Source organism: Arachis stenosperma, chromosome 2 (genome assembly GCF_014773155.1).
Source record: "Arachis stenosperma cultivar V10309 chromosome 2, arast.V10309.gnm1.PFL2, whole genome shotgun sequence".
In the NCBI taxonomy this organism is placed as follows: Eukaryota; Viridiplantae; Streptophyta; class Magnoliopsida; order Fabales; family Fabaceae; genus Arachis; species Arachis stenosperma.
In genome coordinates, this window is record NC_080378.1 from 107501748 (window position 1) to 107642840 (window position 141093).

The following is a 141093-nucleotide window of genomic DNA, read 5'->3' on the forward strand; positions in this document are numbered from 1 at the left end:
GGCACTGAATACCTGGTTGTGTCATCTAAAGTATGGAAGATGCGAGAAATGAGAATGAGTGCATGTAGAAAATTCACTCCCCTTTCTTTTTATTGGTTTGAAGCACAATTTCTTCAAAATGAAGGAACTACAGATTGCATTTTTCCTTTTATTTTTATTTTATATTATTGGTATAGGAACTGCAGAATGTTATGTTCTTGCATTATATTTTCTTCTCAACTTGAGTAATCTTCCTTGTCCTGTCTCCATCTCAATGTTCTCTTTGCAAGATTCCAATGTTTTTGGAGCCGTATATGAAATATACTTATCAAGAAGTGGTTGCAATGCCTAGTTTTTATTTGAGCATGAATGCATCAATGCTCTTCTGGATTATGATCACTAAATTTTCATCTAATTGCAGATTTAAGGGTATATCACACTATGAGGGGGATGGATCAGATAATCACACTGCCCTTCCGTGCCCTGGGGAACTCCTTGTTGAAGAACACCATAGCAACTATGGCGAGCCTTGGGCAGGTGGAAGAGACGTTTTTGAGTTTCTTGCTCAAGCTAGTCAACTCCGACCCGACTCACAGGTCTTGGAGATAGGTTGTGGTACGCTCCGTGTTGGTTTACATTTCATCCGATATTTAAATCCTGAACACTTTCATTGTCTCGAAAGGGATGAGCTCTCTTTGATGGCTGCATTTAGATATGAGCTTCCTGCCCAAGGCCTCTTACACAAACGACCTTTGATAGTTAAGGGGGAGGACATGGATTTCAGTAAGTTCGATTCTGCCACAGTGTATGATTTGATTTATGCTAGTGCTGTGTTTCTTCATATGCCTGATAAGCTCGTGTGGATTGGATTGGAAAGATTAGCATCTAAGTTGAGACCTTATGATGGACGAATCTTCGTATCACACAATATTAAGTTCTGTTCGCGATTGGGTGGAGAGGAATGCACAAAGAGGCTCACAAGCTTGGGGCTTGAGTATCTTGGGAAGCATACGCACGATAGTTTGCTATTCAATCACTATGAGATATGGTTTGAATTTAGACGGTCAAAGGCTTAAAAATTTAGCAATTTTATAGAATGAAGCATTTGATATAGCTCCGAATTGCCTCAACTTGCTAAATGTGGTTACGATCACGAAGAAAACTCTTCAGCAATGCAATGATGTTCTTGCTTCAAGTCTGGAGAGGTGGCAGTTTTATTGCTCAGTTTTTCATCAAGTGCCTGAAATCTGTATACTCATTTCAACAATGCTAAAGAGAAAAAGGATCATCTGTAATTGGATTGAGGAGTTGACAAACCGAAGGAAATTAGTTATTTTTTGAGGGGTTTTATGGTGAAAATGGCTAGCTTGATTGGTACAAACTTTTTAGTATAGTTTCTATGTAGGTTCTGATATGATAGTTGTATTTAGCAAGCATATTATTTTGCAACTGATTTTTGTTGTGACTGAAGTGGTGCAAATTATCATGTGTAATGCTCAGAATTTTAAATACTTGTCCATTTTTTGAGGATTTATATGTTGTAACAAAAGCATTTTTGCTGAATCTTTGAAGATGCCCCCCATGTTCATCTGAGGGAAAGAGAGCCAAGAGCTAAATTGTATAGCTGAACAATGAAACTTGTAGCAAACAAATTTAATGGAATGTTTGAAAGGATCAGTATATTCTCCATACTCAAATGACAAGATAAGAGATTTTGTTGATTCACATTGTGGAAATGTCAGTAGGCAGGTAATGTCACATGTAAACAAGGGGATACAACATGCAATGTAGTAATGCTGCGATTATCATATTTAATGATATATATCTGAACAGAATTATCATAAAGATGTCGTTTTTTCATTTTTTAAATCTATACTGCAAATTTAACATTCTGAAAATATAACTAAATTCTATAGCATTGAACAAAATAAACACCATTTTACAGAATTTCAAAGTGTAAGTGCAATCTTCAAGTGTTCGAAGATTTAAGTACAATGACGTTGATAAAGAGAAAATTATAAACTTGGTAGGAAAAAGATTTAAGTACAAAGACGTTGATAAAGAGAAAATTATAAACTTGGTAGGAAAGTAAGTGCTTAATCAACTTGAATTAAGTAGTTAGTTTATTCGTTCGTTTAATTAAGTGTTTAGAGTTCGAATTTTATTATGTATATACAACAACTCATTGTTAATCGGTGATTCTTAAATAAAATTTTTATTTACTGCAAATTAATTCTTGATCTGTTAGGTTGAAAGCTTCAATCTGGTGATATAATTTTTTCCAAAATCAGTAGAAATTTTATTTGGATATTTTCGTATATAAAATTTTGAGTAGAACAAAATAAAATCAATTTAGTTACAGTTGTGTCATTTTAAACTAAATATTTCATCTACAAATTAAATATATTTCTAAAATAATTTTGGATTCTGCTTTGTTCCTTTTGAAAAGCATATGGTATTTTGATCCATAATCTCTTGTATTTTTGTGTACAATGTAGTTTTTTTTAATCAAAGACGTCCTCTAAATAAGTATGGTAAACTATGCCATTTGAGTTATAATTCATTGGCCGTACAATGTAGTGTTTTACTTTCAGTATATTTAGAATAATTTACTACTAATTTTTTATACTATAAATTTAAAAGAATTTTATATTTCCATTAACTTGTATAGTTTTATTTGCAATTGCAATTGAAATGTAGCTTTTTTTTAATTAAGAACATTTTTCTTTAGTAGTGTCTAAAGAAAAAATAAATAAAATCCCAAAAAGAAAAAAAAATGGCCATGGTCATGGACAAATAGCAATGAAAGCATAACAAAAATGGATTTCTTCTTCAATGAACAAAACCCATTTTTCTTTCTTCATTACCCTTTAGCAGCAAGCACTATACTCCATAGGGAACTAAGAACAGAGAAGCAAGGACAACCCAATAAAGTTCTTCATCATCAAATTTCATATTCAAGCCCTCTTTTCCGGTCTCACACACTGAAAGGTTCTAACTTTACTCCTTGTTTCAGCTTTTATTTCATATTACAGAAACACCCATTTTGCTCCTTTCATCTTTTCATTAGTACAGCGCAGAAAGCATCGAAGTTGTAAACTTTTCCGTCTGGGTATTTTAATTTGTCTTTTCACGGAATTAAAGCAAGGATATAGGATTGGAAATTTTGCACAGGTATAAAAACACTTGAAAATTGAGTTAATTGATTGAAGAATAATAAGATTCTTTGAATAGTGTTTGTTCATGTTATAGCTATTCCTAGCTCTCTAATGCTTAAAGTCCCTGTCATCAATTGAAAAATCGTTAATTTAGAGCATTTGGTTTGTCTTCTTGTTTGCACTGTTCCCACTAATGTTTCTTATAATTCTGTTATCTTTAGGTGTGAGGATTATGCAATTTGCTTTTTGCTTTCAACCAGAATGGCATCACACAATTACATGGCAAGCGCCAAATCTGTATCTCTTTATTGTATAAGTTCAGGAGTTTCTCAATCTGCCATTGCTGCACTCTTTTGTAAAATCAATTTCGGCCAGAAGCAATTCTCTACTTGCTGTTTCGGTTTCACTCAACCTTGTTTGATTGACAAGTTCAGGTAAGTCAGTGATGGCATTTCGATTATGCTTATGCTAGTTGATCATATGGATAATCTGGGAATATATGTGACAACTTTGAAGATTTGGAGGTTCTGTAACATATCAATGCAGCCTTGCACTCTGAGATGTGTGGTTATTTTTTTGTGCATGATTATATTATACGACTGTCTTTCTTAGTTATTTTCATTGTTTCCATGTAATTACATATTTTCTATTTCTTTAATAAAATAATTATCTATTCAATTAGAGTATCTAATATTCTAACTGTTCATTAGTGCCTACTGTTGCACTACAATCATAAGTTGAAAGTTAACATCTATCTTCACCAGAAAGATGGAATGTGTTTCATAACTTTAATCATGGTGGATTTAGTTTAGTGTAAAAATTGCTAAAAATGGGTAATATCTCTGTTGGTGTGATTACTTTATATCAGAAAAGAGTTTGGTAATTTTCAGGTAATGGATTATATCTCTTAAGACCTGCATCTAATAGTACATCCATGAATGTGATTTGAATATAGTAAGATAATCATACACTGAGAATCATGCATTAAGTCTTTGTGTTGCTCTTCAGGAGGATGACATTGTCTGTTAGAAGCAGCTTAAACGACAGTGGTTTTAGTCCTTCCACTTCTAACGGTACCAATGGAAGAACACGCATAATCCGAGTGATTCAAGAGTTTCAGACCACGTTAGGTTCGAAGATTCAGGAAGTAAAGAAAAATCTTCCGATGAAACTTCTTTCCTTCCTGGTTGGTTTTTATTGCGCTACTGCATTTGCCACTGTTATCGGACAAACAGGTGACTGGGATATTCTATCTGCTGGCTTAGCCGTGGTTGTTGTGGAAGGCATCGGCGCTCTCATGTATGGAACTTCTCTTCCATTTGTTAGCAAAGGTAGGAGCCTAATATCAATATTCAATTATTGGAAAGCTGGCCTAACATTGGGACTCTTCTTGGATTCATTTAAATATTGATTGTTTTGGTCTTTGTCACTGGTATTCGGATGTTATTACCAGGAATCTGACAAATCTGGTTTGACGAACTGCGGCTTCCTCTCACACTTATTTAAATTAAGCAGAAGTCCTTCCATGTGAGTTGGATTTTTGCAGTGATAATGACACGCAGTCTGTTCGGTTCTCCATCACAGATATGTTGTGAAAGTGTCACTTCTTGGACATAATTTAGACTGTAACTTCTAAGGTTAGCATTGCTGAAAGCCATTGCTCAAATTCAGAAGGTAGTCCATTCAAGCTGTTACGTCAGTCATCAGTATTTATGATCAGCAGAGCAATAGTTTTGACTTAGATAATTTAAGGACATTGAAGCAATCGGCAACTTCAATTTTTACCATAGATGGATACTGAGTTCTGTTTGATCAATGCTACAGTCCTTCATTCCCTTATTCTCAAGTTGGTTCATCTTGGTGTTGAATCTTTGCTGTCAGGGTTGCTGGTATTCAAGCTCTGGAAGGTCACTCTGACAAAGCAGAACAAACAAACCAAACTTTTTATTGGCTTGTGAGTCGTGAGCACAGATGATGAACCACAAATCCTTTCGCAACAAGTATGTTAGTTATTGAAACCAAGGAAACTCGATTCAGTTCTTGGCCTGGTGATTTCATATTTTAATTCTGGCACAAGATTGGCTCATGCAGTGATGTGATTGTGAATCATCTTCTTGCAAGAACTCCAAGATTGTTTGTCATCTGCTGCAGGCTCCATCAAGTAATGCAGATGATGACATATGTTGATTCACAGATTTTGTTTATATATGGTAGACTCCTGCAACATGTTTTGTAAAGGTTATATATAATGTTTAGAGAGTCTTTGCATGTCTGGTGTACATTTCGATCTTGAAGATTGTGGTCTTGTGGATGTAAATATCACCTTTCGATGAACCTCGAGTTTTGGTGAAAGTATATATGAAATTACTTTTTAGTTTAGCAAAAATACTTTTGAGCTGTAATGTCATTATTACCCTCATATTAACATTAACTAATTTATACCTCTAAAAGTAATTTTATTTTATTCAATTAAAAAAATCTAATTCTCTTAACTCATCCATGCTTTGCCAATGATGCTATTACAACAATCACTTGTAAGCTGTTAAGTAAAGAGGAGCAAGACAAAGTAACTAACTAGTCAAACACTAGGTAGTATTAATTATATTAGAACAATAACATGTAAGCAGCCTTATCTGAGTGCTATAAATTATAACTCAAAATAAGGCTCAGGGGTAAGTGCTATGATTTACCCTTATTTGTCATTACATTTTGGCAACACCAAATATAACTAATTCAAATCACTATACAAAACTTGTGTATGTTAATGTGTATGTCCAAAGATTATTGACAATGAGGACTTAACATATACAAAGGTGTTGTAACAATCTAAGTTGTGTCATGCAAGAGCAAGATATATTCATTGGGGACAGAGCCTCAAATGGAAAGCCAACTTGACCATGTCATGAATGAATTTCTACCATTAATTGATATGGTTGGCTCTAAGATGGATCCACAAGATTATTCAAACAATGGTGGAAGTTCGCAGCTGGTATAGTCAAGGTAATTTTCCAATCGTGAGAATTCAGTCCTGATATTCATTTGTTGTGCAGCTCTTCATGGAATTGTAATTTGGAAAGTCATTACGAGACTCAAGCATCAACATTGGGGCCTGGATATGCTGGTAGACTCATTATGCGCTTATCTAAGACGGGACCTCCAACAGTAAAATGATAGAGGCTTTGGTAAGTTGACCCTTCAAACCCAAGCAACTGATGTACTGCAGAAGACACAAAAAGAAAACTAATGAAAGTCTATTCCAGTTATCATCACATCAAGCATAGTGTTGTCCAAGAAAAACCTTTTCCAGGATTTCAATGTTATAACTTAATGGAAAAAAGCTATCTGAATTATCATTAAGAACATATGCATACATGGAGATGAGTTCATATTGCTAGAGCTACTATCTTATGCACATGAACAGAATTGAAAGTATCCAATGAAGTTTCTATCTGGCAAGAATACATTTTCCACAACAATCTAATGAGTTCACCCAGATGTTCAATTAGGAAATGATGTAAAAAAGGAGCATTATAATAACTAAACTACGATGCTCATCAGTGACAGCTTAATAATGAAACATTGAACTAATTGAAGTATGATGCAAAATTAGCAATGGTAACTTGATGTGAAAGTGCAACTGCTGAAGTGATGATTAGTTATCAGTAGTTGTGTAGAATTCAATTCACTAGTTCCTAGTTACTCAATCTTTGTATTAACTTCTAAGTAGCAGATGCAACGTTGATCCACACGTAACCAACAGACTGAGATTCTCAAAGTAATGGCGAGAAGGAAGAAGCATACCAGGGTCATCAAAGAAACAACCAATTCCAGTTGCTGAGATTCCAACAGCATGTGCTTCAAGGTACAATACCTGTCCAAGGACTCCAGTCTCCCAAAATAAACGAGGATACATCCATACATTCTTCTCACGCAATGTAGGCTCTAACCGAGCCAACATACCAAGGCTGAAGCAACCATCACTTGCAATCTCCTGCAAACATAGGTCGCATTAAAAAAATGGAGATCAAAATATGCTAGAGTATCAGCTCTATTTAAGCGTTTTTTGTTTCTTTTTGCAAGGGGAATAAAAAAAACTTCGTACAAAGAACACTATATATAACGGCATCAAAACAGAGATACTAACTCTACATAATTACTGTACCTCAAAACTAGTAGCTCCTAGGAGGCTTGAATAAATAAATAGAGAGAATAACTAAGTTTTGAAACCCTCAACTTCAACTTCGAGACCATTTCTCAGATTAATTTGCTGTTAAATATATTTCTAAGAGAATACAATTTGCACAAGGATTTTTATTTGAAAGCAAATACCAAATTCAGAACGCCTAACTAGCGAAAGCTATAGGTATAAAACCCAAAATTATTGACCTAAAGAACAGGGAACCATTTTCTTTCTATGACTATGTATCATAACTTAAATGGGTTGATATTTGATTAAGTTTTCAGCATTTATGAAACTCTATCATTCAATGTAACAATCTGAAAGACAAGTGAAATATTATTAATCATAATATGAACCTGATGGCACGAGAGCTGCTTGGCAAGCCGCTGACAATCAAATCTCAGGAGTTCATACAGAGGAAGCTCATTGGGACAGCCCTCTGGTTTGGCCCAGACAAAATCGGGACGCATAGCTTTCTTCAACTCGCCCAAATGATCCTCATTCCTCACCAGGAAATACAAGCCCTGAGGCAAATCCACTACTCTATGAACAAACAAAGCAGCATGCACCTCGGCATCCCATGGAAGTGCCCGATATGGCAGCGCGAGCTGCCTCCTTTGCTTTCCTCCAGGTTGGCAACCTGAAGGAAGGCAATGTGACATCATCTGATAAAATGTATCCCTCTGAATTCCTGTAACTCCATCCATATCAACAGCGCTCCTTCGCTTCCTAACCACTTGCCTCACACTATATCCCTTGTAAGAACCCTCACTATAACTGCCACTACTCTGAAATGGATCAACAAAGAACCTATCCCCTGAAGTCAAAGGCTTCTTCACAATCTCAGAAGTTCTATATATAATATCCCAGCACACATGCTCCTTGCTAAGGGAATTCGGCTTCCCTTTCCATTCCAATTCAGGAAAAGACTCCAATATAGCATTACTCAACTCCTTGTAATCCAAATCAAAACCTTGAGTCCCACTTGGATAAATAAGCATAACACAATCAGGGTGCTCAAACTCAATCTCAGGGAACTTCCCTGTAACAGCACGTGATGGAACCTCAAACTCAGGAAAGACATGGAGCCCCATAAGGTACTTCAATTCCTCACACCCTAAACCATCAAGAATCTTCACATCCCAACCAAGACCAGCAGCAGCCATAGCAACAGCACCAACAGCATGTCCAACATCATGATTACAGTACCTGAAAGCACGCTCCCCGTACTTCCAAGCCTCACGCCAGAAAATCGAAGACAACCCAACAAGGAAAGAGTTCAAAGGAAAGAACTTTTTGAAAAACCCAGGTGGGATTTTGGCCCTTACCTCCAAAGCATGTTCCTTTGGGGCATAATGACAAACACATGGTGTGTCAAAAAGTGATTCAATGGAGTTAGGTGCAATAACATAAGCCTCAGTTGGGTGAAGATTCCCACTACTCGGATTAACCCTTAAGGACCAAGTTGAAAAGCCCGTGGTTTTCCATGCCGAGAGAGCAAGAGAATCATAGAGGAACTTTGAGATGGTGGTTTTGGAAATGGGTTGTGGAGAAGGGAGAGAATGGAAGAGTGAATTGTAAAGGGGTGCATTTGCATCATCATCAGCATTGTTATCATCAGTGGGGAAATGGAGGAGGGGGAGGAGAGGGGAAGAGAGGTACCTGCGAAATGGGTTGGGCTGGTTGGCCCAATCAAGCCCATGTGGGCCCCTGGCGTAGCGGTTGAAGTGGTGCTTGGTTTGGTTGTGGTATTTGAGCACGTGAGAGAGTTTGTTTTGGTCGAGGTTTTGATTTTGTTGTTGTTTTTGTTGTTCAGTGGAAGGCGTAGAAGGTGAAGAAGACGAAGAGAATGAAGCCATAGCTTGTGATTGGAATGAAGAAGGGTTGTTAATGGAGGGAATGAAATGGAACAGTGATGGCGGAAGTGGGTTCCGAAGGAGGAGTGACATTTTTTTCCTATTTCTTTTTTAAAAAAGCGGTAACAAAAAATAAAGTGAGTTTTATTGAGGTGTGTGGAAGCTCCGAGTTCTTTGCTTGAGAATCTCAAGTCTTCCTTGGACAGTTGGACCATGCTGTTGGGGACTTTCACTTTTGCTTGCTACAGAATATTCGTTTTCATTGGAAGAAAAAGAAAAAGGTGCCTACTACTGTAAAGATGCATCTTTACAGATTTTTGTCTTTTATGGCAAAAAAGCGTGTCACTAAAAAGCGTTGCTTTAAAGAGAAAAGTGTTATCCTTAATCGTTAACTTGGCTCTGATACCAATTTTTATCAATGCAGGTTTTTGAAATATTTTTCTTGGGTTGGATTTGCATTATTAAAATTTTCTATTTCTTTTAACAAATTTTCTATTTCTCTTGATATGCTTTCTATACAATTTTTACAGAATTGTTCTACTTCTTCTCTATTTCTTGTGTAAATGTTACTATTCTGTAATCTTACTTCATAATATCTTTTTTGACTTGTCTGAAAATCTAAATCATTTTTTAATTCTTGTATCGTTTGATTTGCTAAACCAGGCATTTTATACTTGTAATTCTTGTTCAGATTCAATTTGTACTTGTTCTAGAGGTTCAACCTGTAGAGGTTGTATTACTTGAATATTTTGAACATGTATTCTTGATTCAAAAGCTTGTAATGCAATCATATTTTGTATGTGAAGATAATGCAATCTTCGAGCACGATAAATTTGTTTATTCTTAATATTTTCTTTTAAATTTTTGACTGATTTTTTAGTTTTAAAACGTTGTATTAATTTTCTTGTTCTAAATATCTTTTTGTTTACCTTCTTGATTTCTGTTTCTAAATCTGAAGATTCATTTGTCAAATTTCTTATTTTTATAGATATAGCCATTATTCTTGTTTTCATATTCCTTTTAATTGTTTTTAAAGAAATAAGACTTTTTTGAAAATCTTTCATATTAGAATTTCTGCATCTTCTGCCATAGCTTCATTGTTATTTTCTAAAGATTCTATTATTTTTTCTAATTCTTCGACTTCTTTTTTCAGATTGTTATAAGATAATACTAAAGTTTTGAAAGCTCTTTGGTTTATTTCAGAAAACTTTAAATATTTCAAATGGTTTTTTCTTTCAAAGAGTTCTTGTTTCTTATCTTGATAAGACACGTATATTTCTTCTTTATTTATCGTCATAATTTATTATTTAAAGTTTCATTCAACTTTTCAATTCTTTTTGTTAATTCCTTTATTTCAGAATCTTTTTCTTCAATTTTTAAATGAGATAGACTTAAAGGGCTGTTAATTTTAGATTCTCTTATTCTAAAACTAGATGATGAAAATGAATTTCTTGACGGTTGTTTTAATAACAAAACTGGGCTTTCAATAGCCTTATTTCTTGGAATTTCTGTTTTTACAAACTTTTGAAATAGTTCATCAACATAAATTCTTTCTTTATCTTTGAAGTCTATACTATGATGACTATTTGTCAGCGCATAATTAATTGCATATGTGATAGAAAATGGTTCATCATTTTGTTCCATTAAATCTATCTTATGGAATTTATAAGCCAGACTTAAGGATCTGCCGAGATTTTCGGTTGATAGAGGAATAGCGTATCCAATATGAGCATTGAATTTAACATTTACATTTGCCAAGTTACCATGGATTATTCCAATTATTTGATCTCTAGGATTAGTGATTCTTTTATCATAGATTGCCAGACTTATTGGAGAATTAATTCCTTTCATGTATGTAGATTTAACTAAAACTTGAATGGTACTAATATGAATCCATCCAATTTTAGATCTTTTTTGTTGATCTTTAATTTTTCCAATTTGTTTATTTACATCTTGTTCATTTATCAGAGCTATTTCAAGTTCTCCATTTGCGGATTGTATTTTTATTGGAGTTTCAATCTGAATTTTTCCATAATATATTATATTTTTCTATTAAAGATTTCTTTTAGAGGATTTTGTTTATTAAAATTATCGTTAGGTTTAAGATCTAATTCCGTTTTTAAAATAGCTTGTTTTTCATTATCAAGTAAAGCAGTTAGCTTATAGTAATCAGATTCTTCAGTTATTTCTATGTCTTCTAAATAATTCATAACTTAAAAAGATTGGGATAAAGATGTACCTTTCTGGAGAATAAACTTCTTTATTTATTGCTATTTTACAATATGTGTTTTGTTCTCCAGAGGGGAGATTTTACAAATTAATTCCAGAGGGGAATTTCTTAGAATTATTTTTCTAATGGATCAGACTCCAGAATCGCCTCAGCTACTTCCTCTTCGCCCTCCTGGCCTGTGAGTACTCTAAGCTTCCTGCTTTCTGATTTCTGATGCTCTATCAAATGACTTAGCACTCTATTTATAATGGTTGGGTTTGATGGACAAATCCCATCCTTACCCTTCTTATGACGTCATTGCTTACGTCATTGAGCAATAATTCGCACCAACTACATTATTGGTGCCTTGTGACGAAAGCTCTTACATCATTCAACAATAATGTTGATGGATGACTCAGATGTCTCATCTTCTTCTTTTCCCTCGTGGGTGGGGTCTTCAGCATTGTTGCTTTCTTCGGACATTTCTGAGGCGCACAGCTGGCACCTATGGTCTTCTTTGTCTTTTAGTAAATGGCATAGATTCCTCCTTATCCCGTCAGGAAGTTTTTCCAGTAATCCAGAAAAGTTGTAAAATGCTGATTCAAAATCCACTAGAAGTCTCATCTCTCTTGATTCAATTTGGTTTTTCTTACTAGAAACAATTAGAGTGTTTCTGCTTTTGTAGTTTATTCTTGTTCTGGATTCTTTGTTTATTTTTTGGGCTCTCTCGAAGACTCTTGCCAATGTACTGGCCAATCTTCCTTCGTCGCTATAAATTGATAGATCTTGAACTTGTTCTATTGGTTGAAAATCTCCTGGGAAGACTGACATGAAAATTACTTGAAATGCTGGGATCAAACATTCTCCTTCTTCATTGAAGATTGGCTGACTACTTGTAAATTTTAGAGATATATCCCTTGGTTCTCTTGCATCAATCATATTTTTGAATTTTTTCACTGCATCTATAAAACCTGCAGGAAATTCTTTAATGATATTTAAATTGTCAAAAATTAGGATTGTATCAATTAATCCGTATTGAAAAAACTGATATGTATCAGAGGGTGAAGCCTCTGGGAAGATTATCAGCTTTGTTAGCTGTTCTTTGTTAATGGGATAATATCCCAATATTGCTCTTTTGTCTAGAGTCCAATTTAGAACCAGATTTAAGGTTTCTCTACAGTTTGATCTGCAGACCCTTTTCTTGTCATTTATTTCGGCCCTTGTGGGAATATTTTTCATTAGTCCAGTCCTTTGGGCTTGGGCTGTTCTTTGGATTTGTACTGGAGCTTTTTCTGCTCTTTTTAGAATTTGCTCTGGATGGAGCACTTCATATTCTCTGAGGGATTCTTTTGCGTCTTCTATTGTCAAGAAACCTCCTTTATGAATAGTTTTGGGCTGATGGGTGAATGGTGCTGCTTTAGCCCAATCGTCGTAGACTCCTTTCATTGGGCCATTATAGATGACATAATATTTTTTATCCTGAGTTGATTTTTTAACTATTTCTGCCAGAGTTTTATTTTCAGGGATTTTTTCAGAAAAAATTGGTTTTGGGTTTTGTGGCTGGTCCACCACGCTTAGCTGGCTGAACTCTGATGGTGTTGCGAGCATTGGTATTGGAGCAGGTAATGTTGCTTGCTGGGGAACTTTCATGGCTTCCATGGCCTTCTTGATAGATTGAATTTTAGCTCTTAGCTGGTGGCAATGATTGCACCTTTCAAGCTCTTGTTCAAGCTTCCGGATTTCTTGATTCATTGTGTTGACAATGAACTCCATTCTCTTGTCAATGTATCTGCAATAATATTTTTATTTCCCTTAATGTACTCGATTTTTATCGGATATTGTAATAAAAACATTTGCCATCTTACCAGACGACCCTGATTATAATCAGATTGTAAATTATATCTAATAAAACCTGTTAAATAACTTGAGTCTGTTCGTAATGTAAATTCCTTTGGAAGTAGATCAATCCTCCATTTCTTAATAGTTTTTATTGCTGCTAGAGTTTCTTTTTCATGGGTAGTATACCTCTGTTCTGTTGGTGTAAACGTTCCAGAAATATATCTGCATAGTAGTTCCTTTGAGGAATGTTTAGAATCTAGTGATTCTTTTTCTTTGTTCAAGCTTTTTTCAGCTTTTTTAGCTTTTAGACAGCCTGACCAGGTCTTGTCTGAAGCATCTGTTTCTACTATTAAATAGTCATCTTCTTCCGGAATATAAAGTTCTGGAAGATTTTTACAAAGTTCTTTAATTTTTTGAATCTGCAGGCTATCCTTTTCTTCCCATTTCCAACTCTTTTTTATACTTATTTTTGAAAATAAGTTTTTAGTATAATCTGTTATATTCTTTAAAAATCCTTGATCAGAAATATAATTTATGCATCCTAAAAATCTTTGTAATTGTTTTCTATCTTCCATTTTATCAGGAAATAAATCTACTTTTTCTAATACATTTGGTTGAAGTTTTAACTTCCCTTCAGTAGATAGAATTAATCCAAGAAATTCTATTTCTTGTTTTGCTATCTTAGCTTTCTTTTTACTGAGGACTAAACCTTTTTCCTTACATCTTTCTAAGACAATTAGTAATTTTTGAAGATGATCTTCTTTATCTTGTTTTGTAAAGATTAGTATATCATCAATGTAAACTAGAACAAAATCATTTAAATCTTTTAAATTTTCTTCCATAAATCTCTGATAAATACCTGGAGCTTGTTTTAGTCCAAATGGTAGGACATTCCATTCGTAGAGTAAAACTCCTGTTGATTCTTTTGTTGGACAAGTAAAGGCAGTTAATTTCTTTGTTTCTTCGTCTAAACGAAGTTGCCAATATCCTGATTTTGCATCGAGCGATGAAAACCAAGTTACTCCTTTGATTTTTTCTAGAATGGAATCCTTTCTTGGGAGCTTATGAGCATCTCCTATGGTTGCTTCATTCATTTTTTTATAATTAATAACCATTCTTCGTTTTCCTCTTTTAATTTCGTTATTGTTTTCAACATAGAAGGCTGGGGCCGCATGAGGGCTTTTACTTAGTCTTATAATTCCTTTATCCAAAAGATCCTTACATTCGGATGAAAATTCTTCCTTATAATTCCTTTATTTCCCTTGTAGGAACTTTTAGCTTAATACTTATTAATTCTTTGTTTGTATTTTTAATATCTAAAGGATTTTCAGCACAAACTTCATTTAAAAGTTCTTCTATTTTAATTTCAAGGTCATTTTTTGGAGTTTTTATCTGAAAATATAGGTTCAAATAACATTCTTCTAGAATAGAAAATATTTTGAATTTTAGGATTTCGTTTATAGTAGTAGTTGGGATTTTTATTAATTTTGCCCTTTGATTTAGAGAGGAATCATATGGGGCTTTTAGAACTATATATGTTAATTCTTGGATAAAAGGGTGATAAAGTTTAAGAAAATTGTTTCCTATGATTAAATCTATTCCAGATTCTAATTTATATATAGCTGGAATGATGAATCTGTAATTTTGAATGAAGACTTCAATCATTTCTGCTTTAAAATTAATTTTGTGTATAGATTTATCGGCTATTCTAATTCTTAGTGGATTTTTTAATTTTTTCCAGTTAAGTTTTATATTTGAACTTGCAAAACATTTTGTTGCCCCTGTGTCTATGAAGGCATTAATAAATTTTTCTGTAATTTTTACAGTAATAAATGTAGCGCTATTACTCAGTTCCTGAGTTTGTCTCTGAGTCTGTTTCTGAGACATATTCAAAAATATATTTTAGTTCATCATCAGATTCTTCTAAAGGTTCCATAAAACAAGTTTTCGCGACTTCTAGTTGTTTAGTTAGGTCTTTTTTATCCTTCTTTTTTGGACATTCATTTGCATAATGTCCTTCTTCTTGACAATACCAACATTTACAGTTTTCTTTTTTATTTGGGCAATAGTTCTTTTGTTTTTTATTGATACTTCTTTCCCTAAAATATCTCTTTTTTCTCCAATTTGGATAATATTTTCTTTTTCTAAAATGATATTTTCTTTTTCTTTGGATATTTTTATAAGGATGGTATTTCCGAATATTTTTATTAGAACCATATTTTTGAGGAATTTCTTCGTTATCTTGACAACAAATTCTAATTATATTATTAAATCTTTTCTGAGTAGCTTCTTGCATACAGCGTTCTTTTATTTCCTCTCTTATAGCAAATGTTGCTCCACCGAAATTATTTTCAATTGTTTTATTATTTATTTCTCTTATAAATCTTTCATTAACAGGATATGGAAGTTTTGTAATATACATGCTAAGATAATGTTTTTTATCTTCTTCTTTTAGTTTATAATAATATATTCTGTATTCACAAATATAGGATTCTATATAACAAAGATCGAATATCTGAATATTGGCCAAATGATTTTTTGCTTCTAAATATTCTTTTTCAGAAATTTCATTTCTATGATCTATGACATTTTTTCCAAAGAATTCTTTATATAAAATTCTCATTATGTGTGCTATTTTATCATAAGCTGTTGTCTTTTCATCTAATTCTTCTATTATTTTATTATCTACTGATAACATATAATTTCTTATAGTTCCTTTTGTGTGGAAACCTATGAAATTCCAGATATCTAATCCAGATAATTCATTTAATTTTGGGTTTGTATAAGCTTCTAATAAAAAGGAGTTTATCCAATCTTCGAAAATTTCTTTTTCGTTCCTTTTGCAATCTAGATCAAGCATTCTTTCCCTTCTAGTTCTTGAATTTTTGGAATATATTTAGATGGTATTTTAGTATATTTTGAATTTTTGCTTATAAACCCTTTTTTGAAAGCATAATTTTCAAAACCTGTTTCCCATTTAAATTGGGTTTGATTACTATTCCCAGATGTTCCAGCTTCATCCTTTACTTGTACTGGATGTACTGGTTCTTCATCACTTGAATAGTCTAAAACATATTCTTCTTTTTCAGAAAAATCTGGTTCTTCTTTAATCTGAAAACCTTGTTCCATAAGATTATCTTCTTGAGCCATTTTTAATTGTTTAAAAAGCATTGTAACTTCTTCTAATTTTTCATCAATATTCATAATTTTAGAGGTGGTCTAATCTTTAGATTTGTTGTATCGATTTTATTTTGGACTTCTTCTTTTTTAGGAATTTCTTTTTGGAAATGTTTATCAAGTATTTGTTCAATTTTATTTATCATATTAGGTTCTTCCTTTTCTTTATTTTTCTGAAATTTTAGAGAAACTAATATTTCTTCAAGCATATCTATTATAGAATTTAATTGTGGATTAAAAGTATGATGAAGGTGGGGATAATTATCTCCCTGATAACATTTTTTAGAAACTCCATGTGAAATATAAGTTTTTTCGGGCTTTTGAAGTCCTTCAATAAAACTTATAGTAAAATAAAGATTTTGAGAAAAATCATTTTGTATTGATTTTAAGAATTCGGTGTCATTACAATTGACATTAGTTAAAATCATTAGTTTTTGATCTATTAATTTTGATAGATTAATAATTTCTTCTCTTAAATCTTCTAATTTACTAGTTTTTTCCATAAGGTGACGCTTTTCTTTGAAAAGGGCAACGGTTTTAAATTAAAAGTGTGGTTTTAGAATGAGTGGTTCAGATTTTGCCACATATCACATCTTTAAAACAACATCTTTACCATATATTTCACCAAAGAAAAATGATACATTCTTTTTTTACACTCTTGATTTGAATTTTTTTAATAAATAAATAATTTAAATATTTTATTTATCAAAATATATATAATTTAAAGCGTACACAAAAAAAAAAAACATATTTTATTTACACATTATTTATTCTGTAAACAAAATATGTGAAAATTTTTAAATGCGTAAAAGTTGACGTCCTCCACATATTTTATTTATAGTGTAGACAAAATATATTCATAATTATAAACGAAATATGAGTATATATAATTATAAAAAATTTAATTTTTATAAGTATAAAAAATAATTTTAAAAAAAATAAAACGGTATTAAATTGCATTAACTAACAATGCAATCATAAAAAGTAAACATTCTAATTTTGCTTGTTAAATTGCATAAACTTTTTAGTTTTTACCCAATTTTGTTGATAGTAACTCCAAAATTAAAGTAAACAATATAGATGTTCGATTTTGTTTTAACAGCTAAGATAAAAAATAATAGTTAAAATAATAAATAGTTATATTTTAGTATAAAATGATAAATATATAATTTTGTATTTATTTTAAAAAATTCTAAATTTAATCTATATGGATAACTAACTAATTATAACAAGAGAAGAAGGAGGAAAAGTCTATGTAAAAATAATTTATTGTTTTTATTTAAAAAAATTAAAAAGAATGTTTTTTTTTTCACTTTTTGACCATTTAAATATACGACAATTCATCCCATTACAGAAATAAAATGTTATTGCGATTCTTAATTAATTAATCTGTTAGACAAGTTCTTTTGTTAGTTTTTTCGTAAATTTTTAACAGAAAAATTTTATGTGTATCGTTTATTACTAAAGTGTTAGAGAACAAATAGAGAGGGACAATTTGGTCTTGTAGCTCAAGATTTGATTATGGAGTAAGGGGTGGTGTTTTAGTTGAAAATGGATGTAGTGAGTGTATTTATAATTTGGTGGACGTGTTAAATATATGGTCAAACGTGTTACATGTAGCATGTAGGGGGCGTGTTAACTCAGTACGCAGGGGGTCTGCTGACATGTGCTGAAGCCTGGTTTGTCCTGCGTGCTGACACGTGGCGAGTTTTGATTGGCTGATGAAGCAACACGTGGAGGCGTGCTGAATACTCCTCTCTATATAAGGAAAAATTCGGTACCATTTTCATTGCGAAGAAGAGTGTGTTTTGAGTGTTCTTAGAGTGTGTTGGTAGTGTTCTTTGAGTGTGTTGGTAGTGTAATGGAGGGTACCGCGAACTTGGTAGTGTATCGCAACGGTGAGATAATACGGAATACTCATGAAGGAGTGAGGTTTGTGTTTTAGAATCCGTTTTCATTTGTGGTTCCATGCACCATGACGTTAATGGAGCTTCAGAACGGTCTCTGTCAAAGCACGGAGAACGGTGTGTTAAGGAGAGTGAGCAGAATTCTGTACCGGAATCTGGTTGTAGTTTTTAGTGGTTTAACACAGTTTGATATCATGCCGATTATTGATGAAGCGAGTATGCAAAATATGTTCCAAATTCATCAGCAGACTCAATACGACAGCCACAGATTGAGCTGTATGTCGAGTTTGAAAACGTAGAGGCGGACGAGATTCAAAATGATTTAGATATAGAGAATGATAGAGCTGCAGTGTACGAAAGAATGAATAGTGACAGCGAAGATGACTTTGAAGCCACTTATGAAACCGGCGACGAAGACGAGGATGGTGATGTGGGAGTTGAGGTAGCAGCGAAGAATGTAGTGCTTCATCCCTCGAGTAGTTAACCGATGAACGTTCCACCTTTTATGCGTAACTTGGATCTTGACGCGATGTATGCACCGAAATTTTTGGAATATGCAAACATAGGTACATGATGACTGAATAATACGTTTTTGTTAATTTATATTATGGATTGATTAATGAATGATGATTTCTGCTTTCTGTAGGCGTTGTTGATCCTGAGGACGGAGAGTTCAGAATTGGAATGGAATACAGTTCTAGAAAGTCGGTTGTCGCAGCAATTGGAAGTTACATTATCTCTAGAGGAGTTGACTACAATGTGTATGAGTCTGAACCACAAACGTTTTATGCAAAATGCAAGACGTATGGGCGTGGGTGCGACTGGCTTATCCGTGCCAACTTGATACAGAAAAAAGGTTGTTGGGAGATACGCAGATACAACGGTAAGCACACGTGCACAATGGGAACAATTTCACAGAATCATTTCAAGTTGGACTCGGATACAGTTGTTGAGGCTATAAGGCCATTGGTCGAGACTAACCCGTCCATCAAGGTGAAATCTTTAAAAGCGGAAGTCCAATCAAGGTTCAACTATACCATCAGTTACCGAAAGGCTTGGTTGGCAAAGTAGAAGTCCATAGCCAAAGTTTTCGGTGGTTGGGAGGATTCTTACCAAGCTTTGCAATGGTGGCTCTCGATCATGGTTCAGAAGATACCTGGTTCAATTGTCCAAATAGAAATACAACCACTGTACAACGGGAACGAGGAGGCACACATTGTAAAAATACTTCATCACGTATTTTGGAGTTTCAATCTATGCATTAGGGCGTTTAGGTATACTTTTGGTTGATGTTGCACAAGATGGGAACCGAAATATTGTGCCTATCACTTTTGCCATGGTGGAAGGAGAGAAAGCTGATGTGTGGCACTTCTTTCTCAGGAATCTGCGAATGCATATTTTTAGAAGAGACAGTGTGGGTATGATCTCAGGCCGACATGAGTCAATCCGGGCAGCAGTAAATCATTCTGGAGGTGAATGGCAACCTCTAAGAGCATGGTGGATGATTTTATATAAGGCACATTGGTAGCAACTTCTTAAGGGCATTCAAAGTCCATCACTTGTAAAAACTTGTTGTCAACATAGGGTATTCAAGAACGGTGGAGGAGTACAACATCATCTATAAGAGTTTGGAAGAGCGAAGCGAGGCATATGCCAGGTGGTGTGATGCCATTGGACACTAACATTGGGTATTGGCATTCGATGAGGGACATCGATGGGACCGTATGACGACGAACCTTGTCGAGTGCATTAGCTCAGTGTTAAAGGGTGTCCGAAATCTACCTGTGTTGGCGCTCGTCCGAGCAACGTATTATCGGTTAAATGAACTTTTACGCGGAAGAGTGCTGAAGCTCACGAACGCAAGTGTGCTAGATTTACTTACTTCGTATTTGCACAACATCAGATAGAAGCAAAATATGCAACAGGCTGGGAATATAGTTGTGCACCGGTTTGATAGACAAAATGAGGTATTTGAGGTGAGCAAAATGACTAGCGGAAAGGGTCTTAGTTGTTGATCTTGCGCGACGAACCTGTGATTATAGGCACTTTCAGGTGGAACGACTATCATGTCGCCATGTTATTGCTTGTTGTGATAACTAGCGTCTCGATTGGCAGTTATATGTGCATGATGTGTACAAGATGACAGAGGTTCGTAAGGTATATAGATTTGAGTTCACACCATTAGGCGATCCTGAGACATGGCCTGCTTATAAGGGACCCACATTGGTCGCTAATCCCGCCTTGATGGCTACCATGACTGTGGTCCGATGGCTGTGGTATATGATAAGAAAATGGCTCAAACACTGCATGTTGAGGTGGACCCTAAGGTGCACCCTGAGGTGCCGATGGTTGTGGTACTGGTGGTTGATATAGATGCTAAGGAACGTGCTCTGACAATCTTGGCATATGTTCGTACAAGCCTACGTACTAATCCCAGTACTCCACCGTCGGTATAAAGTCACAGGTTGGAAGGGGGTGCAGATCCGCAGCCGAGTGTTTCGTCTGTTGCCTCATTTCGCTATCCATATTCCATGTAAAACTGTCCAGTCATGAAGTTACACTCCGCGAAGAGTGATGCAATGCTGGTCCAGTGGAATGTCTCTTGCTACTCCTGGGGGAGGTTGTGCATGCCCAAACTAACGCATCACTCAGTCCACAAGGTGCCGTTCGACACACTCGAACGACAACAATGGAGTAACGATGTCACACACCTCAAGGTATCCATGTAACTCGTCGGGTATGATCAATCCATTGTATGGTCGCCACTCAAATTGCCACATATTATTCGTATATTAGAACCCTAATATTAATGTTTGGAAATAGGAATCACACGAACCCTAAATATTTACCTCCTCCATGTAATCTATATCCTGCCTAAATCTCGCTGCGGTCTTCGATAACCACGTTGTGGTCCGTTCCGAATGACTCCACCTGAAATATGATTCATTGAAAAAATTTTAAAAAGTCACCGTAAATCAAACATGCATCGTGAATATAACGCAGGACTAAAATAGATTTTTGTTACCTCATGACAACTGGTATCTCAGCCGGTGGAAGGGTCTGTCTCGGTACGGGCATAATACAGGGCATTCGCTCCCATGCCCAAACAAACAACAAATTAAGAGGGCCATCCATCTCTTTTATATCATACCATAATGCACGACATAGTGCTCTGTAAAGATATGCGAGACATGCTGATCCCCAACTATAAGTATGGATCCGCTCGAAATCGTGAAGCAATGGTAGATACTTCCCATAGACATATGCGGTCGACTTATCTGTGAATAGAGTCGAACCCAACAAACAGAAAATCTGGCATCTGACGTATCTTTTAATGGACTCTTTAGTGTCCAACGGTTCTACGTCTCTGATACGTCGAACCTAACCCAACTTTATATAGGACTTCGAAGAACTACTGACTTCTAGTTCACGACCGAATATCGCGATGTTCTGGCTCTGTAGGAAGTCGCTACTACTATCTGTTCATCCGCTCACATGCTCTCCATTAATGGGTAGGCTAAATATATGAGCGACATCTTCCAGTATCACAGTAACCTCACCCACCGGCAATACAAATGTGTGAGTTTTTGGCCTGCACCTTTCCACCAGAGCAGCTAATAAGGGGTAAAATCCTCTTATCACCCCAATCCTAAAAACGTGGTAGAAACCCGTCGAGCGTAAGTGATTTTCGACCAACGAGTTTCACGTCTGTGGCGGATCCAGTTTACGGACCATCAAATTCTTGTTAGGCTTGTTCCACAAAAATATATGTATTAGTTTAAATAAATAATAATTCTTACAAATAATAAATCGACATCAATATAAATATTGTTATAAACATTCACATTTTTATTATAATATTTATTTATTAAAATATCTAACAAATATTACCATATTTATTTAAAAAAATATTTATTCATTTATTAATATTCAAATTATTTAATAAACTCACAGAAAAATAATTTCATTCTAAAAAAATAAAAAAATTATATATTAACATTTATTTCTCTAAATATTATAAATAAATATTTATACTTCCACTTATTTTTTAAATAAATAAATATAAATGATTGATTTTTTCCGAAATCAAAATATTTATTTTTTCAATATTTAATAACGATATATTTTATAAATATTTACATATTTATTATAATATTTATTTATTAAAATTTTGAAAATACATGTTCGACATGCATATTTATTTTCAAAAAGTCAAAATATTTATTTATTTATTAGTATATTCATAACAAAAATTATTCAATATATATTTCATTATAGTATTTTTATAATAAAAAATTAATCTAATTATAACAAAAAAAATTATATATTTACGTTTATATAAAATAAAATATAATTATACTTTACAAATAAAAATTTTATTCCAAAATATTCGTAAAATACAAAAATAATAATCCTACTATATTTTTATATGATACTAACAATAACAAAATTTTAAAAAATTTAAATAAATAAAAAATATAATTTATCAACTTACATAAACTGTATCTAAATAATTTATAATATGTTTTTTGAATGTCGTATAATTATGTACCATTTTTTTAAATAAATACAAACTAATATTTTTTTCTCTATTTTTTTTAGCACCACTAAACTAAACATTATCCTTCTTTCTTTCTTTTTTTTCTCGCAACCCTTCATACACTAACAGCAACCATTCTTCTCTCTGACACACTAACAGCAACAACCCTTCTTCTCTCTCAAATACTCTAATGCATGTAATGTGGGTGAGGGTCTTTTTTTTATAGAGCCTAAGAGTAACGTTCGCTGCTTACCGGGATGGAAGAGCTGTCGCCTGCATGCAGACAGCCTCCAACATGCCCACCCCGTGTTGCTGCAGCACATTGGGAAGGCGTGGAACTCTGGAAAGCCTAGCTGATTCGCAGGCACCGTGTGTTGCCAAGAAGCTACATGCGCGTCGCGTCACCACGCCCACGATGTATTGCTGAAGAACTGGCACGCCTCTGACAGATAGGGGTACTATGCCCCCTGCGTGTTGACCGTGATATCTACAAACCAGTAAAGCACCTCCTTCCTCAATATTCATCCGAAACACCAATACACTCTCCATATGAAAAATAATTTCTGCCTTATTGCATTATCAAAACATCCGGACAATATTGTGTTGAACATACTGTATAATTTCTTGAAGATTTTAGTTCCTAAGGTATAGGTTGAAAATTTTTTTGTCCCCAACTTTTTATTACATATAAAATCGTCTTTTTTACTTAATATTAAATTTTATTACCAAATTAACCTAACCTAAAAAATTATAAAATAAAATAACAAGAGTGAAAAAAAACGGACGAGAGGGAGAAAGGGAATCACGTGGGGGGAGGGAATCGCCGAGGGGAGGGGGAGGGGGAGGGAAGAAGAAGAAGGAGGAGGAAGGGAAGGTGGCAACGACGACGACGCCAGCAGATCGACGAGGAGGACATCCGCGCGCATCGCCGTTCTGCTCCTCATCGCTAGCCGCTCGCCGTTGCTTCTCGTCGCTCATTGCTGGTCCATTCTTCTGATGGAAGTGGCAAAAGTGGAAGCTTCCTAATGGAGTTCGCTTTATACCCGAAGCTTGGTCTTAGAAACACACTTCCAAATCCGATAGCATCTCAACCATTTTTCAGAACACTAAGCTGGCAGCGCTATTCAGGAATATCATGTGACCTTTTCTTTCAAGGTTCAGTGGGTGGGACAAGCATCCCCAATCTCAAACACCTTCCTCCTTCAAGAGAAAGTTATGCCGACACAGAAACTCAAACTGCTCTCTCTCTCTCTCTCTCCCTCCCTTCCTTTTCTGTCAAGCCAAACATGGGGTTCTAGTAACATGTCACCAAGTCTCGGATTGAATAACATGTTGAATTTCAGTGGTGCACTTGTGACACAACTTGCTACATCATCCCATGGTGAATCCATTCATCAAGTTCCAAATTCCGCATGGTCTTCGAACAAGATTGTCCTTAATCTACGTCTCAGTCAATTCTCACAGCTTCCCAATAGCCAAGTTCCCGATGAGTTTGATGCACTGCAATCAGGTAGGAGGCATCATGTGAATCTAGAGTAGTTCTGATTCTGATTTTATTTTTCTGCTTCTGATTCTATTATTGTTGATTCTTCTACTTCTGTTATATCTTTGTTGTTGTTCTTCGGAGTTGAGAGAGATGGTGATGACTTCTTTTTTTTTCTTCTCTTTTACTATTGCTTGCTAGTTGAAATGAATTGTATTTTGATTCTTTGATATTTGTTAGTTGAATTTTTATTGCTGCGGTTAAAATTCTAGTTGAAGAAGAAGAAAAAGAAGAAGATATGCCGGTGTGATGGAAAAAAAAAAGAGAATAATAGAAACTGAGTATTTTAGTAAAGAAGGATAAGAGTATTTTGGTTCGAAGGATAATTTTAAAACTAAATTAAACCTTAGGGACGATTTTGTATGAAAAAAAAAGTTAAAAACAAAAATTTTTGTAACTTATACTTTAAGAACCAAAATTATACTTAACCCTTTCTTAAAATATGCTCTATGGATGATTCCCATTAGTTTTGAGAAGCAAACTACAATATCACAAAAAGCTAGACCAAAGTTTGGATATGCAATATTCCAACTTCTATTTGATTGATTGATTTGTGACTTAAATGTCGTTGAATAGATCATATCCAAAAAAATTGGTCCATTATTAAAAATTAAAACAAACTAACCATAAGAATTTATATGCAATAAAAACAGAGACAATATAATGTAGGAGCACAAATTCAATCAAATAGAACACAAGTTTAATCATATAGAAATAGAATTTATCGTCGCTAGTGTCTCTGTGCACCGCGACATCGCCGTCAAGTGATCATTGTCATGTCTTTAGTCACTCTGTCTTTGTGGCGATACTCTGGCTCCAAGTATGCTTTGCTTAGAATTTTTTGTAAGGAAAAGTCTAGGGGTCAGCAGTTTTGTTGAATTTTGGCCAGCATGTAACCAGCAGAGAAAGGTGAGTCATTAGATGAAATCTCACACCAATCTCACACCATCAAATTATCATTAATGGCTAATTGATGGCTAACAATCACAAAAATTGCTGGCCTCTAGCATTGCTCTTTTCTGTAATTATGAGTGAGAAGAAAAGTGAGAAGTGAAAATGCTTCATGCATAGAAAAGAGGTTAACATTCACAAGTTGAAACACATTGTTTCATCTTTGCTCTAATATGCGTACATTTTGATGAGTGTACAGGAGATAATGTGCCCAATCAAATAGTATATTGAGTATTGACATATTCATAATAAACAATATTCATACAATTTTTCATTAAGAATTCACGGAGAGACTAACCAAGGAGACAAATTGTCTAACAAATCAATTGGTTAGAAACCCTTGTAACGACATTTAGTGTGTGTTTGGATTTCAGTTTGTAAACGGGAGTTTGTATAGAATTGATTTTGCAAACTTAATTTTGATGAAAAGTAAGTTTGTATTGAAGTGATTTATGTTTGGCCATCTTTATATCAAAATGGATTATAGTAAAATAAATATGGTTTGGAATACACTACTCAAAATCACTTTTAGATGAAAAATTACTAAAATAGACATCAACTTAAATAATTTTTTATATTATCCTATCATTTTAATTTAGATATTTGAATAATCTTATTAATTAATTTTATAATAAAATTAATATATATTATTTTAAATAAAAATAACATATAAAAATTAGCAAAATAAAATTATATATATAAGAGTATTTTTTTGGTGATTATATATAAGAGTATTTAATCAAATATGTTATATTTTTTAAAATTTTAAGTATTAATGGAAAAATGTTAATTTAGTATTTTTTTACATCGTATTTTCAGTTTAATACTCTTAATAATTTTATTCTTAATATTATTTTAGAATTTAACGTGTATGATTTATTAATACCTATGAGTAATTTTTTATTTAATTTGTCTTTTTTAATAGGATCATAATCTATATTATAAAAAAATTACAATAAAAAACTATATATACCAGAATTATAATTATAAAAAAGAATATTAAAAATAATAAAATTAAATATTTATCTTGACAGTGATTGAAACAAATCTAAAAGTTTTTGATAATGTATTTTATATAGTATATTTTTAGTTCTCTTAGTACTCTTTTTTAGTACATTATAACTTTTTACTATTATTATTATTATTTATGGTTAATTTTTTGTTTAATTTACTTTACCTAATGGAATCAATAAATCATATTATGAAAAGATAATAATAAATATAATATACAAAAATCATAATCATAAGAATGTATAATGTCAAATAAAAATAATAAATAATAGAAAAAAAGAGCTCGTATAAAAAGAAATAACAAGAAAAGAAGGCCAATTCACCTAATAAGAATTTCATAAATAATACAATAACATGTCTATAGGATAAAATTGGTAAAGGAAAAATAGATGTTGAGGGCAAATGGCTAAAAGCCCGTTGGTGAAACGCAGAAGCTAGAAATTGTTGCTTCTGGTAAACGTGGTTTTAAATACAAAATCACTTCTGCGTTTGCCAAACTAAAAATTAGCCAAACAAAAATATGAAACTTTCAAGAAGCTTAAACGTGCTTTTTCTTCTCAAACGGGTTTGCCAAACACACCCTTAACTTTTGTGAGAGGACGAATTGTCATATATATAAATGAACAATGCTAGGGGTCAGTAATTTTTGTGATTGTTAGCCATCAATTAGTCATCAATGATGATTTGATGGTGTGAGATTGGTGTGAGATTTCATCCAATAGCTCACCTTCCTCTACTGGTTATATGCTGACCAAAATTCAATAAAACTGCTCGCTCCTAGACTTTTCTTATATAAATAATCAGAAATTTGAAGTAAAATTTTACTCAAATTAAAGCTATAACAAATTTACTCATAAATAAATAAAATTAATTTTGTATTCATAAAAATGAAAAATCGTCATTTTTACCTCATAAAAACTTAGAATATCAACAAAATTACAAATAAATAAATTTAATATTTGAGTAATTTTATCACATAAAATTTATACAAAACTAATTCCGTTTACTCATAATTAAATATATCACTGTTTTAAAGTTTCAAGGTTAGAAATAATAGTTTTTTTTTTTAAATAACTTCATATATTAAGTTAACTATTTTTCAATTTTCCAAAAAGATAATATCAAATCATGTGCGTTTTATAGTAGGCGACAAGGCATGGCGTCATGGGCATTTCTCTTTTCCATTTTTGTTCTGCAACTTTGGCGATCCACACCATTGAAATTTTGGGAAAAGGGGAATACTTTTTGTATATTAAACATTATCAAGTGACGTATCTTTTCAGCGCCGCAGCATTCAGAAACGAAGCAGAAGCAAATTATATTATTAAAGCGGCACCACTACTTCGCTTTCTCTTTCTCATCATCTTCGTTGGGTTTTCTCGTTGTTCTTTCAAGCTTCCAAGGTACGCTTTTGTTGCAACACTACCTTCAGCTGTTTTCCCTGTTTGGATCATGTGGAAAGAAAGGAAAGGAGGGATTTTTTTTTTTTCATTTGGGTTTGTAAAGCTTGAAACTTTAACAATCCTTGATTCTGGGTGTTCCCACAACTTTTGATGTTTTGGTTTGATAGCTCCTTTTTGTTAGAGAATTATAATGAAGCAAACAATACTTGAGTATTCCTCATAGTAGTTGAACTTTGGCAGTTTGATTGCTACAAGCAACGGAAGTTGTTCTGACATGCTATGATCAATTGTTGTTTTTGATAGCTTTTTTGCATTTTCTGATTTATTTATTTTTAAAGAATTAATAATCTGTTTTCCCCCTTCTTAGATGGCAATTGCTGACAATGATTTAAAACGAGGTTAAGTTGCTTTGCTTGGCATACGCCAGGGTTTAAACAAATGCTTGTGTCGGCTTTGCCTTTTGTAATGTCGTCGATGATAAGCTCAAGTGATTAGATCACAATTTACTTCAAACATAGATCATTCGTCTTGATGTAAATGAGTTGGATAGAATTCTCTAGCCTGTAATTATAAATATCGATTGTTTTGGGATTTCAATGCAGCATGTCAGGTATAGCACGTAAAGGCATCCATTACTTGCAGAGACTAAATGCTTCAAATGTATCTACTGCCATGCTAGAGAAAGGTCAAAACCGTGTGATAGAAGCTTCCCTTACACTTATTCGCGAAAGAGCAAAGCTTAAGGCATGCCATCTTTGCTTTTATCTATGATTTTCAGTGTTGTTTTTTTGTTACATGATGCTGTGTTTTATATGGGTGATTTTCATTATAAGCTTTACAAGAAGGTAATTTAAACAGAAAGTTGCTTCTTCTCCAGGGAGAACTCGTGCGTGCTCTAGGAGGGGCTATAGCATGTCCATCTCTTCTTGGAGTTCCTTTGGGACATAATTCGTCATTCCTTCAAGGGCCTGCCTTTGCACCTCCTCGCATTAGGGAGGCCATTTGGTGTGGTAGCACAAACTCTTCAACCGAAGAAGGTAAGTGTTGGTTTTTCCACAGATGATAGAAATCTTCTAGAAGGGTTTTCTTTCGCCAGCCTAAATTTGCATCGTAAATGCATCTTCAAATTGTAAATCATTTTTTGCATGAAATCTTGGTAGTAGAAATACTCAAGAATGCAAACCTCTCCTCTAACTTTATAATTGTTGATATTATTTCTTAGGTTGTTAAATTGGACATTTTATGTTGTTAGGATTTAGAATTTCCAATCAACATAGGCATATGATTTCCCTCTTCTTCTGGTTCTTTGTGCCATGAATGTAACCTTCATTTCTACAATTCATTACATTTGAAGCTAAAATGGTCATTGGAAGCAATTTATTTAATGGGATATGACTCACTTTCATTCTGCTCAGTGCCTTCACACTTCTTGCTGAAACTTTGTTTGATAATGATGAGCTTGAGGTGGCTTGGTTCCGGCTTTGCAGGAAAGGTATTAGAGGATCCACGAGTGCTTACTGACGTTGGTGATGTCCCTGTCCAAGAAATTCGAGATTGTGGAGTAGATGATGACAGATTGATGAATGTCATCAGTGAATCTGTCAAGCTAGTGATGGAGGAGGTAATGTACTGATCTGTGAAGTTCTGCTCTGAACACAATCACAGTATTATATATTTTTTTCTTATTTAATAAACTTAAACTTAGTATAACATGCACTTTAGCCTATTCTTTTGTTTTTTGTTTAATCCAATGAGAGATTTTCCCCACTTGTTTTATATCAGGACTTCGCATTGAAATTTGTTGATTAACCAAATTGTAAAATGTGAGTGCAATTCAGGCTAATTGACGCTTGCTACTTTTTTTTTTCTCCCTGCAATTGCTTCACTTGGGCTATTCATGTATGAATCCAGAAGTAACTGCCATTCTGTTAGCTTATAAGTCTTAAACTATGACATTCATTTACTTGAATCATCTAAAATGGGTGAACACAAGTAGGGAAGGATCCATTTACATGATGATTTATGAGATCAACTCCTTGGTGGCCCCTGAATTTCATATGTTCAATTTATTCTAACCTCACTTAGATTGGAACAATAAATAATTATGCTTTGTAGAATCAGATCTACTATCACAAGTTATCATGCTGTATGAACTAGATGAAGCTTCATTCTCATGTTTTCTACATTCTTCCAGGCTCCATTACGACCCTTAGTTTTAGGTGGTGATCACTCAATATCATATCCAGTTGTTCGAGCCGTCTCTGAAAAACTTGGAGGACCGGTTGATATTCTTCATCTTGATGCACATCCTGATATCTATCATTGCTTTGAAGGAAACAAGTATTCACATGCTTCTTCTTTTGCCCGAATCATGGAGGGTGGTTATGCCAGGCGACTCTTGCAGGCAATTATTTATTTTTATCTTTTAACTCTATATTTTTATAGCATTTGTATCCAAACATTATAAGTTGATTGTGCATTTCCAAAATATAATCCATTGTTATTCTCTATGATCATATTGTATTATTGTCATCTCATTTAAGCACTTATATTGACTGTCTTCATCAGACTAGTTTTGTTAATTTGTTTTTGTCGCTAACTTGATTTCTTCATGATATTATAATGGCTGATTTTTCTTTACTTATGGTGGTGAATTTTCAATCTTCCTCCATGGTTTTCATCATGTATCATGTGTTCTTAGCAATACATTCCTCAATATATTTCAGGTTGGTATAAGATCAATAACAACAGAAGGGCGCGAACAAGGCAAAAAATTCGGGGTTGAGCAATATGAAATGCGAACATTTTCAAGAGATCGTGAATATTTAGAAAACCTGGTCTCTCTCTCTCTCTCTCTCTCTTTCTCTCCCCCCTTTATTTCTCTTATTTCTTTTCCCCTTAAGACTTTACACACATACATGCACAACTATACATTATATTTCATGCAGTGTTTCTAGACCTTATTGTAATTTTGATGCAATTGCAAAGACATATACCTTAGTACCTTACAATGATACTACCGTTGATTGAATGAACTTCTTTGGATTTCTGTTTCAAATGGATGTTTCCGAATTCCAAGCTGCAAAATGATATTATTCATCAAAAACTGTACAAGATATTTTGCAATTTGGTGTTCCTTGGTTTTAAAACAGAGGTTTTTCATTTTGCAGAAACTTGGTGAAGGTGTGAAAGGTGTATATGTCTCAATAGATGTGGATTGTCTTGATCCTGCTTTTGCTCCTGGAGTGTCTCACATCGAACCGGGAGGTCTCTCTTTCCGCGATGTTCTCAACATCCTACACAACCTTCAAGGCGACATTGTTGCCGCAGACGTGGTCGAATTCAATCCGCAACGTGATACAGTTGACGGTATGACTGCCATGGTAGCCGCAAAGTTGGTGAGAGAACTGACTGCCAAGATTGCAAAATGATTAAATCTTCAATGCAATCCTCATTCCTTTAAATAGCTTCTAAGAGTGACATTGAATTTTTGGTTAGTTTCATTGAAATCATTCATAAAAGGGTTTACATGTCCTTGTGCTTTAACTATGAAAAAATGTGTGCAACACACAATACATATAGTTAGTTCTGTGCAGAACATGTATGTAATAAATAGATTGCTACTTCTTTATTGTTAGCATATTTCAAACATATTTACATTTCTGAGTTTAAATGTTTGAAAAACTATAGAATATCAATGTTGTGAGACCTTATGTTTCTGTAGTCAATCTTAAATGAAGAAGCTTCTTAAGTTAAAGTGGAGAAGTTAATTACTTAAACATTTTCAAATGTGCAAATTAACTATGTTAACAATGTTTCCATCAATTAACAAGAATTAGTTCAAAATTTCTAAAATAGTCCATCAATTAACTATGCTGCATTTTTCTTCTTACAATTTTGCCTCTACAATGAGATGGCCCTATCCCTATACTTTGAAATCTATCAGGTGTTTGTGATGAGAAAAACTCCATTTGTACAACATATACAAAAGCCTATGCGACTCCAATGAGCACATATTGCGGTGTTGGCCAAAATATACTCAAAGAACTTGTCTCTTCACTATTGCTTTGACTAGCAAGTTCAAATCTCTTTCTCTCAACAAAGCCAACAACTATCTACTATTGCAATGTTTAAGCCAATGCCAATTCTTTATTAACTTGCTAAGATGTTTTGGATCTCTTTTCATCAATTTCACGGATAATGGTACTATGAGAGTGTCAAACAGCAAAATAAACATTTTCGTACTTCTCGAATGCAGTCATGTTAGCCGGAGGGATTTAAAAATTCAGGAAGTTCTGTCCATCATAGCACCTTGCTCGACAAACAAAGAAAGTACTTGTAGTTGTATGAAGATGGCACAGAGGAAGACTGTACATAGCCACACTGACAACAATCTTAAAATACATTTCACTTCTTCAACTTGTGACACAGTGCAAAGATACCAAGAGTTTGGATTTTGATCCTTGCTTAGCAAGGAATTCTTTTCTTCAGTAGAAACGATGATGGAATAATAAAAAAAATCTTTGCCACCAATTCAAAATACATAAATTAGATACAACACAAACTTCTATTAAAATTGTTTCCTAAAGTCTATCTTTGTCAATCAAAATATTGATTTAATTTAAGTAGTTTTAGATCAAAAATAAAATTTTTGTTTTGGTTTCCCACGGTATCCCCAACCCGACAGGTCAATGACTAATCTGTCATAAATCCGAGCTCAATTTAAAGGTCTGCTGCTGGCCAATGGATTGCTGCATGCACCCTTAAATTTTATTTTTTACTTTATTAGTAATTTACATTTGACAATATCTAGTATTCAAGTAATTCTATAATTTTTTTTCTTTTATTGGTTGCCCATGATATTCCTAACCCAACAGAACAATGACTAATACGTCGTGAATCTGAATTCCATTTAAGGGTCTGCTGCTAGCCAATGAGTTGTTGCATGCACAAGGTAAGATTCAAACACACTTGCTTAAGCGGACGAGTGAGTTGACTACTCGACCAACTCAAATTGATTAGTAATTCTATAAGAAAAACTCTTGGGACCAACAATTTTTAATATTTTTTGCCATCATTTGATCAATATAAATACTAAATTGTTTTTAACAAATAAATTTTACTAATTTATGTGTACAAACTCTGAAAAATGTAGATACAAAATATATAGATTCGTATGTAAACTCTGATAAATATAAGTACAATATAAATAAAATTTCTATAAATATAGGTATAAATTATTGCTACTCAGTGCTTGCTCATTCTATAATTCTGCACAAATATATCAAGAAATTTTTTTTTAAGTATTTCATCGCAGCTTAACGCCCAAAACAGAAACCCTTACATCATAAAGATCTTACGGGATAATTACACACCTCTAATATCATCATCTAAGATTAATCTCAGCCTATTATCAGATTGGTCCACAAATATATCAAGAATTAAGATAAAGAAAAGAAGCACTTGAATGACATTTTTATATCCAACACATGCAAGTTCTTTTTGTTTTTGGTGTGGGCCCAAGGCCAAACAACCCAGCAAAACCGGGTCGGGCAAACCGGATCCCCATCCTGCCCAGGAAGATCCGGAACCTTATCCTAATCCTCTAACACCCGCGTCCCTCTCTGCAACTTTCTCACTCTCATGCTAAGAAGCACGGACACACCAAATTACTGCCGTGTCCACGTGTCGGACACGCGGTGGACACGTGTCCGACACACCTGAGCACGTGTCGCAAAAAAAAAAAATTTTTTTTATTCGGACACGCCATGACACGGCACTGGACACACGAGGACACGGCACTGGACACACGAGGACCCGGCATTGAACACGCCAGGACACGATTGGCATGTAAAAATTGCAGAAATTTTTTTAAAAAACACTTACCTTTAACCCAAAAAAATCTTGGACCCCATAAGCACAAGGAGTCTCTCACACATTTTAAATAACTCATAAAAAAACAACCCTCATTTTTTACACGACCCTTCACCTTCAGAGCATAGCAAAAGTCACCCTCCTCCACGCACCGTCCTCTGCACGCAAGTCCTCTGCGCGCCGGTCCTCTGCACGCAAGTCCTCTGCAGGCCGGTCCTCTGTGCATTGCTCCTCCGGCGATGCTCCTCTGCGAGTCGCTCCACTGCACGTCGCTCCTTCTACCTCTGTGCGCTCATCTCCCTATGTTCTCATCTTCTTTGCTTCGTGCTTTTCTCCTCTCTGTTTTTTTTGGATATATCATTAGAATTGATGCCCCATATTTTTTTGGAAAGGATATGGAAATAGGAAATAGTGAAGTTCAAAAGATAGTTAAAGAATACTCCATGTGTTTTTTTTTTTGAGGGATTAGGAAGTGATTATAAGTTCAATTGTAAATTTTGACTTCATATTATATATATGATATATATTATGACTTTTGATTTTTTTTCTTAAAATTTAATATATATATGCCGTGTCCGTGTCCGGTAAAATTTTAATTTTGGTGTATCTCCGTGTCCGTGTCCGTGTCGTGTCCCGTGTCCGTGTCCGTGTCCGTGTCCGTGTCCGTGTCTGTGCTTCTTAGCTCTCATGGCTTACCTCAGCTGCGCCACCGGAATGCCACTGCTAGTCCGCCATCGACGCCAGAGGCTGCGTTGACACCCTTTCACCCCGCCCCTTTGCCTCGAAGCATCGGTTCTTCTCTGTCCTAATCCATCGTGTCCGCAGGTGAAGCCGCCGTCAACCGCATCTCCGCCGCTCTTCTGCATCGCCAACAAAGCTCCCGTTGGATCCCCGGCTGCGTCCAGTCTCTCATTCCCTGCTTGGCTGCCGTGGCTGGGTGTGGTGGTGTTATTTACGGTGACGTTTCTCCTCTCCGGCGAAGTCACATCAGCATGGTTGACGACTGAAAGAGGATTATGAATTCCCGAATTTTGCATCAGGTTCCTCCGCGAAGTTCAGATTCTGATTTCTGGAATGCACTGTGTTTTGAGTCTCGCACAGTAAATGGCTTCGATTGGAGCATCTGAACTGGTTTGTAGCCTTCCTCCTCAGTTGTTATGCTATCTCTCGTGGGGCTTCAAATTAGCGCCCTTCTCATTGCTTCTGCTTCTGCAGCTAGGCTGGAATAAGCTCTGATTCTCATTGATTCTCCTGTTAACAGTCGACCTGAGTTATCCCGAATCACTACTGTAGTTGCTCCCTCCGCCGTCGATCATCTATACGCAGCATCTACGTTGGCCTTCAGCCAGTTCCCCGGTGGAGGTCTCCAGTAGTACTCCTTTTCTGGTTTTGTCTGAGCTGCTCCTTTATTTGCATTGCTTCCCTGATTTCTAATATTTTTTTTTATATGGCCTTGGGCCGGCCAAACAACCCGGCCCAAGAACCAGAAGCTAATAGACCTGCAACCAACCCAGACCCGCGCCCGACCCGGTTACAAGTTGACCCTCAACGCCTCAGCCTGGTCTTCTCCCTCCATCACAGCGAGCTATTCAGCGATGTGTTCATCTCCTTCAGCGATGGTGCATGATCGTGAATCTGAGCTCCTCCTCACCCATTACCTGTGTCGTTCCCAAGCCTGATTTCTAATTCTAGGATTTTTTTTGTTTTTTGGTCAAGTGGATTGGACAACCCTCATTCTTAGACATTAATACCATGCTTCACACATTCACACAACACAATCACACACACTACATGGGTATTATGGGTTTTTAGTGTTTTGAAATATATCAAGATATTTTTGGTACATTTCCCATTGATGACCCATAATAACGTTTAACAAAAATAGTTAGTTGGATCTTTGGCCCAAATTCACTCTCCAAAAATGGTACGTTTCTACTTTCTACAACTTTAGTCGTTACTCGTTCCCAATCTTGTTAAGCTTGGTCTGCTTCGTCTGTGCCAGTAATCAGTAGAACTAGAAGCAGACAAGCAGTGCCAATGGCTTCTCCATCGGCATTTTCGCGCCTTAACCTTCTCCTCCCGAAACCTTCTCTTTTCGCTGCCAATTTCCGCAGAACCCAATTCCAATTCTTCCCCACTCTTTCTTCCCGCACCATCTTCTCCTCCTCCTCCTCCCTGTCATGCTCTTCTTATTCTAATTCTTCCATAAAGGAGCTCCAAAACCCAACCCCAAAACGCGACAATCACTTTGTCATTTTGGGCATTGAAACCAGCTGCGACGACACTGCTGCCGCCGTTGTATGTATTTTTTCTCTCTTTCTTTTTGTTAAATATGTTCCCCGACTTAAAGTTTACTACTTTTTATTTTATTTTTGGCCCCTCAAGTTATTATTATTATTATTATTATTTTTTTTTGAAGTGTTTCAAGAGTAAATAAAAGATACATGTGGTTAAGATAAAAAAAGATTTTTTTTTTCAAAAAAAGGTATTATTTATCCTTTTTGTAATATTTTAAATGACCACTTGAACCAATTTAACTAATTTGATGTACCTGGCCAAAAAATGGTATGCTTTATTTTGGTGATGAAGATTAATGTTTGAACTATTATGGTTGTTGTTGAAATATATGCCTGCCTTTGAACGAAATTTGATGCCATCATAATGCAACGAGATCAATATAAAGCTAGTGTTGATTATAAGGATTAAATTAACCTTCTTTTTATTTGTTGATTTCTGATTATTTTTATATTGCCATTCTTATGGTTTGTGTGGTTTCAGGTGAGAAGCAACGGTGAAATTCTGAGTCAAGTGGTGTCTTCTCAGGTATTGTCTTGTTTTCCAATCAACTTTTATGCATTCTCAAACCAACGTTTTATACCTGCTTTACTTCTGGTTAACAATTTCTATTTTGTGGTTAAGTTAATGGCAATTTGCATTAATCACATAATTTACATCAGTATATTATTCATGGAATTTACTTGATTGACAAGAACATTGTGCAGTGTTAAGTGTTAACCACTTGTGTCATGATTATCGGTTAACATTAGGTGATAATATCTCATTTTATTATTTTTGTTAAAAATTTCTGTCTCTTCACTTATTAGCTTTAACAAACTTATCTTTCTCTCTAACTATTTGAATTTTCATAGTTAAGGCAGATCTGCTAGCGAAATATGGAGGTGTCGCTCCAAAAATGGCAGAAGAAGCTCACTCGCAGGTTATTGACCAGGTACAGGAACGGAACTTGATTTACTATAAATGGTTCACCTAGTGATTGATCTGGAATTGACATAGACAAAATCTTTTTGCTTATTTATTATAGGTTGTGCAAGAAGCTCTTGATAATGCTTACATGACTGAGAAGGATCTTACTGCAGTTGCTGTTACTATTGGTCCTGGTTTAAGTCTTTGCCTTCGTGGTAATACATTATATTTAATTTCAATATATTTCATTATATATGCCATGGAATGGATTCTATGTATTAAGCAATGTACTGCCTGGTTAGTGTTATGTTAAGTTTCACTTTTCTGGCTAGTGCTTCCATGGAATGCTCAACAATTCTTCTTACACTATGCAGTTGGAGTGCAGAAGGCTCGACAAATTGCTGGGTCCTTTAAGTTACCAATTATTGGCATACATCACATGGAAGCACATGCTCTAGTAGCCAGGTACATATATAATAGCTTTTTAATGAATATGTATTTTCTGCAAAAGTAATTCAGAGGCATGCTTGCAATATCTGGGATGGAACTAACTATCTGTATATTCATGTTGTTTTGGCTTCTGAATTTGATTGCACGTTTGTAATATCCCATAGAATATTTTTGTCTTTCTTTGTGAGGCATACATATCGTTTTGTTGCAGGTTAACTGAGAAAGATTTACAGTTTCCATTCATAGCCCTACTAATATCAGGTAATATTAAGTTGTTCCTGTTCCGAGTTCTCGTTTTCATTTATTGATAAGTGATGGTTTTTCTTCCATACAGTTGATCTAATTTCATTTTTTTTTCCTGAGTGATGGAAACACTCTTTGGGCAGCGATGTAAAACTTATATAGTTATATTGGGTTTTCACGGAAGTATCCAACAGCTTAATGATGTGAAAAGTTTACTATTTTGACTTAGCTAGAGTACAAGCTCATGTTACAAATTTTCTTATTCCCTTTTGTGGTGATTTTTGTTGGCTATTGGAACCTTTCTCCTTAATTATTGTTTCGTATTATCTTTGTCCATAACTTGTCATGTAGAGGATAGTTTTCATATTTAACTTCCATTCTTCTCTCAACAATTTGTGTTCCTCCATTGCCCTCCCAAACAAGCACCAAAATTTTGTTTACATAATTGTACATTCAAGTCAAATGTTTGAATTTTTGCTTATTTTTGTAAATGGAGATGGTCCTTCTTGTATAGATTCTTTACTCGGAACATTTCAATGCATTGCAAACATATGATTTGATGGTGTCACTGCTGACTATTACATGTGACTATCTTCTCTGATGATGATGGCATATACTGTTTTGTAGGGGGACATAATCTACTCATTCTAGCTCGTGATCTTGGGCAATATGTACAACTTGGAACAACAATAGATGATGCAATTGGTGAAGCATATGACAAGACAGCCAAATGGCTTGGACTTGATTTGAGGAGAAGTGGTGGTCCTGCTATAGAGGAGCTTGCTAAGGAGGGGAATGCCAAATCAGTAAGCTTTTCAGTAAGTATTCTTAGAATATTATATTCCACCCTTCTTTGGTTTTCCCATCTGACATGACTATGCTGGTTGTTATGCTTCTAGTGGAGATTTTAAGTTCACTCCTATTTTTATTTTAGGTTCCAATGAAGCAGCACAAAGATTGCAACTTTTCCTATGCTGGTCTAAAAACCCAAGTAAGGTTGGCGATTGAATCCAAAAAGATGTACGTAAGTATTTTCTGCTGTTTCTATTATATTTTTTATTTTATAAAAATTATGGGGGGAGCTAGGTCATAACTCAAACCTAGTAGAAGCTGGATAATCTATCCTTTATATCATTGCATGTGCTCTGTTATATTTGTTTGCCATACTATATAAACGATTTCTGCTTTGAAGTTGAGTAAGTGACTGGTTTCTGATGTGCTTCCTTTATAGCTTTACTTTTGTTTGGCTTTCCTCATGTAAGGAGGATCTCCTGTTCTCCCAAATACTTGTGTATTTCCTCTCTGGCTGGCTGATATTCTTCTTTTATCAATAAATAAATAAATAAAAGACTGATTTCCACATTCTGTTAGTGTTAGCTTCATGTAGTCAGATAATAAAAGAATGATGTTGCTTGTTGCAAAAGCATTTTTGTGTAGTAGTGATAAATTATGCAAACATCTTTCAATTTATTGTTATGTACATATGAAGATATGGGCTACGGGCTTTTTTGCAGTGATGCCAACATCCCTATTTCTTCTGCAAGTAAAGAAGATCGATTGGCCCGGGCTGATATTGCTGCTGCTTTTCAGGTTAGTTATGTTTTTGTAGGTTTTGTACATTATGGCATGCGAGACCTGTCTTCCGTATCAGGTCTAGATAATGACTTGGTTGAAATTACTGCATCTGCTCTGTCTTGATCATCTTTAATTTGTGTCTAATTGATGTCTTATTTCTACATGTGGTCAGCGAATTGCAGTGTTACATCTTGAGGAAAGGTGTGAACGTGCAATCCAATGGGCATTGAAGATGGAGCCTTCTATAAGACACCTGGTAGTTTAAAGTCTGAGTAGTTTCTTTCTTTCAAATAACATCAATCCTTCCTTTTCTATTTATTTTACATCGGAAAATCTAAATGACTTTATATTTTATGCCATCTATTGCAGATTATCTCTGGTGGCGTTGCATCAAATCATTATGTTCGATCTCGGCTTGATATGGTTGTGAAGAAGAATGGCTTGCAACTTGTATGCCCTCCTCCCCGGCTTTGTACTGACAATGGTAATAATATAGTTTTTTAGTTGCTATTAGTAGCAAGTAGTCAAAGTTCTCAAAAAAGCAAATTAGGTTGTTATCTTTTGTTGATGCATGAAAGATAGCTTTTATTTATTTATTTTAAGCTTTTTGTTGAACTGGATAGGTGTAATGGTAGCTTGGACTGGCATTGAGCACTTCCGCATGGGAAGATATGACCCTCCTCCACCTGCAGAAGAACCAGAAAACTTCGTGGTGTGTTTTCTTAGCTAAACAATTTGCTTTCCTATCACGACTCAATGGATTTGGATGCTATGATTCATCTAGGGGGAAAGATTATAGTTAATGGTATTTTACAGAATCAACATGATCGATTATTGTAGCCCAGCTCATAGAAAATGTTGAATTCATTTCTGAGTGATCAGTTTTATCTGCTCTCATGGATTACAAACTTGAGTTGCTTTTGCTGCCGTTGTCTTATTATATTCCATATTCAATTCTTTCTTTGTCCTACTAAGAAAATGTGAGGATCTAGGCTGTTTTTAAATGAACCTCCTAGATGTTGACGAGGTAATAGTAAAAAGTTAACATTTAGTGTCAGAATTTTCATCTGTTGCTACATGTTATACTTGTTTACTCAATCACTGATTCTTTCAACTGTGATTCATTTCAGTATGATTTGCGGCCGAGGTGGCCACTAGGGGAAGAATATGCCGAAGGAAGAAGTGACGCACGCTCAATAAGAAGGGCTCGTCTTCATCCATCTCTTACGTCTATAATTCAAGCATCATCACAGCAGTGACATTGCATGTACTTCCATGTTGCTTCAGCCTCTTCATGAAGCTCTGCTGCACTATTTTTGATGGGCTGAAATGTACTAAAACACATAATGTGTCAAGTCTGATGCTTTTTTTGGGACCCTGTCAATTAGCATCATACCAATGTCCCAAGAAAATTTAGCCAAGCAATGTCATCATAGGGTAAAAAAAAGTTGGGTGAAAGTGAAAATTGAAAAGAGAGGTTATTATATTAAATTAGAGTGATGCTATCACTATTCTAATTTTTTGTTTAAAAAAAGGAAAGATTGATTTATAGCTTGAATTCTTAAGGCAATTTGTAAATGTAGCACAAAATGTTTTGTAATTATTCTATCCACCAAACTGTGGTGGCACTGGTCTTTTTCCTGCATAATCTCCAGATATATATTGTATGCTTTTCACATTTCCCATTTTTTAAGTTTCGTTGTTTATATGTTGAGAAAAATTTGAGGGCCAACAATTTTAGTTTATATGGGCCAAGTGGCCAACAGTCTAACACTTTTAGTCGATTAGTGAAATTTTTCTCCTCTTTTTAAATATAATAATTTTATGGGTTAGTTTGATTGATAAAACTATAGAAGTATATTATAAATCAATTTGAGTCGATCAAATCATCAGCTCATTCGGAATATTTGGAGTTTGAATTTATATATGTATCAATTTGTTAGTCAACCAGAGTTTTAAATTTGTTAGTCAACCAGAGTTTAAATTCGTAATGAATTAAATTAATTCTTGGTAGTTCCGTAATATTATAAAAAAATACTAAAATAGTACTACATTACAATTCTAATCATCCATAATATGTAAGATTCTAAAAATTGATTCGAATTGATCGGTCGAATTGGTTGAATTACAAACCAAAAAAGAAAAAAATCGGTAAGATGTTAAAATTGGAAATCTAATAACCGTTCTTGATTGTTAAATCGGTTAGTCGAACCGAATCATGATCCGATTGGGTTTTTGAATGAAGCTTAGACGGCACCGTTTTGTAACACATTAGGGCACGGGAGGACCCTTAGCAGTCTCAGCCCTAAAGGCTATGTTTGGTTGGAAGGAAAGAAATAGAAAAGAAAGAAATAGAAAGGAAAGAAATTGAGTGGATTTTTATTTTCTTTAGATGTGTTTGGATGAAAGGAAAATAAAAAAAAAGAAATATTATAAAAAGACAACTTTACCCTTGTATTATAAAATACATTGAAAAAAGTGAAAGGGTAATATTGGAAGTTGTGAGAGAATCCCTTTTCTTTTCAACATTGGAGAGAAAAAAAATTGGTGAGTCCCACCAGTTTTTTTCCACCCCTTTTCTTTCCTCTCCAATTTCTCTTCATAACCAAACAATGGAAAATGATCATTTTCCTTCCTCGTTTCTTTCCTTCTTTTTCTTTCCTTCCATTTTCTCTTCAAACAAACATAGCGTAAGCCACGTCCTTAACCAAAACGCGCTCCTGTCTCTCTCACACTCAACCAGTTCGAGCTCCTGCTCCTCCGTCATTTCCATCCAGTCACCGCCTGATACCGCCGCCGACGCAATTGTGAACTTGGAAGCCACCGTCGAGGCGTCGCATCTTCCGTCGCAACTTTCTTCCCCTCCATCGCGCAGCCACCGTCGTAACGTCGAAGCCTCCATCGCGCAGTCGTCCCGCCGGAGTCAGCTCTGTTCCACCTTCAGCATTCGATCGTGCTCCACTGCTTCTTGTCCCCCTCTTGCGCCAGCTCTGCGCTGTCTGCGCTCCCTGGTATTCAAATTTTTTTTAACTATAATTGAATAATTTTTCATTAAACTATTAATTTTTGTTGTTAATTTTGTGAACTGTGAACTATTAATTATTTTGTGTATCAAAATAAAAAATGATCTTTAAAAATTAATATTGTACCAATGTACCTGTAAATATGATGTTATAGTTTTGAGATACAAAAATATTTTCCTTCTTTTAGTACAATACATAAATAAATAAATGCCAATGAGCTATAACTCAAATAGGATAGTCTTCTCGTACTCATTTAAATTGAATCTTTATATTTTCGATGTAGTAACCGACAAAAAAAAGGGGGGGGGGGAGAGAGCACGTGGGGGGCACATGCCCCCACTTAAACATTTCTTTTCTCTTCTCCGTGCCCCCTCCTTCGACACTCCCCTTCTTTCTTTCATTTCTTTTTTTTATTTCTTCCTAACAACAACACAAAAAAAATCCTCTCTTCTCTTCCTTTCTCAACTACAATTCCTCATCTCTTCTCCTTGCATCAACCACCCTATATCATCAAACTCACCTTTATCATCTTGCTTTCTTTTCTTCTCTACTCTACCTCTGTTTATTCAAAATCTTATTTTCTCAAAACCTCCAAATCATGTGATTTCAACTTAATGAGTGAAGGAACCATTCAATCCTTGAGTTCCAATTATTATTGAGGCTTCAAGGTAACTCTTTGACTCAATAATTAGCCATATTCCCAATTTTTGTCATCTATATATTTATGGGTATGTATAAATCCGAATTAGGGTTATTAGGGTTAGAAAATTTGGGGCTTTTGTCAAGGTGAGTAAGATTATGTTAATTGACAATATTAGTAGCTCACAAATATCATTATTGTCATATTTCTAGAGTTGTAGAATTATTGGACATCATTTGGTAGCTCGTTGACGCGCTCAGAGTTGCTTCCGGTTCTTTTGAATCAAGTTGTGAGTGGATATTATATCTATAATTGTTTTTAAATATATTATTATCAATAGCTATGTTGAATCATTAATTTTGGAGTTTGAAAATATTTTATTATTGTGATTTCTGAATTTTTGAAAATAAATATTGATTTGTGAAACTTACAATTTTATAAAAATACACACGAGATAATATTTATATATTTTGTAAAGTATAAATGTTTTCTTATTTGACCTTATGTAAATTTTAATTAAATTTTAGTATGCAATCATATATATATTGATTTGCTATGGAATTTAGTAGTATGTTATAAGCACTAGAGATTTTTATAAGTGATTTGGTTTGGATTGGTTTGGGAGACTCTGACTAGAAAACCGTAGTTAACGGCGGTTATGACGTTAACCTAGATGCATCTGGCTCAGACCTCAGCTAGCAGGGGCGTTGCTAGCCTAACGTGTAGGCCACACGTTGGATCTGTTATACCGTACGGGCACACTAGAGGAAATGGCTACCCTTAGAGGTGGAGCCGCCCTAGATGTGTAATATTTGATTTGATTTGACTTCTGGAATGAGAACTCCCATTTCAGTTCATCCGCTTAACTATTTATCTAATGTTTGTATAATTAATTAATATGAATTCCTCATCTCCGAAAAGAAATATAATTTTCAAGGTAAATTCTGTATTGTCTCGTGTGGGTTATAGATGTAATGTTTGCTCACTGAGTTGCAAAACTCACCCTATTATATTCTCATATTTTTCAGATACAGGAGTCATTCCAGGTTCTATTCCACCAGCCCCTCAGTAGATCTTAGTCATTTTGGTGAGCCCTTCTTCTTTCCAAGGGCTAAGTAATTATGTAATGGAACCTTTGCTCAAAATCTAGATTATGTCAATGCTCCATATGTCACAGGCAGGATCCTCGTGTGGGTTATGTTATTTTGAATCTTGAACTGTTTAGGTAGTGATTATGATTTGGTTATGTAAGACTTATGGTTTTAACTATATACTCTAGTTATCAACTTGATATATATATATATATATATGATGCGTATTTTGGATATATTTGGTTGTGGATATAATTTGGAGTATGTTGTAGTTGTTGTCTTGGAAATGGAGGTTTATTATTAATACAGGGAGTTAATATTTATGTTGGTAAGGTCCTAGAAACAGAGGAGATTCTGTCCGTTTTTCTGAAAATTTGGTCGTTTGGCTTGCTGAGGGACTTGTCCCTTGAGCGCCAGTCATGGCTTGGTTCGGGTCATGACATTCGATAAAAAAAATACATAAATAAATAAATACTTCTTATTCGGTCACGTATCAAATGGTTCTGTAATCTATAACCAAATCCATGCAAGGGTTTGCAGAATTTCGCTATAAAAATTATATTATATATTTTGCTTAAAAAAAAAATACACTACCATAAAATTACTGAGATTATTCTTCTGAAGTGATTCGCACAAGTCAGAATGACAAACAAAAGAGAAGAGCATTGGTTATTCCGAACTCAGAAGTGGTGCTTCTATCAAAATCTGACACCTCCAATGCCTAACTCAAACCTAAAGCTCTTGTTTTTTGAAGCTTCTTCAACCACTTTCTTCCTTTTTCTTTGTGACGCCGCACAACCCTGATTCCTTCTCTCCTTCCCCGTAAGCCCCCTTTTCTTTCTATTCACTCAGTGAACACATCTCATTATATCAAAGTCATGCTTTTTTTTGTTCTGCCGATTACCCATGTCTCAGTTATAAGAAAGTTGTGTTCTTTTTCTGTTTTTCTTATCAAGAGGGGTTCTAATGCATATTTCATGTATAGTATTCATTGGATTATTCACTTTAGCTTTTTTATTGGACTATGTTGTTATGTTTTGTTTTGTTTTTCCTGTGATCTTAAACCATTGTTGATGTTGTTGTTGTTGATAATGCCTGCATATGTTCTTGACATCTTAATTTTAGCTTTCCATATGATTCATATTTGTTGTTGATTATTCCTATGGTTTATGTCAAAAGTGTTGTGTTTACTGAAGTTTGTCATCTACCATGTTCATGTAAGTGACAATAGTTTTTGGCTACATTCTTAAGAAGCAGGGGAAATTTCTGCCATGATCTTTCTTTATGTCAGCAAACTCAGATCATTGTCTTCTTTGATCCCAGCCAAACTTTTAGGCTTTTGTTCTTGTTTACATACTCGCTCATTGTTGCCCTATGCCAAACACGTCAATTGGAACACAACCCACAGTTTTGTTCATAGAAACCCACTTCTTTCTCTCGTAGAAAGATGTAAATCCTTGATTCAGTTAAAGCAAATTCAAGCTCAAATGACCTTAACAGGCTTAATAGACAATAGCTTTGCTGCAAGTCGCCTTGTTGCTTTCTGCGCGCTCTCAGAATCTCAAACACTTGGATATTGCACAAAAATTTTATATCATACAAACGAACCAAATGTCTTTTCTTGGAATACGACAATTAGGGGATATATAGAAAGTGGAGACTTAGATGGAGCTCTTGTTTTGTACAAGAAAATGTTGCAGTATGATGGGTTGAAGCCAGATAATCACACTTATCCGTTATTGCTTAAAGCATGTTCTTCTCCTTCTCTAAATTGTGTAGGTCATACTATAGTTGGACATGTATTAAAGTTTGGTTTTGAATTTGACTTATTTGTGCACAATGCATTGATCTCTATGCTACTGTCCTATGGGGACTTAGAGGCAGCATATGATGTGTTCAATAGAGGATGTGTGAGGGACCTGGTAACTTGGAATGCGATGATCACGGGATGTGTTAGAAGAGGACTGGAGATTGAGGCTATAAAACTTTATCGAGAAATGGAGGCTGAGAAGGTGAAACCAAATGAGATTACAATGATTGGGTTGGTTTCTTCTTGTTCTCGGTTACATGATTTGAATCTTGGCAGAGAATTTCATTGTTACATCGAAGAACATAAGCTTGAGTTGACAGTTCCACTTATTAATGCACTTATGGACATGTATGTGAAGTGTGGAGACCTATTGGCTGCAAAAGTTTTGTTTGATAACATGGCACAGAAGACCATTGTTTCATGGACTACAATGGTTCTTGGATATGCCAGATTCGGTTGTCTTGATATTGCTAGGAAAATTTTATATAAAGTTCCAGAGAAGAGTGTTGTTCCTTGGAATGCAATCATCAGTGGCTGTGTTCAATCCAAGCATAGTAAGGAGGCATTGACTTTATTCCATGAAATGCAAATTAATAATATAGAGCCTGATAAAGTGACCATGATTAACTGCTTGTGTGCATGTTCACAACTAGGAGCACTTGATGTTGGAATATGGATTCACCATTATATTGAAAGAAAAAATCTTTCTGTAGATGTCACCTTGGGAACTGCTCTAGTTGACATGTATGCCAAGTGTGGAAATATTGACAAGGCTCTCCAGGTTTTTCAAGAGCTTCCTCAAAGAAATTGTTTGACCTGGACAGCCATTATTTGCGGTTTAGCATTTAATGGGAATTCTTGTGATGCTATATACTATTTCTCAGAAATGATTCGTGTTGGATTGATGCCTGATGAGATCACCTTTCTTGGTGTCTTATCAGCTTGTTGCCATGGAGGTTTAGTTGAAGAAGGCCGCAAATATTTTTCCCAAATGAGCTCCAAATTCAATATATTCCCTAAGCTTAAACACTACTCTTGCATGGTGGATCTTCTAGGAAGGGCTGGTCATCTGGAGGATGCTGAAGAGCTTATCCAAAATATGCCTATAGAAGCGGATGCTGCGGTATGGGGTGCTTTATTCTTTGCTTGTCGTGTTCATGGCAATGTTCAGATTGGGAAGAGGGCAGCTATGAAGCTCCTTGAGATGGATCCTCAAGATAGTGGGAATTATGTTCTCCTTGCTAGCATGTACAGTGAAGCGAAAATGTGGAAGGAGGCAAGGAGTGCAAGGAAACTAATGAAGGAAAGAGGGGTTGATAAGCTTCCTGGTTGCAGCTCCATTGAGATCAATGGCATTGTTCATGAGTTTGTGGTAAAGGATGCATTACATCCAGAGTCTGAAATGATTTATGAAAGCCTGATTTCTTTGACAAAGCAACTGGAGCTTCTTGAAGTTACATCCGCAGTTCCAGCTTCTAGAGATAATCTTTCCTTCTAAACTAGCCTGCTTACTTGGTGTGCCTCTGCCGACTTCTCATAAAATCATGTATCTGAACCTCAACGCTACATGAATTTAACATAATAAGGTGCATTATGGCACACTGTCAAAGTTTGAAGTGTTGCACTCTAGTAATGACTTTTTTCTTAGTTGCTCCTATATTCTGTGGGAAGACAAGATCAAGTTAAAGAAATTTAAGTGCTTATGTGATATATAAAACACTTGCTCTTATATATATATTGCTATTATGTTTTGTATTATTAGTATACAGAATCAAGAATACCTAAATAATATTGGTTTAAGACATTTGTAGAAATTATATTGTTGACACTTGACACTTATTTGCTTGTTTCTCCTACTACTTTATGCTACTTGCTTCTAATAGTTCCGCAATTTTGGGTTCAGGGCTTAGGAGTCCAGAGGAAGCTGGCATTGTAATTTTGCCTGACATTGAGGAGAGCAATTGAGAACTGGATTCGATTCAAGATATTTGTATATCATTGCTGAAGTGGACACCGCTGAAATGGTAAGGCAGCAGAAGTGTTTTATTGCGACTACTTCCCCACATCTCCCTTAACCTTTGAATTACATTGAACCATTGATGTTTACACTAACAACAATTTTCTGCTATAAATAGGCTTCATACAAGGAGAATAGAACTGCCCAAATTCGGCTTGTGAGTTCACATAATGAGGTTTATGAACCATGTGATGATTCTTTTGCGCTGGTTGACGCTCTGCTTGCCGATCGCACTAACTTGTTGGAACATTGTCCTACAATGTGTATGGAGATTGGCTGTGGCAGTGGATATGTCATTACTTCTCTTGCTCTTATTCTTGGGCGCGAAAGAGGTGGCGTCAACTATATCGCAACTGACATAAACCCAAATGCAGTTAAGGTGACCCGTGAGACATTGGATGCACACGGGGTTGATGCAGAGTTGATATTAACAGATATTGCATCTGGGCTAGAGAACCGTCTAGCTGGTTTGGTTGATGTCATGGTTGTGAACCCTCCTTACGTACCTACTCCCGAAGATGAAGTCGGCGCTGAAGGTATTATCTCTTCTTGGGCTGGAGGGGAAAATGGAAGGAGAGTAATTGATCGGATTCTGCCTGTTGCAGACCATCTTTTGTCTGAAAAGGGATGGTTGTACATGGTCACCTTGACGGCAAACAATCCCTCAGAGATATGCCTGCAAATGAGGAAAAAAGGATATGCTTCTAAGATTATCATTCAAAGATCGACAGAGGAAGAAAGTCTACATATAATCAAGTTCTGGCGGGATTTCGATACTATGGTAGATGAGGTAACAGACCAATCCCTTATTGGGTTCCTGGGCTCCTTGCTTGCACAAATTCCTCTATTTTCTCTCTGGAGAGGCAGCAATAGTAACGATAACTGCTGATTAGAAGGTAAACTAATTGTTATTATTTAAGGGATATCTTTTTGCTATTTTAAACATGAATGTCTTGCTATACCTTGTCTATTCAAAACCCTATAATAAATCCAGTAAATAATCATTGCTTCGCTAGGTGGGGTTAGACATATGGATCAACTGAGGCTAGCAAACTCTGTCAAAGACCACATTTTAAGAGAAAGCATTTAAAGCAAGGTTTTTTTATAGGCTTGCCATGATTCTTCCTTTGTTCTATCCCTTTCAATTGTAGTGTGTTCTGCTTGATCCAATTTTCTCACAAGAGCCCCAACTTTTTTTTCTCAATTGAGTAATTTATCACAGGCCAGTTTCTATTGTCCGTCACTTCACTAGTTGCAATTTTTTGAGTTCTTTCATTTCTGATGTTATCATTTCTTTTCTTTTTAAATCACGGATCACCAATTGGTTCTGCTCATATCGTTTGCTCTTTTGGACTTCATTTCCCAAAATTTACTACCATAAAACACTGCTGATCTTATAAGCTTGGATTGAATTTTTCTTTTGACTTCACTTATGATTTGTATTTGTATTTGCATTTGCTATTATATGCAAATATGAATTTTTTTTTTCAATCGGAAAAGTGATTTCTTTTCTGCCAGTAAAATGCAAAAATACTCGAAACCTTTAAATACATGACTTCCTGCTTTTACTTTTTACAAGCTAATTTTGAAAAGCGATCCCTTAGATAGTTTCAAAATACTCGTAACTTTTAAAAGCTGCAAGCATAAGTGTATCATCTTTTTTATTTACCAAATACAAAACTAGATGTTTGTGCTTTTGAAAAGGACAATTTCCTTTTCAAAAAGCTTTTCTAAACTAAGTTTTAATCTAATCAGTGGACATTATGTGTCCTTGTTTGTTTCATTTTATTCATTTGTGGCTTCTTTCTTTGTTCCCTATAGGGAAGAGTTAAAATTTAGCATATTGTCCTAAAATTGGAGTATACTACAGGATGAAGGACAGAGGTTGCAAATTCATTGAGGATAACACAACATAATTAGCAGTTATAGATGGATGAACTTGCTCAAGATCCAGTTCTTCTACTTGGCTGGCCACACACCACAAACAGCTGATATTGAAAGTTTGTTTGTAACTTTAGGCATTTGTGTCAGCATCTTCTAATCAATAGTTATAAATATTTTGGCAGAATCACATTTTAACTTCCAATAAATGTATTATTACATAGTTTTATATAACTTTTTTTTATTTTCAAATTTCAACTCATGCATAATGTTGTTGTTAACGTGACTTAACAAGAAATTGCAGGGAAGAATAGAATAAAAGTAGAGTCAAGCAGAACATTTTCTCATAAAGCGATTCTATATCCCCATCTCACACGTTCCTCATATTTTCTTTTCAATTTGGTTTATCAAATCAGTATGAACTATGAAGCCCTTTCTGGTAACTCAACTTTATTAGCTTCATGACTTTATCCATGAACTGGAAATAAATTTGATGCGTAATGTGAGGAATGGACAAAGTAAGAGTCAGCTTGTAGGAGACGGTATTAAGAGTTTAAGACAGTCAAAATAAGTTATTCCTCTTTGGCAAATGGCAACCTATTTTTTATTTTTTCCTTTTTTCTTTTTGGGTTTTTGAAGTATCTCCAAGCACACACACCAAGAACCAATCTGACATGGATTTGAGCTTCAATTAAGAATTTGTCTTTAAATTATTGTATATATAAAGTGAAATTGAAAGTTTTTATACTTATTTAACTAAGCAAGTGAGTATTAAGTAATTTTTCAATTAATTAATGGCATTACTTTATAATCAAAGTGCTTCAATTCTAACGGGTCCACTTTACATGTTAATTTCTTTCTATCTTTAATTTCCACAAACATGCTACATCCTGGAAAGTAACCTCTCCATTATTTATGCATATGTGGTCATATCATGTTGATAAATTCAACCAAGTAATTGTTACGGTCAAGTTGTCCGAAGACTTGCAAAATGAGTATAGAAGACTTTGCAAGACACGGGATAGGACCCTATTATCATTATTCAATGATTATTCATATGAAAACATTTTTATGTAAAGATAATAATTAAGAATTATTAAATAATCTATTCTTAATATATAAAAGTAGGACATTTCTTTCCTCCTACTAATGCCATGTCAGCAATATTGCTTACCTGGCACAACTTTAGAAGCAACCACTCAATTCTTGCCAAATCAACTATTATTTCCAAATCAGCAAAAAAAAAAAAAATATACAAATAAAAAACTAAAAACTAAAATCTAATAAATTTGTAACTTACAAATACATTGAATTCATATTCCTATATTTATTATATCTTTACCGTTATAAACAATACAATAAATTTATAACCGCAACAATTAATTTATTAATTTTTATAAATAACTCACTAAAGGTAATAAACATTCATATTACAAATGTCATAATAATATTATTAATCATAATAAATTTTACGTTATAAGTATTTAAATTCCATACCATTTAAACTACATATATAAGTCTCTTATCAATATTCCTTCACATAACATCAAATTTAGCACAAAAAATTTATTTTCGAACTGTACATCTCAAACTTACTCAATAGAGCATCATTCTTTCAGAACAGAACGATTAGATATCGAATAACTATCCAAGATCTAATGGCCATGCAATGAGAATCTGATGATCAGGTATGACAAAAAAAATCACAACATGCATCATACATTCATACTTACTCAAATACCATATACCTAATGATAATATAAATTGAATATTGGAATGGAAAAAGATCTTCACAATTTTAACAACTATAAACGAAATTGATGACAAATTAGGATGGAACTATGTTAAATATAAAAAGTTTCAGAAGAAAGCATATAAAAAAAAGAAACAACTACATTTGTGGCACATGTAATCAAACACCACAATATCCAACAATAAGATAACTCTATATACTTTTCATAATCTCATCTATCAAATTATTAGTTGCTAACCCAATACTTATTTTAGGTTCATAATTCAATTAAAGGTTTCAAATCAAAGTGTTACAACAATTTTTGTACTATTTGATGGCGACGCAAAAAACTTATTGGGCACAACTGCTTCAAATCTAATGACATTTCAGAAAAATAATGACATTGAAGCACCACCCCATCAAGAAATTAAGGAGAAAGAAAATCATACAAATTCAAGACACATCTTTGGAAGAAGAACATACATACAAAGATGGAACCAAATAACACAATAAAAAGTGTATCAAACTCAATAATTCATAAAGAACATGTCTTCACAAGAACCTATGATAAAAAGAAGAAAGCAGCAACTCTAACAAACAACAAAAAAAAGGAGGACGAGCGCCATATAAGATGACTAAGTCCATCAACTAAAACAAATGCAAAAATCAAACCACCAAATAAAATGTCACTTTGTATAACTCCAACATCCAAATCTTTTGTACTACAAATTATTTAAAATAAAACACCTTTTAAATTTAACTTCAATTTACACATATTTAATTTATTTCTACAAAACATAACAATTTTTAATCTTTATTATATACTATCATTAATTTACCGTCCCGCACATCGCGCGGGTCTCATTCTAGTTTGATATAATTGACTAAACTCTTTAACATAACATGCATCAATATTTTTATTATTTTCATATGCTGATGTCTTCATATAAGTAACTATTTTATTTTTTACGTTTTAAACCATACTTTTAAAAAGTATAAAACATAAGCTTCATAGCTCAACAAATTAGTTACCATTTTAGATTTTCAACTTGAGAGCTAAACTAATGCATGGTAAGGAGTTTGAGGTGGCAGATGATAGTCGAAGAATATTAGAATTGAGTCATGTAACTAATTAATTAATTAACAACTCCTGATCTCAAGTTTGATACAAAATCTCAATCAATGTATTTATTCTTAATTGTTGAGTGGACCCTATTTTTACACAAGTATAGCTATTTAGTGACCATTTGACAAGTTCATTATGATTCCACAAGAACAGTGCAGTCTCTTTGGACCGGAAGCTTCCAAAGTTGAAAGTGAAAGTGAAAGTGAATGCATAATTTTCCACAATGAAGCCGTGTTTGTGCGTGCATTGTAATGGTATATAAACATACACACTAACGCATTGTAGGTACAAGAGCCTCTTCTTTCAATTTGAGAACAAAACAATATATAAAATGGTGGCAAAGTGTAGTAACTGTGCTTTACTGATTATAGCAGTGGTGCTTTTGTTTTCTACCACAGGCTCTTATAGGATATTCCCACCAAATGCACCCAACCTCACCACCGTGGAGCCGCCTTCCTCTTCCTTCAATAATTCGGAAAGACAGGCATTGATTCAGAGTGGCTGGTGGGGTAGTCATCACGCCATTGACCCAAACCATTGCTATTGGCGGGGCGTTAGCTGCGACGATGCTGGAAGTGTTGTAGGGATTTACGGATGGGAATTGAATTACGAATCCAAATTATTGCAGCTACAGACCTTGAACTTCACGGCCTTCCCCAATTTGGTTTCTATGAGTCTTGATGGAATGGGGCTTACCGGAAGCATCCCCAAAGAAATTGGTACTGTTACAAAGCTTTCTTATCTTGTTTTGTCGAATAATAGTCTTCATGGTAAACTGCCTCCAACACTTTCAAATCTTACTCAGCTTGAGTTCCTTTATGTTTCTTTTAATTCTCTTAGTGGCATCATTCCTTCTACTTTTAGTCTATTGGAGAATTTGATCGTTCTCGAGTTAGATTCAAATCAAATTGAAGGTCCCATACCACTACAAATAGGGAATTTGAGTAATCTTATAAAGTTGAATCTTTCACACAATTTACTCAATGGTTCAATTCCTTTTACCTTGGGACAATCAAAGAATTTGATATATCTCAACTTAGATTCAAATCAAATTGAAGGACATATACCAATAGAAATAGGAAATTTGAAACAATTACAAATATTAAATCTTTCAAGTAACTATCTCTCTGGTCAAATACCTCTTCAAATAGAAGCATTGGTGTCTTTACAGGAGTTATACATAGACTTCAATCAAATAAATGGTTCCATTCCTTCGGAGTTTCAAAATTTGATCAATTTACACACTTTGTATCTTTCTCATAATATGATATCTGGTGTTATACCACCTAAGCTGTTTCAGCTCCCGAATTTGGTCTCTCTTCATCTTTCTAACAATCAATTAGGTAGAAACATACCATCAGAGATAAGAAATCTTGATTTTCTCTGTGACGTAAACCTATCTAATAACAAGTTAGAAGGATTGATCCCATCTCCAATACTAAACTGTTTCATGAGTTTTGGGAAAGTAGACTTCAGTAATAATTTGTTAAGTGGAAATATTCCTTCAAAAATCGGTTATGTTGATAAACTTGACATGAGTCACAATCTTCTTAGTGGTAGCATACCTTTTTTGTCCATTAGTGATAATCCTTATATTCCTTGGAGAGAATATTCTTTATCAAGTTTGGATCTTAGCTATAATAATCTCACGGGTATCTTACCTGTAGAACTTACAACTATACCTTATATAAATTTGTCATTTAACTTTTTTGAATGTCCACAAGGCTGCAAAGGTTTTCATGCAAAATCATTAATTGGTAATACTCCAAGGTCTGTCAATTCTTCCGTTCAAGTTCAAAAAACCGAAAAACCAAGGAACCTAATTGTAATTGCTCTTCCCATCACTTGTTGCTTTCTCTTTATCATTTTTGTGGGCATATTATGTTATATTCGATGCACCAATAAAGTTAAATTTGAACAAAGTTCAAAAAAGGATGGAGACTTGTTTTCCATATGGAACTATGATGGGAAAATTGCATTTGAAGACATCATCGAAGCAACACAGGATTTTGATATTAGACACTGCATAGGAACTGGCGCTTATGGCAGTGTGTACAAAGCCCAACTTCCAAGTGGCAAAATTGTTGCATTGAAGAAACTTCACCAAAGAGAGTCACAAAATCCATCTTTTGACAAGAGCTTCCGCAACGAGATTAAGATGTTATCACAAATTCGTCATAGAAACATTGTCAAGCTTCATGGATTTTGTCTCCACAATCGGTGCATGTTTTTGGTATACGAATACATGGAACGAGGAAGCTTATTTTATGCCTTAAGCATGGATGATGATGAGGCTAAGGAGCTAAGTTGGAGCAAAATGGTGAATATCATTAGTGGAACAGCTAATGCTTTGGCATACATGCATCATGACTGTTTCCCACCGATAGTTCATAGAGATGTAACAAGCAACAACATTTTGTTGAACTCAGAGTTGCATGCTGTTGTCTCGGACTTCGGAACTGCTAGACTTCTTGATCCTGATTCTTCAAATCAAACATTACAAGTTGGAACGTATGGATACCTTGCACCAGGTGATGTTTTCTTGTAAAATGTATTGATATCTTATTAAATAGATTTAGTTCTTGAGTATGAGATAGAAATTGGGTTCATTGACACCATTCTTGGTCCGTGCTGCAGAATTGGCCTATACAATGACTGTGACAGAAAAGTGCGATGTTTACAGCTTTGGAGTGGTGGCATTGGAAACATTAATGGGAAGACATCCAGGAGTTCTAATATTGTCATTGTTCAACTCGTCTAACAAATACATAATGATAAAAGATCTCTTGGATTCACGCATCCGCTTACCATTATGTCAAAGAGACACTCAAGCTATAGTTCAAGTGCTGACATTGGCATTGGCATGCTTGCGCTCTGATCCAAAGTCAAGACCATCAATGCAGCAAGTGGCATATGAACTTTCTAATTTTGAACAATCATCATTGTCTTTGTCCTTTTCTGAAATCTCAGTTTTTCAGTTGATAGCTTAAGAGATATATTTTATTTCAATTGTGCATGAGTTGCTTGAGTTAAGCTTATCAATAATGTAAATCTTGTTCCTCCTTTTATTATTGCATCTTGTGTTGTTTAAACATGAAAAAAAAAATGCTGTTTGTTTTAAGAATAAATGTAGGTTTTTTTTATATTGAATTTAATCTTTGCATGCAGCCAAATCAAGTGCTATTAGTCTCTTATACTTAGTTGGATTCTCGTCTAACCCATTTTTTACCTTTTCTCTTGGTGCCGAATTTTTTTACTTCCATTTTTTTGTGTAAAACACATGACAACCAAGCATATTGAAGGTTAATTTATATTGGTTAAAGTGAATTTTTCAGCTTTGACGTTTCTCTTGGCCCTTGTATAGGTTAAATACGGTATCCAAGCATGCATAAGGATGCTTGATTAAAATTGATCATTTTACTAGTTAAGTAATTTTTTTTTTCTAGTTTTAACATCTCAATATGACTTTTGTGTATAGTAAATATTGTTTTTTTTTAATCACATTGTTCATTTTTGTGAAAAGTTGTTTAATTATAATGCTTGAATAGACAATTATAATAACTTGCACAATTTCCTCTGTTTCCACTCTAATCTCCGGGAGATAGCAATAGTAAAAATAACTGCTGATTAGATGATGAATAAGGTAAGAAATTGTTATTATTTAAGCAATTAATTTTTTTACGAGTAATTACCCAAACCAATCAAGTATTTTTTAGAAAAAGAATATTAGTATTTTGGTTTCTCTGAATCTTTATAGCACGGGACTTACCGGAAGCATCCCAAAGAAATTAGTACTCTCACTAAGCTTTCGTATCTTGATATGTTCCATAATAATCTTCATGGTAAACTGCCTCCAACACTTTCAAATTTCACTTAACTTAAGCACCTTGATATTTCTTTCAATTTTCTTAATGACACCATTCCTTCTTCTTTTGGTCAATCACAGAATGAACTCTGTCTTCCTTTAACTCAGTTGCAATTGCTGTACATAGAACTCAATCAAATTAATGGTTCTATTCCTTCACATTTTATAAATTTGCATAATCTAATGGTTTTAGATCTTTCTCATAATAATTGTCCGGTGTTATTCCTGCACAACTTTTTCCACTTGCCAACTTGCATTCTTTACTTCTCTCATCAAATCAATTGTTTGGTACAATACCATCGGATTTTGCAAACACAAATTTTATATTTGGATCTCTCTCACAACAAGCTAATAGGATATCTTCCATTTCCTATTGATTTTTGTTCCTCAGCATTAGTAATACTAGACTTAAGCTACAACTTGTTGAATGGAAGCATTACTCCCCAAGCTAGTTGTGTTGTTAACCTCAACCTTAGTCATAATTTGCTTCACGGTGAGGTCCCAGTTATGGTTGGAGAGAATTCTATATTAGATACGTTGGATCTTAGTTATAACAACTTCAGGTGTATTGCACAAGGAACTTGCTGCAATATGGCATATAAACCTTTCATACAATTCCTTTAACTTTTCTCAAGAAGTTGGCATGAAGTCAGAGTTACCTGAGTATTGTTCTTTTAAAGAAGATTCCTTAATTGGTTGCAATACACCAGACTTCAGATCTTGCCATTATGTCTCACAAACTAGTACAATTAAGCACCTCATTATAATTGCTGTCCCTGTCACCTGCATCATTCTTATATTCACAATTCTAGCAATATTGCTTTTCGCAAGACGCACCAAAAGTAAGAAACTCGAGAAAAGAACAGCAAAAAACGGAGACTTGTTTTTTATATAGAACTATGATGGGAAAATTGCTTTTGAAGATATCATTGAAGCAACACAGGACTTTGATATCAGATACTGCATAGGAACTGGTGGATATGGCAGTGTGTATAGAGCACAACTTCCAAGTGGCAAAGTTGTTGCATTGAAGAAACTTCATCAATTGGAGTCTCAAAATCCTTCTTTTGACAAGAGTTTCCGCAATGAGGTCAAGATGTTAACAAATCGTCCATAGAAACATTGTCAAGCTTCAGGGATTTTGTCTTCGTAATTGGTGTATGTTTCTAATTTATGAATACATGGAAAGAGGAAGCTTACTTTATGCCTTGAGAATGGATGATGAAGCTGAGGAGTTAAGTTGGAGCCAAAGGGTGAATATACTTAGTGGAACAGGTAATGCTTTGTCTTATATGCATCATGCTTGCGCTCTAATCCAAAGTCAAGACCATCAATGCAGCAAGTGGCACATGAATTTTCTAATTTTAAACAATCATCAATGTCTTTGCCGTTCTTTGAAATCACAGTCCATCAGCTGATAGCTTATTAATGTGTTTTGTTTCAGTTCAGTATGAACTACTGCTTGAGCTATGCTCAATCAACAAAGTTTGTTCCTTGATCGCATTGTTGTATTTGTATCTCGTGTTCATTTGAATAATTGTTTTGCCTCATCCGAATTTGCTCGAGACATGTAATCTTCCAACTAAATACTTGTTAAGTATTTTCGAATTTTTATATATTCATCTCATGTTTTCATTTTCCGTGCTTCTTTTTCATCTGTTCCAATTTTCTCTCAAGAGCCTCAATTTTTCTTCTCAATTTAGCAAATCATCACCAGACCAGTTTCTGTCGTGGTCTCTTCACCAGTTTCAAATTTTCTCTACTGCATTCATTTCTGATGTTTTCTTTTCTTCTAAATTCACGATGGGAAATTGGTTCTGCTCATATCTTTTGCTCTTTTGGCACTTCATTGCCCAAAATTTACTATCATAAAACACTGCTATCTTTTATATATTTGCATTTGCTATTACATGCAAATATGGGATTTTTTTTTTCAATCGGAAAAGTGATTTCTTTTCTGCCAGTAAAATACAAAAGTGCACCTTTAAACACATGACTTCCTACTTTTACATTTTTTCAAGCTAATTTTGAAAAGTCATCCCTTAGATAGTTTCAAAAATCCTTTTAAAAACTGCAAGCACAAATATATCATCTTTTTTATTTCCTTTTCAAGAAGCTTTTCCAAACCAAGTCTTAATCTAATCAGTGGACATTATGTGTCCTTCTTTGTTTCATTTGATCCATTTGTGGCTTCTTTCTTTGTTCCCTGCAGGGAAGAGTTAGAATTTAGCATATTGTCCTAAAATTGGAGTATACTACAGGATGAAGGACAGAGGTTGCAAATTCATTGAGGATAACACAACATAATTATCAGTTATAGATGGATGAACTTGCTCAAGATCCAGTTCTTCTACTTGGCTGGCCACACACCACAAACAGCTGATATTGAAAGTTTGTTTGTAACTTGAGGCATTTGTGTCAGCATCTTCTAATCAGTAATGATAAATATTTTGGCAGAATCACATTTTAACTTCCAATAAATGTATTATTACATAGTTTTATATAACTTTTTTATTTTCAAATTTCAACTGATGCATAATGTTGTTGTTAAAGTGACTTAACAAGAAATTGTAGGGAAGGATAGAATAAAAGTCAGTCAAGATGAACATTTTCTCATATAGAGATTCTATATCCCCATCTCACACGTTCCTTATATTTTCTTTTCAATTTGGTTTATCAAATTATCAATGAAGTGGAATTAAATTTGACGCGTAATATAAGGAATGGACAAAGTAATAGTTAGAGCTTGTAGGAAACTGTATTAAGACAGTCAAAATAAGTTATTCCTCTTTGGCAACCTAGTTTTTTTTTTCCTTTTTTCTTTTTGGTTTTTTTTTTTTTGTAGTATCTCGTAGCGCGGCACACCAAAAACTAATTCGACATGGATTTGAGCTTTAATTAAGAATATGTCTTTAAATTGTTGCATATATAGAAATTGAAATTTTTGACACTTATTAAGTAGTTTTTCAAGTAATTAATGGCATTAATTTATAATCAAAGTGCTTCAATTCTAACGGGCCTACTTTACATGTTAATTTCTTTCTATCTTTAATTTCCACAAACATGCTACATCATGGAAAGTAACCTCTCCATTATTTTATGTGGTCATATCATGTTGATAAATACAACCAAGTAATTGTTACGGTTAAGTTGCCCGAAGACTTGCAAAATGAGTGTGGAAGACTTTGCAAGATACGGGATAGGACCCTATTATTATTATTATTTAGTGACTATTCATATGAAAATATTGTTATGTGAAGATAATAATTAAGAAGAAGAATACTACTTTATTTTTTATGTTTTAAACCATACTTATAAAAAATATAAAACATAAGCTTCAGAGTTCAACAGATTAATTACAATTTTAGATTTTCAACATGAGAGGCTAAACTAATGCATGGTAAAGGGTTTGAGGTGGCAGATGATAGTCGAAGAATGTTAGAATTAACTCCAATCATGTAACTAATTAATTAATTAACAATTCTGCAAAGAATTGATCTCAACTTTGATACAAAATTCCAGTCAATCTATCTATTTTGAATTGTTGAGTGGACCCTATTTTTATAACATCTTGTTCTTTACCGAATAATGCAGTGGAATGAATAATGAAGAGGAACCTGCAGCATATATGTGCATTATTACACAAGTATAGCTATCTAGTGACCATTTGACACGTTCATTATGATTCCACAAGAACAGTGCAATCTCTTTGAACGGGAAGCTTCCAAAGTCGAAAGTGATTGCATAATTTTCCACAATGAAGCCGTGTTTGTGCATGCAAGGCAATGGCATATAAACATACACACTCACTTAGTCTATATACAAGACCCTTTTCTTCTAATTTGAAAACAAAAAGAGTATATATAATGGTGGCAAAGTATAGTAACTTTGCTTTGCTTGTTACAGCAGTGGTGCTTGTGTTTTCTACCACAACCTCTTATAGGATATTCCCACCAAATGCACCCAACCTCACCACCGCGGCGGCGGCTTCGTCTTTCTTCAATAATTCGGAGAGACAGGCTTTAATACAGAGTGGCTGGTGGAGTCATGACCATAGTGACTTAAACCATTGCAAATGGACTGGCATCAGCTGTGACCGTGCTGGAAGAAGTGTTGAAGAGATTCATGGATGGGAATTGATTATTATTTCCGAATCATTGTGGCTACAGAACTTGAATCTCACTGCCTTTCCCAACTTGGTCCATCTGTATCTTGATGAAATGGGGCTAAAGGGAAGCATTCCCAAAGAAATTGGTACTCTCACAAAGCTTTGCAATCTCGATCTGTCCAATAATAATCTTGATGGTAAGCTGCCGCCAACACTTTCAAACCTCACTCAACTTGAGTACCTTGATGTTTCTTTTAATTTTCTTAGTGGCATCATTCCTTCTACTTTGGGCCACTGCAAGGAGTTGATTTCTTTTTCTCTTGCTTCAAACCAAATTGAAGGTCCTATACCACTAGAACTAGGAAATTTGACAAGGTTATATTATTTAGATCTCTCCAATAATCTGCTAACAGACTTAATTCCATCAACTTTTATTCAGTTGGTGAGTTTAAATGATCTCAACCTTGGATCAAATCAAATTGGAGGTTCTATACCAGTACAGATAGGGAATCTAACAAGTTTATGTTCATTGGATCTTTCGAACAACTCCTTTTCTGGTTCAATCCCCTTTCAAATAGGAGCTTTAACTCAGTTGCAATATTTCCTCATGGAACTCAATCAAATTAATGGTTCTATTCCTTCACAATTTATAAATTTGCCTAGTCTAAAAGGTTTAGATCTTTCTCATAATAAGTTGTCTGGTCCACTACCACCAAATATTGCAAGCACAAGTGGTAGGACTATAGACCTTAGTCATAATTTTCTCACTGGTGATATCCCATCTATCTTTGGAGTGAATTCAATGATGGAGAGTTTGGATCTCAGTTATAATAATTTCACAGGTAAACTGCACAAAGAACTTGCTAATCTTATATCCATAAACCTTTCATACAATTCCCTTGACTTTTCTCAAGACATCATGAGCTCAAAGTCACAGTTACCTGATTATTGTTACTTTCAACCAGAGTCATTAATTGGTTGCAACACACCAAGCTTCGCATCCTGCCATTCTACCCCAAAAACCCAACTTCCACATAGTGCTAAAACTAAGCACCTGCTTGTAATAGTTCTTCCTATAACCTGCATCATTCTTCTCACAATTATAGCGATAATACTTTTGGCAAGACGCACCAAAAGTAAGAAACTCGAGAAAAGAACGGCAAAAAATGGAGACTTATTTTCTATATGGAACTATGATGGAAAAATTGCATTTGAAGATATCATTGAAGCAACACAGGACTTTGATATCAGATATTGCATAGGAACTGGTGCATATGGTAGTGTATATAGAGCACAACTTCCAAGTGGCAAAGTTGTTGCAGTGAAGAAACTTCACCAAAGGGAGTCACAGAATCCTTCTTTTGACAGGAGCTTTCGCAACGAGGTAAAGATGTTAACAGAAATCCGCCATAGAAACATTGTCAAGCTCCATGGATTTTGTCTTCATAGTCAGTGTATGTTTCTAGTTTATGAATACATGGAAAAAGGAAGCTTATTTTATGCCTTGAGAATTGATGATGAAGCTGAAGAGCTAACTTGGAGCCATAGGGTGAATATACTTAGTGGAGCTGCTAATGCATTGTCTTACATGCATCATGATTGTTCCCCACCAATAGTTCACAGAGATGTAACAAGCAACAACATTTTGTTGAACTCAGAGTTGCATGCTGTTGTCTCTGACTTTGGCACCGCTAGAGTTCTTGATCCAGATTCTTCAAACCAAACCTTGAAAGTTGGAACATATGGATATCTTGCTCCAGGTGAAGTTATTTCTTAAAGAAAAAAAAAAGAATTGTAAAATGTTTTGATCTTTACTTAATGATTCTTTAATTAATGCGTAATTACATATGAGAAATCAGATCTGTTGACAATTTCCATGGTTTATTGCACAGAATTGGCATACACATTGAGTGTGACAGAAAAATGTGATGTATATAGTTTCGGAGTGGTGGCATTGGAAACAATAATGGGAAGACATCCGGGAGATCTTATCTTGTCTTTGTTCAACTCTTCTAACAAAAACATAATGGTAAAAGATCTCTTGGATTCACGCATCAGTTTACCATTATGTCAAAAGGATGCTCAAGCTATAGTTCAAGTGGTAACATTGGCATTGGCATGCTTGCGCTCTAATCCAAAATCAAGACCATCAATGCAGCAAGTGGCTCATGAGCTTTCTAATTTCAAACAATCATCACTGTCTTTGCCTTTGTCTGAAATCACAGTCCATCAGATGATAGCTTAGAGAATGTATTTTGTTTCAGTTCAGTATGGACTACTATGCTCAATCAGGAAAAGCTTGATCCTCACATTGCTGCATCTAGTGTTCATCTGGATAGCATCCTTAGTTATTTTGGCTTATTTTAATTAGCTTTGGTCTTGTAATCTTGAATTTCAACTAAATAATGTTAACCGTTTTGAGTTTTTATATATCATCTGATATTTCCATTTGCTATGTTTCTTTTTCATCTCCAAGTTTTAAATCTCCTTAACTCTTTACTAGTTGTAAACTATATATTTTAATTGTAGCCTCAAAAGGAATGGAAAAGTTTCTATTCTTATATTTCAGACCATAGGTAACATTTATAATTGGACTTGACCTAAGCTCAGTTAGTTAAGTGGAGTTGGTTATAAGCAGAGAATGGTATAAACTAGATTAATACCCGATTACCTCCTAAATATGCATCACACATATACAATCTTGATTTTGGCCACGTAAATTGTTGACAAGCTCTTTTAGGAATACAAACTTTCTGAACTCTGTTACTTCTCCAATCAAATTAGTTATTTAAAATTAGTTAATTAAAACTAAATTTAAAAAATCAATTTTTAACCTATTAATTAAAATCAAAACCAAATTTAAAAAAACCCTCATTTCAAAAGCCACACTTCAAGTCTTCACTCTTCAACGGCTCTTCCGGTCTTCCCCTCTTCGAGTCTTCGCCTCTTCTCCTCTGTACGCCACCGTCAACAGCTCTTCTCCTCTGCCTCTCGCCGGAGCTTGTCGGTGGTTCGTCGGACCTCTCGCTCTTCGAGTCTTCACTCTGATTCGCGCCTCTATCTCTCTGCCTCCGTTCCTCGACCTCCCATTCTTGCCGCCGGAGTATCTCTTCTTCAATTGAGGTAAGCCTCCTCCTTGCCCTTGGTTCTGCCATTAGCGTCTTCTGAATTCTGAGTTTTCTCCTGAGTTTTTTCTGCCGTGGCATCTGGGTTTCTTCTATTTTGTTCTGTTTTGTTCTGTCAAAGAACAAGTTTTCTTCTGTTTTCTTCAAACGAAACCCTTAGTTTTGGATGTGCTCTGATTTTGAACCATTGCATAACCCAGTTTCAGGAAAGATAAAAAGGTTCAGATTTTAAAATCTCTCGGTGTTGAACTCTTCATTTCAATGGACCCTGCTGTAAGTTTCTTCTTCACTGTGGTTCACTTTATGATTGGTTAGAACTTAATTAATTTGCATGAATTAATTTGATAGGATCACAGCCTTTCCCTTTGCTGTGTAACTAGATTGTGTTTGTTGTTTGTATGTTGAATTAGTAGATTGCTGCTAGATTAGGAAGGGATTGAGAAAGCAGGATTGGTGATTTTTGGTAAAATAATCCTAACAAAGTTCATCAGTGATTATAAGAATTCAAATCAGAGTAGTCCTTATCTTATTTTGTTTGTTGTTTTCGATTATTCTTGTTTGTTCATATAGAAATTTTGGTGATTATGTTTCCCATTTTTATGATCCTAATACAAAATTTGTTAGGAAAATAAACTGTGATTGGTGATTATTCCTGTTTGTTCATATAGATAATGTGTGTGGGACAGAGGGTTATTTTGGGTGCATATGATTAAAAATAAACTGTGATTGTTTCAACTCCTCTGTTTGTTTTATTCCACAATTTGTGAAATGATTGGATCGTATGCTTGTGTATGCATTGAGGCCCTTCCTTTGTACTTTGCTGTTTTTTGTTGTTTGATGAAAGAACAATATATTACAAACAACACATGAATCATAATCGATTAATTGATGAAGAAAGGAGATAAAGTGAAAAATGGGGCATTGAGTGGGTTGAGTAATGTCAAGCTAGAGACGAAGAAATGCGGGTTAGTTCAGTGGGATGGAGCAGATATGGCAAAGAAAGTAAAGCATTAGAGAAGTAAGATGGGTGAATTAGATATTTTTTAATGCTCAAGAGGATTTTGCTGGAATTCACTGATTCTCTTTTATTTTTCAGATTGGAAGAATTCACTGCTTGATTAACTGCTATTTGCTATCATCTACAATTTTGCTTGTTGAGTTATCTAGCAGATTTTTTTATGAGCATTCTATAATTGTGTTCTCTTCTGTTGGTAATTTTATCACTTGCTAATCCAAATATCCTATACTTGAGCTTAAACAAGTGTCTTCACTCTTCAGTCCAAATATCCTTTTAACTTAAACGCTTATGAATGAAATGATAGTTGAGTCCCAATAACACACTTGATTATGCTGATTTCACTTTGACCATTCCAGATATTTTGCTCTTCGGCCCAGCATTGCTCCTTCTTTGTATGCTTCTTCCATGAAAGATCTTGTTACTGTATTTGTAGACTAGGAAGGTTCTGTTTTTTGTACTTTGCTGTTTTTGTCTCACTGGTGGGCACTCCATTTTTGAGAGTTGATTAATTGATTACAATTAATTAATTTATAGGTGAATTTCATGCCATTAATTAATTTGCTTTGGTGTTAGCGTTTTGCAAGCATGGTATTGGTTATTATAATTTCTGGTTCAAATTGTTTTACATTTTGTATTTGAAAATTTAGTTGTATTTTCTTGTCTATGCATGCAAATTTCTGCCATGAATTCCATTGCATTGTTTGAAACTCTGATTTTTTCTATTAATCAAATTATTCTCTATGTTAGTAAATTAAGCACTGATTGAGTTGCCAGCATACAATTTAGGAAATGTTTTGACCTATGAGAAGACAATGTGAGGAGTACCATAACTATTCTTTTTGAAAGAAGAATATAATAACTAAAATGAGATATCTGGTACTAAAATGATACTAATACCAATTTATAAGTGTCAGTGACAATTTTGATTGATTTATCTTGAATTTCATGGTTCAACGTAAGCGAACATTCCATTCTGCATTAGGAGTTGTAGTTGTATGTAGCATATCTGCATATGAAAGTAACATCAGCAGCTTAGGGATATCTGAATCTAGAGATGATTATGTATCATTTCTGGTTAATAATTGATATGATAACAAACACACCTAACCTAGGATTTGTGGGATTTGGTTATAAGATGGCCTGGATAAATAGTATTAGCAGGTATTCATCTCAAACCATAGGACCCCACCTTCCAATTCTTTTTTTTTTTTCTGTCACTTTACTTGGAAACAGTCATATTGTCTTAGTATGTTTTACCTATTCATTGACTGAATGTTTGATTTTTTGTGCTTTCTCTTGAAAAATTTAAAAAAAAAATAACCTAGTCTATCATGTACTCCCTAATGCCTATTCCGTTTTATCCTCTTTTTATCCTTCTCTTTTCTTTTTTCTTTTTTTTTTTAATGAAAATATCGATCTCAACTTTCTTATGTGATGGTGTGTGAATATGTAACTTTGTTATGTTTTGTTATGTAACTCCATAAGATATAAGCATACCTTATTTTTGTATGAAATGTGTGTGCTTAAAGCTTGTTATATAGAAAAGAATAACCTTCCACGCTAATTAATCAGATACAGTTTCTCATTTTGCATATTTACCGGGAAAAGGTGTTTTGCTACCAAGTCACCATACACTAACCTTTGCATCATGAAGAAAGATCTCCGGACTTTGAATCTCACTTTCATTTCCCTTGATTGGATCTGCTCTTAGCCACAGCCTCAGCCTCAGCTTGCCCATAGATCTGTTTATCAAAAGCATCTAATGGTAAAGACATCCAAGAGTTTTGTTGAAGCACTACAACACATTCTCTCTTGTTGGAAAACGTGCAAACATTGTGAAGCTTGTTTCCCTGTCTGGTATTGTGAAGTAATGCGTACCCGGATAAAACAAGGGTGCCAGAGAAAGAAGTGGCTATGCACAAGTTCAACTCAAAAGTTATGCAGATTTCATATAATCCATGTCACCCCTTCAGGCTTATATCATTTCTTCATTGTATCTACACCAGCACGACATCTCATCAATCCATTTACCATTCGAATCAGCTTCTTAATGGGTTGTCAAAATCTGGTCGAGTGGATGATGCCCGGAAATTGTTCGACAAAATGCTCCAGAGAGATGAGTATACTTGGAACACCATGATTTCCATTTATGTTAATGTGGGAAGATTGGCTGAGGCAAGAGATATTTTTTACCGGTTTTCAGGAAGAAGTTCCATCGCATGGTCCTCCCTCATATCTGGGTATTGCAGATTTGGGTATGAAAGTGAAGCTTTTGATTTGTTTAGGTGTATGAGGTTGGAGGGTCAGAATCCAAGCCAATACACTCTGGGAAGTCTTCTGAGGGCGTGTTCAGCATTGGGTTGGATCAAAAGTGGAACATTGATTCACGGGTATGTGATAAAGAACGGATTTAAATCCAATGTGTATGTTGTTACTGGACTGGTTGACATGTACGCCAAGTGCAAATACATTTCAGAAGCTGAGTTTCTCTTCAAGGGGTTGTCCTTTGACAAGGGAAATCATGTACTGTGGACTACCATGGTCACTGGTTATGCTCAAAATGGTGATGGCTTTAAGGCAATTGAGTTTTTTCGGTACATGCATAGGGAAGGGGTTGACTCCAATCAGTTCACTTTTCCTAGCATAGTGACAGCATGTTCAGCAGTTTCAGCTCATTGTTTTGGGGAACAAGTGCATGGTTGCATTATAAGGAGTGGTTTTGGATGCAATGTATATGTTCAAAGTGCATTGGTTGATATGTATGCAAAATGCGGAGAATTTAATAGTGCAAAAAGTGTTGGAAACTATGGAGGAGGATGATGTTGTTTCATGGAACTCTATGATAGTTGGGTGTGCAAGACACGGGTTTGAAGACGAAGTTCTAGCCTTGTTTCAAAAGATGCATGCAAGGAACATGAAAATTGATGAATATACATTCCCATCTGTCCTGAACTGTTGCGTATTAGGACTTATAGATTCGAAATCTGTTCATTGCTTAATAATCAAGACAGGGTTTGAGAATTATAAACCTGTTAGCAATGCTCTTGTTGACATGTACGCCAAAACTGGGAAGCTAAGTAGTGCATTTTCAGTATTTGGAAGGATGCTTGAGAAGGATGTTATCTCATGGACCTCTCTTGTCACAGGCTATGCACAAAATGGCTTGCATGAAGAATCCCTTAAAACTTTTTGTGACATGAGAATTGCCGGAGTCAGTCCAGACCAATTTATTTTTGCGAGTATTCTGAGTGTCTGTGCAGAACTGACTGTTCTAGAATTTGGTAAACAAGTGCATGCAGACTTTATTAAATCAGGTCTTAAGTCATCATTATCAGTAGATAACTCTCTTGTGACAATGTATGCAAAATGTGGATGCTTGGATCATGCTGATACTATTTTTATTTCAATGCAAGTCCAGGATGTAATTACTTGGACAGCTCTTATTGTTGGTTATGCACAGAATGGGAAGGGAAGAGAATCCTTAAGAATTTATGATGCTATGGTTTCATGTGGTACAAAACCAGACTATATCACATTTATAGGATTATTATTTGCTTGTAGCCATGCCGGTCTTATGGAAGACGGTCATATATATTTTCAGCAAATGAATAAGGTTTATGGTATAAAACCTGGCCCTGAACACTATGCCTGTATGATTGATCTTTTTGGACGCTCAGGAAAGCTTGATAAGGCAAGAGACTTACTAGATAAAATGGATATGGAGCCAGATGCAACTGTATGGAAGGCACTCCTTGCTGCATGTAGAGTGCATGGGAACTTGGAATTAGGTGAAAGAGCAGCCACGAATCTTTTTCATTTGGAACCAAAGAATGCAATGCCTTATGTTATGTTGTCTAACATGTATTCCGCAGCTCATAAATGGGATGAAGTTGCAAAAGTTCGAAAGTTGATGAAATCAAAAGGAATAGTTAAGGAGCCTGGATGTAGTTGGATTGAGATCAACGGCACGGTACATACCTTCATTTCTGAAGATAGGGGACATCCAAGGGTGGCTGAGATTTATTCCAAGCTTGATGGAGTTATAACACGAATTAAGGAGGCTGGCTATGTTCCTGATATGACTTTCTCTTTGCATGACATGGATAGAGAGGGAAAGGAGGCCAGTCTTGCTTATCATAGCGAGAAACTGGCTGTTGCTTTTGGAATTCTTGCTTCTTCACCAGGTGTCCCAATTCGGATTTTCAAGAATCTCCGAGTATGTGGAGACTGCCATTCTGCTATGAAATATATATCAAAAGTTCTGAATCATCATATAATATTAAGGGATTCAAACTGCTTTCATCATTTTAAAGGAGGGGAGTGTTCTTGTGGGGATTATTGGTAGGAATAGGATTTTCTTTTGTCCTCGTACAAATCACTCATGCAGCTTCAAGGGGAACTTATACATGTAACATCTAAATCTTCTAGAGCTTGTCTATTGTGAAATTGTCATGATGATATTTTGATCATTTACCCCACAACGATCCTACTTGTACACAATATTGTTACTTCATGGACATTTGAATCACTTTGGTTGTCTCATATATCTTAAAAAACAGAAGCACCACTACAGTATATTGTCCTGCAAGCCCGCGGTGGTAGATATACTGTGAAACCTGGTGAGTCTCTGTTACATACCCTGGAGAGAGAGAGAATGCTGAGTCAGCAACAAAGACAGCCAAAAAAGGAAAGAAAATAATCCTTTTACCTTATCATTATTCTAGAAGAAGCAATAAAGAAAAGGTTGGAATAATAGGGAAGGAGAAATGTATAATCATAAGTGACAATAATTGATGATTGGATTAGTCGGATCAGAGAACTAGGGAGGCGTAATCGTAGGAGTTGAATGCTAATTATGATAATTAATTTGAGGGAATGCAATAAAAGGAGGAGCTGATTAGATGAGAGGTAGGAAAATATTTGGAAAGGCCTAGATTAAGAGAGAAGAGGACTCTCGAAATTCCTCTATTATCTTTTACTGTTCTATTGTATTTCTGTATTTTCATTAAAATAAATACCATTGTAACAACTGTATCAAAGTGCTGTTATTCACATTGTTAAGATAATCAAACATTCAAACTCAATAGTTCACTTAAATTTTGTGGAGCTGATACGAGTTTAAATAAATTTGAATCGCAAAGCTCAATAGTAAATTAAAAAGAGATTGCCAAGAGTTTGATTACCTTGCGAGCTACTTCATGTTCTCTCTTCCTAATTCCTGATTTATATACATAGTTTACTGTATGTGTAACATTATGTATCCTTGTTTGTTTGTTTCGTTATATTTTTTTATTTGTGGTTTCTTTCTTTATTCACTTTTCAGTGTTAAAATATTTCAAATACTTGATTAGCATGGTGAGTGAGAGAGACTTCAATGCGAGTCATGTGTCAAATTCTCTATCAATTGAGTTAGAGTAAAGCTAGGGAACCAAAAGCATATCAGCCAAAATCCAGCCAAATATTCAAAATCACTACGAGTTAATATATATGGATGTTTCTTCTACTAAGTATCAGAATGTTTCTTTTTCATATTAAATGGATGTTCTTTTATGTATTTTTCGAATTTGTGTTTGTTGGAGGTGGATAGGTTAATGTGAGAGAAAAGAGGAATGTTTTTATAGGTTTTAATTAGGTTTACTTAATCAATTTAAAATCGGCGCCGTCAATGATATCTAGTGTAACGATGAATTGTGCCACCAAATGGAAGAGAAAGTTTGATTCGGATTTGACCAAAGGGAAAATGAATTTTGGATCGGGCTTGCTGAAAGGGTTCCGTGATCCCAGGGGTGGTTATTGGAGATTTGAAACATATTAGTCAATGAGAGATTTCATTCAAAACGGCAATTAATAACAAACATTAAAAATTAAATAAAAATTAAATTAATTAATTTAATGTTGTTTTGTTTCTCTTTTGGCCGATCCCCTTTTGGTTCCACATACTTTTCCATTGAGTTATATTTACAAAGAGAGAGAGAATTGCTGATAATAAAAGTAATTTATAACTAAGGAATGTGTGTCTATCTTTTTTTAATTAATGCGATATCACAAAAGATTTTAGTATTTCACCTAAACTTCATGTTAAATCCCAAATAATCTAATAGATTGCATTTTTCCTATTGATTAGTTTTATTTTTCATGTTACCAGTAACTAATGGTATGGCCAAAAATTAAAGTGAATGAATAAAAAATTGCATGGAAGGTCACTTGTTTAAAGCAATTAGTCTTTACTCTTTAGAGATTCAATAACCGTGTTTGTGGTGTTTGTACTTTGTACCCTTGTATACTTCGTTAATTATCGGTCCACAAAAAATCAATCACAGCCCTACAATTTTCAAGATCACAGGACATCTAACGGTCCAACTTCCATATTCGGCAGAAGACATTCGTCAACTGGAGTAGCCCCCAAGAGTAAATGCATAATTTCCAGATGAAACGGTGTTTGTGCATGGCAAATAATGCTGTATACACAACTCACGTATTACAAATTGAAACAAAAGTGATAATAATGGAAAAATTGCGAACAGATATTACAAATTGGAAAAATAAATTAAATAATATATTTATTTATATATAAATATAATAGTTAATTTTGGATATACACATAATATTTTTATATTTTATAATAATATAATCAAATTTGTATATAGTGATTAATGTTCATAATTGTTATCATCTTCAATTTGTATATAGGACTTCAGAGTATAGAGATGTATGAAATGGCATGCTTAGGTTTTATGATCTGTAGCATTTGTTTGGATATTTGAATGGTTTGGTTCTGATATCTTGTATAATGAGATGAAAAAGGACTCTGACAATCTGCTTTTGTCCTGATGAGGGAGTTATGATGGCGTTTCTTTGGCCACAAAATTGACTGGCGAAGATTGTTTCTTCTGGCGGCTGTTTTGACTGTATCTAGTATTTTGTTTCAGATGCTTGTACATAGGTATTTACTAAATGATCAGTCTCCATATGAAAATGATTCATCACACCCATCCTTAAATAGTAGCACCACCAAAGAGGCAATACTTCAGTAGGTTTGCCTCAGCCTTTCTTATTCTGTTATTTTACTTAATTTATCAAATGAGGTAGTCCAATCAGTCGCATTTGAGTCAGAGAGAGCAGAAACTCGCCTGAATAGTTCAATCTCTAGGAGTAAAAGGGAAGAAAAGCTTGCTAATGCAACAAAAAATACAAGATTTTCACCCCCTCTTAGTGTTCCTTCTTATAAGTAGATAGAAATTGGTGAGACCTTGAACGTACCACCTTTTCTATAAAGTCACCAATAGGTTGATGCATATATATTTCTCAGAGATACATACAGTTGTTGCCACCTCATAAGGCCCTTGTGTATGCAAAGAAAGAGATTGATAATGTTCCTTTGGTTAATGAAGATCTTGATCTCTATGCTTCTTTATTTAGTAACATTTCTATTTTCAAAAGTACCTTAAATTTATTTGTTTTTAATTTTGGGCACATACATATTCATCTTGCAGGAAGGATTGGTTTATTTTTAATACTTATTAATATTCATGAAACTGAATTGAAGCATTTTATTTTATACTTTCCTTTAGAAGTAAAACTGTGAAAGAGTTCACATTTGTTGGTCACATACATAAACTTGTCAAGGTTTGCATAATAAGCTTTTATCACTGCATATTGATTTCTTTATGTCAAACCTTTTGAGAATATATTTCACTTGTGACCATGGTATATCACCGTCTGCACTACACAACCCTGAGTGCAGATTAAACCTGATCCTCTGTTCTATGGCAGTAATTCTAGAAATACTTAAAAGACGATGTCTAGTCAAACTTTTATTGAGAACAAAACTAGTTTGCACCAAGATGAAAAGCATGAATATAGATTGTACCACAAAAGGGACAAACTTTTCGTTAAACATAATCCCCAAGATAGCTGGTGGCATGGATAATTTCGAGCTACCTTTCGATCATATTGTTGATATGAATCCAACACAAGCAAGAGCGAGATGAATACATGATGGGTTACATGATACTTAGCAATATTAGCAACTTTGTTAGGAGTAGTAGTTAAAATGAAATAAAAACAAACAAATAAAGTATTAATATATTTTTAATTAAATTTTGACTTATTTCAATATAAATTTTCTGTCATGATTTTTTTAATCTCAGATAAATTCATATTTTTGTTGTGTATTCTACAGATATTTAGGTATTATTTGAGAAAGGATGAGATATATTCTTACTTTCATTTAGTAGAGAACTAGAGATTGTATCTTTAATAGTGCAATGATCAATTGTGATACATAATTCTTCTTGAGAGATTTTCACTTACCATACGTTCCCATAAAAAATTATTTATATGATTACTTATTATTTACTTCGAAAAATAATTACTTATATGATTAACTATTATTTATTTTGGAAAATGATTATGTTCATAATTAATTATTATTCATTTTAGAGAATAATTATCTATATAATTAATTATCATTCACTTTAGAAAATAATAGTAATATTAAATAAAATGTCATAAAAGATATTATTTATTCTATTTTTTTTTAAAAAATAAAATTATATAATATATAATTTAATTATTAATATTATCTTTGTTATTCTAATCATGCAGTTTTTTCAGTTGCTAACTACTTAAAATGCAATTACAAATTATGTTTATAACCTATAAGCAAGATGTTATGATTAATCATGTTTGGCCCAATAAAAAGCCCAATTTATATAGGAGGAGGAGGGATATAAATGAACCCACCAATATTCACATAAAAAAAAATATAATGAAGCCAAACAAAAGCGCAATTGCCCACTTCTCTAAACACTAAACGTATTTGTCTCAAATAAAGGCACACCAGGTTTGAGTCCTAGTGTTTGCTAGGTTAGTGTGTATGAGATATGTGTGAGTGTGATGTATGACAAAAAAAAAAATTTGTCTCCTTGAGTGCAGCTGAATTTCCATCTGTCACAATATTCTTGCATCTGTATGATTACATCAGTACATTATAAAAATCATAAAAATATATATCAACACGAAACTAACATAAAGTACAAATAAATTCATAAAATAATTAATTAAAAATAAAAGAAAGTAATAGCTGTATTTCAATTTCTCTAGTCAATGAAGAAAGAGTAAGAGAAGAAGAGTGCCAGAAACTCAGACATCGACGAAAGCTAGTTTCGGACAGATCGAATCTAAAAAAAAGGAAAAATAATCAAAGGCAAGTCTTCGTCTTTTTTTTTTCTCATTTTAGTAGTTGTTTAACACTTCACCTCACTTAACGAAACATCTCCTTAGTATCTTTAATATACCTTTAAAAACGAAAAATCTGTTCCATTTCTTTGATTTTGAATACTCAACTTGATTTTAATGGCTTTCTTCCACTTTTGGATTCTTTTTGTATATGTATTCATCTTTTGCTACTTTCAATTTTACAATCATTCCATTGGCAAACCGTATTCTTCTTCACGTTATAAACTCTATTCCATCTCTTTGATTTTGAATACTCAACTTAATTTTAATGGCTTTCTTTCTTTTTTGGATTATGTCATGTAAGTATGCATCTTTTACTATTTTTAAGTTTTACAATCATTCTATTGATTATATAAACCATATCCTTCTTCATCGTTATACACATTCAATCATAGTATCATACACAACTTTTTCTTCCCAGCTAATTTTTTTCACTAGCACACATTTCTTATTTAAACAATGACACTGTTGACTCTTGACAATTATAACTTTGCTTTGCTTGTTATTGTGGTGGCGCATTTGTTTTCCACCACAGCCTCTTATGTTATATTCCCACCAAATGTTTCGTCTTCCTTCAATAATTCAGAAAGACATGCTTTAATACAAAGTGATTGGTGGAGTAAGCATAGTATTTTATATCATTACCATTGGACCGGCATCATCTGTGATGATGCTGGAAGTGTTATAAAGATTGACAGATCCGTATTGTTTAATAATCCTTATAATAAGTCTAAATTGATGCAGCTACAGAACTTGAATCTCAGTGCCTTTCCCAATTTGGTCCACCTCAATCTTTATGGGATGGGACTTACCTCAATCTTTATGGAATAGGGCTTACAGAAAGTATTCCCAAAGAAATTGGTACTCTCACGAAGCTTTCTTGTCTTGATTTGTCCCATAATTATCTTAATGGTAAGTTACTTCTAATATGTTCTCTCGCTTTATTTCTCCCCGAAATCTCCTCGGTGGTCGAGAGCTCTCCACAGGTAGACCAACAAGTGGTATCAGAGCTGATACTTTCCTACAAGTATTTATGTTTTGCTACTTTTAGGTTTTACAATCATTATATTGGTTATATAAACCGTGTGCTTACTACCTTAACTTACTACCTTAAGGTTTTGAATTGGATGTGGTGTCTTTTCATCCTATGTTCTCTCGCTTGATTCCCTCTCGAAATCTCCCCGGTGATCAAGAACTCTCCACAGGTGGCCCAACAAGTGGTATCAGAGGTGATACTTTCCTACAAGTGAATATCTTTTGCTACTTTTAGGTTTTACAATCATTTTATTGGTTATATAAACCGTGTTCTTCTTCACCGTTATACACATTGACTTAATCATACCCAAAGCTTCTTCTTCTTAATTCGTTCTTTCATAAACACACATTTCTTTTATTTTGAATTTTAATCACTCAAAATTTGATTTTAATTGCTTTCATTCTCTTTTGGATTCTTTCCTACAAATATTCATCTTTTACTACTTTTAGGTTTTACAATCATTCCATTGGTTATATAAACCGTGTTCTTCTTCATCGTTATACACATTCACTTAATCATACATAAAACTTGTTAGTTCTTTCAATAAAAAAGCCAAATCTATATAGGAGGAGGAGGGATATAAATTAGCCCACCAATATTCACATAAAAAATAATATAATGAAGCCAACTAGCTATTTCCCAAAAAAAACAAAAGTCCAATTGCCCACTTTCCTAAACACTAAACGTATTTGCCTCAAATGAAGTCACACCAGGTTCGAGTCCTAGTGTTTGCTAGGTTAGTGTGTGTGAGATATGTGTGAGTGTGATGTATGACACAAAACAAAACTTGTCTCTTTGAGTGCAGCTGTATTCCCATCTGTCACAATATCCTTGCATCTGTATGATTACATCAGTACGTTATAAAAATCCTAAAAGCATATATCAACACGAAACTAACATAAAGTACAAATAAATTCGTAAAATAATTAATTAAAAATAAAAGAAAGTAATAGCTGTGTTTCAATTTCTCTAGCGTCAATGAAGAAAGAGTAAGAAAAGAAGAGTGTTAGAAACTCAGACATCGACAAAGCTAGCTTCGGACGGATCGAATCTGAGAAAAAGGAAAAATAATCAAAGGCAAGTCTTCGTCTTCTTTTTTCTCATTTTAGTAGTTGTTTAACACTTCACTTCATTTAGAAGATAAATAATAATGAAGTTAGACCCACATCAAAGAAAGTAAGAAAGAGTAAGGAGTTCATAAGATGAGAGATCCATTAACTTACTACCTTAAGATTCTGAGTTGGATGTGGTGCCTTCTCATCTTATGTTCTCTCGCTTGATTTCTCCCCGAAATCTCCTCGGTGGTCGAGAGCTCTCCACAGGTGGACCAACAAGTGGTATCAGAGCTGATACTTTCCTACAAGTATTTATGTTTTGCTACTTTTAGGCTTTACAATCATTCTATTGGTTATATAAACCGTGTGCTTACTTCCTTAACTTACTACCTTAAGGTTTTGAATTGGATGTGGTGTCTTCTCATCCTATGTTCTCTCGCTTGATTCCTCCCCGAAATCTCTTCGGTGGTCGAGAACTCTCCACAGGTGGCCCAACAAGTGGTATCAGAGGTGATACTTTCCTACAAGTATTTATCTTTTGCTACTTTTGGGTTTTACAATCATTCTATTAGTTATATAAACCGTGTTCTTCCTCACCGTTATACACATTGACTTAATCATACACAAAGATTCTTTTTCTCAATTCGTTCTTTCACTAACACACATTTCTTTTATTTTGAATTTTAATTACTCAAACTTTGATTTTAATTAATTTCATTCTCTTTTGGATTCTTTCCTACAAATATTCATCTTTTGCTACTTTTAGGTTTTACAATCATTTCATTGGTTATATAAATCGTGTTCTTCTTCATCGTTATACACATTCATTTAATCATACACAAAGCTTGTTAGTTCTTTCAGTAAAAGAGCCAAATCTATATAGGAGGAGGAAGGATATAAATGAGCCCACCAATATTGACATAAAAAAATAATATAATGAAGCCAACTAGCTATTTTCCAAAAACAAAAACAAAAGCCCTATTGCCCACTTCCCTAAACACTAAACGTATTTGCCTCAAATAAAGCCACACCAAGTTCGAGTCCTAGTGTTTGCTTGGTTAGTGTGTGTGAAATACATGTGAGTGTGATGTATGGAAAAAAAAACTGTCTCCCTGAGTGCAGCTGCATTCTCACCTGTCACAATATCCTTGCATCTATATTTTTACATTAGTACGTTATAAACATCCTAAAAACATATATCAACACGGAACTAAAATAAAGTACAAATAAATTCATAAAATAATTAATTAAAAATAAAAAAAATAATAGCTGTGTTTCAATTTCTCTAGTCAATAAAAAAAGAGTAAGAGAAGAAGAGTGTCAGAAACTCTAACATCGATGAAAGCTAGTTTCGGACGGATCGAATCTAAAAAAAAGGAAAAATAATCAAAGGTAAGTCTTCGTCTTTATTTTCTCATTTTAGTAGTTGTTTAACACTTCACTTCACTTAACGAAACCTCTCCTTAGTATCTTTAACATACCTTTGATAACGAAAACTCTGTTCCATTTCTTTGATTTTGAATACTCAACTTTATTTTAATGACTTTCTTCCTCTTTTGAATTCTTTGTTATATGTATTCATCTTTTGCTACTTTCAATTTTACAATCATTCCATTGGCAAACCGTGTTCTTCTTCACGTTATAAACTCTGTTCCATCTCTTTGATTTTGAATACTCAACTTGATTTTAATGGCTTTCTTTCTCTTTTGAATTATGTCATCTAAGTATGCATCTTTTACTAGTTTTAAGTTTTACAATCATTCTATTGATTATATAAACCATATCCTTCTTCACTGTTATATACATTCAATCATAGTATCATACAAAACTTTTTTTTCCCAGTTTGTTTTTTTCACTAGCACACATTTCGTATTCAAACAATGACACTGTTGACTCTCGCCAATTATAACTTTGCTTTGCTTGTTATTGTGGTGGCGCTTTTGTTTTCCACCGCAGCCTCTTATGTTATATTCCCACCAAATGTTTCGTCTTCCTTCAATAATTCAAAAAGACATGCTTTAATACAAAGTAGTTGGTGGAGTAAGCATAGTATTTTATATCATTGACATTGGACCGGCATCAGCTGTGATGATGCTGGAAGTGTTATAAAGATTGACGGATCCATATTGTTTAATAATCCTTATAATAAGTCTAAATTGCGGTAATTATAAAACTTGAATCTCAGTGCCTTTCCCAATTTGGTCCACTTCAATCTTTATGGGACGAGGCTTACCTCAATCTTTATGGAATAGAGCTTACGGAAAGTATTCCTATAGAAATTGGTACTCTCACGAAGCTTTCTTATCTTGATTTGTCCCATAATTATCTTAATGGTAAGTTACTTCTAATATGTTCTTTCACTTTATTTCTCCCCGAAATCTCCTCAGTGGTCGAGAGCTCTCCTCAGGTAGATCAACAAGTGGTATCAGAGTTGATACTTTCCTACAAATATTTTCTTTTGCTACTTTTAGGTTTTACAATCATTCTATTGGGTATATAAACCGTGTTCTTACTATCTTAAACTTCTGAATTGGATGTGGTGTCTTCTCGTCCTATGTTCTCTCGCTTGATTCCTTCCCGAAATCTCCCCAGTGGTCGAGAACTCTCCACAGGTGGCCTAACAAGTGGTATCAGAGGTGATACTTTCCTACAAGTATTCGTCTTTTGTTACTTTTGGGTTTTACAATCATTCTATTGGTTATATAAACCGTATTCTTCTTCACCATTATACACATTGACTTAATCATACCCAAAGCTTCTCCTTCTCAATTCGTTCTTTCACTAACACACATTTCTTTTATTTTGAATTTTAATCACTCAAACTTTGATTTTAATTGCTTTCATTTTCTTTTAGATTCTTTCCAACAAATATTTATCTTTTACTACTTTTAGGTTTTACAATCATTCCATTGGGTATATAAACTGTGTTCTTCTTCATCGTTATACACATTCACTTAATCATACACAATACTTGTTAGTTCTTTCAATAAAAGAGCCAAATATATATAGGAGCATGAGGGATATAAATGAGTCCACCAATATTCACATAAAAAAAATAATATAACGAAGCCAACAAGCTATTTCCCAAAAACAAAAATAAAAGCCCAATTGTCCACTTTCCTAAACGCTAAACGTATTTGCCTCAAATGAAGCCACACCAGGTTCGAGTCCTAGTGTTTGCTAGGTTAGTGTGTCTGAGATATGTGTGAGTGTGATGTATGACACACAAAAAAAAAAACTTGTCTCCTTGAGTGCAGCTGTATTCCCATCTGTCACAATATCCTTGCATCTGTATGATTACATCAGTACGTTATAAAAATCCTAAAAACATATATCAACACGAAACTAACATAAAGTACAAATAAATTCATAAAATAAATAATTAAAAATAAAAGAAAGTAATAGCTGTGTTTCAATTTCTCTAGTCAATGAAGAAAGAGTAAGAAAAGAAGAGTGCCAGAAACTCAGACATCGACAAAGCTAGCTTTGAACGGATCAAATCTGAAAAAAGGAAAAATAATCAAAGGCAAGTCTTCATCTTTTTTTTTTCTCATTTTAGTAGTTGTTTAACACTTCACTTCACTTAGAAGATAAATAATAATGAAGTTAGACCCACATCAAAGAAAGCAAAAAAAAATAAGGAGTTTATAAGATGAGAGATCCATTAACTTACTACCTTAAGATTCTAAGTTGGATGTGGTGCCTTCTCATCTTATGTTTTATCGCTTGATTTCTTCCCGAAATCTCCTCGGTGGTCGAGAGCTCTCCACAGGTGGACCGAGCTCTCCACAGGTGAACCAACAAGTGGTATCAGAGCTGATACTTTCCTACAAGTATTTATCTTTTGCTACTTTTAGGTTTTACAATAATTCTATTGGTTATATAAACCGTGTTCTTCTTCACGTTATAAACTCTGTTCCATCTCTTTGATTTTGAATACTCAACTTAATTTTAATGGCTTTCTTTCTCTTTAGGATTATGTCATGTAAGTATGCATCTTTTACGATTTTTAAGTTTTACAATCATTCTGTTAATTATATAAACCATATCCTTCTTCACCATTATACACATTCAATCATAGTATCATAGACAACTTTTTCTTTCCAGTTTGTTTTTTTCACTAGCACACATTTCTTATTCAAACAATGACACTGTTGACTCTCTCCAATTATAACTTTGCTTTGCTTGTTATTGTGGCGGCGCTTTTATTTTCTACCGCAGCCTCTTATGTTATATTCCCACCAAATATTTCGTCTTCTTCAATAATTTAGAAAGACATGCTTTAATACAAAGCGGTTGGTGGAGTAAGCATAGTATTTTTTATCATTGCCATTGGACCGGCATCAGCTGTGATGATGCTGGAAGTGTTATAAAGATTGACGGATCCGTATTGTTTAATAATCCTTATAATAAGTCTAAATTGCTGTAGCTACAGAACTTGAATCTCTGTGCCTTTCTCAATTTGGCCCACCTCAATCTTTATGGGACAGGGCTTACCTCAATCTTTATGGAATAGGGCTTACGGAAAGTATTTCCAAAGAAATTGGTACTCTCACGAAGCTTTCTTATCTTGATTTGTCCCATAATTATCTTAATGGTAAGTTACTTCTAATATGTTCTTTCGCTTGATTTCTCCCCGAAATCTCCTCGGTAGTCGAGGGCTCTCCACAGGTAGACCAACAAGTGGTATCAGAGCTGATACTTTCCTACAAGTATTTATCTTTTGCTACTTTTAGGTTTTACAATGTTCTATTGGTTATATAAATCGTGTTCTTACTACCTTAACTTACTACCTTAAGGTTTTGAATTGGATGTGGTGTCTTCTCGTCCTATGTTCTCTCGTTTGATTTCTCCCCGAAATCTCCCCGGTGGTCGAGAACTCTCCACAGGTGGCCCAACAAGTGGTATCAGAGGTGATACTTTCCTACAAGTATTCATCTTTTGTTACTTTTGGGTTTTACAATCATTCTATTGGTTATATAAACCGTATTCTTCTTCACCATTATACACATTGACTTAATCATACCCAAAGCTTCTCCTTCTCAATTCGTTCTTTCACTAACACACATTTCTTTTATTTTGAATTTTAATCACTCAAACTTTGATTTTAATTGCTTTCATTTTCTTTTAGATTCTTTCCAACAAATATTTATCTTTTACTACTTTTAGGTTTTACAATCATTCCATTGGTTATATAAACCGTGTTCTTCTTCATCGTTATACACATTCACTTAATCATACACAATGCTTGTTAGTTCTTTCAATAAAAGAGCCAAATCTATATAGGAGCATGAGGGATATAAATGAGTCCACCAATATTCACATAAAAAAATAATATAACGAAGCCAACAAGCTATTTCCCAAAAACAAAAATAAAAGCCCAATTGTCCACTTTCCTAAACGCTAAACGTATTTGCCTTAAATGAAGCCACACCAGGTTTGAGTCCTAGTGTTTGCTAGGTTAGTGTGTCTGAGATATGTGTGAATGTGATGTATGACACAAAAAAAAACTTGTCTCCTTGAGTGCAGCTGTATTCCCATCTGTCACAATATCCTTGCATCTGTATGATTACATCAGTACGTTATAAAAATCCTAAAAACATATATCAACACGAAACTAACATAAAGTACAAATAAATTCATAAAATAATTGATTAAAAATAAAAGAAAGTAATAGCTGTGTTTCAATTTCTCTAGTCAATGAAGAAAGAGTAAGAAAAGAAGAGTGCCAGAAACTCAGACATCGACAAAGCTAGCTTCGAACTGATCGAATCTGAAAAAAAGGGAAAATAATCAAAGACAAGTCTTTGTCTTCTTTTTTCTCATTTTAGTAGTTGTTTAACACTTTACTTCACTTAGAAGATAAATAATAATGAAGTTAGACCCATGTTAAAGAAAGCAAGAAAGAGTAAAGAGTTTATAAGATGAGAGATCCATTAACTTACTACCTTAAGATTCTGAGTTGGATGTGGTGCCTTCTCATCTTATGTTCTCTCGCTTGATTTCTCCCCAAAATCTCCTCGGTAGTCGAGAGCTCTCCACAGGTGGACCAACAAGTGGTATCAGAGCTGATACTTTCCTACAAGTATTTATCTTTTGCTACTTTTAGGTTTTACAATCATTCTATTGGTTATATAAACCGTGTTCTTCTTCACGTTATAAACTCTGTTCCATCTCTTTGATTTTGAATACTCAACTTGATTTTAATGGCTTTCTTTCTCTTTAGGATTATGTCATGTAAGTATGCATCTTTTACTATTTTTAAGTTTTACAATCATTCTATTGATTATATAAACCATATCCTTCTTCACCAATATACACATTCAATCATAGTATCATAGACAACTTTTTCTTTCCAGTTTGTTTTTTTCACTAGCACACATTTTTTATTCAGATAATGACACTGTTGACTCTCGCCAATTATAACTTTGTTTTGCTTGTTATTGTGGTGGCACTTTTGTTTTCCACCGCAGCCTCTTATGTTATATTCCCACCAAATGTTTCGTCTTCCTTCAATAATTCAGAAAGACATGCTTTAATATAAAGTGATTGGTGGAGTAAGCATAGTATTTTATATCATTGCCATTGGACCGGCATCAGCTGTGATAATGCTGGAAATGTTATAATGATTGACGAATCCGTATTGTTTAATAATCCTTATAATAAGTCTAAATTGCTGTAGCTATAGAACTTGAATCTCAGTGACTTTCCCAATTTGGTCCACCTAAATCTTTATGGGACGGGGCTTACCTCAATCTTTATGGAATAGGGCTTACGGAAAGTATTTCCAAAGAAATTGGTACTCCCACGAAGCTTTCTTATCTTGATTTGTCCCATAATTATCTTAATGGTAAGTTACTTTTAATATGTTCTTTCACTTTATTTCTTCTCGAAATCTCTTCGGTGGTCGAGAGCTCTCCACAGGTGGACCAACAAGTGGTATCAGAGCTGAAACTTTCCTACAAGTATTTATCTTTTGCTACTTTTAGATTTTACAATCATTCTATTGGTTATATAAATCGTGTTTTTACTACCTTGAGGTTTTGAATTGGATGTGGTGTCTTCTCGTCCTATGTTCTCTCACTTGATTCCTCCCCGAAATCTCTCCGGTGGTCGAGAACTCTCCACAGGTGGCCCAACAAGTGGTATCAGAGGTGATACTTTCCTACAAGTATTCATCTTTTGCTACTTTTGGGTTTTACAATAATTCTGTTGGTTATATAAACCGTGTTCTTCTTCACTGTTATACACATTGACTTAATCATACCCAAAGCTTCTTCTTCTCAATTCGTTCTTTCACTAACACACATTTCTTTTATTTTGAATTTTAATCACTCAAACTTTGATTTTAATTGCTTTCATTCTCTTTTGGATTCTTTCCTACAAATATTCATCTTTTACTACTTTTAGGTTTTACAATCATTCCGTTGGTTATATAAATCGTGTTCTTCTTCATTGTTATACACATTCACTTTATCATACACAAAGCTTGTTAGTTCTTTCAATAAAAGAGCCAAATCTATATAGGAGTAGGAGGGATATAAACGAGCCCACCAATATTTACATAAAAAAAATAATATAATAAAGTCAACTAGCTATTTCCCAAAAACAAAAACAAAAGCCCAATTGTCCACTTTCCTAAACACTAAACGTATTTGTCTCAAATGAAGCCACACCAGGTTCGAGTCCTAGTGTTTGCTAGGTTAGTGTGTTTGAGATATGTGTGAGTGTGATGTATGACACAAAAAAAAAACTTGTCTCCTTGAGTGCAGCTGTAATCCCATCTGTCACAATATCCTTGCATCTGTATGATTACATCAGTACGTTATAAAAATTCTAAAAATATATATCAACACGAAACTAACATAAAGTACAAATAAATTCATAAAATAATTAATTAAAAATAAAAGAAAGTAGTAGCTGTGTTTCAATTTCTCTAGTCAATGAAGAAAGAGTAGGAAAAGAAGAGTGCCAGAAACTCAGACATCGACAAAGCTAGCTTCGGACGGATCGAATCTGAAAAAAAGGGAAAATAATCAAAGGCAAGTCTTCGTCTTCTTTTTTTCTCATTTTAGTAGTTGTTTAACACTTCACTTCACTTAGAAGATAAATAATAATGAAGTTAGACCCACATCAAAGAAAGCAAGAAAGAGTAAGGAGTTTATAAGATGAGAGATCCATTAACTTACTACCTTAAGATTCTGAGTTGGATGTGGTGCCGTCTCATCCTATGTTCTCTCGCTTGATTTCTCCCCGAAATCTCCTCGGTGGTCGAGAGATCTCCACAGGTGGACCAACAAGTGGTATCATGGCTGATACTTTCCAACAAGTATTTATCTATTGCTACTTTTAGGTTTTACAATCATTCTATTGTTTATATAAACCGTGTTCTTACTACCTTAACTTACTAGCTTAAGGTTTTAAATTGGATGTGGTGTCTTCTCGTCCTATGTTCTCTCGCTTGATTCCTCCCTAAAATCTCTCCGGTGGTCGAGAACTCTCCACAAGTGACCCAACAAGTGGTATCAGAGGTGATACTTTCCTACAAGTATTCATCTTTTGCTACTTTTGGGTTTTACAATCATTCTATTGGTTATATAAGCCGTGTTCTTCTTCACCGTTATACACATTGACTTAATCATACCCAAAGCTTCTTCTTCTCAATTCGTTCTTTCACTAACACACATTTCTTTTATTTTGAATTTTAATCACTCAAACTTTGATTTTAATTGCTTTCAGTCTCTTTTGGATTCTTTCCTACAAATATTCATCTTTTACTACTTTTAGGTTTTACAATCATTCCATTGGTTATATAAACCGTGTTCTTCTTCATCGTTATACACATTCACTTAATCATACACAAAGCTAGTTAGTTCTTTCAATAACACACATTTCTTTGATTTTGAATTTTAATTACTCAAACTTTGATTTTAATGGCTTTCTTTCTCTTTTGAATTCTTTCCTACGAGTATTCATCTTTTGCTACTTTTAGGTTTTATAGTCATTCCATTGGTTAGATAAACCGTGTTTTTCTTCACCGTTATACACATTCACTTAATCATACACAAAGCTTCTTCTTCACTGTTTGTTCTTTCACTAATAGATATTTCTTTAATTTTGAATTTTAATCACCCAAACTTTGATTTTAATGGCTTTCTTTCTCTTTTGGATTCTTTCCTACAAGTATTCATCTTTTACTATTTTTAGGTTTTACAATCATTCTATTGGTTATATAAACCGTGTTCTTCTTCACCATTTTACACATTCACTTAATCATACACAAAGCTTCTTCTTCAGGATTTGTTTTTTCACTAACACACATTTCTTTGATTTTGAATTTTAATCACTCAAACTTTGATTTTAATGGTTTTCGTTCTCTTTTGGATTCTTTCTTAAATGTTTTCATCTTTTTCTACTTTTAAGTTTTACAATTATTCCATTGGTTATATAAATCGTGTTCTTCTTCACCATTATACATATTTACTTAATCATACACAAAGCTTCTTCTTCATGGTTCGTTCTTTCACTAACACATATTTTTTAGATTTTTAATTTTAATCACTCAAACTTTGATTTCAATTGCTTTTTTTCTCTTTTGGATTCTTTTCTATAAGTATTCATCTTTTGCTACTTTTAGGTTTTATAATCATTCCAATGGTTATATAAACCATATTCTTCTTCACCGTTTTACACATTCACTTAATCATATACAATGCTTCTTCTTAACGGTTCGTTCTTTCACTAACACACATTTTTTTTATTTGGAATTTTAATCATTCAAACTTTGATTTTAATGGCTTTCTCTTTTCTGTTAATGTTGCAAGTGTGAGACGTGCATGAAGTTAGACCGACATCAAAGAAAGTAAGGAAGAGTAAGGAGTTTATAAGATGAGATATCCATTAACTTACTACCTGAAGGTTTTGAGTTGGATATGGTGTCTTCTCATCTTATGTTTTTTCGCTTGATTCCTCCACGAAATCTTCCTGGTGGTCGAGAGCTCTCCACAGGTGGCCCAATAAGTGGTATCAGAGCTGATACTTTCCAGTCGAGAGCTCTCCATAGGTGGCCCAACAAGTGGTATTAGAGGTGATACTTTCTTACAAGTATTCATCTTTTGCTACTTTTGGGTTTTACAATCATTCTATTGATTATATAAACTGTGTTCTTCTTCACTGTTATACACATTGACTTAATCACACACAAAGCTTCTTCTTCATAGTTCGTTCTTTCACTAACACACATTTTTTATTTTGAATTTTAATCACTCAAATTTGATTTTAATGGCTTTCATTCTCTTTTGGATTCTTTCCTACAAGTATTCATCTTTTGCTACTTTTAGGGTTTACAAGCCTTCCATTGGTTATATACACATTCACTTAATCATACATAAAGCTTTCTCTTCACGGTTCGTTCTTTTAATAACACATTTCTTTGATTTTGAATTTTAATCACTCAAACTTTGATTTTAATGATTTTCGTTCTCTTTTAGATTCTTTCCTACAATTATTCATCTTTTTCTACTTTTAGGTTTTACAATCATTCCATTGGTTATATAAATCGTGTTCTTCTTTACCGTTATACATATTCACTTAATCATGCACAAAGCTTTTTCTTCATGGTTCGTTCTTTCACTAACACACATTTCTTTGATTTTGAATTTTAATCACTCAAACTTTGATTTTAATTGCTTTCTTTCTCTTCTGGATTCTTTTCTATAAGTATTCATCTTTTGCTACTTTTAGGTTTTACAATTTTTCTATTGGTTATATAAACCGTGTTCTTCTTCACCGTTATACACATTCACTTAATCATACACAAAGCTTCTTCTTCATGGTTCGTTCTTTCACTAACACACATTACTTTGATTTTGAATTTTAATCACTCAAAGATTGATTTTAATGGCTTTTCTTTCTCTTTTGAATTCTTTTCTAGAAGTATTCATCTTTTGCTACTTTTAGGTTTTACAATCATTTTATTATTTATATAAATCGTGTTCTTTATAAGACCCAAAATTTTTAAAAAATCTTATTATGTGCTAAATTCAATTTATTTATTCATTAAAGATTTTAATCTCAGAACTTATTTTATTAAAGATAATTAAAGCAAATTTTGGTAAATTATGTTTAAAATAAATTAAGGTTTTTACCTGATTTTATAATTATTAAGTATTTTTTATATTTAAATTATAAATTTTAGTAGTGGTAAAATAATAAGAACTTTATGTGATTTTATATGATTTTATTTAAATAATTGAGATTTTAGAATTTAATACTTAAATTTTTATAAACAAAAAAAATTAATTAGAGATATGATCATTGAACTAACTCACTTTGAGAAATCCTAATGGTTATAATTACTGCATATTTGTCAATAGGATATTTTCAAGATGAACATAGTAATAGAATTTCTTTTGACCTGCAACTGTCATAGTAATTTAACAATGTATTTATTATACTTTGATTCCAGTCACCTAATATCCTAGGGTGCTAGTTGAATGGATATTGTGTATGATTTAAATACTTGTAGAATTAATGATTAGTCAATAAGAAAGTCGTCAACTTTCAGTAAAGAGTTTGAGCTCTATGATTATAATAACTGAGGTGAATAAAACCTTGGCCAAGGGAATTGAATGAATAAAGACATAAGTTTTTTCAGTTATTCACAATTCATTATAATAATTGTAACAAGTTAGAGTTTGACAATTAAACCATACTCTAAGGGTTAACCAAGAGTTGGAAAGATGGAAGGAATTATACTTTGTTCTTCTCAGGTTCTTAGTAAAAATATATTACTTCTACTATCGGGTCGTTGATGAGTGTTGCTAGACGTCAACCTTGATTAGTAAATTTAGTATGACTAATTTATTACCCGCTTAATATTGAACCTATGGTGTCATACACTAACGAGTGTTCTAACTTTTGCTATAGAATTATTTAATTATTATTTTAATTTGATCAAATAAATAATTATATTAATTCAAATGGAATATTATTATATTATTTGCTAGCACTAAGAATATAATAATAATATGATAATTGAGGATATTAAATGAGATTTGAGAATAATTAGTTATTTTATTTCTAAATTTAGATGAGATCCTAACTGATCCTGATTCTGTTTCAAATTGAGTTATGATATGATTCATAAATTTGAAGGATTGAGATTTAGAATTTCAAGATATGATTTAAATTTGAAATGATATTCAAATTTAAAATCAATAACAAATCTCATACTATATATATATATATATATATATATATGCCAAGAGTAGAGAAAAAAGAGGAAAATAAAATACAAGAGTTTTATTCATTTACCTCTACACACATAAACGTATGTGAGTCTAATTCTTTAAGAAGAATTTTATGGCGTGCAATGAGTTGCAAGCGATTTTTCAATTTAGATCAAATGTCCATTGGTCAAGGAGTTGATAGTAAAGATTGGTTTTGGTGTGGATATGCAAAGCACTTTCATACCATCAAAGGAAAAAATGACTTTTACTAGCGTACACAAGTATTTAGATATGATCTATATATTTATTATTTGAATAAAATTTAAACACAAAATAAATCTTTAGAATTACTTTATTTTCTTCTATTATATGTTATGAACACGTAGTAATCCTTCAAAAACTCTAAAAACCAAACTAAGGGGATATGAAAACAAGGAAAATAGGCAAAGTGGAAGTCTTTGTCGTCGTCCTCTTCTTCTTCTTCTTCTTTTTTTTTTAAAGTGGCAGCAAAGAAAGTCATGATTAAGTTTTAATTGTAATTTCTACGCTGAAATCAACCTGTTTGTAGTACATGCATGACAATAATGTTATTTATGGCTAATGCTACATGTACATTAAAATTAATTATTAATATAAAATATATATTAAAATATAAATATATATTAAAAATAAATTAAATCATACATATATTTATATATAAATATATTAATAATTAATTTTAATGTATAAATAACATTTTTAACTATATGAATATATACACACATTTTATATACCAAATGTTATAAACATACACACTCACCGTTTCGTTATAAACATACACACTCACTTTTTCTTCCATCTCTAATTTTCACAAAGACATTTGCTGTATTAATTACTCTATTAGTTGTTATAATTTTGTAAAAATTTTAATTAAGTTTTTCAATTTTTTTAATTAAATTCTTGTACTAAAATTTTTTTTAATTAGATTCTTATATTTTTTTTTATTATTTTGATTTTTATATCAAATTTTTTTAGTTGGATCCGTATAAAATTAAGCCAATTACTATTAAAAAAAACTTAATTAAAAAAATTTTGGTACAAAAATTTAATTAAAAAAATATATATATAAAAATTTAATTAAAAATTTTATAAAATTATAGAGACTAATACAGTAATTAAACCTAATTTATATTTTTATAATGTAATATCAAAACAAAATTCAACATCATTACAAACTGTATATATGCGCAATTACGATATATGAAAAAATAGAATTGAAATTAGTGTATCCAAGATATTAAAATTTTAAATTTCAAAAAAAAATTTTAAAAATTGGTGAAGGGATTAGTTTGGTGCACGGCATTCAATTTCAGGGACTAAAATGAGTCACTTAATGCAAAATGAGGGACTAATTTAGTGCATATACAACGATGGCATAATGGATGACACGTGGACGAATACTGTTGCGACACGTGGCACAACCGCACACGTGGCCAAATAACATTGTGACACGTGGCACAACTATTAACGTCAGCATGCCACGTGTCACTGATCGCCACATCATCCTACCATTACATGTGGCCAAATCATGAAGTGACACATGTCACTTACAGTCCACGTCATCATGCCATATCATCACGTCGTTAATGGAAAATGGGTCAGGGACTACTATGGTGCATTTTTTTCAATTTCAGGGACGTAATTAGTGCAATCAGAATCTCAGGGACGATTTCAGTGCAAGTTGGATTCTTAGATTCTTCAAATTGGACATTACAAGTTGGAACATATGGGTACCTTACACCGTGATGTTTTCTTAAAAAATCTTTTGATGCTTTTAGTAAATAGATTTATCAATTCTTGAATGAGAAATTAATTTCATTGAGATCATTCTTTATTCGTTTTGTAGAGTTGGCTTATACAATGACTCTGACAGAAAATTGTGATGTCTATAGTTTTAGAGTGGTGGTATTGGAAACTTTAATGGGAAGACACCGAAGAGAGCTAATCTCGTCTTCGTTAGATGACTCTTCTAATAAAAACATAATGGAACATAATGGTAAACACATCCGTTTACCGTAAGTCAAAAGAAACTCAAGCTATAGTTCATGTAGTAACAATGGCATTAACATGCTTGCGTTCTAATCCAAAGTTAAGACCATCAAGTGTGCACGAGTTTTCTAATTCTAAATAGTCATTGTCGTTGCCTTTCACTGAAATTACAGTTCATCAATTGATAGCATAATCTCCGGAGAGATAACAATAGTGAAAATAATTGCTGATTAAAAGATGAATAAGATAAGAAATTGTTATTATTGAAACAATATTTTTTTTTTCAATTTAGAACTTTAATGTTTTGCTAATTACAATGAACATATAATCATTAATTCATTACTATATGCGTGAGGTTAACGACAGGGTTAAGGTTTACCATGTATTTCCTTTGATCTATCCAATTTTTTCACAAAGTTCTTGAGTTTTTTTTAGTTCAGTTTTTATTTAGCTTACATCCTTTGTTAACATCTTAGTCATTCTTTCCATCCTTTTTTATTTATTTTTGGTATGTGTTTATGTCTTTTATAATTAAACTAATCAATAATACAAAATATTTTTAAACCATTCATACTCATAACAAACATGTGTATACAAAAATTAATCACTAGATTAATTATCTGTGTTGAATACATGATAAAATACAAAATACACATTGAAAATAAATAGAATAATATATATATAGTAATTGATTTTTTTTTGTGCATATAGTATTCTTATACTAATAATGTAAGCAAAGAATACATTTATTTATTTATTTATTTGTGGCCTCTTTCTTTGTTCACTAAGAAGAGCTAAAATATTTCAAATACTTGATTATATTGCAGGGTGCATGAGGGACTTCAAATTATGCTATTTCAAGAATATCAGAAGTTAATGCGAGTCATGTGTCAAACTTTCTACCAATTGAGATATTAATATAGAGAGAGAACTCTTGTTAAGAAATTTGTGTCGGTATTTTTTTAATGAATATCTTATAGTATTTTACCTAAACTTCATGTCAAATTCCAATTAATCTAATAGGTTACATTTTTTCTATTGATTAATTTTTATTTATTTCTGTTAAAAATAACCAATGGTATGGCCAAAAGTTAAAGTTAATGAATAAGAAATTACAGGGAAGGAATTGAAAGCATAAGCACTTAAATTATCAAAGCAATTAGTCTTTAGGGATTCAATTCCATGTGCCCATTATCACACATTCAATTGAAACAAAAGTGGTACTAATAATGGAGAAAATGCGAACAGATATTGCAAATTGGGAAAGGATATTTTTTTTAAATAAAAAAATTCAACACAACAAGTGGAGCAACCAAAGCAAAAAAACAGGAACACCACCAGTTAAAGGTATAGACTAATCAGCAAAATTACATGATACCCCTTGTCATCTTCATAAAAGACTGGTGGATAATATTATCAACTCTTGGGAAAGGATATTAATATTTCGATTTTAGTTTTTTGCTTTCCCCAATCCTTGCTTCTGTAAAAGTAAGAACACGTTTCAACTTTCAACTTTCATGTATGCAGAAATCAAAGTCAAGCAGAGAAATCGTTGGAAATAGATCTTCTCAATTTTTTTTTAACAATTGAGGAAATAAAGTGTGATCTCCTACTATTAATTTTATAAGTAGGACCAAAAATAAATATGAAAGAGAACAATAAAAGGTTAAAAATCACATTTTACACTCTCAATTTTTTTTAATAATTGAGAGGATCTATTCTTAAAATCATTGATCTGTAGTCCAAATTAAATTGTTTAAATACGAAAAGTTAGGAATTCTTTTTCTCGGTTTAAATTAAATTGAAGGTTAGTCAACAAAAAAAATAAGTAAATTGAAGGTCCTATACCACTATAAGTAGGGAATTTAAAAAGGCTAAATTTTATATCTCCCAAATAATTCACTAACAGGTTCAGTCCCTTCTTCTTTATGTGAGTTGGTGAACTTGAGTTGCATCTCCCATTCTGCCTTGATTCAAATTTTCAAACCAAATTGAAGGACCGATACCATTGCAAATAGGAAACTTAAAAAACTTATAAGACATATCTTCCATGTAGCTCACATTCCAGTTCAATTCCCTCTCAAGTAGTAGGCTAGGAGCTTCAACGTGATTGAAAATATTCAAACATAGAACTCAATCAAATTAATGGATCTATCTCTTCACAATTTGTAAATAAAGTAAAGTATATTTTTTATCTTAAGATTTGTTAACTTAAATATTAACTTTGTTTAAAATATTAAGAACAAAGTTAAATTCGAATAAAGAACTTGGGATAGAAAGTAGCGTGACTATCATCAAGTCAAGTTGCTTCTTATTATATATTATATATTTTCAAGTTGCTTCTTATTATATATTATATATTTTTTTAAATGTATTATATTTTTAACTAATACATATAATCTAAAATATTTAATTAAATGTTATTTTTATATTTATTTAATTTTTATTTTTATTTTATATTCATTTTTTTAAATTAATTATTTTTAAAATTATATAAAATTGTTAAAATAAATATTGAATTTTATTAAACATCTATATAAAGTAAAGAAATTTTTTTATTAATCATAAAGTATTTATTTTTAAATTTAAAGATGTTAACAATAAAATAAAAAATTTAAATAAATATAAAAATATTTAATTAAATGTTATTATATATATTAATTAAAAAATATAATATATAGTTATGCAATATATTAAAAAAAAAAACAATTCAATCTAGTGGTACCCAAACTTCTCCCCATCTCTCAAATCTCCTATTTTAATCTCACCCCATGCAGAATTTTTAAATAAGCACGAACCCGCATGTTGATGTCATTAGCACAGTAAATCCCAATTAGCAGCTAAAAAAACATGACATGGTAAATTTTAATAAGGCAGCTAGTAAAAAAAAAACAATTGCTATTAATTAGGTAACATGCTAAAAATTAATTTATCATAAATTTAAATTTTATTTAAAAATTTTTTGTTAATCAATAAATTGTTACATGCACAAAAAAATATTCAAATTCCTAACATTTAGTAGTTTAAACGAATTAGTGAAATAACTATTAGACTAACTTAAATTTATTATATTGCCTACCTGTTAGTGTTATGTTGTATGTTCTCTGTAGGAAAATAAAGCAGGTCTTTAATTTTTTAAATCTAGTATCCAGCCCCAAGCAATGCAAGCTTTTATCACAAAGTATTATTCTAATAAACTATTAAAATAATTAAATATTTTATTATGATATAGTCAACTTTGTCACAAACGGTATAGTACAGTAGTTTGTTAAATTGGACATTTTATGTTGTTAGGATTTAGAATTTCCAATCAACATAGGCATGAGTTCCCTCTTCTTCTGGTTCTTTGTGCCATGAATGTAACCTTCATTTCTACAATTCATTACATGTGAAGCTAAAATGGTCATTGGAAGCAATTTATTTAATGGGATATGACTCACTTTCATTCTGCTCAGTGCCTTTACACTTCTTGCTGAAACTTTGTTTGATAATGATGAGCTTGAGGTGGCTTGGTTCTGGCTTTGCAGGAAAGGTATTAGAGGATCCACGAGTGCTTACTGACGTTGGTGATGTCCCTGTCCAAGAAATTCGAGATTGTGGAGTAGATGATGACAGATTGATGAATGTCATCAGTGAATCTGTCAAGCTAGTGATGGAGGAGGTAACGTACTGATCTGAACACGATCACAGTATTATATATATTTTTTTCTTATTTAATAAACTTAAACTTAGTATAACATCCAATTGAGTCTATTCTTTTCTTTTTTGTTTAATCCAATGAGATTTTCCCCACTTGTTTTATGTCAGGATTTCGCATTGAAATTTGTTGATTAACCATATTGTAAAATGTGAGTGCAATTCAGGCTAATTGACGCTTGCTATTTTTTTCTTCCTGGAATTGCTTCACTCGGGCTATTCATGTATGAATACAGAAGTAACTGCCATGCTGTTAGCTTATAAGTCTTAAACTATCGCATTCATATTGGAAATCATTGTCATCAAGGGGGAAAAATGAATCATCTAAAATGGGTGAACACAAGTAGGGAAGGATCCATTTACATGATGATTTGTGAGATCAACTCCTTGGTGGCCCCTGAATTTCATATGTTCAATTTATTCTAACTTCACTTAGATTGGAACAATAAATAATTATGCTTTGTAGAATCAGATCTACTATCACAAGTTATCATGCTGTATGAACTAGATGAAGCTTGATTCTCATGTTTTCTACATTCTTCCAGGCTCCATTACGACCCTTAGTTTTAGGTGGCGATCACTCAATATCATATCCTGTTGTTCGAGCCGTCTCTGAAAAACTTGGAGGACCAGTTGATATTCTTCATCTTGATGCACATCCTGATATCTATCATTGTTTTGAAGGAAACAAGTATTCGCATGCTTCGTCTTTTGCTCGAATCATGGAGGGTGGTTATGCCAGGCGACTCTTGCAGGCAATTATTTATTTTTATCTCTTAACTATATTTTATATAGCATTTATATCCAAACATTATAAGTTGATTGTGCATTTTCAAAATATAATCCATTGTTATTGTCTATGATCATATTGTATTATTGTCATCTCATTTAAGCACTTATATTGACCGTCTTCATCAGAATAATTTTGTTAATTTGTTTTTGTCGCTAACTTGATTTCTTTATAATGGCTGATTTTTCTTTATTGATGGTGGTGAATTTTCAATCTTCCTCCATGGTTTTCATCATGTATCATGTATTCTTAGCAATACATTCCTCAATTTATTTCAGGTTGGTATAAGATCAATAACAACAGAAGGGAGCGAACAAGGCAACAAATTCGGGGTTGAGCAATATGAAATGCGAACATTTTCAAGAGATCGTGAATATTTAGAAAACCTGGTCTCTCTCTCTCTCTCTCTCTCTCTCACTCTCTCTCTCTCTCCACCTTTATTTCTCTTATGTCTTTTCCCCTTAAGACTTTACACACATACACGCACAACTATACACCATATTTCATGCAGTGTTTCTAGATCTTATTGTAATTTTGATGCAATTGCAAAGACATATTACCTTGGTACCTTACAATGATTACTACTGTTGATTGAATGAACTTCTTTGGATTTCTGTTTCAAATGGATGTTTCCGAATTCCAAGCTGCAAAATGATATTATTCATCAAAAACTGTACAAGATAGTTTGCAATTTGGTGTTCCTTGGTTTTAAAACAGAGGTTTTCATTTTGCAGAAACTCGGTGAAGGTGTAAAAGGTGTATATGTCTCAATAGATGTGGATTGTCTTGATCCTGCTTTTGCTCCTGGAGTGTCTCACATCGAACCGGGAGGTCTCTCTTTCCGCGATGTTCTCAACATCCTACACAACCTTCAAGGTGACATTGTTGCCGCAGACGTGGTTGAATTCAATCCGCAACGTGATACAGTTGACGGTATGACTGCCATGGTAGCCGCAAAGTTGGTGAGAGAACTGACTGCCAAGATTGCAAAATGATTAAATCTTCAATGCAATCCTCATTCCTTTAAATAGCTTCTAAGAGTGACATTGAATTTTTGGTTAGTTTCATTGAAATCATTCATAAAAGGGTTTACATGTCCTTGTGCTTTAACTATGAAAAAATGTGTGCAACACACAATACATGTAGTTAGTTCTGTGCAGAACATGTATGTAATAAATAGATTGCTACTTCTTTATTGTTAGCATATTTCAAACATATTTATATTTCTGAGTTTAAATGTTTGAAAAACTATAGAATATCAATGTTGTGAGACCTTATGTTTCTGTAGTCAATCTTGAATGAAGAAGCTTCTTAAGTTAAAGTGGAGAAGTTAATTCCTTAAACATTTTCAAATGTGCAAATTAACTATGTTAACAATGTTTCCATCAATTAACAAGAATTAGTTCAAAGTGCTAAAATAGGCATATTGGTATGTTGCATTTTTCTTCTTACATTTTTGCCTCTACAGTGAGATGGCTTTAGAGGTATTTTTACCCCCATTTTTCTTGGTCATATTTTTATTTATAAGAAAGAAACTAGTAAATAATGCTGAAGTCTCATGGCACATTGCTATATTTCTTGCCTAACTAACTCACATGTTATTCAACCAATAACTTAAACAAAATTTGTTACTCTAATCTCAACCTAAATAACAACTTCCTCATTGTTTGCTTCTCTTTTCTCCCATGCTGTTTCCTTATATTTTCTAGCAGATATAATATATACAATAAGTTAATGGATGTGAAAAAAAGCACACATGAAGAAAAACATTTCCAAATGACCCTCATTTAGATTTGGTGAAATCCAACCAGGTTGTCCATGTTCTGAAGTAATCTTCATTACTATTGTCAAAACAATGTTGGCAACATTACTACCAACTGCCGAAAAAGGCATCAACAACCCTATCCCTATACTTTGAAATCCATCAGGTGTTTGTGATGAGAAAAACTCCATTTGTGCAACATATACAAAAGCCTATGCGACTCCAATGAGCACATATTGCGGTGTTTGCCAAAATATGCTCAAAGAACTTGTCTCTTCACTATTGTTTTGACTAGCAAGTTCAAGTCTCTTTAATTTCTCTCAACAAAGCCAACATATTATTGCAATGTCTAAGCCAATGCTAATTCTTTATTAACTTGCTAAGATGTTTTGGATCTCTTTTCATCAATTTCACGGATAATGGTACTATGAGAGTGTCAAACAGCAAAATAAACATTTTCGTACTTCTCAAATGCGGTCGTGATGGCCGGAGGGATTTAAAAATTCAGGAACATTCTATCCATCATAGCACCTTACTCGACAAACAAAGAAAGTACTTGTAGTTGTATGAAGATGGCACAGAGGAAGATTGTACATAGCCACACTGACAACAATTTTAAAATACATTTCACTTCTTTAATTTGCGACACAGTGCAAAGATACCAAGAGTTTGGATTTTGATCCTTGCTTAGCAAGGAATTCTTTTCTTCCGTAGAAACAATGATGGAATAATAAAAAAATCTTTGTCACCAATTCAAAATGAAATACATAAATTAGATGCAACACAAACTTCTATTAAACTTCTTTCCTAAAGTATATCTTTGTCAATCAAAATATTGGTTTAATATAAGTAGTTTTAGATCAAGAATAAATTTTATTTTTTCTTTTATTGGTTGCCCATGAATCATGATATCACAAACTCGACAGGACAATAACTAATACGTCGCGAATCTGATTTCTATTTAAAGGTCTGCCGTTAGCTAATGAGTTGTTGCATGCATAAGGCGAGATTCAAACACACTTGCTTAAGTAGACGAGTAAGTTTACTACTCGACCAACCCAAATTGGTTAATAATTCTATAAGAAAAACTCTTGGGCCAACAATTTTTAATATTTTTTGTCATGATTTGACTAGTAATTCTATAAGAAAAACTCTTGGGGCCAACAATTTTTAATATTTTTTGTCATCATTTGATTAGTATAAATATTAAATTGTCTTTAACCAATAAATTTTATTAATTTATGTATGTGAACTTTGAAAAATATAAATACAAAATGTATTGACTCGTGTGTAATCTCTGGTAAATATAGGTACAAATTATATGCTTTTTGTGTATATAATTTTTGTAAATATAAGTATAAATTATTGCTAACCAATGCTGACAAAAAATAATAGTTTACCAGTTATGTAGTATTGCTCATTCTATAATTCTGCACAAATATATCAAGAATTTTTTTTTTGGTATTTCATCGAGGCTTAGCGCCCAAAACAAAAACCCTTACATCATAAAATCTTACGGGGTAATTGCACATTTCTAATATCATCATCTAAGATTAATCTCGGCCTACTATTAGGTTGGTCCACAAATATATCAAGAATTAAGATAAAGAAAAGAAGCCCATGAATGACATTTTTATATCCTAACACATGCAGGTTCTTTTTTTTTTTTGGTTTTGGTCCAAGGCTAAACAACCCAGCAAAATCGGGTCGGGCAAACCGGATTCCATCCTGCCCAAGAAGATCCGGAACCCTATCCTAATCCTCTAAAACACGGAAATAGATATTTTTCAATTTTTTTAATATTGAATAAATATAATATGATCTCATCTTTAATTTTATAAATGAGACAAAAATAAATAAAAGAAAGAATAATCAATAATTAGATTAACTGGATACTATCCAATTTTTTTATTGGAGAGGATCCACTCTCCTTCTAACACCCGCGTCCCTCTCTGCAACTCTCTGTCTCATGGCTTACGTCAGCTGCGCCACCGTTGCCACTGCTAGTCCGCCATCGACGCCAGAGGCTGACACCCTTTCACCCGCCCCTTTGCCTCGAAGCATCGGTTCTTCTCTGTCCTAATCCATCGTGTCCGCAGGTGAAGCCGCCGTCAACCGCATCTCCGCCGCTCTTCTGCATCGCCAACAAAGCTCCCGTTGGATCCCCGGCTGCGTCCAGTCTCTCATTCCCTGCTTGGCTGCCGTGGCTGGGTGTGTTGGTGTCATTTACGGTGGCGTTTCTCCTCTCCGGCGAAGTCACATCAGCATGGTTGACGACTGAAAGAGGATTATGAATTCCCGAATTTTGCATCAGGTTCCTCCGCGAAGTTCAGATTCCGTTGCTCTGATTTCTGGAATGCACTGTGTTTTGAGTCTCGCCCAGTAAATGGCTTCGATTGGAGCATCTGAACTGGTTTGTAGCCTCCCTCCTCAGTTGTTATGCTATCTCTCGTGGGGCTTCTGCTTCTGCAGCTAGGCTGGAATACTCTCTGATTCTCATTGATTCTCCTGTTAACAGTCGACCTGAGTTATCCCGAATCACTACTGTAGTTGCTCCCTCCGCCGTCGATCGTCTATACGCAGCATCTACGTTGGCCTTCAGCCAGTTCCCCGGTGGAGGTCTCCAGTAATGCTCCTATTCTGGTTTTGTCTGAGCTGCTCCTTTATTTGCATTGCTTCCTGATTTCTAATTCTAGGATTTTAGCTAGGATTGGGCTTAGTGTTTTGAAATATATCAAGATATTTTTGGTACTTTCCCCATTGATGACCCATAATAACGTTTAACAAAAATATTTAGTTGGATCTTTGGCCCAAATTCACTCTCCAAAAATGGTACGTTTCTACTTGTCCAACTACAACTTTGGCCGTTACTCGTTCCCAATCTTGTTAAGCTTGGTCTGCTTCCTCTGTGCCAGTCATCAGTAGAACTAGAAGCAGACAAGCAGTGCCAATGGCTTCTCCATCGGCATTTTCGCGCCTTAACCTTCTCCCGAAACCTTCTCTTTTCGCTGCCAATTTCCGCAGAACCCAATTCCAATTCTTCCCGCACCATCTTCTCCTCCTCCTCCTCCCTGTCATGCTCTTCTTATTCCAATTCTTCCGTAAAGGAGCTCCAAAACCCAACCCCAAAACGCGACAACCACTTTGTCATTTTGGGCATTGAAACCAGCTGCGACGACACTGCTGCCGCCGTTGTATGTATTTTTCTCTCTTTCTTTTTGTTAAATATGTTCCCCGACTTAAAGTTTACTACTTTTTATTTTATTTTTGGCCCCTCAAGTTATTATTATTATTATTATTATTATTATTATTATTATTATTATTATTATTATTATTATTATTATTATTATTATTAGACGTGTTTCAAGAGTAAATAAAAGATACATTTGGTTAAGACAAAAAAAAGTTTTTTTTTTTTAAAAAATGTATTATTTATCTTTTTGTAATATTTTAAATGACCACTTGAACCACTATAACTAATTTGAGGTACCCTGGCCAAAAAATGGTATGCTTTATTTTGGTGATGAAGATTAATGTTTGAACTATTATGGTTGTTGTTGAAATATATGCCTGCCCTTGAACGAAATTTGATGCCATCATAATACAACGAGATCAATATAAAGCTAGTGTTGATTATAAGGATAAATTAACCTTCTTTTTATTTATTGATTTCTGATTATTTTTATATTGCCATTCTTATGGTTTGTGTGGTTTCAGGTGAGAAGCAACGGTGAAATTCTGAGTCAAGTGGTGTCTTCTCAGGTTTGTCTTGTTTTCCAATCAACTTTTATGCATTCTCAAACCAACGTTTTATACCTGCTTTACTTCTGGTTAACAATTTCTATTTTGTGGTTAAGTTAATGGCAATTTGCATTAATCACATAATTTACATCAGTATATTATTCATGGAATTTACTTGATTGACAAGAACATTGTGCAGTGTTAAGTGTTAACCACTTGTGTCATGATTATCGGTTAACATTAGGTGATAATATCTCATTTTATTATTTTTGTTAAAAATTTCTGTCTCTTCACTTATTAGCTTTAACAAATTTATCTTTCTCTCTAACTATTTGAATTTTCATAGTTAAGGCAGATCTGCTAGCGAAATATGGAGGTGTCGCTCCAAAAATGGCAGAAGAAGCTCACTCGCAGGTTATTGACCAGGTACAGGAACGGAACTTGATTTACTATAAATGGTTCACTTAGTGATTGATCTGGAATTGGCATAGACAAAATCTTTTTGCTTATTTATTATAGGTTGTGCAAGAAGCTCTTGATAATGCTTACATGACTGAGAAGGATCTTACTGCAGTTGCTGTTACTATTGGTCCTGGTTTAAGTCTTTGCCTTCGTGGTAATACATTATATTTAATTTCAATATATTTCATTATATATGTCATGTAATGGATTCTATGTATTAAGCAATGTACTGCCTGGTTAGTGTTATGTTAAGTTTCACTTTTCTGGCTAGTGCTTCCATGGAATGCTCAACAATTCTTCTTACACTATGCAGTTGGAGTGCAGAAGGCTCGACAAATTGCTGGGTCCTTTAAGTTACCAATTATTGGCATACATCACATGGAAGCACATGCTCTAGTAGCCAGGTACATATATAATAGCTTTTTAATGAATATGTATTTTCTGCAAAAGTAATTCAGAGGCATGCTTGCAATATCTGGGATGGAAACTAACTATCTGTATGTTCATGTTGTTTTGGCTTCTGAATTTGATTGCACGTTTGTAATATCCCATAGAATATTTTTGTCTTTCTTTGTGAGGCATACATATCGTTTTGTTTCAGGTTAACTGAGAAAGATTTACAGTTTCCATTCATAGCCCTACTAATATCAGGTAATATTAAGTTGTTCCTGTTCCGAGTTCTCGTTTTCATTTATTGATAAGTGATGGTTTTCTTCCATACAGTTGATCTAATTTCATTTTTTTTCTGAGTGATGGAAACACTCTTTGGGCAGCGATGTAAAACTTATATAGTTATATTGGGTTTTCACCGAAGTATCCAACAGCTTAGTGATGTGAAAAGTTTACTATTTTGACTTAGCTAGAGTACAAGCTCATGTTATAAATTTTCTTATTCCCTTTTGTGGTGATTTTTGTTGGCTATTGGAACCTTTCTCCTTAATTATTGTTTCGTATTATCTTTGTCCATAACTTGTCATGTAGAGGATAGTTTTCATATTTAACTTCCATTCTTCTCTCAACAATTTGTGTTCCTCCATTGCCCTCCCAAACAAGCACCAAAATTTTGTTTACATAATTGTACATTCAAGTCAAATGTTTGAATTTTTGCTTATTTTTGTAAATGGAGATGGTCCTTCTTGTATAGATTCTTTACTCGGAACATTTCAATGCATTGCAAACATATGATTTGATGGTGTCACTGCTGACTATTACATGTGACTATCTTCTCTGATGATGATGGCATATACTGTTTTGTAGGGGGACATAATCTACTCATTCTAGCTCGTGATCTTGGGCAATATGTACAACTTGGAACAACAATAGATGATGCAATTGGTGAAGCATATGACAAGACAGCCAAATGGCTTGGACTTGATTTGAGGAGAAGTGGTGGTCCTGCTATAGAGGAGCTTGCTAAGGAGGGGAATGCCAAATCAGTAAACTTTTCAGTAAGTATTCTTAGAATATTATATTCCACCCTTCTTGGTTTTCCCATCTGACATGACTATGGTGGTTGTTATGCTTCTAGTGGAGATTTTAAGTTCACTCCTATTTTTATTTTAGGTTCCAATGAAGCAGCACAAAGATTGCAACTTCTCCTATGCTGGTCTAAAAACCCAAGTAAGGTTGGCAATCGAATCCAAAAAGATGTACGTAAGTATTTTCTCCTGTTTCTATTATATTTTTTATTTTATAAAAATTATGGGGGGAGCTAGGTCATAACTCATAAACCTAGTAGAAGCTGGATAATCTATCCTTTATATCATTGCATGTGCTCTGTTATATTTGTTTACCATACTATATAAAAGATTTCTGCTTTGAAGTTGAGTAAGTGACTGGTTTCTGATGTGCTTCCTTTATAGCTTTACTTTTGTTTGGCTTTGCTCATGTAAGGAGGATCTCCTGTTCTCCCATATACTTGTGTATTTCCTCTCTGGCTGGCTGATATTCTTTTGTCAATAAATAAATAAATAAAAGACTGATTTCTACATTCTGTTAGTGTTAGCTTCATGTAGTCAGATAATAAAAGAAAGATATTGCATGTTGCAAAAGCATTTTTGTGTAGTAGTGATAAATTATGCAAACATCTTTCAATTTATTGTTATGTACATATGAGGACATGGGCTATGGGCTTTTTTGCAGTGATGCCAAGATCCCTATTTCTTCTGCAAGTAAAGAAGATCGATTGGCCCGGGCTGATATTGCTGCTGCTTTTCAGGTTAGTTATGTTTTTGTAGGTTTTGTACATTATGGCATGCAAGACCTGTCTTTCGTATCAGGTCTAGATAATGAGAAATTACTGCATCTGCTCTGTCTTGATCATCTTTAATTTGTGGCTAATTGATGTCTTATTTCTACATGTGGTCAGCGAATTGCAGTGTTACATCTTGAGGAAAGGTGTGAACGTGCAATCCAGTGGGCATTGAAGATGGAGCCTTCTATAAGACACCTGGTAGTTTGAAGTCTGAGTAGTTTCTTTCTTTCAAATAACATCAATCCTTCCTTTTCTATTTATTTTACATCGGAAAATCTAAATGACCTTATATTTTATGCCATCTATTGCAGATTATCTCTGGTGGCGTTGCATCAAATCATTATGTTCGATCTCGGCTTGATATGGTTGTGAAGAAGAATGGCTTGCAACTTGTATGCCCTCCTCCCCGGCTTTGTACTGACAATGGTAATAATATAGTTTTTTAGTTGCTATTAGTAGCAATTAGTCAAAGTTCTCAAAAAAGCAAATTAGGTTGTTATCTTTTGTTGATGCATGAAAGATAGCTTTTATTTATTTATTTTACGCTTTTTGTTGAATTGGATAGGTGTAATGGTAGCTTGGACTGGCATTGAGCACTTCCGCATGGGAAGATATGACCCTCCTCCACCTGTAGAAGAACCAGAAAACTTCGTGGTGTGTTTTCTTATCTAAACAATTTGCTTTCCTATCATGACTCAACGGATTTGGATGCTAGATTCATTTAGGGGGAAAGATTATAGTTAATGGTATTTTACAGAATCAACATGATCGATTATTGTAGCCCAGCTCATAGAAAATGTTGAATTCATTTCTGAGTGATCAGTTTTATCTGCTCTCATGGATTACAAACTTGAGTTGCTTTTGCTGCCGTTGTCTTATTATATTCCATATTCAATTCATTCTTTGTCCTACTAAGCAAATGTGAGGATCTAGGCTGTTTTTAAATGAACCTCCTAGATGTTGACGAGGTAATAGTAAAAAGTTAACATTTAGTGTCAGAATTTTCATCTGTTGCTACATGTTATGATTGTTTCCTCAATCACTGATTCTTTCAACTGTGATTCATTTCAGTATGATTTGCGGCCGAGGTGGCCACTGGGGGAAGAATATGCCGAAGGAAGAAGTGACGCACGCTCAATAAGAAGGGCTCGTCTTCATCCATCTCTTACGTCTATAATTCAAGCATCATCACAGCAGTGACATTGCATGTACTTCCATGTTGCTTCAGCCTCTTCATGAAGCTCTGCTGCACTATTTTTGATGGGCTGAAATGTACTAAAACACAATGTGTCAAGTCTATGCTTTTCTTGGGACACTGGCAATTAGCATTATACCAGTGTCCCAAGAAAATTCAGCTAAGCAATGTCATCATAGGGTAAAAAAAGGTGGGTGAAAGTGAAAATTGAAAAGAGAGGTTATTATATTAAATTAGAGTGATGCTATCATTATTCTTAATTTTTTTTAAGAAAAAAGAATGAAAATTTATAGCTTGAATTCTTAAGGCAATTTGTAAATATTGTAGCACAAAATGTTTTGTAATTATTCTATCCACCAAACTGTGGTGGCACTGGTCTTTTTTCTGCATAATCTCCAGATATATATTGTATGTTTTTCACATTTTTCATTTTTTAAGTTCCGTTGTTTATATGTTGAGAAAAATTTGAGGGCCACCAATTTTAGTTTATATGAGCTAAGTGGCCAGTAGTCTAACACTTTTCGTTTATTAGTGAAATTTTTCCCCTCTTTTTAAAATCTTTTGATCAATAAAACTATAGAAGTATATTACAAATCAATTTGAGTCGATCAAATTATCCGCTCATTCGGTGTTCGAATTTATATATGTATCAATTTGTTAGTCAACCAGAGTTTAAATTCGTAATGAATTAAATTAATTCTTGGTAGTTTAGTAATATTATAAAAAGAAAATACTAAAAAAGTACTACATTACAATTCTAATCGTCCACAATGTGCAAGGTTACAAAATCGATTTGAATCGGTCGGTCGAATCGGTTGAATCATAAATCGAAGAAAAAAACGAATTAGTTAAATGTTAAAATTTGAGATTCAAAAATCGTTCTTAAACCGTTAAATTGGCCGAAAATTAGTCGGTTGAACCGAACTGTAACCTAACCGATTTTTTTAATTAACTTAAAGGGCGTCGTTTTGTAGCACATTAGGCACAGGAGGTAACCCTTACCAGCCCCAGCCCTAAGCCTCTGCCCCCTAACCAAAACATGCTCCTGCCTCTCTCACACTCAGCCAGTCCGAGCTGCAGCTCCTCCGTCACTTCCGTCCAGCCACTGCCTGATACTGCCACCGACGTAATTGCGAACTTGGAAGCCACCGTCGAGGTGTCGCATCTTCCTTCCCCTTTGTCGTGCAGCAACCGTCGCAACGTCGAAGCCTCCGTTGCGCAGTAGTCCCGCCGGCGCTAGGTCTATTCCACCTTCAGCATTCGATCGTGCTCCACTGCTCCCTGTTCCCCTCTTGCGCCAGCTCTGCCCTGTTTTACGCTCCCTCAGTCTTGGTATTCAATTTTTTTTTGTAACTATAATTGAATAATTTTTTATTAAACTAATAATTTTTTTGTTGTTAATTTTGTGAACTGTGAACTATCAATTTTTATGTATATCAAAATAAAAAATTATCTTTAAAAATTAATATTGTACCTGTAAATATGATGTTATAATTTTGAGGACAAATCACTTAAATAAGGCAATAGGAGCAAAAAATTACACAAATCAGCCAAATCAAAAACTGGTTCATGAATCAACCAAGAGACATTTTTATATAGTTCGAATCAACCTAATTCGAACTCTATTTATATGTAATTCGAATCATACTGATTCAAACTACACACACGCAAACACCCACTAATTCGAATCAACCTGATTCGAATTACACACACAGTAATTCGAATCAGGGTGATTCGAATTACACCCAAGTACGCGTTCCTAAGTAATTCGAATCTGGCTGATTCGAATTACTCATTTTTTGCCTCTAGTAGTAATTTGAATTTGGCTGTTTCGAATTACACTTGCTTCGGCTATAAAAGGAGTTCGATCCAACCTCATTCGAACCACTTTTTCATTATCATACCCCACCAAATCCTAAAGAAAACGGCCCAGATTCGCTCCAACAAAGGCTCGAGCAGGATATTCAGCCAATGGGGGATAATCCGGATAGACTATATCGTTTGGATGGAGTTGCTCATATAGCCGGGGTCATCAATGACGAGGTTAGTACGTAATATTTTTTTTTAAAAGTAGGATTAAGTAACTTATTCGTTTGTTTATATACGTTATGTTAGTGATTTTGATAGTAAGTGACGTTGGTAAAGTTTGTATGTGACCGATTTCTTATGTTTTGTTAGTGACAATGTATGTGGTTTTGTTAGTGATTTTGTTAGTGGTTTATGTTAGTGGTTTTGTTAGTGGTTTTGCAAGTGATTTTGTTAATGGTTTTGTTAGTGGTTTTGCAAGTGGTTTTACAAGTAGTTTATTTTATTGGTTTTGTTAGTGGTTTATGTTAGTGATTTTGTTAGTAGTTTTGCAAGTGGTTTTGTTAGTGGTTTTGCAAGTGGTTTATGTTAGTGATTTTGCAAGTGGTTTATTTTGTTGGTTTTGTTAGTGGTTTTGCAAGTAGTTTATGTTAGTGGTTTTGCAAGTGGTTTATTTTAGTGGTTTATGTTAGTGGTATTGCAAGTGGTTTATGTTAGTGGTTTTTGTTAGTGGTTTTGTAAGTGGTTTTAATTAGAGTAAAGTATCGGCTTTGTCCCCAACGTTCGGGGTAAATCCTATTTGTGTCCCTAACGTTTAAATCGTCCTATTTGTATCCCTAATGTTTGTAAAAGTGATTCAATGTTATCCTATCGTCAATTACACATCATGAACACTTTAGTTTGAGTTTTAAAAATCTCTTCTTGAAGTTAGAATACAAATATTTGGGATAGAATCAATGGTCTACTCCGAAAAATAGCTCATCAAAAGTTGAAACTAATTCCTACAACATTTACATAATTCACTTTTCTAGGGACATAATTGAATCTAAACACAAATAGTGGGTATAATATTAAAATCGAACACATCCAAGTGAGACCTAATTGAGAATGAATACATCCAAGTGAGAATAATTGAAAAATATAATCTGATTTATTAGTATAATTGATAGTAGGATAACATTGAATCACTTTTATAAATGTTAGGGATACAAATAGGACGATTTAAATGTTAGGACACAAATAGGACTTACCCCAAACGTTGGGGACAAAAACGATACTTTACGCTTTTAATTATCTGGTCCATTATATGTGTAGCCCCAACGATGCATCTCGAGCATGCGACGGCAACAGGGCATGCGACTCGACGAGGGGTACGTTTTGTACTTGCAGATGGCGGGATTATACCATCTTGCGAGACTGAACGAGAGATGGTTCAGATTGGATAAGCCCCTTGTCAGTGCTTTCGTCGAGCGGTGGCATCCAAAGACGCACACATTTCACATGCCATTCGCAGAGTGCACGATCACACTGCAGGACGTGGCGTACCAGTTGGGGTTGCCGATCGACAAATGTTATGTCAGTGGTTGCTTGACGGATTTCCAGACATACATCCAGGGTGGCCATCCAGCTTGGGTGTGGTTCCAGAAGTTGCTCGGTATGTTACCTCCTACGAACCAAATCCAGAAGTTTGTAGTGAACTGCAGCTAGTTTCAGGAGACGTTTGGAGAGTGCCCTGAGGGAGCCGACAAGGAGACAGTCAGGCGCTATGCCCATCGTACAGTGGCCAAAAACCCTCAGGGATGGGAGGTGTGAACCCCATCCAGTATACACTGAACACGGAGCTAAGACGATACACCTGGTGGACATACGGCTGCCAAGGCGTGAGGACACGGGAAATGAAGTGCCTGAAAATATTCGCAGTCACATGTCTGAGACTCGAGTGACACCCTGTAGCTACCAAGTGAGAACGAACCAGTAGGAGTCGTCTCCGAGACGGTGAACTCCAAGTAATCTCTGTTGTACAAAGTCACTGTGAAGCACCTCATCTTCAGATTGGCCTCTATACACTTCACCAGATGTTGACTGAATTGTTGTCTGATTCCTAACTGGGCCTCTGCCTCTCCCCCTTGCGAACAAATAGTTCTGCCAACCTCCCGTAAGTAGCCTTCACCAGCGAGCACACCGGGAGATTCCTGACCCCCTTCAGGATTGAATTAACACACTCCGAGATATTTGTCGTCATGTGACTAAATCTCCTACCCTCATCCAAATGCTGAGTCCACAATGAATACTCGATCCGGTTCGCCCACTCACACATGGCAGGATCTTCAGACCGCAGAATATCAATCCAGTAATCGAATTCCACCTCAATCTTAGCATAAGCTGCATTCACAAGAAGCCTCCTTGCGTCCTTGTCCTTGAAGGTCAGGGCGAAATTTGCTGCCACATGTCGAATACAGAATGCACGGTAGGTAGTTGGAGGTGGCCAGCCTCCATCGGGAGCCTCAAGCGCAGCCTTGATGTCGTTGTGCCTATCTGATATAACCAGCAGACCCGGTTGTGGGGTCACGTGCTGCCGGAGATGGGAGAGAAAGAAGGACCGGGACTCGGCATTCTCACCCTCAACCAGTGTAAATGCAACAGGCAGTATGTTGGAGTTCCCGTCCTGTGCAATCGCGACGAGCAACGTACCCCCATACTTGCCATACAGATGGGTGCCGTCAATACTCACCAAGGGCTTGCAATGCCGGAATGCCTCAATACATAGTGGAAACGTCCAGAACAGTCGGTGAAGATAAGCTTGCGAGTCGGCGACCTAGCCCCCAACTCGAATAGGACTCGTCCTAAGGACTGCAACAGTACCAGACATCGTCAACTGAACTCCTAACACCCACCGCGGGAGCTCGTTGTACGACTCATCCCAATCACCAAAGATGTGGGCAATGGCCTTTTGCTTCGCCAACCAAACCCTCTTATACATCGGCCTGAACCCAAAGTGTGCCGCCGTCGTATTCAGGAGCACCTTGATGCTGACGGATGCATTAGCTCTAACCATTGGATGATGAATGCCGAGATCACATGATAATCCAGACTCCTGTGGTCGCTAGAGATGGACGTCGCGAGACACGTATGTGGTCCGTTGTACCGTTTTATTTCCCAAATACCTTTGCGCTGTCGGAGGCTTAGCCTAATCAACCATGTGCACCCATTCCCAAACTCAAAATACTTTCCAACATACCGGCGATAGTCAGACTCCACCACCTTGTACTGTACCCCGCGTCGGATGCTATACGTCTTCACACTTAACACAGCCTCATCTTTATCCTGAAACTGCTGACCAACCTGAAACTCTGTCAGACTTGCAAACCCCTGGCCATTTCTAGCACCAAATCCAGCAGGCTCTCCCGGAACCCCCTCCTGTCTCATGGCATCCAAGTCCAAAGATGAAAAGTGCGGAGGGTACTGCTGTGTGCCAGAGCTAGAACCACCTTCAGCCCCAGCTGGCTCACTCGCTCCAATATCATCGCCACTGTCATCAGCAATGATATCCGGCTCCACATCATCATCGTCAACATCATCTAGCAATGTATCGTCCAGACCATCCGGTGCGGCACACTGTAAAGAAGTCGGCTCAATATCCCCTATTCCAACCTCTCCGCCTCCACTACAGTTGAGATCAACAGCGAACGACGGGGAGGCGACAGGCTCGACCGGAGGTTCATTCACAGGGACGGACGAAGATGCACCAACAGGTCTGGAGCTAGAACCGGCTATGGTGCCTATAATGTGGGTATTCTTGTTCGAACTCCCCGAGCCAGATACCACATCAACTAATTTCGCCAACAACTCAGGTGTCCTAACCTCGGAAAACTGCCGACGACAATGAAATATGACCTGCAAATCCTCATCACTCTCGATCATGAAACAATCATACTTCACGATTTCTTGTAGCACTGAGATCGAAATGTGATAGAATAACTTCTTAACCCGTTTCATGCTTTGTAGACCAAGTTTCTGTAGTATAGAATTCACAAGGTCATCATAGCTCGTCGTAGGCCTCATAAAAATACTGAGAGAATCCTTATCGGTGAACTTCACACCAGATCGTGTTTTTCTCTTAATCGATCCTCTGTGATGAACCAACACTACAAAACTCTTCCCACTAGCTATTTTCTCACTCTGATGAGATCAATTCACGTCCACACCATATTTATACACGTCTGGCCCTGTATAATTCGAACTAGTGTAATTCGAATTATAGCTTGTGTAATTCGAATCAGGCAGATTCGAATTACTTAAGAACGCGTGCTTGGGTGTAATTCGAATCACCCTGATTCGAATTACTGTGTGTAATTCGAATCAGGTTGATTCGAATTAGTGGGTGTGTGCGTGTATGTAGTTTGAATCAGTATGATTCGAATTACATGTAAATAGAGTTCGGATTAGGTTGATTCAAACTATATAGAAACATGGACTAGTTGATTCATAAACCAATTTTTGATTTGGCTGATTTATGTAATTTTTTGCTCTCTTAAACTTATTTAAGTGATTTGTCCTAATTTTGAGATACAAAAATATTTTTCCTCCTTTTAGTATAATACATAAATAAATAAATACTTCTTATTCGTCCACGTATCAATGGTTCTATAATCTATAACCAAATTCATGCAGGGTTTGCAGAATTTCGCTATAAAAATGATATATTTTGCTTAAAAAAAAATACATTACCATAAAATTACTGAGATTATTCTCCTGAAGTGATTCGCACAAGTCAGAATGAAATACAAACAAAAGAGAAGAGCATTGGTTATTCCGAACTCAGAAGTGGCGACTGCTTCTATCAAACTCTGACTCCTTCAATGCCTAACTCAAACCTAAAGCTCTTGTTTTCTGAAGCTTCTTCAACCACTTTCTTCCTTTCTCTTTGTGACGCCGCACAATCCTGATTCCTTCTCTCCTTCCCCGTAAGCCCCCTTTTCTTTCTATTCACTCAGCGAACACATCTCATTATATCAAAGTCATGTTTTTTTTTTTGTTCTGCCGATAACCCATGTCTCAGTTATAAGAAAGTTGTGTTCTTTTTCTGTTTTTCTTATCAAGAGGGGTTCTAATGCATATTTCATGTATAGTATTCATTGGATTATTCACTTTAGCTTTTTTATTGGACTATGTTGTTATGTTTTGTTTTGTTTTTCCTGTGATCTTAAACCATAGTTGATGTTGTTGTTGTTGTTGATAATGCCTGCATATGTTCTTGACATCTTAATTTTAGCTTTCCATATGATTCATATTTGTTGTTGATTATTCCTATGGTTTATGTCAAAAGTGTTGTGTTTACTGAAGTTTGTCATCTACCATGTTCATGTAAGTGACAATAGTTTTTGGCTACATTCTTAAGAAGCAGGAGAAATTTCAGCCATGAACTTTCTTTATATCAGCAAACTCAGATCATTGTCTTCTTTGATCCCAGCCAAACTTTTAGGCTTTTGTTCTTGTTTACATACTCGCTCATTGTTGCCCTATGCCAAACACGTCAATTGGAACACAACCCACAGTTTTGTTCATAGAAACCCACTTCTTTCTCTCGTAGAAAGATGTAAATCCTTGATTCAGTTAAAGCAAATTCAAGCTCAAATGACCTTAACAGGCTTAATAGACAATAGCTTTGCTGCAAGTCGCCTTGTTGCTTTCTGCGCGCTCTCAGAATCTCAAACACTTGGATATTGCACAAAAATTTTATATCATACAAACGAACCAAATGTCTTTTCTTGGAATACGACAATTAGGGGATATATAGAAAGTGGAGACTTAGATGGAGCTCTTGTTTTGTACAAGAAAATGTTGCAGTATGATGGGTTGAAGCCAGATAATCACACTTATCCGTTATTGCTTAAAGCATGTTCTTCTCCTTCTCTAAATTGTGTAGGTCATACTATAGTTGGACATGTATTAAAGTTTGGTTTTGAATTTGACTTATTTGTGCACAATGCATTGATCTCTATGCTACTGTCCTATGGGGACTTAGAGGCAGCATATGATGTGTTCAATAGAGGATGTGTGAGGGACCTGGTAACTTGGAATGCGATGATCACGGGATGTGTTAGAAGAGGACTGGAGATTGAGGCTATAAAACTTTATCGAGAAATGGAGGCTGAGAAGGTGAAACCGAATGAGATTACAATGATTGGGTTGGTTTCTTCTTGTTCTTGGTTACATGATTTGAATCTTGGCAGAGAATTTCATTGTTACATCGAAGAACATAAGCTTGAGTTGACAGTTCCACTTATTAATGCACTTATGGACATGTATGTGAAGTGTGGAGACCTATTGGCTGCACAAGTTTTGTTTGATAACATGGCACAGAAGACCATTGTTTCATGGACTACAATGGTTCTTGGATATGCCAGATTCGGTTGTCTTGATATTGCTAGGAAAATTTTATATAAAGTTCCAGAGAAGAGTGTTGTTCCTTGGAATGCAATCATCAGTGGCTGTGTTCAATCCAAGCATAGTAAGGAGGCATTGACTTTATTCCATGAAATGCAAATTAATAATATAGAGCCTGATAAAGTGACCATGATTAACTGCTTGTGTGCATGTTCACAACTAGGAGCACTTGATGTTGGAATATGGATTCACCATTATATTGAAAGAAAAAATCTTTCTGTAGATGTCACCTTGGGAACTGCTCTAGTTGACATGTATGCCAAGTGTGGAAATATTGACAAGGCTCTCCAGGTTTTTCAAGAGCTTCCTCAAAGAAATTGTTTGACCTGGACAGCCATTATTTGCGGTTTAGCATTTAATGGGAATTCTTGTGATGCTATATACTATTTCTCAGAAATGATTCGTGTTGGATTGATGCCTGATGAGATCACCTTTCTTGGTGTCTTATCAGCTTGTTGCCATGGAGGTTTAGTTGAAGAAGGCCGCAAATATTTTTCCCAAATGAGCTCCAAATTCAATATATTCCCTAAGCTTAAACACTACTCTTGCATGGTGGATCTTCTAGGAAGGGCTGGTCATCTGGAGGATGCTGAAGAGCTTATCCAAAATATGCCTATAGAAGCGGATGCTGCGGTATGGGGTGCTTTATTCTTTGCTTGTCGTGTTCATGGCAATGTTCAGATTGGGAAGAGGGCAGCTATGAAGCTCCTTGAGATGGATCCTCAAGATAGTGGGAATTATGTTCTCCTTGCTAGCATGTACAGTGAAGCGAAAATGTGGAAGGAGGCAAGGAGTGCAAGGAAACTAATGAAGGAAAGAGGGGTTGATAAGCTTCCTGGTTGCAGCTCCATTGAGATCAATGGCATCGTTCATGAGTTTGTGGTAAAGGATGCATTACATCCAGAGTCTGAAATGATTTATGAAAGCCTGATTTCTTTGACAAAGCAACTGGAGCTTCTTGAAGTTACATCCGCAGTTCCAGCTTCTAGAGATAATCTTTCCTTCTAAACTAGCCTGCTTACTTGGTGTGCCTCTGCCGACTTCTCATAAAATCATGTATCTGAACCTCAACGCTACATGAATTTAACATAATAAGGTGCATTATGGCACACTGTCAAAGTTTGAAGTGTTGCACTCTAGTAATGACTTTTTTCTTAGTTGCTCCTATATTCTGTGGGAAGACAAGATCAAGTTAAAGAAATTTAAGTGCTTATGTGATATATAAAACACTTGCTCTTATATATATATTGCTATTATGTTTTGTATTATTAGTATACAGAATCAACAATACCTAAATAATATTGGTTTAAGACATTTGTAGAAATTATATTGTTGACACTTGACACTTATTTGCTTGTTTCTCCTACTACTTTATGCTACTTGCTTCTAATAGTTCCGCAATTTTGGGTTCAGGGCTTAGGAGTCCAGAGGAAGCTGACATTGTAATTTTGCCTGACATTGAGGAGAGCAATTGAGAACTGGATTCGATTCAAGATATTTGTATATCATTGCTGAAGTGGACACCGCTGAAATGGTAAGGCAGCAGAAGTGTTTTATTGCGACTACTTCCCGACATCTCCCTTAACCTTTGAATTACATTGAACCATTGATCTTTACACTAACAACAATTTTCTGCTATAAATAGGCTTCATACAAGGAGAATAGAACTGCCCAAATTCGGCTTGTGAGTTCACATAATGAGGTTTATGAACCATGTGATGATTCTTTTGCGCTGGTTGACGCTCTGCTTGCCGATCGCACTAACTTGTTGGAACATTGTCCTACAATGTGTATGGAGATTGGCTGTGGCAGTGGATATGTCATTACTTCCCTTGCTCTTATTCTTGGGTGCGAAAGAGGTGGCGTCAACTATATCGCAACTGACATAAACCCAAATGCAGTTAAGGTGACCCGTGAGACATTGGATGCACACGGGGTTGATGCAGAGTTGATATTAACAGATATCGCATCTGGGCTAGAGAACCGTCTAGCTGGTTTGGTTGATGTCATGGTTGTGAACCCTCCTTACGTACCTACTCCCGAAGATGAAGTCGGCGCTGAAGGTATTATCTCTTCTTGGGCTGGAGGGGAAAATGGAAGGAGAGTAATTGATCGGATTCTGCCTGTTGCAGACCATCTTTTGTCTGAAAAGGGATGGTTGTACATGGTCACCTTGACGGCAAACAATCCCTCAGAGATATGCCTGCAAATGAGGAAAAAAGGATATGCTTCTAAGATTATCATTCAAAGATCGACAGAGGAAGAAAGTCTACATATAATCAAGTTCTGGCGGGATTTCGATACTACGGTAGATGAGGTAACAGACCAATCCCTTATTGGGTTCCTGGGCTCCTTGCTTGCACAAATTCCTCTATTTTCTCTCTGGAGAGGCAGCAATAGTAACGATAACTGCTGATTAGAAGGTAAACTAATTGTTATTATTTAAGGGATATCTTTTTGCTATTTTAAGCATGAATGTCTTGCTATACCTTGTCTATTCAAAACCCTATAATAAATCCAGTAAATAATCATTGCTTCGCTAGGTGGGGTTAGACATATGGATCAACTGAGGCTAGCAAACTCTGTCAAAGACCACATTTTAAGAGAAAGCATTTAAAGCAAGGTTTTTTATAGGCTTGCCATGATTCTTCCTTTGTTCTATCCCTTTCAATTGTAGTGTGTTCTGCTTGATCCAATTTTCTCACAAGAGCCCCAACTTTTTTTTCTCAATTGAGTAATTTATCACAGGCCAGTTTCTATTGTCCGTCACTTCACTAGTTGCAATTTTTTGAGTTCTTTCATTTCTGATGTTATCATTTCTTTTCTTTTTAAATCACGGATCACCAATTGGTTCTGCTCATATCGTTTGCTCTTTTGGACTTCATTTCCCAAAATTTACTACCATAAAACACTGCTGATCTTATAAGCTTGGATTGAATTTTTCTTTTGACTTCACTTATGATTTGTATTTGTATTTGCATTTGCTATCACATGCAAATATGAATTTTTTTTTCAATCGGAAAAGTGATTTCTTTTCTGCAGTAAAATGCAAAAATACTCGAAACCTTTAAATACATGACTTCCTGCTTTTACTTTTTACAAGCTAATTTTGAAAAGCGATCCCTTAGATAGTTTCAAAATACTCGTAACTTTTAAAAGCTGCAAGCATAACTATATCATCTTTTTTATTTACCAAATACAAAACTAGAAGTTTGTGCTTTTGAAAAGGACAATTTCCTTTTCAAAAAGCTTTTCTAAACTAAGTTTTAATCTAATCAGTGGACATTATGTGTCCTTGTTTGTTTCATTTTATTCATTTGTGGCTTCTTTCTTTGTTCCCTATAGGGAAGAGTTAAAATTTAGCATATTGTCCTAAAATTGGAGTATACTACAGGATGAAGGACAGAGGTTGCAAATTCATTGAGGATAACACAACATAATTAGCAGTTATAGATGGATGAACTTGCTCAAGATCCAGTTCTTCTACTTGGCTGGCCAGACACCACAAACAGCTGATATTTGTTTGTAACTTTAGGCATTTGTGTCAGCATCTTCTAATCAATAGTTATAAATATTTTGGCAGAATCACATTTTAACTTCCAATAAATGTATTATTACATAGTTTTATATAACTTTTTTTTATTTTCAAATTTCAACTTATGCATAATGTTGTTAATAGGGCTGGCAATGGGTAGGGTAGAGTAGGGTTTAGACTCTACCCTGATCCTACTCGTGGGTTGAGAATCTCTCAACCCTAACCCTACCCACACCCTAAAGTTCTAAATCCTACCCGCAGAAACAAAAAATTTTTCAAATAAATATAAAATTCAACCATTCCAAATTTCACACATATTAATAAAATAGAAAATAAAAAACTAAGTTCAAATTAAAATTAAAAACAATAAATTCTTAAAGAAATTCAACATAAAATTACAAATAATATGATCATTAACTGGTTTAGTGATTATTTCAAGTTTTTATAAGAAGAAGATTGTTAGGACAAAACTCACTTTTTTCACTACATACGTAACTTTTACATATATATTATATAATATATTAAGGATGCAGGTTAGATAGGGTAGGGTATACCCTAAACCCGTACCCTACCCTACCCGCAGGCAAATTTATATCCTATCTTATCCTATCCATAGCGGGTCGGGTAGACAACCCTACCTGAATGGGTTGGTCTGGGTTGAGTACCCGCGAGTAGGGTATATATTGCCAGCTCTAGTTGTTAAAGTGACTTAACAAAATAGAATAAAAGTCAGAGTCAAGCTAAACATTTTCTCATAAAGCGATTCTATATCTCCATCTCACACGTTCCTCATATTTTCTTTTCAATTTGGTTTATCAAATCAGTATGAACTATGAAGCCCTTTTTGGTAATTCAACTTTATTAGCTTTATGACTTTATCCATGAACTGGAAATAAATTTGATGCGTAATGTGAGGAATGGACAAAGTAAGAGTCAGAGCTTGTAGGAAACGGTATTAAGAGTTTAAGATAGTTAAAATAAGTTATTCCCCTTTGGCAAATGGCAATCTATTTTTTATTTTTTTCTTTTTTCTTTTTGGTTTTTTGAAGTATCTCCAAGCACACACACCAAGAATCAAGTCGAACTAACTATACTCCCTGCGTAACAGCCTAACTAACTCCACAACTAAATTTTAAGTGAAAGCATTTAAAAAGTAAAGTTTTTTACTTATGTTGAAATTAAGCTCTTATATTATACTTATAAAAAGTATAAAACAATGGAGTTCGTCTGATTAATTATAATTTCGGACATTCAACTTGAGAGCTAACCTGTAGAGTGAGAGCTTGAGGTGGTAGATGATAGTTGAAGAATGTTATTAATTAATTAATTAATTAGCAATTCTGCAGAAAAGCTTATCTCAACTTTGATGCTAAATCACAATCAATCTATCTATTTTGTATTTATGAGTGGATCCTATTTTTTTAATTGCACTGTTATTTACGGATAATGCATTGAATAATTAAGAGGAACCTGCACCATATATATATGGCATAGTGCACAAACCACAAAGTCAAGTAGCTAACTGGTGCCCGTTTGACGCGTTCATTATGATTCCACAAGAACCAATACTGTCACTGACTTGTTTATGGAATATAGTGTAATCTCTTTGGATCGGATCAAAGCTTCCAAAGTTGAAAGTGAAAGTGAATGCATAATTTTCCACATTGAAGCCTTGTTTGTGCATGCTTGGCAAATTGGCAATGACATATAAACATACACACTCACTTAATTTTCCACATTGAAGCCTTGTTTGATTTCTTCCAATATACATATAATGCTGAGGAAGTGTAGTAGTAACTTTGCTTTGCTTATTATAGCAGTAGTGCTTCTGTTTTCCACCACAGCCTCTTATGTCATACTTCCACCCAACAGAACTGCCATGGCAGCGGCTTTGTCTTCCTTCAATAATTCAGAGAGACAGGCTTTAATACAGAGTGGTTGGTGGAGTTATTACCACAATCTCTCAAACTCAAATCATTGCTATTGGATTGGCATCTACTGTAAAACAGCTGGAAGTGTTTCAGCGATTGATGGATCGGTATTGGATATTAATTCTAAATTTTTGCTTCTACAGAACTTGAATCTCACCGCCTTTCCGAATTTGGTCTCTTTGAATCTTCATGGAATGGGGCTTTCTGGAAGCATCCCAAAAGAAATTGGTACTCTCACAAAGCTTGCTGGTCTTGATCTATCTAATAATAATCTTCATGGTGAGTTGCCTTCAACACTTTCAAACCTCACTCAACTTGTAGAGATAAATGTTTCTTTTAATTCTCTTAGTGGCATCATTCCTTCTTCTTTGGGTCTATTGGATGAATTGGAATACCTCACTCTCACTTCAAACCAAATTGAAGGTTCCATACCACTAGAACTTGGGAAGGTGAATTTGAAATATCTCAACCTTGGATCAAATCAAATTGGAGGTTCTATACCAGCACAAATAGGGAATCTAACAAGCTTATTCGCACTATATCTTTCCAATAACTCCTTTTCTGGTTCAATCCCCTTTCAAATAGGAGCTTTAACTCAGTTGCAAGAGTTGTACTTAGAATTCAATCAGATTAATGGTTCTATTCCCTCACAATTTAAAAATTTGTCTAATCTACAAGTTTTAGATCTTTCTTATAACAAGTTGTCTGGTGTTATTCCTCCACAACTTTTTCTACTTGCCACCTTGAATTCTTTACTTCTCTCATCAAATCAATTGTTTGGTTCAATTCCATCACATATTGCAAACACAAATATTTCATATCTTAATCTCTCTCACAACAAGCTAACAGGGCCTATTCCATTTCCTATCCATACTTGTTCTTCCCAATTGACACTAGATTTAAGTTACAACTTGTTGAATGGAAGCATAGTTTCTCAAACTGGTTGTGTTGTTAATCTGAACCTTAGTCATAATTCTCTCAGTGGTGACATCCCATCTACCTTTAGTGTGAATTCAATGATGGAGAGTTTGGATCTCAGTTATAATAATTTCACAGGTAAACTGCACAAGGAACTTGCTAATCTCAAATACATAAACCTTTCATACAATTCTCTTGACTTTTCTCAGGACATTGATTATTGTTACTTTCAACAAGAGTCATTAATCGGTTGCAACACACCAAACTTCGCATCCTGCCATTCTACCCCAAAAACCATGCTTCCACATACCAGTAAAACTAAGCACCTCCTTCTAATAGCTCTTCCTGTTACATTCATCATTCTTTTCACAATTCTGGCAACACTGTTGTGGGCAAGACGTACGAAAAGTAGAAAAATTGAGGTGGAAAGAACATCAAAGAATGGAGACTTGTTTTCTATATGGAACTATGATGGGAAAATTGCATTTGAAGATATCATTGAAGCAACACAGGACTTTGATATCAGATATTGCATAGGAACTGGTGCATATGGTAGTGTATATAGAGCACAACTTCCAAGTGGCAAAGTTGTTGCAGTGAAGAAACTTCACCAAAGGGAGTCACAGAATCCTTCTTTTGACAAGAGCTTTCGCAACGAGGTAAAGATGTTAACAGAAATCCGCCATAGAAACATTGTCAAGCTCCATGGATTTTGTCTTCATAGTCAGTGTATGTTTCTAATTTATGAATACATGGAAAAAGGAAGCTTATTTTATGCCTTGAGAATTGATGATGAAGCTGAGGAGCTAACTTGGAGGCATAGGGTGAATATACTTAGTGGAGCTGCTAATGCATTGTCTTACATGCATCATGATTGTTCCCCACCAATAGTTCACAGAGATGTAACAAGCAACAACATTTTGTTGAACTCAGAGTTGCATGCTGTTGTCTCTGACTTTGGCACCGCTAGAGTTCTTGATCCAGATTCTTCAAACCAAACCTTGAAAGTTGGAACATATGGATATCTTGCTCCAGGTGAAGTTATTTCTTAAAGAAAAAAAAAAGAATTGTAAAATGTTTTGATCTTTACTTAATGATACTTTAATTAATGCGTAATTACATATGAGAAATCAGATCTGTTGACAATTTCCATGGTTTATTGCACAGAACTGGCATACACATTGAGTGTGACAGAAAAATGTGATGTATATAGTTTTGGAGTGGTGGCGTTGGAAACAATAATGGGAAGACATCCAGGAGATCATATCTTGTCTTTGTTCAACTCTTCTAACAAAAACATAATGGTAAAAGATCTCTTGGATTCACGCATCAGTTTACCATTATGTCAAAAGGATGCTCAAGCTATAGTTCAAGTGGTAACATTGGCATTGGCATGCTTGCGCTCTAATCCAAAATCAAGACCATCAATGCAGCAAGTGGCTCATCAACTTTCTAATTTCAAACAATCATCACTGTCTTTGCCTTTGTCTGAAATCACAGTCCATCAGCTGATAGCTTAGAGATGTACTTTGTTTCAGTTCAGTATGGACTACTATGCTCAATCAGGAAAAGCTTGATCCTCACATTGCTGCATCTAGTGTTCATCTGGATAGCATCCTTAGTTATTTTGGCTTATTTTAATTAGCTTTGGTCTTGTAATCTTGAATTTCAACTAAATAATGTTAACCGTTTTGAGTTTTTATATATCATCTGATATTTCCATTTGCTATGTTTCTTTTTCATCTCCAAGTTTTAAATCTCCTTAACTCTTTACTAGTTGTAAACTATATATTTTAATTGTAGCCTCAAAAGGAATGGAAAAGTTTCTATTCTTATATTTCAGACCATAGGTAACATTTATAATTGGACTTAACCTAAGCTCAGTTAGTTAAGTGGAGTTAGTTATATGAAGAGAATGGTATAAACTAGATTAATACCCAATTACCTCCTAAATCAGGTAAGACAGCAGCCTTTCAGCACATTCAGAGTGAATCTCACTTTGAAGTTACGTGATTCTGAAATCTGACCAATATACACATACTAAGTAAATTAATCTAGAATGAGTCCTTTTATTTAAGGTGCTAATGTTAAAAGTGTATATTAAAAAACCAAAATATAATTAATCGATTAAAAAATTATAACCACATTTTAATTAATTAATTTAATAAATAATTTTAAAAATTATATTTATATTATTTAAAATTAGTTAATTAAAACTAAATTTAAAAAATCAATTTTTAACCTATTAACTAAAATCAAAACCAAATTTAAAAAAACCCTCATTTCAAAAGCCACACTTCAAGTCTTCACTCTTCAACGGCTCTTCCGGTCTTTCCCTCTTCGAGTCTTCGCCTCTTCTCCTCTGTACGCCATCGTCAACAGCTCTTCTCCTCTGCCTCTCGCCGGAGCTTATCGGTGGTTCGTCGGACCTCTCCCTCTTCGAGTCTTCACTCTGATTCGCGCCTCTATCTCTCTGCCTCCGTTCCTCGACCTCCCATTCTTGCCGCCGGAGTATCTCTTCTTCAATTGAGGTAAGCCTCCTCCTTGCCCTTGGTTCTGCCATTAGCGTCTTCTGAATTCTGAGTTTTCTCCTGAGTTTTTTCTGCCGTGGCATCTGGGTTTCTTCTATTTTGTTCTGTTTTGTTCTGTCAAAGAACAAGTTTTCTTCTGTTTTCTTCAAACGAAACCCTTAGTTTTGGATGTGCTCTGATTTTGAACCATTGCATAACCCAGTTTCAGGAAAGATAAAAAGGTTCAGATTTTAAAATCTCTCGGTGTTGAGCTCTTCATTTCAATGGACCCTGCTGTAAGTTTCTTCTTCACTGTGGTTCACTTTATGATTGGTTAGAACTTAATTAATTTGCATGAATTAATTTGATTGGATCACAGCTTTTCCCTTTGCTGTGTAACTAGATTGTGTTTGTTGTTTGTATGTTGAATTAGTAGATTGCTGCTAGATTAGGAAGGGATTGAGAAAGCAGGATTGGTGATTTTTGGTAAAATAATCCTAACAAAGTTCATCAGTGACTATAAGAATTCAAATCAGAGTAGTCCTTATCTTATTTTGTTTGTTGTTTTCGATTATTCTTGTTTGTTCATATAGAAATTTTGGTGATTATGTTTCCCATTTTTATGATCCTAATACAAAGTTTGTTAGGAAAATAAACTGTGATTGGTGATTATTCCTGTTTGTTCATATAGATAATGTGTGTGGGACAGAGGGTTATTTTGGGTGCATATGATTAAAAATAAACTGTGATTGTTTCAACTCCTCTGTTTGTTTTATTCCACAATTTGTGAAATGATTGGATCGTATGCTTGTGTATGCATTGAGGCCCTTCCTTTGTACTTTGCTGTTTTTTGTTGTTTGATGAAAGAACAATATATTACAAACAACACATGAATCATAATTGATTAATTGATGAAGAAAGGAGATAAAGTGAAAAATGGGGCATTGAGTGGGTTGAGTAATGTCAAGCTAGAGACGAAGAAATGCGGGTTAGTTCAGTGGGATGGAGCAGATATGGCAAAGAAAGTAAAGCATTAGAGAAGTAAGATGGGTGAATTAGATATTTTTTAATGCTCAAGAGGATTTTGCTGGAATTCACTGATTCTCTTTTATTTTTCAGATTGGAAGAATTCACTGCTTGATTAACTCCTATTTGCTATCATCTACAATTTTGCTTGTTGAGTTATCTAGCAGATTTTTTTATGAGCATTCTATAATTGTGTTCTCTTCTGTTGGTAATTTTATCACTTGCTAATCCAAATATCCTATACTTGAGCTTAAACAAGTGTCTTCACTCTTCAGTCCAAATATCCTTTTAACTTAAACGCTTATGAATGAAATGATAGTAGAGTCCCAATAACACACTTGATTATGCTGATTTCACTTTGACCATTCCAGATATTTTGCTCTTCGGCCCAGCATTGCTCCTTCTTTGTATGCTTCTTCCATGAAAGATCTTGTTACTGTATTTGTAGACTAGGAAGGTTCTGTTTTTTGTACTTTGCTGTTTTTTGTCTCACTGGTGGGCACTCCATTTTTGAGAGTTGATTAATTGATTACAATTAATTAATTTATAGGTGAATTTCATGCCATTAATTAATTTGCTTTGGTGTTAGCGTTTTGCAAGCATGGTATTGGTTATTATAATTTCTGGTTCAAATTGTTTTACATTTTGTATTTGAAAATTTAGTTGTATTTTCTTGTCTATGCATGCAAATTTCTGCCATGAATTCCATTGCATTGTTTGAAACTCTGATTTTTTCTATTAATCAAATTATTCTCTATGTTACTAAATTAAGCACTGATTGAGTTGCCAGCATACAATTTAGGAAATGTTTTGACCTACGAGAAGACAATGTGAGGAGTACCTTAACTATTCTTTTTGAAAGAAGAATATAATAACTAAAATGAGATATCTGGCACTAAAATGATACTAATACCAATTTATAAGTGTCAGTGACAATTATGATTGATTTATCTTGAATTTCATGGTTCAACGTAAGCGAACATTGCATTCTGCATTAGGAGTTGTAGTTGTATGTAGCATATCTGCATATGAAAGTAACATCAGCAGCTTAGGGATATCTGAATCTAGAGATGATTATGTATCATTTCTGGTTAATAATTGATATGATAACAAACACACCTAACCTAGGATTTGTGGGATTTGGTTATAAGATGGCCTGGATAAATAGTAATAGTAGGTATTCATCTCAAACCATAGGACCCCACCTTACAATTCTTTTTTTTTTTTTTTTTGTCACTTTACTTGGAAACAGTCATATTGTCTTAGTATGTTTTACCTATTCATTGACTGAATGTTTGATTTTTTGTGCTTTCTCTTGAAAAATTAAAAAAAAAAATAACCTAGTCTATCATGTACTCCCTAATGCCTATTCCGTTTTATCCTCTTTTTATCCTTCTCTTTTCTTTTTTCTTTTTTTTTAAATGAAAATATCGATCTCAACTTTCTTATGTGATGGTGTGTGAATATGTAACTTTGTTATGTTTTGTTATGTAACTCCATAAGATATAAGCATACCTTATTTTTGTATGAAATGTGTGTGCTTAAAGCTTGTTATATAGAAAAGAATAACCTTCCACGCTAATTAATCAGATACAGTTTCTCATTTTGCATATTTACCGGGAAAAGGTGTTTTGCTACCAAGTCACCAGACACTAACCTTTGCATCATGAAGAAAGATCTCCGGACTTTGAATCTCACTTTCATTTCCCTTGATTGGATCTGCTCTTAGCCACAGCCTCAGCCTCAGCTTGCCCATAGATCTGTTTATCAAAAGCATCTAATGGTAAAGACATCCAAGAGTTTTGTTGAAGCACTGCAACACATTCTCTCTTGTTGGAAAACGTGCAAACATTGTGAAGCTTGCTTCCCTGTCTGGTATTGTGAAGTAATGCGTACCCGGATAAAACAAGGGTGCCAGAGAAAGAAGTGGCTATGCACAAGTTCAACTCAAACGTTATGCAGATTTCATATAATCCATGCCACCCCTTCAGGCTTATACCATTTCTTCATTGTATCTACACCAGCACGACATCTCATCAATCCATTTACCATTCGAATCAGCTTCTTAATGGGTTGTCAAAATCTGGCCGAGTGGATGATGCCCGGAAATTGTTCGACAAAATGCTCCAGAGGGATGAGTATACTTGGAACACCATGATTTCCATTTATGTTAATGTGGGAAGATTGGCTGAGGCAAGAGATATTTTTTACCGGTTTTCAGGAAGAAGTTCCATCGCATGGTCCTCCCTCATATCTGGGTATTGCAGATTTGGGTATGAAAGTGAAGCTTTTGATTTGTTTAGGTGTATGAGGTTGGAGGGTCAGAATCCAAGCCAATACACTCTGGGAAGTCTTCTGAGGGCGTGTTCAGCATTGGGTTGGATCAAAAGTGGAACATTGATTCATGGGTATGTGATAAAGAACGGATTTAAATCCAATGTGTATGTTGTTACTGGACTGGTTGACATGTACGCCAAGTGCAAATACATTTCAGAAGCTGAGTTTCTCTTCAAGGGGTTGTCCTTTGACAAGGGAAATCATGTACTGTGGACTACCATGGTCACTGGTTATGCTCAAAATGGTGATGGCTTTAAGGCAATTGAGTTTTTTCGGTACATGCGTAGGGAAGGGGTTGACTCCAATCAGTTCACTTTTCCTAGCATAGTGACAGCATGTTCAGCAGTTTCAGCTCATTGTTTTGGGGAACAAGTGCATGGTTGCATTATAAGGAGTGGTTTTGGATGCAATGTATATGTTCAAAGTGCATTGGTTGATATGTATGCAAAATGCGGAGAATTTAATAGTGCAAAAAGAGTGTTGGAAACTATGGAGGAGGATGATGTTGTTTCATGGAACTCTATGATAGTTGGGTGTGCAAGACACGGGTTTGAAGACGAAGTTCTAGCCTTGTTTCAAAAGATGCATGCAAGGAACATGAAAATTGATGAATATACATTCCCATCTGTCCTGAACTGTTGCGTATTAGGACTTATAGATTCGAAATCTGTTCATTGCTTAATAATCAAGACAGGGTTTGAGAATTATAAACCTGTTAGCAATGCTCTTGTTGACATGTACGCCAAAACTGGGAAGCTAAGTAGTGCATTTTCAGTATTTGGAAGGATGCTTGAGAAGGATGTTATCTCATGGACCTCTCTTGTCACAGGCTATGCACAAAATGGTTTGCATGAAGAATCCCTTAAAACTTTTTGTGACATGAGAATTGCTGGAGTCAGTCCAGACCAATTTATTTTTGCGAGTATTCTGAGTGTCTGTGCAGAACTGACTGTTCTAGAATTTGGTAAACAAGTGCATGCAGACTTTATTAAATCAGGTCTTAAGTCATCATTATCAGTAGATAACTCTCTTGTGACAATGTATGCAAAATGTGGATGCTTGGATCATGCTGATACTATTTTTATTTCAATGCAAGTCCAGGATGTAATTACTTGGACAGCTCTTATTGTTGGTTATGCACAGAATGGGAAGGGAAGAGAATCCTTAAGAATTTATGATGCTATGGTTTCATGTGGTACAAAACCAGACTATATCACATTTATAGGATTATTATTTGCTTGTAGCCATGCCGGTCTTATGGAAGACGGTCATATATATTTCAGCAAATGAATAAGGTTTATGGTATAAAACCTGGCCCTGAACACTATGCCTGTATGATTGATCTTTTTGGACGCTCAGGAAAGCTTGATAAGGCAAGAGACTTACTAGATAAAATGGATGTGGAGCCAGATGCAACTGTATGGAAGGCACTCCTTGCTGCATGTAGAGTGCATGGGAACTTGGAATTAGGTGAAAGAGCAGCCACGAATCTTTTTCATTTGGAACCAAAGAATGCAATGCCTTATGTTATGTTGTCTAACATGTATTCCGCAGCTCATAAATGGGATGAAGTTGCAAAAGTTCGAAAGTTGATGAAATCAAAAGGAATAGTTAAGGAGCCTGGATGTAGTTGGATTGAGATCAACGGCACGGTACATACCTTCATTTCTGAAGATAGGGGACATCCAAGGGTGGCTGAGATTTATTCCAAGCTTGATGGAGTTATAACACGAATTAAGGAGGCTGGCTATGTTCCTGATATGACTTTCTCTTTGCATGACATGGATAGAGAGGGAAAGGAGGCCAGTCTTGCTTATCATAGCGAGAAACTGGCTGTTGCTTTTGGAATTCTTGCTTCTTCACCAGGTGTCCCAATTCGGATTTTCAAGAATCTCCGAGTATGTGGAGACTGCCATTCTGCTATGAAATATATATCAAAAGTTCTGAATCATCATATAATATTAAGGGATTCAAACTGCTTTCATCATTTTAAAGGAGGGGAGTGTTCTTGTGGGGATTATTGGTAGGAATAGGATTTTCTTTTGTCCTCGTACAAATCACTCATGCAGCTTCAAGGGGAACTTATACATGTAACATCTAAATCTTCTAGAGCTTGTCTATTGTGAAATTGTCATGATGATATTTTGATCATTTACCCCACAACGATCCTACTTGTACACAATATTGTTACTTCATGGACATTTGAATCACTTTGGTTGTCTCATATATCTTAAAAACAGAAGCACCACTACAGTATATTGTCCTGCAAGCCCGCGGTGGTAGATATACTGTGAAACCTGGTGAGTCTCTGTTACATACCCTGGAGAGAGAGAGAATGCTGAGTCAGCAGCAAAGGCAGCCAAAAAAGGAAAGAAAATAATCCTTTTACCTTATCATTATTCTAGAAGAAGCAATAAAGAAAAGGTTGGAATAATAGGGAAGGAGAAATGTATAATCATAAGTGACAATAATTGATGATTGGATTAGTCAGTAGGAGTTGAATGCTAATTATGATAATTAATTTGAGGGAAGGCAATAAAAGGAGGAGCTTATTAGATGAGAGGTAGAAAAATATTTGGAAAGGCCTAGACTAAGAGAGAAGAGGACTCTCAAAATTCTTCTATTATCTTTTACTATTCTATTGTATTTCTGTATTTCCATTAAAATAAATACCAATGTAACAACTGGTATCAAAGTGCTGTTATTCACATTGTTAAGATAATCAAACATTCAAACTCAATAGTTCACTTAAATTTTGTGGAGCTGATACGAGTTTAAATAAATTTGAATTGCAAAGCTCAATAGTAAATTAAAAAGAGATTGCCAAAAGAGTTTGATTACCTTGCGAGCTACTTCATGTTCTCTCTTCCTAATTCCTGATTTATATACATAGTTTACTGTATGTGTAACATTATGTATCCTTGTTTATTTGTTCCATTATATTTTTTTATTTGTGGTTCTTTCTTTATTCACTTTTCAGTGTTAAAATATTTCAAATACTTGATTATATTGCATGGTGAGTGAGAGACTTCAATGCGAGTCATGTGTCAAATTCTCTATCAATTGAGTTATATTTACAAAGAGAGAGAATTGCTGATAATAAAAGTAATTTATAACTAAGGAATGTGTGTCTATCTTTTTTTAATTAATGCCATATCACAAAAGATTTTAGTATTTCACCTAAACTTCATGTTAAATCCCAAATAATCTAATAGATTGCATTTTTCCTATTGATTAGTTTTATTTTTCATGTTACCAGTAACTAATGGTATGGCCAAAAATTAAAGTGAATGAATAAAAAATTGCATGGAAGGTCACTTGTTTAAAGAAATTAGTCTTTAGAGATTCAATAACCGTGTTTGTGGTGTTGTACTTTGTACCCTTGTATACTTCGTTAATTATCGGTCCACAAAAAATCAATCACAGCCCTACAATTTTCAAGATCACAGGACATCTAACGGTCCAACTTCCATATTCAGCAGAAGACATTCGTCAACTGGAGTAGCCCCCAAGAGTAAATGCATAATTTCCAGATGAAACGGTGTTTGTGCATGGCAAATAATGCTGTATACACAACTCACGTATTACAAATTGAAACAAAAGTGATAATAATGGAAAAAATGTGAACAGATATTACAAATTGGAAAAATAAATTAAATAATATATTTATTTATATATAAATATATAATGGTTAATTTTGGATATACACATAATATTTTTATATTTTATAATAATATAATCAAATTTGTATATAGTGATTAATGTTCATAATTGTTATCATCTTCAATTTGTATATAGATGTATGAAATGGCATGCTTAGCCTTTATGATCTGTAGCATTTGTTTGGATATTTGAATGGTTTGGTTCTGATATCTTGTATGATGAGATGAAAAAGGACTCTGGCAATCTGCTTTTGTCCTGATGAGGGAGTTATGATGGCGTTTCTTTGGCCACAAAATTGACTGGCAAAGATTGTTTCTTATGGCGGCTGTTTTGACTGTATCTAGTATTTTATTTCAGATGCTTGTACATAGATATTTACTAAATGATCAGTCTCCATATGAAAATGATTCATCACACCCATCCTTAAATAGCAGCACCACCAAAGAGGCAATACTTTAGTAGGTTTGCCTCAGCCTTCTTTACTTTGTTATTTTACTTAATTTATCAAATGAGGTAGTCCAATCAGTCGCATTTGAATCAGAGAGAGCAGAAACCCGCCTGAATAGTTCAATCTTTAGGAGTAAAAGGGAGGAAAAGCTTGCTGATGCAACAAAAAATACAAGATTTTCACCCCCTCTTAGTGTTCCTTCTTATAAGCAGATAGAAATTGGTGAGACTTTAAACGTACCACCTTTTCTATAAAGTCACCAATAGGTTGATGCATATATATTTCTCAGAGATACATACAGTTGTTGCCACCTCATAAGGCCCTTGTGTATGCAAAGAAAGAGATTGATAATGCCCTTTTGGTTAATGAAGATCTTGATCTCTATGCTTCTTTATTTAGGAACATTTCTATTTTCAAAAGTACCTTGAATTTATTTGTTTTTATTTTTAGGCACATACATATTCATCTTGCAGGAAGGATTGGTTTATTTTTAATACTTATTAATATTCATGAAACTGAATTGAAGCATTTTATTTTATACTTTCCTTTAGAAGTAAAACTGTGAAAGAGTTCACATTTGTTGGTCACATGCATAAACCTGTCAAGCTTGGCATAATAAGCTTTTATCACTGCGCATTGATTTCTTTATGTCAAACCTTTTGAGAATATATTTCACTTGTGACCATGGTATATCACCGTCTGCACTACACAACCCTGAGTGCAGATTAAACCTGATCCTCTGTTCTATGACAGTAGTTCTAGAAATACTTAGAAGACGATGTCTAGTCAAACTTTTATTGAGAACAAAACTAATTTGCACCAAGATGAAAAGCATGAATATAGATTGTGCCACACAAGGGACAAACTTTTCGTTAAACATAATCCCCAAGATAGCTGGTGGCATGTATAATTTCGAGGCCACCTTTCGATCATATTGTTGATATGAATCCAACACAAGCAAGAGCGAGATGAATACATGATGGGTTACATGATATTTAGCAATAGGAAAATGTTACATGTACAACACTAATCAGCCTTTAATCAGCCTTTATTAATATTTAATTATTTTTTTATTAAAACATATCCCTATTTTTAGGGTATATATCTATAAATATTTTTAATTTAAATAATAAAAACATAAATCAATCTAACTTCTCTCCAACTTCATAGTTAACTACTAGGACTTTGCTTCTTTTTACCCAACCTCCCATAACAAACCTGATTTGTTGTTCCTTTTTTATCGTAACTTTCACACTATAAAGCACCCTCGCAATCAAACATGATTTATTATTAGTTGCATTAGTGAATTTCAAAAACTGAAACCTCCCAGCCGAAGCCTCTCTCATTTTAATCGGTGAAGGTAGCTGAAACACCCTTTAATCTTTATTAATGAAAGGTATAATCACTTTTTATATCTGTGCTTAATTAATGTTATGAAATATCATATTCATCATTTTTAATTATATTTAAAAATAAATAGAAAATTTATATTCTTATTTAATTGGAACAAATTTGATTTTATTTGATTTTATTAATAGAATTGTTACGAATAAAGTATTTTGTACTTAATTAGTTTGAGTAAAAAAACAAATAAAAAATCTAGAGTTTACGAGAGAAAATATAGCTGGTATAGTCATAATAATTGTATTTTTATTTTTCAATTATAACACATCTAATAATACGATATTATATACAAAATATTTTTAAAACACATCTAAAATCGTAAAAATCTAGTTTTTAAATATACACGTTTTCAAAATCGTAAATTTCTAGTTTTTAAATAAAAACGCACATAAACTATTTTGTACTTAATTAATTTGAGTAAAGAAGCAAATAAAAAACCTAGAGTTTACGAGAGAAGATGTAACTGGTATAATCATAATAATTGTGTTTTTATTTTTCAATTATAACACATCTAATAGTATGATATTATATACAAAATATTTTTAAAACACATCCATAATCGTTATAATATATTTTTAAAACACATCCATAATTATTATAATATATTTTCAAAGTTGAATTTTAAATTTTGATTCATTTGAATTTTAGTTGTGTACTTAAATTATAATATATTTTTATATTAAATGTATTAATTTTGAAACGAAAATTTAAGATTTAAATTTTAAATTTTAGTTTGATTTAATTTGAATTTTAAATATGGATTTAATTTTTAAAGACACTAAATCTATTTACATTTTTTAGATGTGTTTGTTTTATTTTTTTGAATTATTGTAAGAAAAGGCTGAATATTGTACCAATTCTAAAGGATACCTAATTGAGTTGTTAGCAATATTAGCAACTTTGTTAGGAGTAGTAGTTAAAATAAAATAAAAACAAACAAATAAAGTATTAATATATTTTTAATTAAATTTTGACTTATTTCAATATAAATTTTCTGTCATGATTTTTTAATTTCAGATAAATTCGTATTTTTGTTGTGTATTCTACGGATATTTAGGTATTATTTGAGAAAGGATGAGATATATCCTTACTTTCATTTAATAGAGAACTAGAGATTGTATCTTTAATAGTGCAATGATCAATTGTGATACATAATTCTTCTTGAGAGATTCTCACTTGCTATACGTTCCCTTAAAAAATTATTTATATGATTACTTATTATTTACTTCGAAAAATAATTACTTATATGATTAACTATTATTTATTTTGGAAAATGATTATGTTCATAATTAAGTATTATTCATTTTAGAGAATAATTATCTATATAATTAATTATCATTCACTTTAGAAAATAATATTAATATTAAATAAAATGTCATAAAAGATAAATAATAAAGAATTTTACTAGATAAACTTAGGGTGTGTTTGGGAAACCCGTTTGAAAGGAAGAAGCACGTTTAAATTTTTTGAAAGCTTCAATTTTTGGTTTGGCAAATTTTTTTCTCATGAACGCAGAAGTGATTTTGCTGCCAAAACCACGTTTACAGGAAGCAACTATTTGTAGCTTCTGCGTTTTCTTAACTGGCTTTTAGCCATAAATACTAACAATTTATTTACCTTTTACCAACTTTATCCTTTGTATATGTTATTGTATTAATTATAAAATTCTTGTTATTTCTATTTATACTTCTATTTTCTATTATTTATTATTTTTATTTTTTTCAATTATTTGTTTAACATTATACACTTTTATAATTGTGATTTTTGTGTATTATGATTGTTATTATTTTTTTATAATATAATTTATTAATTCTATTAGGTAAATTAAATTAAATAAAAACTTAATTGTAAATAATAATAATAATAACAAATTATAATATACTAAAAAATAAGTACCAAAATACTAAAAATATATATATAAAAAGATCATCAAAAATTTTTGGATTTGTTTCAATCACTATAAAGTAAATATTAATTTTTTTTATTATTTTTAGCATTCTCTTTTATAATTGTAATTCTCGTATACTATGTTTTAGTGTAATTTTTTATAATATAGATTATGATTCTATTAAAAAAGATAAATTAAATAAAAAATTAATTATAGATAATAATAAACGTTGGATTCCAAACTAATACTAAGAATAAGATTATTGAGAGTACTAGAATAAGAGTACGATGTAAAAAATACTAAAGTAACATTTAATACTTAGAAAATGTAACATATTTGATTAAATATTCTTTTATATATATATAATTTATATTTTTTATTTTTATTTAAAAATATATTTTATCTATTTTTATATGTTATTTTTATTTTAGTAAGTAAATATTAATTTTATTATAAAATTAACTAATAAGATGTATTTAAATATCTAAATTAAAATAATAGGATAATATAAAAAAAATTTAAGTTGATGTCCATTTTAGTAATTTTTTATCTAAAAGTGATTTTGAATGGTATAAGCCAAACAACATTTATTTTACTATAATTCACTTTGATACAAAAATTACCAAACATAAATCACTTTAACACAAACTTACTTTTGATCAAAATCAAGTTTGCAAAATCAATTTTATGCAAACTCCCGTTTGCAAACTGTAATCCAAACACACACTTACATATTACTTATAGACCTAAATATTAGGGAGGATTAAACTTCAAAGACTTAAAAAACTTCAACCTTGTAATGCTCACAAAAGAAGGCTGGAGACTTCTCCAAATCTCCATAAGTCCAATTCACTGATTAACAAGGTGTATAGATGCAGGTACTATAGGTTCAATAATTTTCTGAGAGCGGACACAAAAAATAATTTATCATAGAGTTGGAGGAGCGTCCTTGAGGGAAGGGTTTTAAAAAGCGAAAAAAAAATTTAAATATTTATAGTTGTAAAAATTTATTTAATCGAAAATTAATTTAACAATAATACTATTCTTTTCAATTTAAGGATTGTTACTTTTTTTAAAGTTTAATAATTTAGTTATTTATACAAGATAATTATTTATTTTATTTTTTTTAAAAAAAATAAAATTATATAATATATAATTTAATTATTAACATTATTTTTGTTATTCTAATTATGTAGTTTATTCAGTTGCTAACTACTTAAAATGCAATTACAAATTATGTTTATAATCTATAAGCAAGATGTTATGATTAATCATGTTTGGCCCAATAAAAGAGCACAGTTTATATAGGAGGAGGAGGGATATAAATGAGCCCACCAATATTCACATAAAAAAAAATATAATGAAACCAACTAGCTATTTTCCAAAAACAAAAACAAAAGCTCAATTGCCCACTTCTCTAAACACTAAATGTATTTGCCTCAAATAAAGAAACACCAGGTTTGAGTCCTAATATTTGCTAGGTTAGTGTGTATGAGATATGTGTGAGTGTGATGTATGACAAAAAAAAAAAAAACATGTCTCCTTGAGTGCAGCTGAATTTTCATCAGTCACAATATCCTTGCATTTGTATGATTACATCAGTACATTATAAAAATCATAAAAACATATATCAACACGAAACTAACATAAAGTACAAATAAATTCATAAAATAATTAATTAAAAATAAAAGAAAGTAATAGCTGTGTTTCAATTTCTCTAGTCAATAAAGAAAGAGTAAGAGAAGAAGAGTGCCAGAAAGCTAGCTTCGGACGGATCGAATCTAAAAAAAAAGGAAAAATAATCAAAGGCAAGTCTTCGTCTTTTTTTTCTCATTTTAGTAGTTGTTTAACACTTCACCTCACTTAACGAAACCTATCCTTAGTATCTTTAATATACCTTTGAAAACGAAAACTCCGTTCCATTTCTTTGATTTTGAATACTCAACTTGATTTTAATGGCTTTCTTCCTCTTTTGGATTCTTCAGTATATGTATTCGTCTTTTGCTACTTTCAATTTTACAATCATTCCATTGGCAAACCGTGTTCTTCTTCACATTATAAACTCGGTTCCATCTCTTTGATTTTGAATACTCAACTTGATTTTAATGGCTTTCTTTCTTTTTTGGATTATGTCATGTAAGTATGCATCTTTTACTATTTTTAAGTTTTACAATCATTCTATTGATTATATAAACTATACCCTTCTTCACCGTTATACACATTCAATCATAGTATCATACACAACTTTTTCTTCCCAGTTTGTTTTTATCACTAGCACATATTTCTTATTCAAACAATGACACTGTTGACTCTCGCCAATTATAACTTTGCTTTGCTTGTTATTGTGGTGGCGCTTTTGTTTTCCACCGCAGCCTCTTATGTTATATTCCCACCAAATGTTTCGTCTTCCTTCAATAATTCAGAAAGACATGCTTTAATACAAAGTGATTGGTGGAGTAAGCATAGTATTTTATATCATTGCCATTAGACCGGCATCAGCTGTGATGATGCTGAAAATGTTATAAAGATTGATGGATCTGTATTGTTTAATAATCCTTATAATAAGTCTAAATTGCTGCAGCTACAGAACTTGAATCTCAGTGCCTTTCCCAATTTGGTCCACCTCAATCTTTATGGGATGGGACTTACCTCAATCTTTATGGAATAGGGCTTACGGAAAGTATTCCCAAAGAAATTGGTACTCTCACGAAGCTTTCTTATCTTGATTTGTCCCATAATTATCTTAATGGTAAGTTACTTCTAATATGTTCTCTCGCTTTATTTCTCTCCGAAATCTCCTCGGTAGTCGAGAGCTCTCCACAGGTGGACCAACAAGTGGTATCAGAACTGATACTTTCCTACAAGTATTTATCTTTTGCTACTTTTAGGTTTTACAATCATTCTATTGGTTATATAAACCATGTTCATACTACCTTAACTTACTACCTTAAGGTTTTGAATTGGATGTGGTGTCTTCTCGTCATATGTTCTCTCGCTTGATTCCTCCCGAAATCTCTCCGGTGGTCGAGAACTCTCCACAGGTGGTCCAACAAGTGGTATCAGAGGTGATACTTTCTTACAAGTATTCATCTTTTGCTACTTTTGGGTTTTACAATCATTCTATTGGTTATATAAACCGTGTTCTTCTTCACCGTTATACACATTGACTTAATCATACCCAAAGCTTCTTCTTCTCAATTCGTTCTTTCACTAACACACATTTCTTTTATTTTGAATTTTAATCACTCAAACTTTGATTTTAACTGCTTTCATTCTCTTTTGGATTCTTTCCTACAAATATTCATCTTTTACTACTTTTAGGTTTTACAATCATTCCATTGGTTATATAAACCGTGTTCTTCTTCATCGTTATACACATTCACTTAATCATACACAAAGCTTGTTATTTCTTTCAATAAAAGAGCCAAATCTAAATAGGAGGAGGAGGAAGATAAATGAGCCCACCAATATTCACATAAAAAAATAATATAACGAAGCTAACTAGCTATTTCCTAAAAAAAAAAAAATAAAAGCCCAATTGCCCACTTTCCTAAACACTAAACGTATTTGCCTCAAATGAAGCCATACCAGGTTCGAGTCCTAGTGTTTGCTAGGTTAGTGTGTGTGAGATATGTGTGAGTGTGATGTATGACACAAAAAAATAAAAAACTTGTCTCTTTGAGTGCAGCTGTATTTCCATCTGTCACAATATCCTTGCATCTAAATGATTACATCAGTACGTTATAAAAATCCTAAAAACATATATCAACACGAAACTAACATAAAGTACAAATATATTCGTAAAATAATTAATTAAAAATAAAAGAAAGTAATAGCTGTGTTTCAATTTCTCTAGTAAATGAAGAAAGTGTAAGCAAAGAAGAGTGCCAGAAACTCAGGCATCGACAAAGCTAGCTTCGGACGGATCGAATATGAGAAAAAGGGAAAATAATCAAAGGCAAGCATTCGTCTTCTTTTTTCTCATTTGAGTAGTTGTTTAACACTTCACTTCACTTAGAAGATAAATAATAATGAAGTTAGACCCACATCAAAGAAAGCAAGAAAGAGTAAGGAGTTTATAAGATGAGAGATCCATTAACTTACTACCTTAAGGTTCTGAGTTGGATTTGGTGCCTTCTTATCTTATGTTCTCTCGCTTGATTTATCCCCAAAATCTCCTCGGTGGTCGAGAGCTCTTCACAGGTGAACCAACAAGCGGTATCAGAGCTGATACTTTCCTACAAGTATTTATCTTTTGTTACTTTTAGGTTTTACAATCATTCTATTGGTTATATAAACCGTGTTCTTTTTCATGTTATAAACTCTGTTCCATCTCTTTGATTTTGAATACTCAACTTGATTTTAATGGCTTTCTTTCTCTTTTGGATTATGTCATGTAAGTATGCATCTTTTACTATTTTTAAGTTTCATAATCATTCTATTGATTATATATACCATATCCTTCTTCACTATTATACACATTCAATCATAGTATCATACACAACTTTTTCTTCCCAATTTATTTTTTTTTACTATCACACATTTCTTATTCAAACAATGACATTGTTGACTCTCGGCAATTATAATTTTCATTTGCTTGTTATTGAGGTGGCGCTTTTGTTTTCCACCGCAGCCTCTTATGTTATATTCCCACCAAATGTTTCGTCTTTCTTCAATAATTTAGAAAGACATGCTTTAATACAAAGTGGTTGGTGGAGTAAGCATAGTATTTTATATCATTGCCATTGGACCGGCATCAGCTGTGATGATGCTGAAAGTGTTATAAAGATTGACGGATCCGTATTGTTTAATAATCCTTATAATAAGTCTAAATTGCTGTAGCTACAGAACTTGAATCTCAGTGTCTTTCCCAATTTGGTCCACCTTAATCTTTATGGGATGGGGCTTACCTCAATCTTTATGGAATAGGGCTTACGGAAAGTATTCCCAAAGAAATTGGTACTCTCACGAAGCTTTCTTATCTTGATTTGTCCCATAATTATCTTAATGGTAAGTTACTTCTAATATGTTCTTTCGCTTTATTTCTCCCCAAAATCTCCTCGGTGGTCGAGAGCTCTCCACAGGTGGACCAACAAGTGGTATCAGAGCTGATACTTTCCTACAAGTATTTATCTTTTGCAACTTTTAGGTTTTACAATCATTCTATTGGTTATATAAACCGTGTTCTTACTACCTTAACCGTGTTCTTACTACCTTAACTTACTACCTTAAGGTTTTGAATTGGATGTGGTGTCTTCTCGTCCAATGTTCTCTCGCTTGATTCCTCCCCAAAATCTCTCAAGTGGTCGAGAACTCTCCACAGGTGGCCCAACAAGTGGTATCAGAGGTGATACTTTCCTACAAGTATTCATCTTTTGCTACTTTTGGGTTTTACAATCATTTTATTGGTTATATAAACCGTGTTCTTCTTCACCGTTATACACATTGACTTAATCATACCCAAAGTTTCTTCTTCTCAATTCGTTCTTTCACTAACACACATTTCTTTTATTTTGAATTTTAATCACTCAAACTTTGATTTTAATTGCTTTCATTCTCTTTTGGATTCTTTCCTACAAATATTCATCTTTTACTACTTTTAGGTTTTACAATCATTCCATTGGTTATATAAACCGTATTCTTTTTCATCGTTATACACATTCACTTAATCATACACAAAGCTTGTTCGTTCTTTCAATAAAAGAGCCAAATCTATATAGGAGGAAGAGGGATATAAATGAGCCCACTAATATTCACATAAAAAAATAATATAACGAAGCCTATTAGCTATTTCCCAAAAAAAAAAGCCCAATTGCCCACTTTCCTAACCTCTAAACGTATTTGCCTCAAATGAAGCCACACCTGGTTCGAGTCCTAGTGTTTGCTAGGTTAGTGTATGTGAGATATATGTGAGTGTGATGTATGACACAAAAAAGAAAAAATTTGTCTCTTTGAGTACAGCTGTATTCCCATCTGTCACAATATCCTTGCATCTGTATGATTACATCAGTACGTTATAAAAATCCTAAAAACATATATCAACACAAAACTAACATAAAGTACAAATAAATTCGTAAAATAATTAATTAAAAATAAAAGAAAGTAATAGCTGTGTTTCAATTTCTCTAGTCAATGAAAAAAAATAAGAAAAGAAGAGTGCCAGAAACTCAGGCATTGACAAAGCTAGCTTCGGACGGATCGAATATGAGAAAAAGGGAAAATAATCAAAGGCAAGCCTTCGTCTTCTTTTTTCTCATTTGAGTAGTTGTTTAACACTTCACTTCACTTAGAAGATAAATAATAATGAAGTTAGACCCACATCAAAGAAAGCAAGAAAGAGTAAGGAGTTTATAAGATGAAAGATCCATTAACTTACTACCTTAAGGTTCTGAGTTGGATTTGGTGCCTTCTCATCTTATGTTCTCTCGCTTGATTTATCCCCAAAATCTCCTCGGTGGTCGAGAGCTCTTCACAGGTGGACCAACAAGTGGTATCAGAGCTGATACTTTCCTACAAGTATTTATCTTTTGCTACTTTTAGGTTTTACAATCATTCTATTGGTTATATAAACTGTGTTCTTCTTCACGTTATAAAGTCTGTTCCATCTCTTTGATTTTGAATACTCAACTTGATTTTAATGGCTTTCTTTCTCTTTTGGATTATGTCATGTAAGTATGCATCTTTTACTATTTTTAAGTTTTATAATCATTCTATTGATTATATATACCATATCCTTCTTCACTATTATACACATTCAATCATAGTATCATACACAACTTTTTCTTCCCAATTTATTTTTTTTTACTATCATACATTTCTTATTCAAACAATGACATTGTTGACTCTCGGCAATTATAATTTTCATTTGCTTGTTATTGTGGTGGCGCTTTTGTTTTCCACCGCAGCCTCTTATGTTATATTCCCACCAATTGTTTCGTCTTTCTTCAATAATTCAGAAAGAGATGCTTTAATACCAAGTGGTTGGTGGAGTAAGCATAGTATTTTATATCATTGCCATTGGACCGGCATCAGCTGTGATGATGCTGAAAGTGTTATAAAGATTGACGGATCCGTATTGTTTAATAATCCTTAAAATAAGTCTAAATTGTTGTAGCTACAGAACTTGAATCTCAATGTCTTTCCCAATTTGGTCCACCTTAATCTTTATGGGATGGGGCTTACCTCAATCTTTATGGAATAGGGCTTACGGAAAGTATTCCCAAAGAAATTGGTACTCTCACGAAGCTTTCTTATCTTGATTTGTCCCATAATTATCTTAATGGTAAGTTACTTCTAATATGTTCTTTCGCTTTATTTCTCCCCAAAATCTCCTCAGTGGTCGAGAGCTCTCCACAGGTGGACCAACAAGTGGTATCAGAGCTGATACTTTCCTACAAGTATTTATCTTTTGCAACTTTTTGGTTTTACAATCATTCTATTGGTTATATAAACCGTGTTCTTACTACCTTAACCGTGTTCTTACTACCTTAACTTACTACCTTAAGGTTTTGAATTGGATGTGGTGTCTTCTCGTCCAATGTTCTCTCGCTTGATTCCTCCCCGAAATCTCTCCAGTGGTCGAGAACTCTCCACAGGTGGCCCAACAAGTGGTATCAGAGGTGATACTTTCCTACAAGTATTCATCTTTTGCTACTTTTGGGTTTTACAATCATTTTATTGGTTATATAAACCGTGTTCTTCTTCACTGTTATACACATTGACTTAATCATACCCAAAGTTTCTTTTTCTCAATTCGTTCTTTCACTAACACACATTTCTTTTATTTTGAATTTTAATCACTCAAACTTTGATTTTAATTGCTTTCATTCTCTTTTGGATTCTTTCCTACAAATATTCATCTTTTACTACTTTTAGATTTTACAATCATTCCATTGGTTATATAAACCGTATTCTTTTTCATCGTTATACACATTCACTTAACATACACAAAGCTTGTTCGTTCTTTCAATAAAAGAGCCAAATCTATATAGGAGGAAGAGGGATATAAATGAGCCCACTAATATTCACATAAAAAAATAATATAACGAAGCCAACTAGCTATTTCCCAAAAAAAAAAGCTCAATTGCCCACTTTCCTAACCTCTAAACGTATTTGCCTCAAATGAAGCCACACCAGGTTCGAGTCCTAGTGTTTGCTAGGTTAGTGTATGTGAGATATATGTGAGTGTGATGTATGACACAAAAAATAAAAAATTTGTCTCTTTGAGTACAGCTGTATTCCCATCTGTCACAATATCCTTGCATTTGTATGATTACATCAGTACGTTATAAAAATCCTAAAAACATATATCAACACAAAACTAACATAAAGTACAAATAAATTCGTAAAATAATTAATTAAAAATAAAAGAAAGTAATAGCTGTGTTTCAATTTCTCTAGTCAATGAAAAAAAATAAGAAAAGAAGAGTGCCAGAAACTCAGGCATCGACAAAGCTAGCTTCGGACATATCGAATATGAGAAAAAGGGAAAATAATCAAAGGCAAGCCTTCGTCTTCTTTTTTCTCATTTGAGTAGTTGTTTAACACTTCACTTCACTTAGAAGATAAATAATAATGAAGTTAGACCCACATCAAAGAAAGCAAGAAAGAGTAAGGAGTTTATAAGATGAAAGATCCATTAACTTACTACCTTAAGGTTCTGAGTTGGATTTGGTGCCTTCTCATCTTATGTTCTCTCGCTTGATTTATCCCCAAAATCTCCTCGGTGGTCGAGAGCTCTTCACAGGTGGACCAACAAGTGGTATCAGAGCTGATACTTTCCTACAAGTATTTATCTTTTGCTACTTTTAGGTTTTACAATCATTCTATTGGTTATATAAACTGTGTTCTTCTTCACGTTATAAAGTCTGTTCCATCTCTTTGATTTTGAATACTCAACTTGATTTTAATGGCTTTCTTTCTCTTTTGGATTATGTCATGTAAGTATGCATCTTTTACTATTTTTAAGTTTTATAATCATTCTATTGATTATATATACCATATCCTTCTTCACCATTATACACATTCAATCATAGTATCATACACAACTTTTTCTTCCTAATTTGTTTTTTTTTTCACTAGCACACATTTCTTATTCAAACAATGACACCGTTGACTCTCGCCAATTATAACTTTGCTTTGCTTGTTATTGTGGTG

At 34.0% G+C, this 141093-nt stretch overlaps 19 protein-coding genes and 3 pseudogenes across 26 annotated transcripts in view; 17 read left to right on the forward strand and 5 right to left on the reverse strand.

The window, feature by feature from the left end:
* Positions 1 to 1771, forward strand: part of LOC130960671 (uncharacterized) — a 3159-nt gene extending 1388 nt beyond the window's left edge. Inside the window, exon 3 of one of the 2 annotated variants that reach the window (XM_057886121.1) lies at positions 401 to 1771. In XM_057886121.1, the coding sequence (XP_057742104.1) occupies positions 401 to 1055 (655 nt within the window). In that variant the 3' untranslated portion in view covers positions 1056 to 1771. The remainder of the gene's footprint in view (positions 1 to 400) is intronic. The other variant, XM_057886120.1, reaches the window with a different exon arrangement.
* A 1028-nt stretch (positions 1772 to 2799) lies between these two features.
* On the forward strand, positions 2800 to 5570 carry LOC130960749 (uncharacterized protein ycf20). 3 transcript variants are annotated; one of them, XM_057886205.1, is made up of 5 exons: positions 2800 to 2970; positions 3055 to 3153; positions 3359 to 3571; positions 4146 to 4468; positions 4591 to 5570. In XM_057886205.1, exons 3-5 carry the CDS (start codon positions 3399 to 3401, stop codon positions 4596 to 4598), a joined length of 504 nt encoding a protein of 167 aa, XP_057742188.1. In that variant the 5' UTR covers positions 2800 to 2970; positions 3055 to 3153; positions 3359 to 3398; the 3' UTR covers positions 4599 to 5570. The 3 variants fall into 3 exon arrangements, with proteins under 3 accessions (XP_057742188.1, XP_057742187.1, XP_057742186.1); XM_057886204.1 differs by having other exon boundaries at positions 3050 to 3153; positions 4146 to 5570; XM_057886203.1 differs by having other exon boundaries at positions 4146 to 5570.
* A 177-nt stretch (positions 5571 to 5747) lies between these two features.
* On the reverse strand, positions 5748 to 9386 carry LOC130960815 (uncharacterized). The gene is made up of 3 exons (XM_057886290.1): positions 7674 to 9386; positions 6939 to 7128; positions 5748 to 6354 (listed from the first exon to the last, which is right to left on the reverse strand). The coding sequence occupies exons 1-3, from the start codon at positions 9264 to 9266 to the stop codon at positions 6227 to 6229; spliced, it is 1911 nt and encodes a 636-aa protein (XP_057742273.1). The 5' UTR covers positions 9267 to 9386; the 3' UTR covers positions 5748 to 6226.
* Positions 9387 to 11769: 2383 nt separating this feature from the next.
* LOC130963425 (uncharacterized) lies at positions 11770 to 13155 on the reverse strand. The gene has a single exon (XM_057889545.1). It carries the CDS (start codon positions 13153 to 13155, stop codon positions 11770 to 11772), a length of 1386 nt encoding a protein of 461 aa, XP_057745528.1.
* Positions 13156 to 27483: 14328 nt separating this feature from the next.
* LOC130958038 (arginase 1, mitochondrial) lies at positions 27484 to 31526 on the forward strand. Its single transcript, XM_057884928.1, has 7 exons — positions 27484 to 27753; positions 28356 to 28497; positions 28631 to 28790; positions 29241 to 29374; positions 29948 to 30157; positions 30480 to 30590; positions 30924 to 31526. The coding sequence occupies exons 1-7, from the start codon at positions 27515 to 27517 to the stop codon at positions 31182 to 31184; spliced, it is 1257 nt and encodes a 418-aa protein (XP_057740911.1). The 5' UTR covers positions 27484 to 27514; the 3' UTR covers positions 31185 to 31526.
* Positions 31527 to 31619: 93 nt separating this feature from the next.
* Positions 31620 to 32611, reverse strand: LOC130963426 (protein NRT1/ PTR FAMILY 7.3-like; annotated as a pseudogene).
* A 458-nt stretch (positions 32612 to 33069) lies between these two features.
* On the reverse strand, positions 33070 to 35376 carry LOC130960333 (uncharacterized). Its single transcript, XM_057885713.1, has 2 exons — positions 34324 to 35376; positions 33070 to 33966 (listed from the first exon to the last, which is right to left on the reverse strand). The coding sequence occupies exons 1-2, from the start codon at positions 34662 to 34664 to the stop codon at positions 33936 to 33938; spliced, it is 372 nt and encodes a 123-aa protein (XP_057741696.1). The 5' UTR covers positions 34665 to 35376; the 3' UTR covers positions 33070 to 33935.
* Positions 35377 to 35503: 127 nt separating this feature from the next.
* Positions 35504 to 40838, forward strand: LOC130960332 (probable tRNA N6-adenosine threonylcarbamoyltransferase, mitochondrial). The gene is made up of 13 exons (XM_057885712.1): positions 35504 to 35925; positions 36406 to 36450; positions 36782 to 36856; positions 36950 to 37046; positions 37206 to 37296; positions 37493 to 37542; positions 38152 to 38342; positions 38459 to 38544; positions 39039 to 39114; positions 39272 to 39355; positions 39469 to 39583; positions 39723 to 39811; positions 40230 to 40838. The coding sequence occupies exons 1-13, from the start codon at positions 35665 to 35667 to the stop codon at positions 40356 to 40358; spliced, it is 1389 nt and encodes a 462-aa protein (XP_057741695.1). The 5' UTR covers positions 35504 to 35664; the 3' UTR covers positions 40359 to 40838.
* Positions 40839 to 44458: 3620 nt separating this feature from the next.
* On the forward strand, positions 44459 to 47161 carry LOC130959668 (pentatricopeptide repeat-containing protein At2g22410, mitochondrial-like). Its single transcript, XM_057885311.1, has 2 exons — positions 44459 to 44675; positions 45111 to 47161. The coding sequence occupies exon 2, from the start codon at positions 45125 to 45127 to the stop codon at positions 47159 to 47161; it is 2037 nt and encodes a 678-aa protein (XP_057741294.1). The 5' UTR covers positions 44459 to 44675; positions 45111 to 45124.
* A 407-nt stretch (positions 47162 to 47568) lies between these two features.
* On the forward strand, positions 47569 to 49886 carry LOC130959684 (uncharacterized). Of its 2 annotated transcripts, XR_009078767.1 has the most exons (4): positions 47569 to 47687; positions 47799 to 48576; positions 48697 to 48776; positions 49551 to 49886. XR_009078767.1 is itself a non-coding variant. In XM_057885312.1 (3 exons), exons 1-2 carry the CDS (start codon positions 47685 to 47687, stop codon positions 48567 to 48569), a joined length of 774 nt encoding a protein of 257 aa, XP_057741295.1. In that variant the 5' UTR covers positions 47569 to 47684; the 3' UTR covers positions 48570 to 48576; positions 49551 to 49877. The 2 variants fall into 2 exon arrangements, 1 of the variants encoding a protein (XP_057741295.1); XM_057885312.1 differs by lacking the exon at positions 48697 to 48776 and having other exon boundaries at positions 49551 to 49877.
* A 2811-nt stretch (positions 49887 to 52697) lies between these two features.
* Positions 52698 to 55490, forward strand: LOC130958441 (probable leucine-rich repeat receptor-like protein kinase At1g35710). Of its 3 annotated transcripts, none has more exons than XM_057885216.1 (3): positions 52698 to 53138; positions 54144 to 54950; positions 55057 to 55490. In XM_057885216.1, exons 1-3 carry the CDS (start codon positions 52751 to 52753, stop codon positions 55407 to 55409), a joined length of 1548 nt encoding a protein of 515 aa, XP_057741199.1. In that variant the 5' UTR covers positions 52698 to 52750; the 3' UTR covers positions 55410 to 55490. The 3 variants fall into 3 exon arrangements, with proteins under 3 accessions (XP_057741199.1, XP_057741200.1, XP_057741198.1); XM_057885217.1 differs by having other exon boundaries at positions 54450 to 54950; XM_057885215.1 differs by having other exon boundaries at positions 52698 to 54950.
* Positions 55491 to 56053: 563 nt separating this feature from the next.
* Positions 56054 to 57817, forward strand: LOC130963427 (MDIS1-interacting receptor like kinase 2-like). Its single transcript, XM_057889546.1, has 6 exons — positions 56054 to 56062; positions 56177 to 56261; positions 56848 to 57126; positions 57208 to 57382; positions 57474 to 57559; positions 57729 to 57817. Exons 1-6 carry the CDS (start codon positions 56054 to 56056, stop codon positions 57815 to 57817), a joined length of 723 nt encoding a protein of 240 aa, XP_057745529.1.
* Positions 57818 to 60102: 2285 nt separating this feature from the next.
* Positions 60103 to 62827, forward strand: LOC130958493 (probable leucine-rich repeat receptor-like protein kinase At1g35710). The gene is made up of 2 exons (XM_057885220.1): positions 60103 to 62152; positions 62285 to 62827. Exons 1-2 carry the CDS (start codon positions 60151 to 60153, stop codon positions 62635 to 62637), a joined length of 2355 nt encoding a protein of 784 aa, XP_057741203.1. The 5' UTR covers positions 60103 to 60150; the 3' UTR covers positions 62638 to 62827.
* Positions 62828 to 63286: 459 nt separating this feature from the next.
* On the forward strand, positions 63287 to 69601 carry LOC130958509 (pentatricopeptide repeat-containing protein At2g03880, mitochondrial-like; annotated as a pseudogene).
* Positions 69602 to 93526: 23925 nt separating this feature from the next.
* Positions 93527 to 95760, forward strand: LOC130958541 (arginase 1, mitochondrial-like). The gene is made up of 4 exons (XM_057885222.1): positions 93527 to 93785; positions 94366 to 94575; positions 94889 to 94999; positions 95345 to 95760. Exons 1-4 carry the CDS (start codon positions 93549 to 93551, stop codon positions 95603 to 95605), a joined length of 819 nt encoding a protein of 272 aa, XP_057741205.1. The 5' UTR covers positions 93527 to 93548; the 3' UTR covers positions 95606 to 95760.
* A 2998-nt stretch (positions 95761 to 98758) lies between these two features.
* On the forward strand, positions 98759 to 104559 carry LOC130963428 (probable tRNA N6-adenosine threonylcarbamoyltransferase, mitochondrial). Its single transcript, XM_057889547.1, has 15 exons — positions 98759 to 98805; positions 98891 to 98998; positions 99155 to 99566; positions 100090 to 100134; positions 100465 to 100539; positions 100633 to 100729; positions 100889 to 100979; positions 101177 to 101226; positions 101833 to 102023; positions 102139 to 102224; positions 102718 to 102793; positions 102944 to 103027; positions 103141 to 103255; positions 103395 to 103483; positions 103901 to 104559. The coding sequence occupies exons 1-15, from the start codon at positions 98759 to 98761 to the stop codon at positions 104027 to 104029; spliced, it is 1695 nt and encodes a 564-aa protein (XP_057745530.1). The 3' UTR covers positions 104030 to 104559.
* A 3112-nt stretch (positions 104560 to 107671) lies between these two features.
* On the reverse strand, positions 107672 to 109892 carry LOC130963429 (uncharacterized). Its single transcript, XM_057889548.1, has 4 exons — positions 108976 to 109892; positions 108682 to 108877; positions 108144 to 108585; positions 107672 to 108030 (listed from the first exon to the last, which is right to left on the reverse strand). The coding sequence occupies exons 1-4, from the start codon at positions 109890 to 109892 to the stop codon at positions 107672 to 107674; spliced, it is 1914 nt and encodes a 637-aa protein (XP_057745531.1).
* Positions 109893 to 110562: 670 nt separating this feature from the next.
* On the forward strand, positions 110563 to 115923 carry LOC130958557 (uncharacterized). Of its 2 annotated transcripts, XR_009077685.1 has the most exons (5): positions 110563 to 110794; positions 113691 to 113811; positions 113923 to 114700; positions 114821 to 114900; positions 115672 to 115923. XR_009077685.1 is itself a non-coding variant. In XM_057885223.1 (4 exons), the coding sequence occupies exons 2-3, from the start codon at positions 113809 to 113811 to the stop codon at positions 114691 to 114693; spliced, it is 774 nt and encodes a 257-aa protein (XP_057741206.1). In that variant the 5' UTR covers positions 110563 to 110794; positions 113691 to 113808; the 3' UTR covers positions 114694 to 114700; positions 115672 to 115923. The 2 variants fall into 2 exon arrangements, 1 of the variants encoding a protein (XP_057741206.1); XM_057885223.1 differs by lacking the exon at positions 114821 to 114900.
* LOC130958525 (pentatricopeptide repeat-containing protein At2g22410, mitochondrial-like) lies at positions 110834 to 113403 on the forward strand. The gene has a single exon (XM_057885221.1). The coding sequence runs from the start codon at positions 111249 to 111251 to the stop codon at positions 113283 to 113285; it is 2037 nt and encodes a 678-aa protein (XP_057741204.1). The 5' UTR covers positions 110834 to 111248; the 3' UTR covers positions 113286 to 113403.
* A 1588-nt stretch (positions 115924 to 117511) lies between the features above and the next one.
* On the forward strand, positions 117512 to 120344 carry LOC130958477 (MDIS1-interacting receptor like kinase 2-like). Its single transcript, XM_057885218.1, has 2 exons — positions 117512 to 119696; positions 119829 to 120344. The coding sequence occupies exons 1-2, from the start codon at positions 117587 to 117589 to the stop codon at positions 120179 to 120181; spliced, it is 2463 nt and encodes an 820-aa protein (XP_057741201.1). The 5' UTR covers positions 117512 to 117586; the 3' UTR covers positions 120182 to 120344.
* LOC130963430 (uncharacterized) lies at positions 120184 to 124083 on the forward strand. The gene is made up of 4 exons (XM_057889550.1): positions 120184 to 120203; positions 120953 to 121192; positions 121395 to 121467; positions 123824 to 124083. The coding sequence occupies exons 1-4, from the start codon at positions 120184 to 120186 to the stop codon at positions 123851 to 123853; spliced, it is 363 nt and encodes a 120-aa protein (XP_057745533.1). The 3' UTR covers positions 123854 to 124083.
* LOC130963431 (pentatricopeptide repeat-containing protein At2g03880, mitochondrial-like) lies at positions 124082 to 127238 on the forward strand (annotated as a pseudogene).
* The last annotated feature ends 13855 nt before the right edge of the window (positions 127239 to 141093 follow it).

Excerpts from the sequence above, each read along its gene's own strand:
- LOC130958541 (XM_057885222.1), top strand. The coding sequence starts at position 93,549 with ATGGGATATGACTCACTTTCATTCTGCTCAGTGCCTTTACACTTCTTG. Across the intron at positions 93,786-94,365 it reads TCAAGCTAGTGATGGAGGAG|GCTCCATTACGACCCTTAGT; the intron begins GTAACGTACTGA and ends ACATTCTTCCAG. Across the intron at positions 94,576-94,888 it reads ATGCCAGGCGACTCTTGCAG|GTTGGTATAAGATCAATAAC; the intron begins GCAATTATTTAT and ends AATTTATTTCAG.
- LOC130958493 (XM_057885220.1), top strand. The coding sequence starts at position 60,151 with ATGGTGGCAAAGTATAGTAACTTTGCTTTGCTTGTTACAGCAGTGGTG. Across the intron at positions 62,153-62,284 it reads ATATGGATATCTTGCTCCAG|AATTGGCATACACATTGAGT; the intron begins GTGAAGTTATTT and ends TTTATTGCACAG.
- LOC130958525 (XM_057885221.1), top strand. The coding sequence starts at position 111,249 with ATGAACTTTCTTTATATCAGCAAACTCAGATCATTGTCTTCTTTGATC.
- LOC130958038 (XM_057884928.1), top strand. The coding sequence starts at position 27,515 with ATGGGCATTTCTCTTTTCCATTTTTGTTCTGCAACTTTGGCGATCCAC. Across the intron at positions 30,158-30,479 it reads ATGCCAGGCGACTCTTGCAG|GTTGGTATAAGATCAATAAC; the intron begins GCAATTATTTAT and ends AATATATTTCAG. Across the intron at positions 30,591-30,923 it reads GTGAATATTTAGAAAACCTG|AAACTTGGTGAAGGTGTGAA; the intron begins GTCTCTCTCTCT and ends TTCATTTTGCAG.
- LOC130963430 (XM_057889550.1), top strand. The coding sequence starts at position 120,184 with ATGTACTTTGTTTCAGTTCA. Across the intron at positions 120,204-120,952 it reads ATGTACTTTGTTTCAGTTCA|CCACACTTCAAGTCTTCACT; the intron begins GTATGGACTACT and ends TCATTTCAAAAG. Across the intron at positions 121,468-123,823 it reads TCATTTCAATGGACCCTGCT|GTGTTTTGCTACCAAGTCAC; the intron begins GTAAGTTTCTTC and ends TACCGGGAAAAG.
- LOC130963425 (XM_057889545.1), bottom strand. The coding sequence starts at position 13,155 with ATGGAGTTCATTGTCAACACAATGAATCAAGAAATCCGGAAGCTTGAA.
- LOC130963428 (XM_057889547.1), top strand. The coding sequence starts at position 98,759 with ATGGCTTCGATTGGAGCATCTGAACTGGTTTGTAGCCTCCCTCCTCA. Across the intron at positions 102,794-102,943 it reads ATATTGCTGCTGCTTTTCAG|CGAATTGCAGTGTTACATCT; the intron begins GTTAGTTATGTT and ends ACATGTGGTCAG. Across the intron at positions 103,028-103,140 it reads AGCCTTCTATAAGACACCTG|ATTATCTCTGGTGGCGTTGC; the intron begins GTAGTTTGAAGT and ends CATCTATTGCAG.
- LOC130960333 (XM_057885713.1), bottom strand. The coding sequence starts at position 34,664 with ATGCAAAATTCGGGAATTCATAATCCTCTTTCAGTCGTCAACCATGCT. Across the intron at positions 33,967-34,323 it reads ATTCCGGTGGCGCAGCTGAG|AGAGGAGAAAAGCACGAAGC; the intron begins GTAAGCCATGAG and ends CAAAAAAAACAG.
- LOC130963427 (XM_057889546.1), top strand. Across the intron at positions 56,262-56,847 it reads GTTCCATAATAATCTTCATG|GTGTATTGCACAAGGAACTT; the intron begins GTAAACTGCCTC and ends TAACAACTTCAG. Across the intron at positions 57,560-57,728 it reads GAATATACTTAGTGGAACAG|TTCAGTATGAACTACTGCTT; the intron begins GTAATGCTTTGT and ends GTTTTGTTTCAG.
- LOC130958441 (XM_057885215.1), top strand. The coding sequence starts at position 52,751 with ATGGTGGCAAAGTGTAGTAACTGTGCTTTACTGATTATAGCAGTGGTG. Across the intron at positions 54,951-55,056 it reads GTATGGATACCTTGCACCAG|AATTGGCCTATACAATGACT; the intron begins GTGATGTTTTCT and ends TCCGTGCTGCAG.
- LOC130960815 (XM_057886290.1), bottom strand. The coding sequence starts at position 9,266 with ATGTCACTCCTCCTTCGGAACCCACTTCCGCCATCACTGTTCCATTTC. Across the intron at positions 7,129-7,673 it reads AGCAGCTCTCGTGCCATCAG|GAGATTGCAAGTGATGGTTG; the intron begins GTTCATATTATG and ends CTATGTTTGCAG. Across the intron at positions 6,355-6,938 it reads TTGTTTCTTTGATGACCCTG|TACATCAGTTGCTTGGGTTT; the intron begins GTATGCTTCTTC and ends TGTCTTCTGCAG.
- LOC130963429 (XM_057889548.1), bottom strand. The coding sequence starts at position 109,892 with ATGAGGCCTACGACGAGCTATGATGACCTTGTGAATTCTATACTACAG. Across the intron at positions 108,586-108,681 it reads CGATGTCTGGTACTGTTGCA|GCATTCCGGCATTGCAAGCC; the intron begins GTCCTTAGGACG and ends CTATGTATTGAG. Across the intron at positions 108,031-108,143 it reads GTCTGAAGATCCTGCCATGT|GGGGTCAGGAATCTCCCGGT; the intron begins GTGAGTGGGCGA and ends TCAATCCTGAAG.
- LOC130960332 (XM_057885712.1), top strand. The coding sequence starts at position 35,665 with ATGGCTTCTCCATCGGCATTTTCGCGCCTTAACCTTCTCCTCCCGAAA. Across the intron at positions 35,926-36,405 it reads ACGACACTGCTGCCGCCGTT|GTGAGAAGCAACGGTGAAAT; the intron begins GTATGTATTTTT and ends GTGTGGTTTCAG. Across the intron at positions 36,857-36,949 it reads ACTCGCAGGTTATTGACCAG|GTTGTGCAAGAAGCTCTTGA; the intron begins GTACAGGAACGG and ends TATTTATTATAG.
- LOC130960749 (XM_057886204.1), top strand. The coding sequence starts at position 3,399 with ATGGCATCACACAATTACATGGCAAGCGCCAAATCTGTATCTCTTTAT. Across the intron at positions 3,572-4,145 it reads TGTTTGATTGACAAGTTCAG|GAGGATGACATTGTCTGTTA; the intron begins GTAAGTCAGTGA and ends GTTGCTCTTCAG.
- LOC130958477 (XM_057885218.1), top strand. The coding sequence starts at position 117,587 with ATGCTGAGGAAGTGTAGTAGTAACTTTGCTTTGCTTATTATAGCAGTA. Across the intron at positions 119,697-119,828 it reads ATATGGATATCTTGCTCCAG|AACTGGCATACACATTGAGT; the intron begins GTGAAGTTATTT and ends TTTATTGCACAG.
- LOC130959668 (XM_057885311.1), top strand. The coding sequence starts at position 45,125 with ATGATCTTTCTTTATGTCAGCAAACTCAGATCATTGTCTTCTTTGATC.